The 133,953-nt window shown below is 40.8% G+C and overlaps 2 protein-coding genes across 9 annotated transcripts; both read left to right on the top strand.

The window, feature by feature from the left end:
- Positions 1-10,478: 10,478 nt before the first annotated feature.
- Positions 10,479-13,879, top strand: Cer1 (cerberus 1, DAN family BMP antagonist). The gene is made up of 2 exons (NM_009887.2): positions 10,479-11,053; positions 12,713-13,879. Exons 1-2 carry the CDS (start codon positions 10,547-10,549, stop codon positions 13,022-13,024), a joined length of 819 nt encoding a protein of 272 aa, NP_034017.1. The 5' UTR covers positions 10,479-10,546; the 3' UTR covers positions 13,025-13,879.
- A 21,853-nt stretch (positions 13,880-35,732) lies between these two features.
- Zdhhc21 (zinc finger, DHHC domain containing 21) lies at positions 35,733-96,892 on the top strand. 8 transcript variants are annotated; one of them, XM_011250093.3, is made up of 10 exons: positions 36,052-36,140; positions 38,646-38,806; positions 41,515-41,661; positions 47,891-48,087; positions 51,428-51,526; positions 57,243-57,354; positions 60,046-60,184; positions 75,184-75,300; positions 88,574-88,617; positions 89,169-96,890. In XM_011250093.3, exons 4-10 carry the CDS (start codon positions 47,934-47,936, stop codon positions 89,299-89,301), a joined length of 798 nt encoding a protein of 265 aa, XP_011248395.1. In that variant the 5' UTR covers positions 36,052-36,140; positions 38,646-38,806; positions 41,515-41,661; positions 47,891-47,933; the 3' UTR covers positions 89,302-96,890. The 8 variants fall into 8 exon arrangements, 7 of the variants coding, with proteins under 7 accessions (XP_011248396.1, NP_080923.2, XP_011248395.1 ...); XM_011250094.3 differs by lacking the exons at positions 36,052-36,140; positions 38,646-38,806 and adding an exon at positions 35,733-35,879 and having other exon boundaries at positions 89,169-96,892; NM_026647.4 differs by lacking the exon at positions 38,646-38,806 and having other exon boundaries at positions 35,957-36,140; positions 89,169-96,892.
- The last annotated feature ends 37,061 nt before the right edge of the window (positions 96,893-133,953 follow it).

Genomic DNA, 133,953 nt, shown 5'->3' with positions numbered 1-133,953 from the left:
CAGAGTGCGTCTGGATGTCAGTAACGTCCAGAACACCGTGATTTTCATGAAATTAATGTTACAAGCCTTTAGAGTAGGATCGTTCAGGAAATGAATATACTATCCTCATAACTTACGCAGAACTGTTCATTTTGAACAGCTTTTATAGGCCCTATACTCCGAGAGGTAATAAAGTTCCGTTTATCTTAAGACAGAAAGGAATACAGATCAACCAACACTTCCATTAGTGGCCTCATGGTAACCGGCAATGCTTTCCAGGGACTGCTGCCTTGGTCCACCTTTCCCTTCCTTCTCTCCACCTGCATTATGGCCTTCAAAGGGCAGTCTGGCTCAACTCGATGTATAGAAAAATCACGTTAAGACTGAACTACATGCTGCTTATAAGAAACATACTTTTAATATAAATACGCAAATCCATGTCAAGTAGAGGAGTTGAAAGAGATCCGCCACCTTATGCCTAGTCGAAGCTGGAGTGGCTACATGAATGTCAGCCAGCATACATTTTAGAGCAAAGGATATTGCCAAGGATAATGAAGATTAGTTTAGACTGCTAAGGGATAGAACAGTAACACAACCTTGAGGTCCGATGCATCCATGCGTTTGGTAGCAACATTTAGAAGCATGCAAAGCAAAAGCTGATAGATCTGTTTTCACAGTCAGACATGTCAATACCCTTTCTTTTAAGTCAATAGAAGGAGCAGTGAGGAAATCAACCAAGGTGCGGAATCTCCCTGCTGCTCACTGTAACCGCGTAAGAGATTTCTGGAAGTATCCAGAAGTATTGCAGTTTATCTTTTAGTGCTTGTGAAACATTTACTAAGGCAAAGTCTTAGGGCTCAATCATAAAATGTCTGTATTTTTTCCAGCCCGGCAGAATATCTCCCCTAGATATAGTGGAATTAAATTAGCAATCAGCGACAAAGATGTTTCTCGAAGATTCTCTGAGTGTTTACCCACTGCACTGTACACTTCTTTAATGTGTATGTTATGGATGAAGTTTTCAAAATGAACTTCATAAGTATTTTGATCTGGATAAAATTGAAAATATATCAACATGTGTGGGATGCCATTAAGGCAGTAATTAGGAGGAAGTTTATAATAGTAAGGTCTTATATTAAAAAGTACATAGATCTTCACCCAACAACCCACTCCTGCCTTCATAAGAAATAGCCAGGTGTGGTGGCACACTCTTGCCTTTCACCTTGGGTCTCAGGAGGCAGTTGAATCTGTGAGTTCAAAGTCAGCCTAATCTACATAGCAAGGACTCCATAGTGAGGCCTTGTCTCAAAAGAAGAACAGTAGATGAGGAGGAGGTGGAAGTAAGGAGGTGACAAATGTCACACCAGAACACCAAGGAATGTCAGGAGCAGTGGTGCTCAGACGCAGAAGAATCCAAGTTCAAGACTAACCTGTGCTATGTGATAAAAACCATGGTTCACAAGTCCAAAGGCTCCAGGATAGAGGGCTTCTCTGGGGTGCGAAAGGTCTAGGGCTCCATCCCCAGCACTATAAGCAAAACAACGAAGAATGGTAGTGAACAGTAGTGATATCAGTGTAGCCAAAACAGTGCTTTGAAAGTAAAGTTCTGTAAAGTCTAGCCAGACTGATCAGAAAGAAAAGACACAGATTACTAATCCCAGGAATGAGGCAGTAGCAGCCCTAAGGTGTTCTTAGTGTATTACAGCTATTCATACACTAATGGGGACTATCGGGGATAGTGCAGTAGGATAAGCACAACCATCTAAACAGAATGGATACAGTGAAGCGCAGACTCCTAAAGCTCCGTAAAACACACAGACTACAGGAAGAAATCCTGTTACCGCTGGAACGTTTGAAGGCATATCTCGAAATTCTCTAATCTGTGTTACCTCAAAAGCTCATAAAGATGCCCACATGGCTCGTTGACTTGTTCACACAACAGTGGACACGTAGGGGACGTGGAGTTTATAGTTGGGGCTGTTACAAATAAAACTGCCGTGAGCATTCATGTGTTAGTCCCTGGACGGGCATAACGCTATCTCTTCCGTTGTACAAATACCTAGAAGTACAATGGCTGGACCATTGTTGTGTAGTGTCTGCTTCTAAGAAACCACAAAACTGTTTTCCAAAGTGGTCACAGCATCTTCTACTTGCACCAGAAGAGTCCAAGGACTTCAGCCCTGCCAGCTGCTTACTGTGGAGGTCTGCTCCCATGAAGCTGGTAGCTCCACCACACTGTCGGGTGAATTCATGTTTGCCTGGTGACTAATGGTCTTAGTATTACTATATCTTCATGTGTGTGTGTTTACCATCTATAGATCTTCTTTAGAGAAATACCGGTTCAAATCCCTGCACCATTAAAAAAGCTTTTTTTTCCCCTTGAGTTTTACTCTGCATAATAAAATGTTTTCTTCCAGTGCTTGGCTTGTCCTTTCATTCTCTTGGCGATTTCTTGGTTGAGATGTGTTGTTCGTTTGCATTTGCTGTTGGTTTGAATTGGTCAGAGGGTGTTTTGTTTTGTTTTCTTTTAGAACTTTTTGTCTATGCTTATGAGGGACTCTTTTCTCCTCCCTCCCTTTGTCTCCCCGCCCCCCTCTCTCTCTGTGTATGTGTGTGTGTGTGTGTGTGTGTGTTTTAAGAAAGGATCTTATGTGGCTCAAGATGACTCAGAATTCCTTGTGTACCCGAGGATGTCCTTGAACTCTATGATAAACTTATATTTAGCAGGTATTATTTGGCATAATATGCTTATGTCATTGCTTATAATTTAGATCATAAATACAGGACTGGAGAGATGACTAAGGGCACTGGCTGCTGTTCTTCCAGAGGTCCTGAGTTCATTTCCCAGGAACCACATGGTGGCTCACAACCATCTATAATGTGATCTGATGTCCTCTTCTGGCATGCAGACGTACATGCAGTTAGAGCACACACACACACACACACACACACACACACACACACACACACACACACATACACTACATCCACCTCTCTCAAAAGTTTCCTGATCTTTCCAGTTTGCTTCTCCTATCTTAAGGTAATGCCTGATCAACTTTCTGTCACTATAGATTGGCTTGTAACTTCTAGAATTTTCTATAAATGGACTACATATGCACTCTACTATTTTTGCAATTCTCTTTCATTTAGCATAATTATTCTCAGAATCACACCACTGACTAACTGCAGCGGGGAGGAGGAAGTGGGGGGGTGAGAACTGGCGTTTTAAGGTTCTATATCGCAAGTGGTAACTTTCTCATGTGTTAAGGCATTTGTGTTCAACGTGGAACTGTTTTTAGGAGACGTCCAGATGACTACAAAAGCCCTCTTTGAAGTCCCAGGATGCCTTGCTTTCAGACAAGAACTGTGCTGTGCAAATTCCCTTCTAATAAGAACTAAATGAAGGCATGCTACCTCGTCTGACAGAGTAGAGTGTTTGCTGTGCTAATGGGCTGAAGTTGGGTGAGAGCGAGCGACTTCCTAAGAATGGCTTCTGGAGCCACATTATTGAAGTTTCCTTTGACATTCAGCATCTAGGCACACATTTGCTGCACGAACCAAGAAGGATATGGTTATGGATCATGCATCAAATTAATAATGATCTCGATGGGGCTACCCGTGGAAAGAAGAGTGGTCAGGCCTACTCGGGAGTGAGGACACCACTCAGGGCAGAAGCTGAGAAGCTGATTAACAGTAAGTCCCAGCAGGGAAAGCCTCCCAGTTAAATGCCTCCCCCCATTGCTTTTTTCCTACCCAGCAGAATCCAGGGCAGCAGAATCCAGGTGCAGATACAATAAGCCTTCTTAGGACTTTGCATTAAGTGAAGCTGGAATTTATGTAAAGGTGTCTTAGCCTGCCTGCATTTATGATCAGCCTGGGCCCAGGCTCAGGCAACGAGCATAAACAGAGCCAGGTTTGCTCTGTTTTTCCATTTTATTGTCAATGTTTTTACACACACACACACACACACACACACACACACAGTGTTTGTCTCCTGCCATCTTGTTACTTAATTCCCACACCTAGAGGTAATATTATGTGTAATATTTTAATATTTACGTTAAAGATACTTAAGATTATGTTTCTGCATAGGTGTTGCCAAGATAGTAAAGCCAACTTTTATTTATAGAGGGTAGAAAATATAAATCTGTCCAAAAGCTTTCATGAAATGAAGGTTTTAATATTTTCAAAGAGTCGACTCGGTGCCTGTTCTTGGACAGCCTCAGAGAAGGACTGTCAATACAAGGCGCCATTGTTTTCCGTTTCTGATCCGTGATTTGCACCCTCCCTCCCCACATACACACACACAACTTTCCTTTCTTTTGGCAACTCCTCTTGCATTCTGTCCTACACTTGGCCCTGAGTCAGCTGAAAGCTTTGCAAGTTGATTTTCCGTCCCATCTGAATTACAGCTTCGCTGCGGAACTGGTTTCCATGTGTTTTTAATCATTTGTCCATGTGTTATGAGCTTATAGGGACAATATGGCTCCCCCAAGCTGCCTGCACTGTATAAGCAGAAGCTGGTAAGGCAGCCAGGAGGGGAACGGTTTTCAGACAGATGCCCCCTGCACTCTCTGTTGGTGATACACCACCTCCATCTTCCAACTGGATCACAGAAGTTGACAAGCTGCCTAGTGTTACCTGGCAGGCACGTCATCCTCCTGCCTGAGTCCCCTTTCTTTAGGAGTGTCAAGATCCCTCCCCAGAGAGTTGTCTATAAACTGTGGCAGTATGACAAAGTTCAGATACCTACTCTGAGATGCAGCCAGCTAGGAAAATAAGGAATGGTTTATTCTGAATCCTTCCAGATTTAATGGAAATTTGATTTTAAAATAGAGTCTGAGCATGAGTATTAAATATAAGTCCTCTAGGACAGAGGCCCCTCTCAGAAAGTAAAGCACGGGCAGTCTCGTGTCAGGAGTTTCCAGGCACACTGCTGTTAGATTTGGGAGGCTGAAGCAGACATTCACAAAGCTAACTGTAGAGCTTGGGCCAGGAAAAGAAATGAAACAGAAAAATGTGTTCAATCAAACGCCTGGACTTGGTGCGGTGAACCTTGCAGACTCTAGGGATGGTAGTCCTGACCCCGAATAGTTATGTCTCTGTGGCTAAGAAGATACACATGGCTCTTAGTTAAGCCCAGATCTAGCAGTCATGAAGTGACTGAATAAAGAAGGACCTAGCCCCAAGTCAGGGCACACGCCTGCAATCCCAACACTAAGAGTTGGAGCTCTACATGGGCTGTGTAGAGAACATCTTTCTTAAGACTGGCAGCAGGCTGCTCTTGTAACTTAAAGCTTTGAGATTCTCATAGCTTTTCACCCTGGTGCACATCGATCCCCCTAATCTACTTAGGACTCTTTTCAGGAAAATTGAGTAGATAAGAACTTAGAGGCTGGGTTTGTACAAACAATCCCATCACTCAGTTGTGAATGCAAGAGAGAGCACCAGAGGGCAGAACGTGAAAGCTTTTATGGATTCCAGAGACATTTTGAAAGAGTTTGAGGCAGTCTAACATTATGAAAATGCTAATGGAGGTGACCAGGAAAGCTATGGAGCTATTCAATGAAATGAGGAGAGAATGCAATTCTGAGGGGAGGGCAGGGAAGGAAAGATGAGCTGGTAGGGTTTGAGGTCACATGTGAGGAACTCTCATCCGATGACTTTTGTCTTTTTCTGTATAAGAAGGGGTAGGGTAGTTGCTCATAATGAGGGCAGGCCAGACCAATCAATGGGCTGAGATAATTGGAGTTTAAGTTTATATGGAAAATAAGAGATGACTAGAGTAATAAGATTGAGTGCTAAGCAGAGGGAAAGAACGATGTTTTGTACAGAACCAGTTTGAACTTGTAAAGGGCACGGAATAGAGAACAGTACAGAACTCTAACGTTATGAACCATGGAACCCAAGCTGGACAGGGAGGGGAGTGGGGACCAGAAGCTTCATAGATACAAGTTAGTTAGTGACCTCACCCACTCACTAAATCAGTGCTTCTGAGCATTCACAGTGTGAAAGGAACCAACTTACATCCTGAGATGGTAACAAAAACCATCCGTTCAATCTTTTTGTGACTCTAAAATCCAGAGTAGGGACCAATGCTAGACAAATGTGCACATAAACACGCTTTGGTTAGACCTGTGGTATATGATGATAACATGTCACATGTGATTGTGAAACACACATGTGACAGTTCAGAAGACTGCAGCTCTTGGGTGCAACAGGGGTCAGAAAACTGTGGGTGAGGAGGCCAAAGGAAGAGGAGGCCACTGCAGTCCGGCCTCGACTTCTTTATAACCTCCTTTCTTTGAGGACCATCTCTGCCTTCCTAAACTCTCAGCATTTAATCCATTTTTTTTTGAAGTGGGTCCCAAGTAGACGAGGGGAAGAGATGAGCATCAGGGAGAGGGTAAAAAGCTATGAGAATCTCAAAGCTTTAAGTTACAAGAGCAGCCTGCTGCCCGTTGGTGCCCACAGGGTTGAATAGACATTCGTGTGATACTGATGACATGATATCAGAATGGTCAGAATTCATTCCTGTGGACACAGAATGATAAGCCAAGGGGCATTATTGTCCTTGGTGAAGACTGGAGACTCCAGTGCCCAAGAGCATACTACGCGCAAGCCCAGGGTAGCTCAGATCAATCATGGTAAGAACAGGCGGTCTATGAGGGAGAAGGGACCAGGAGAAGGCTCACGTGTTACTGTAGAACTTCTTTGTATTATTTGAATCTGGTTACTTCCGACCTACTCAAAAAGAAAGGGGACTTGTGCAATGTCTACCGTATCTGCTTGTGCTCGGTGAATACTTACTGGGTAAAATGAAGGGAAACCGTGTGCAACTCAATGTGTTCTGGAGTTTGGGAACAGTTCTTAGAAGCTGATTAGCATAAGAATGGGGTCTGCTTAAAGTTTTCTTATATTTTGAATAAGTAATACTTTTTGCCACATTACAACATCTACTAGCCATGGACAAGGACATCCAGATCATTAGTCCCTACCATTCTAAGTGTTGGCACTCACATATACATTGTATGACTGACTGAATGAATGAGTGAGTGAGTTCAGGGGATGGAGCAGAATTGGGGAAGAGAGTGCTTTTGAATCTATGCTTTCCATAAAAAAGGCCAGCAGTGATGCTAGAAATAGTTCTATATTCCAAATAACTTACTAAACTAAACCACTGAGGAAATGGTTTGAAGGAAACCACTTGTTCTACCTTTCTCCTTGTTGTTTGAAAACTAAGAGAGAAAGAAAGAAAGAAAGAAAGAAAGAAAGAAAGAAAGAAAGAAAGAAAGAAAGAAAGGAAGGAAGGAAGGAAGAGAGAGAGAGAGAAAGGAAGGAAGGAAGGAAGGAAGGAAGGAAGGAAGGAAGGAAGGAAGGAAGGAAGAATGGATGGATGGATGGATGGATGGATGGATGGATGGATGGATGGATAAGCCGCATGACCTGAGTTTCATTCCAGAACCAACATGGTACAAGAGAATGGACTTCCATAGGCTGTCCTCAACCCCACATGTTGAGGACACACACACACACACACACACACACACACACACACACACAGACACACACACACACACACCATACTAAACTAAATATCAAACAGAAAGGAAATGAAAGACTAAAAGAGATTCTGCCTTACGTTGCATTTTAAAACTTAGTTACTCCTATAGTACTACTGCTATCCTATGCTTTGAGGAAAAATATTTTAAAACATGTGAGGGGGTGGCCTGTACCATAGGAGATTTCTCACACAAAACTATTATCTTGAACTTCCTTTTTCATTTCTCAGTTTTCCTGTTTAGGTCATATACCTATTCCTGTCTCAACATTGCCTCTCACCTTTTGTTGCTTTGAGAAAAGGACTTACCTCTGCTGTCGGACAGTACTCTCCAATCTCCCCTCACTTTTTTTGTTTTTTGTTTGTTTGTTTTTAACGTTCATGGCTGTGTTTCTGTAGAAATGCCATTGGCTTAAGGGAAATTTTCACGTAGGTATCTTCATAAAGGTCTCTAGGGCTACAGAGGACGTGCAAAGCAGAGCATGCCACGCATGTGTGGCAGATGACCTGCGTGATCTGAGCCCAGCTGCTGTGGCTCTCCCTTACTTGGGCCCAGGAAGTGGATTTAGCCTCATGGGTGCCCGCTCCTTGGCTTGGGCTTGTTTCCTTGTGATGACTGGTAGGGAGCACACCACTTACAGATTCCTGCCGTGTTTAGAAGTCTCCTTCAGATCTGCCTACGGTTGACCTATCCAAATGGACAGGAGAGATGCCTATGTCAACTGAAGACAGAGGCCACTCTTTTCCTTTACAAGCAACACAATATTCATTTATGTGCTTAAGACAGCATGTCACACCCAAAGCTTTAGAACTGATCAGACAGTTATACATCGCTGAGAAAGGGGAGCTGCCCTGTCCTGAGTTGTGAAGTGGAGATCTGGAAACCGCCTTTTATTTCATGCTTCTCCCAAGAGGTTTCTTGTCAGTCAGGATACTTGCACATTTGAGCAACAGGAATTGGCAGGATAGCAAAAAAGGAAATTCTCTAGGAGTGATTTGTAATGGGCATTTATAAGAACCAAAATTTGGGCCCAGAAGATGGGAAGTTAAGACCACAAGAAAATTTTAAAATGAGTGACTGACATCCCCATAGGTAATAAAATTAGAAAGCCCGTGCCCCTGGGTATCTAACCTACTTAAGGCAGGCGGCAGATTTTAATCATTTTAGTCATTTTCCAGTATTGATCCTGATATTTCATCTACAGTGTAAGTCTTCTATAAATGTCTGTTCAACAGAAATTGTTCCAACTATATCCAATAGCCAGTAATTCCAGAACCAGGTAAGCTGAGACCCCAGGTAGACTCCCTGGATTAATGCTTAGTTGGGACATGCTAGACCCTGTGTGACTGACAGCCACGGGATTTAAGCCACCAGGAAATGTATCCTAGTTGGCTTTCACACCGTATTTATTACCAGGAGACTTAATGGCTGCTCTGGAGAGCAGATTGCATTGGACTGCTGAGGGCAACTAAGACATTCAAGTATCGGGTAAGGTTTTAAAGAGACTATTTAAAATAAATGATGAACACCAATGTTCTGGCGGTATGGGTCGGCAGCCTGTCAGGGAATACTAGGAAAGTCACCATGGACCTCTGAAACAAGTAAAACATATATGTTTTAGAATTTTAGTAAAATGATAATCCACTTAAACACAATTTATAAAATAACTCAAGCAAGGCTTTGTCTCAAAGAACTCAGCAAGGCCAATCAAGAACACAAATGCCTGGAAAGACCTCACAGTGGGGAACTTGTGGGGAGAAATCTGCATACTAAACAAAAGAGGATTCGTTGCATGTTATCTCTGCCAGCAAAAGAAAGGAATGTGGTGACTAAATTAAAGGGGGAAGAAAGATAAGCAACTGTGTTGTGTTTCCCATTGGGAGGCCATTTTGGGTGGACACACCTGAACTCCAAGGTTTCTCTTTATTGATAGGTTTCTTGTACCCTTGGCTAATTTCAATTGCCATTTTCTCCCCTGATCCCTGAAGGGTTGTGTTTATTGAATCTGATCTTTATTGAATTTGATCACCAGTTCCTTGGAACTAAGGCAGAAGATGTGGATTCAGTCGGGTAAGGACCCCGACCACCCCCCCACACACACACACTGGTGCAGCTTCACCCCCAAATCTATCAGGCCTGGTTTGTATTCCCCTTTCTCAAGCCTCAAAGTTAAAGAAAATAATAATAGTGACAAAGCGGTTTGAGGGGCCCATTATCCTCCTTGATTGATGAGATGTCATTGTAGGTCACTTGGGATCCTGTGGAGAAATTTGTAAACAATTGGAAGAGTTTACTGATCTCTGGCCAGTTGTGAAATTTGGCACTCAGTGTTTGTTTCCTAATGTGAAAGGATTAACTCTAGAGTTGTGAGTCTCCCTGTATGGATAAGCAAAATGATTCCCTTAAGGCAGCTGTGACCAACAGCTTCAATCCACATGTGGATACAAGAGAAGGCATAGAAGGCTCCTGTCCAACAAAGCTAATGTGCTTTCCTAACCACTGTGCTGTGGCAGACATCTTTAGCTCTCTCTCTCTCTCTCTCTCCCTCTCCCTCTCTCTCTCTCTCTCTCTCTCTCTCTCTCTCCTATTCCGTGTCTATTCTACCCCAACTCAGTGCAGATGTGCAGCAAATGTGAGCTGAGTCTGTTTCTTCTTCTAATGTCAGTCATGAAGAGTTCAGACAAAAAGCACGTTGTTTTTGCCAGTACAGCCACTCCTAAATCTCAGACAACAGCTAAACCACCAGCTAATTACCCCCTGGGTCTCGGGCTTTCACTGGGGCCTTAAACACACAGAGCCAAAGTGAAGGCAGGACATCATTAGCACTACGTAATGTGGGCAAACACTTAATGTGTTTGCTTTGCCCACCTGCTGACCACCTGCCTCCCCATGCTACCAGGCAGGTAGCATATATGTGATGCCCCGACTGTAGCCGTGCAGAGGGAGCCTCTCTTTTAGGCCCGTCCATCTGTGAATCTAACCTCAGTCTCTGGGAATCAGGAAGCATGCATCTCCTCTTAGTTCAGCTGCTTGTTCTCTTGCCTCTGGGGAAGGCAGACCTATGTGTGGATGGCTGCCAGAGTCAGGGCTCTTTATCCTTTCCTCTCCTAGAAAGGGGTCGCAGAGATCTCCACGTGGCCAACCACGAGGAGGCAGAAGACAAGCCGGATCTGTTTGTGGCCGTGCCACACCTCATGGGCACCAGCCTGGCTGGGGAAGGCCAGAGGCAGAGAGGGAAGATGCTGTCCAGGCTTGGAAGATTCTGGAAGAAACCTGAGACCGAATTTTACCCCCCAAGGGATGTGGAAAGCGATCATGTCTCATCGGGGATGCAGGCCGTGACTCAGCCAGCAGATGGGAGGAAAGTGGAGAGATCACCTCTACAGGAGGAAGCCAAGAGGTTCTGGCATCGGTTCATGTTCAGAAAGGGCCCGGCGTTCCAGGGAGTCATCCTGCCCATCAAAAGCCACGAAGTACACTGGGAGACCTGCAGGACTGTGCCCTTCAACCAGGTATGCATTCTAGAGGGTAAACCACCAGTTTGCCAGACAGGGAGGACAGCTGGACAGCTAGGACAAACGGCAAAATAGAAAGAGTCTGGCGAGAGCTCGGGCCTTGTCTAGTTCCAGATTCAGTCCTTTGGGTATTCATTGTGGGACGTGGCCAAATGTAAGCACATTTCCCTCATTTATTTTTCATGTCTCCAGTGTTTCTTGGCATGATGGAAATGCTTCATGCTAGCATGGTAGCATGCTCAGTATCGGTAGTCCCCGTATTGAAGGCACAGAAGATTGTTGAATTTGTATATATTTGGTGGGTATCATCCATATAGAAAAGCAAGGCTAAGTCCCCAGTTTGGAAACTGGGAATTTAGAGCAATTGCCTGAACTACCCTGTAGCTTCTCTCCATACTCATGAGGATAGGTAGTAAAGCAAGCAAATCCAACTGGAGGTGAGGGGGGCTAGGTTGGACATCTCCCGGGATACCCCAGCATGCATCTCTGCTACTCAGCTTATTACTTTACAGGTTCAGGAGAGCTTTCTTTAATTGTTGCTAAAACTATTTGATGCTTAGAATGTTCCTGCAGGGACTCTATGTTGAGATTCTCACTATCATTTCTTGGCATTGTGATGGCAAACCATACTTTAGAGTGGAAGTTATGTTTCTCATTGGTTTTTAAAAAGTATCTTAATATGAAATCAGGAATTTCCTTGACGTGTCCTAACACGTGCTGGCTAATTTATAGCGATCGGCTCTGCATGATTAGACAGAGGAACATTCTACTTCTCTTTCCTTCCTGACAACACCTACTTTCCAAATGCTAAAATAAAATAAAGAAACTGCGTCAAGAAGAAACAGAACCAGAAACAGTGCGGGAGAGACTAAAATTTTACAGTCTAGTAACACTGCCCAATTAAGCCGGCAGTATTCTAAGGCAATTGCCTGTGTAGCAATGACGGGTCAGTCATCAAGTAATATCCACTTTGCTGGACCATGTGGAATTAGAAAATTGCTCCTAAGACTCAGGCAATCAAGTTTCCTTTGAAATTCTTACTTTTAAATTCTATTGCTAATTAGATTAAAATTAAGGAGTTTGAGTCATATTTTGAGTTTGAGTCACATAAGACTGGGTGTATGGGGTTCTGAGAAGGTGGTAAAGGTGGTGTATGCATCGCGATTCTGCCACTTAGAGTGCTGAACGCTGCACAGCTCAAGCGAAATAGGACAGAATTCAACTCCTGCTCTCTGGTCTTTGCTGATTAACGGACCAGTATTTATTGAGAAGCTGCTGTGTGCAATGCACTATGGGTAACAGAAAGATAAGATGTGGTGGTTAAATAAGAAAGCTGCCATTATGGCTTCTTGACTCCATTTGGTTATATTCAATTAGATGAGATACTTTAGATTAGAATTAGATTTTTTTTAAGTATGCTGTTTTTAGTGGGAGGTTTTTCATGTTAACTTAAGGCTTTTAAGAGGTTAACTGATAAGTAACTCAGTAAAAAGGAAGTTTTTTTGTGGTGGCCTTGTCCCTAACAAACATCATCTCTTAGATATCACAAAATTCGTCCCAAAGTGGAGAGTTTAGAGCACTTTATTCTAAATCATCCGTCTGTGCCTTGAGTGGTCTGAAATGTCTCGAGATGACCCTAATCCATTTGCCTTTCAGACCATTGCCCATGAAGACTGTCAAAAAGTCGTTGTCCAGAACAACCTTTGCTTTGGCAAATGCAGTTCCATTCGTTTTCCCGGAGAAGGGGCAGATGCCCACAGCTTCTGCTCCCACTGCTCGCCCACCAAATTCACCACCGTGCACTTGATGCTGAACTGCACCAGCCCAACCCCCGTGGTCAAGATGGTGATGCAAGTAGAAGAGTGTCAGTGCATGGTGAAGACGGAACGTGGAGAGGAGCGCCTCCTACTGGCTGGTTCCCAGGGTTCCTTCATCCCTGGACTTCCAGCTTCAAAAACAAACCCATGAATTACCTCAACAGAAAGCAAAACCTCAACAGAATAAGTGAGGGTTATTCAATCTGGAAATGTTATGTGAGTTATATAAAGATCAGTGGAAAATATCTTTCTCTCTCCCTCTCTCCCCCTCTCTCTTCTCTCTATTTTCTCTCTCTCTCTCTCTCTCTCTCTCTCTCTCTCTCTCTCTCACACACACACACACACACACACACACACACACATGTTTGTGTTTAGACAGGGTCTTATGTATTCTCAGCTGGCCTCAAACTCACAATGTGGCTGGGGATGATTTTAAACTCCTGATCCAATTCCTGAGTGCTGGGATTACAGACATGCTCCATAATACATAGCTCCCAGAAGGATTTTTAAAAGAGATTTTGCATGTTTCAAAGTTGCCTTTGAGACTCAGAAAATATTTTGATTCTATTGAATGGGCCTTGCCACAGATGTGGGACGCAGCTTGCTTGGTGGCCCATGTATTTTTTTTTTTTTCTTTCTGTATTCTCCACATGAAGTTTTTACTGTTGGTTATCTGGCGTTGAAGAAGGAATAGTGAAGGTACTCTTAACAGTTTACACGTGGAAGGGGCTCAGGCACTAGGAACCAAACCTTTTCCCGGAATATGAGGAAAATACATGAACAGTATTAGAGTCACTTGAGGAAGTTACTAGGAAACGCCATAAGTCTCCAAGTACATTGTGAGTCATTTTGAAGGACAATCGTGTATATAGACGAAATCTTCTACTCGTATGCTTTTGAATCTTCTAGCAAGTTAGGTTTCTATGTTTGGGCTTCTTCCTATTGTCTAAGAGTATGTGTGACAAATTCAACCTGACAAATACCTCAATGGCAAATTCTGACCCTGATCTGAGTGTTGTGATATATTACATTGTAGAGTGTGAGAAATTCTTGGACTTGCTGCGCCACATAAATGTCTTGTATTGGTCTTTCAGAAGCATTTCTGGAATAGATTCATGGGCTTATGACACTGACCACGGGTTTCACAAGCAGCCTCTGTTTAAGTCACTCAATCACCGTCTCTTAGCTACTGCCTCTTCCTGCTTGTATTTACTTATGTCCAAATACTGTGCAGCACTGGCTTTTCCCAGCCAGATTACTTTTTAATAGTAATTTTTCAAATATTTTATTTAGAAATTACTTGATTTGGATCCCTTTACTTTCAGTACACACACACACACATTCCTGAGTAATGACTAATTACTGTTTATAAAGAAATTAATTTCACATTATAATTCTATTCCTTTTAAATCACCATCTAACATGGTACCCTGAAGAAGCAAATGCATTTAGAGTTAGTGTGTATTATGCAACATATCAATGTAATAGAATATGAGCTTCTGAGGTACACGTGTGACATGCACAACAGGATATATTATACCCTTTGGTAGTCAAAGACAACCTAATTGGCCAAGATGTGGTCATAAGGATAAAATTGTTAAGCATTAATGATATCCCAGCTGGTCAATATATTTTGGTGCCAAAAGCTATTGAGCATCTGTCTAGTGTGCAACTGCCTAACCCTGATTATGTAAACCCATCTCTGCCAATTGGGGTCCCCTTCTCCTCCTTACATCTTCACAAATCCCTTTTATCTATACTTGCAAATAGGCCCTCAAGCCCAAGCTCCAGACAATCATTAGTTTTATTCAAACTTCTGGCTTGCTCTTCCTCGAACGTAAACTCCAGATGGGCTAGGTGATCGAAGGGTCGGAGCTTACATTCATAAAGTGATTTGTGTGAACCTCATAAAAATGCTCATTCATGAATGTTTTTACTTGCAAGAAAAAGCAGTGTCTAGTGGCTCAGTTATACGTATAAAACACAGGAGCATAGGAAATTGATGAGAGGCTATGTACAAACAGTGTATCCATCAGGCACCAGATGTGTCTTTTTAAAAGGCCATCTCCTCATCTCCAAAAACCATGTGAAGCAGGTAATCACCTATTTTACCAGCAAAGAGAGTCAGCCTTGTAAGTTTAAGCAATTTATCTACACTTGCATGGACTGTATTTTCCTTTCTTTTAATAGACTTGAGAACTTAATTTACTTATGGCTGTATTTAAATATTTTTATAGACTAGTTCATGGTCAAAGGCAGCAAGCCAGCACTCTTTCTGTGAGACCCCCCGATCCAGCTATATTTGCTGTACTTACATAGCTCTGGGACCACATTAAATATGGAAGTTTTTTTCTTATGGCACTGACTGATGTTCTACAGAGGATAACCTCAAAAAGCTATAATCAAGGCTCACCCTAGCTGTTCAGTGATACAAGCCAGATTTGGGTCTCTTACATTCCCAACAGAGTTTCTATCTGTGTTAAAATAGTCGCCTGCTCCTTCTCTACCACTTTAGCTTTACGCCTCACTGATCTTATAGATGTCTTACCTAGCCATTCTATCTGAGCATGTCCCTGGACCAGGTTCTCTCTAAACATTGCTATGACTTGATTGGTCCTCACTTCAAATGCCTTCCTAGATCTTGGTTTCATTTTCTTGTCATGAAAAATAAAATAAGATTAGGGGCTGGGAAGATAGTTTAGTAAGTAAAGCTCTTGTCAAAGGCTTGAGTTCATGTCCCCACTGTCCCTGGGACCCATGTGAAAGCACACATTTGCAACCCCAGCCCTGCTCTCTCTCTCTCTCACTCTGTCTCTGTCTCTCTGTGTGTATCTGTTTGTGTGTCTCTGTGTGTGTGTGTGTCTGTGTCTGTGTGTGTCTGTGTGTGTGTCTGTGTGTCTGTGTGTGTCTGTGTGTCTGTGTGTGTGTCTGTGTGTCTGTCTGTGTCTGTGTGTCTGTGTGTGTGTGTGTCTGTGTCTGTGTGTCTGTGTGTGTCTGTGTGTCTGTGTGTCTGTTTGTGTGTGTCTGTGTATCTGTGTGTCTGTGTGTCTGTGTCTGTGTGTCTGTGTGTGTTTCTATGTGTTCAGATTCCTGGAGCTGATGGGCCAGGCAGCCTATGAAATCCATGAGCTCCAGGTGCAGTGAGAGATCTATAGGAAAACTATTGAGGAAAGCCGCCAACACTGACCTCTGCCCTCCCTGTCCACAAGCACCCATTCTCATGAACATGTACTTTAACTTGGATCCCCCTGGTATTCTTCAGCCTCGTACACACACTGCTCAGTAGCACACATAGTACTGTTCTTGTGCGTATGCTTTATCAGCAGAGGCGCCCCAGTTACACATATGCTGTGTACTAGCTTGAGTGCAAGTTAAACAGAATCCCAGCTCCTTCTTATGGTAGGTTGGGCAAGGAACTCGAAAATCAAACAACTGAGAAGGGAGAAGGAGCTGGCTCTAAGCCTTAGGCAGAGCAGTATACTAGAGGCAGATGGCTTTCCACTGACTGCTCTCTGGAAGCTGGGACTTTAAAGTGGTGCCCTGTCAATGGCTGTACGATGGTCTCCTTCGGTGGTCTATGGTGGTGTCTTCTCTGCACAGTGCCCTGCCTTGTTTCTCCAGTGCATTTTAGAGATTAGTTTTTCCCTAAATGTTTCTGTATATTCTAGACAGCTGACATTCAGTATTCCCAACAGAGAGAAGCTGAGTGAGCTTTAATATTTTATCTTCCCAGTGTGCACTTATTTTGGGCATTTGTTGACATGGGTCTATTTTGTTTTTTACACAACACATTTGTCACTGGTTGGCTTTGCCTCTGCTTCACATTCTTCCAGGACTCACACATTTGACAGGAGCAAACACTTTCTGGAATAAGCATCTTGCCTGAGACAAAGAAAGGACAAGATAGTGGACTTACTTATTCTTGAGGACTGCTCTAGAAGTAACACAAATGTCCCTTATTCCGTGGTTAAGTTGAACAAGTCACATGGTAATCCTGATTCCAGTGATGTTTGAGAATAGTAACATTATTAATATCAGTATTTTTAATAAAGGATTTCATCTAGCCCCAGCTGGCCCAGAACTCACTGTATGACTGAGGGTGGCCTACTGGTCCTCCTCTCTCCACCTCCCAAGTGCCATGGCTACAGGTGTTTGCCATCACAGCAAGCTTCTGGTGTTTGGAGTTATAGGCCTCCACCAAAGTAAGGCCAATGGTTGTCTTTTATCTATTCATTGAATTCCTAATCAAGTAGTCATTTGATCCCTGCATTTTTAGAGACTTTATTCTATGCAAGACACTACATTAAAAAGACAGGCTATTTAAAGATAAACTGGACACAGTTTCTTCCACTTCAAACCTTTCGGTATGCAGCAAAGACAGTGTGTGCAGCAGTGAGGCAAAGACTGTTGCAGGCACAGGAATAGCTTCGAATGGTTGAGACTTTACTATGTGTTTGGAGGCCTTTTAGGAGAAGACATTTCCAGGTTATGTGAGCATGTGTTATGTGTGTGCTGTTGAATACAAAATCTATAGCCTCATGCATGGCAGGACTGCTTTCTACCCAACAACTGTTTTTTTAAACAAGGAGTTAAAGACCTCCTTTATCCATCTGGCTGGGGAGGATGCTCAGAGGTGAACAGTGATGGGTGCTCTTCTGAGGGGATCAGGGTTGGATTCCCAGCACGTGTGTGGTGGCTCACAATTGTCTGTAACTCCAGTCCCAAGAGCTCCAGTGTCTTCCTCTGACCTCCTAAGGTACTGAAGACAAATGGTATACAGATATGCACACAACAATAGGCTCACCCACATGAACCCAGCATAAAGATTATGAATTGACACAGGTTCATCTGGACATAGTCCCAGCCCTTTAAATTCTTCAGGACAGGAATAAGTAAATACACGCTGTTGCTTCCCATTCATTCTTTTATAAAGCGTACTGGGCTGATCCTTCCAAATTCTCAACCCCAAGCCTCAAGAACTGCCTTCCCAGGGAACCTTCCCTAACCCCAGTCAAGCTTGGGCTCACCGCTTCCACGACTTCACGCTGCTGCATTTCCTTACGTCATGCTTCATCTCCGATCATAATTATACTTTTGTTTGCAGTATTAGCTGAATTCTCAGCTTCATGAGAAGAGAGATTATAAATAGGTATCTTTCTCATTGTAGTCAGTGCCTGGGAGAGTCTAGCACAAACAGGGGGTTGTAGGTACAAAAGCTGCAATATTAATATATGTTACATGCTGCACATATATAATATATCCAAGTACCAAGTGCTCTCTCTCATATTCATATATGAGATATATGAAGCAAGATATACTCATATATCTTCATTGAACCTGCATGAAAATGTGTGGAGTAGAGAATTCAGTACTGTTTCGTAGTTGGTGAGGCTTGAGCTCCTATGATAGTAACCTTGGTGAAGTGTCACAGCTGGGGAGTGGCAGAAGGTGAGTGACTCCCAAGCTCAGGTTCCTTCCTATGCCACAATGCTCCCAGATTAAAAAATATGTGTATGTGGGTAAATATATAAATGTATACATACATGGGTCTATATATACATAAAGGTATGCACATACCTACAGCACACAAGCTTAATTCAGCCTGTAGCTCATTTAATGGTGTACCCCTTCTTTAGGTACCAAAGCCTTTTCTTTCTAAAGTAGTAGTCACAGTAAAGTGCTCTCAATTCCAGTACCAGAAAACCCAGCTCAGAAGGTAATAAACTATACAGGACTTCTTTCAGCGGAATGGAACCTGGCCCAGCCAGCATCTCCACACTCCCCTGAGAACATGGGCTCCTTCGTCTTTGCCTGTCACTGTCAATTCCCCCACAAGCCTTTGCACTGACAATGTGGTGGTTGCTGCACCATCCACATGCCAGGGTCTATACTAGAAAAGAAAAAGAGGATGTCCAGGGATGTTGTAATGTGCAAGAGGGTTGGGGGTTGAGCCCCAGTCCAGAAATAGTTCTCTTCTACTTTGTTTCTCTTGTAAAGAGCCAAGAAGAAGCAGGAATGACCAAGATAATTAAATAAGAAAATGAGGAATAAGGAAAACATGGCTCTTGGGCAGCCTAAAACTGTGCCACCTAAAGCCATTCCACTTGATATCTGGTTGTCATTAATTTCTATCTACTTTATAAACCATCTAAAATAAGTTGTGTGTATTATATATCTTTGTTGTACTTCTGTCTCTGGTATATTATCATATATTATATGCATACACAAATACACAATGTATAATTTTAATGTTTTAAAGGAATAAAATGAGTATGTTTCATGAACTACTCTCGGAAAGCTCGCTACATGTTTGAGGTTTCAGGCACATGGATTTGGTAAGCAGCATGGAGTTTTTGAACAGAACACAGTAAAAGGTATGCATCAACCATGGAAATGCACACAAATATTGGAAGGTTTCAGGGCAGAATATTTTTGCGTTTTCATGAGCTTCTTAAAGGTTTCAAAGGTTTCCGAGACTCAGAGATTGTACCATAAGATAATAGAGGAAGAACAGAGGCCCAAGATGCCGGGGAAAAAAAAAAACAACTGTACAACACTGCTGCCCCCATCTCTTCTTCCTGGAGGGTAAATGGGAGTTCTAGGTACAGCCATTGACTTGGTTTGCCTGTGTACACTGAGATCTGCTCTGTGGAGTGTGCAGTGGGGACACAGTGAGTAACCTCACTGAAAGAAGGGCACTTTCCTGTAATGCGAGTTTCCTAAAGACAGGCCTCCTGTCCCCACCCACCATCCCAGCCTAGATTTTCATTTTATTGCTTCCCTTCTTCCTCTTCTCATTTATCCTCCTTCTTCTCTGAAAAAAAAAGAAAGAAAAGAAAAGAAAAAAACCCAACTACAAAAAAAAAAAAATTGTGAGTGACCCACCTGAGTGGAGTTTGGATAAATACTTTCCAAAGAAATTATGACAGCTTCCTCTTGTCTACCAACTAAAAGAAACACACCTCTCTCATGACCAATTCCCGAGAACAAGAATTTCCAGTGGGCAATGACGTCAATGCAAGGAGCCTGGATTCCTGTTCAGCAAAGGAAGTGCGTGCTTACCTCAGGCAAAGGATGCCTCTCCAAGAAGCCTCCACCTAGCTTAGTGTCTGAGAACACAAATAAACAGTCAGAGAGCTTTGTTGGGACCTTGAGCTGTAGTGTAGAACATTACAGGGACTCTGAGACAAGCAAAAGTGGACTGCATACCGTGTTCCCCTGTTTGTCCTTACTGAAAGGCGATAGGGTCAGAGCAAAATTGTAATGAAAATTATAAAGCAGACAGACTTTTCTTTGGTGTCATAATAATCTGCTTTTCCCCACTGATCCCTTGCTCACTTCATTTTCCAAGTATTCAGTTATCTACAGTTCCCTAAAGCTCTAACTAAAGCCTGTTAATGTATCTAGCCCAATTCAAAATAGATACATTTTGAATCTAGGAAGCCTCAGGTATTGGGCTGGCTCCTTGAGGCACCTTTAGAAGTCCCTTGTCCAAGAAGACAGAATGTGCCTTCTTTTCAGCAACAACTGCTTTTTAACTCTGTCTCTAGACTAGAATTCTAGCATATGTGTGGTTTTGAAACATAGAAACTCTGCCTGAAGGTCTGGAGGTTGGACCTGGGGCTAAGCGCACTGGTCCACGTGTTTTAAGCTGCCCAGGTGTTTTTGCCAGATGACAGGAGATACAGAGGGACAGAAAATCTCTGATTGCACCTAGCAAAGGCCGGTTAAAACCCAGCACTGGAAAACAAGCAACAACCAAAACAACCTCTCCCCCTCCCCCCAGGAACTATGGACTTTGCAGCACAGGAACTCTGGACACCTGCTTACCCTCTGAGAAAGAGTGGTGCTCCGATTTTCCACTTGGACTGTCTACAGAGTTCTTCAGGTTTGTTGTGTGGAAGCTAAGGAGCCACACTTCTCCCTTCTGATTTACTCCATTGCTTTGGTTGCAGTTGCTGCAGCTGCAGCTGCTGAGGGGCTGGCTCCAGGATCTCACGTTCCTGTAGCAAGAGTTTTACTCCGAGGGTTTTGGTTTTGTTTTGTCTTGTCCAGAGAAACTTGGGTCTCTAACTAAGATAACTTACTTTCCTCAAATACTAAGAACTCTAAGAACACACTTTTAAAATTACAGTTACTTTTTCATTAGCGTTTAAGTTTATGATTAATAACCTTCAACTAACTACTAAGGGCTAAAACTTGCTTCAGATACTCAGTAGCAATGTCTATTTCTGGGAGACTGATTCAGTGGATTTGGGGGACTCCCGGGAATCTGAATTTTCCATACAAATATTTTAATATACAAAATAGTTGAAAAATGAAACGTGGCCGGAGTAGTTTCAAGCTCTTCACGTTAGTTCAAAAGCTTTGACAGTCCACCACATTTTCCTTGTCTCTCACTTTATATGGATGTGTGTATTTACATCTGATATATATTTGTATTTTGTTGGATAATGTGAAAAGTATATATCAGGATACAGCTCTTCTAGATAATCACCCATGCTATCCTGCAGATCCTAACCACATGGAACTCTAGCCCTATGTCCTCTTCTGGCCACGTGTACATACATGTGCACACACACACATACACAAGAATAAAAATAAATCTTTTTTAAAAGAGAAGGTAAATTTCAAGTATTCTGACATTTCCCTTTTAACACAGTGTATGCATATTCTAAGAATTATGGGTATTATCATATGCAAATATAATAATATCACCATTCCTAAGAATATTAATATTTTCAAGTTATCAGCCAGTTAGTTGCATTATGAGAGACACCCTATGCAGTCTAGTGCTTTCTTTCCAGCACAATACCATGGTAGAGCAGAATAAAGAAGAATTAGCAAGGTCTTGTCTATTCTGGGTAGACATCAGGAGCAGGTCAGACAAATGTCTCCACTTGCCAAAATATGCATTCCACTGCACACACACAACCCACGCCGCGCTTGGCTGCTCGGCCAGCTCTCAGATGCACCTCCACTCATCCACCTCAACAGGAAGAAAGGGGAAAGGCTTTTCCTTGTCCCAAGAAACATCAAAGAAGATCTACCTGCCCTCATTTTTACAAGTGAGTATACTATAGGCATCTGCATCATTAGCTAGGCATACTGGCTTAAGGGAAGAAGCTTGCCAAAGTGTTGCGACCGGTCATGTGGTTCCTGGTGTGATCGAAGAGTTAAATTGTAGTCTCTTGGGTGCTTTGGGTCAGCTGTAAGGAGGAGAGATTATGGGAGCCATAGTGTGCTGTTTTCATGGTGAAACTGTCTTGACAGAACAGCCCCAGCAGCTAATGCACATGCTATAATTGTAACACATTTTTAGTAGCTATAGAGCACCTACACAAGGCTTCGTAATGACAGCCTGGTAGCTCCAGTAGCAATTAATAAACAGCACATCCAGGAAAGAGTCTGAGAATGCAGACTTTCACGAATCAGACCCGAGAAGGTCCCTGAGTTCAGGACTTTTGAAACCTGAGGTCATGTTCTACTGTCAGCCTACGTGTCTCCGTGCAGCCACACCCCAAACTCTTCCTAAGCAGCCAAAGTCAGAGAGGTGAAGGAGTGAACTGGATACTACTTGTTAGGAAAATGCTAAGTAGAAATGACTTTTTGTAATTCTGTTATAGTTTAAAAGTTTCCATTTGCGTGAGAGTGCAAAAAAGGAAGACTGTTAGAAGTACAGTGTGTGCTGAATATTGTGTGCATCTGTGAGTTTTGTGGATGGCACCATACAGAGAAGCATAGGCCACTAATAAGCCCAAGAAACAACTTCAGGGTAGCCAGCTAGTCTTTCACTGTTGTTTCTACTGAATTCCTAGATCTCTCTTTGCTGCAGGCTTTTCTCCCTCGTGACTTCATCCTGCATTTCTTAGAGAATTTTCTCAAGCATATTTGCTATTCCACTCATGTCAACCACTCTGTGTGTGCATGTGTGTGTGAGTGCACGCATGTGTACATGTGTGTCCGTTTAGGTATGCATGTGTGCTTGTCTGCATACACACACACACACACACACACACACACACTTATGTGGGCTTATGTGTGTTTAGACAAGTATGAGCATTCCTTCTTGGCACTGTGGAGTGTTGAAGGGGGACATGCCATTGAACTAAATTTTCCAGCTGTTAGATGTGGGTGTCATATATATTTGGAAAATCTCTTAAATTTATTTCTTCAGTGTTTGCAGCGGTAAGACACAACAGAAAGTACTTTTTAAAAAATTTCTCTGGTACCTTAATTTTCCTTAAAGGACTCAATGGATTTATCCTGTCGTTGACAGACCTCCGCTGAGAGGTGTGAACTGTCTCCTTAGCAGCCTTGTCCCTTCCAGGGCTGAGTCCTTTTTTCCACCCCCTTTGAGAACACAGCACTTTTGTTCTGGTGCCCTAACAGAGAAGCTGGGAGGTATGAGAATGTAAAACTCAGCTGTCTTTTTCTCTGCTTAAACATCCCCACCCCCACCATCCCCCTGCCTCTTGTTTGTCTTTTGATTTTGCAAATCGAATAACTAAACATTCTCCTGGCCAAGCTAACCTTCCCGCTGGGTCTGTAGAATCTACTGGCGTCTCTGCCCTAGCTTTATGTAAATTCCCAATTCTAAATCCAGCCGTCTCTATTCCAAAACACTAATAAAAAAACAATTCCATTGTTTATTAGCTTCTTGCAGCAATAATCAATGCCTCCATTTCCAAATAATCTACCTACTCTTAAATCATCTAGTTATTAAAATGCATCCTTAGTTCTCCAGGAAAATTCTAGTTACCAAATCCAATGGTCTTTCCTCAGTTACCACGATCATCGTTTTGTATGTTTTCCTATTTTTGATTATGGCTTCTCCTAACCCCATTCCTTCTCTCATTCAAGAAAAACCTCTTGAATGTCTAAAACCCTCCAGTATCTGCAGTAAATCATGATTAGACTCAGACACATCTCCAAGTGTCTGATCACTGTTCGGACTTTTATTTTGAATGCCCCTCCCCTATTTTCCATCAACTCAGCTAACCCACTGAACTCCCAGGATGGATCTGACATGGAGAAGAATTAATGGAAAGACAAACACGTCTAACACAGGGTCTATGCCTTCATGGAGCTGTCTTGTCAGGAAAATTTACCAGCAAATGGTTCACTCGGTGTTCAAATGGGAACGTCAAATCGCTTAAAGTCTAGTGGGCACTGTAGCTGTGCAGGCTCAGGAAAGTCGTCCTAAGAATACTTTAAGTACTAAAATCATCTTGGATAAAACTGGTCTCTGGACCAGCCATAAAACTCCTATACAGGGTGACCCTGCATCTGGACATTTAAGTGCTATCTCTTTGCTTCTGTAAACAACACTTGCTTGTTGAGAAGTTCAGAGCTGTCTTTCTATGTACGTTATAATTGTGGGTTTTGCCCTTAAAACTTAAATGAACAGGGTCAGGGCTGCTTCCCACTAATCTGCTTGGGACAGTCCTGACAGAAGTAAATAAAGATTCCATTCAACTTATTTCAGGTCTCTTGGGAGTTCTCTCCGGGTACCCTGTAACAAAAGGAAGATGTCTAATGTAGACAGCGGTTCTAAAGGAATTCACTTGCAGACTTCTCCAGCATGAGTACGGAGTTAGCAGCTGAGGTGCCAGGGGAAGCTGTGGTTTGAGGTCACTTTAGTGCTGTTTAGTCATATATTGGAAGGGAAGGCAGAAGGAACAGCTGAGACGAGGTGAAAGAGTAGTAAACTCAGTGCTCCAAGGTATGCTAATCATAAAACAGATAGCGACATTCCTTCCTCCACCCACCCGCTTCCTGGGTTCAAAGAGTGTTCATTCAAAGAAAGTCATCCTGACTCACCCTGACCATTGCTGGAACCCACTATGCAAAGGTGCTATTGCTAGGGGCTCTTAGATTGTTAGGGGCTCTTAGAAACTGTCTTGATAGATAACCTGACACTTGTGACTTTGTACTTCCTTGTGACTCTTATCTGGTATTTTTGGTATTTTCCAACAATGCCCTTCCCACCTCCTTGGGTTGTGGTTCCTTCCTTTAAATACTCCCTAATCCAGCTACTCGGGGCGCCACGGTCCTCTACCCCTACGTGGTGTATGACCGTGGGCCTGAGAGCGCTCTTGAATAAAAATCCTCTTGCAATTTGGAGCAAGACCGTTTCTTGTGGGTGATTTTGGGGTGTCGCCTCTCCTGAGTCAGAACGTGGGGGAGTCCTCACGTTGTGGGTCTTTCAGAGGAACCGGAATGAAGCTGAAAAGGCCAGATTATAAAATCATTACATACTGTGGTAGAAAGTCTCATTTCATGGTAAAGACTTGAAGCAAGGAATAATGAGAGCAGATGTGCTTTTGTAGAAGAGGCTGTAAAGGACATTGTGGAGAATGGCTGGGTAGGGAGGTACGTCTAGAAGTCAGAAGGGTACCACTGTAGTTTAGAGCAAAAACTAATGACTTTGTGAACTTGGGTGCTACCGCAGGGATAAGAAGACTCAAATGGTTTCAAGATATATTACAGAAATATATAAATAAAGGTTTGGGAACTGGGTTTGGATGAGTCAGGGAGAGGCAGTCCTAGTTTCCCAGTCTTGGACAAACTTTCTGGAATTTCGGTACTGGGTGACATTGTCCTGGAGAAATGACAATATCCTGAAGAGACCGTTGTAGCTCTCTTTGCTTATCATTTGACTTTTGAGACAATGGGCCCTAAAAAAAGTGGAATTTTCTGATGGGCCTTATGACCAGGGGAAGGAGGCTGGAGTCGGGTGGCAGCCAGAGGAGAAAGAAACGATTTGACAGGGTTCTGATAACTTGCCAGACCACCTTGCAGGAGAGACTGAAGGATATAATGATGGGTTGGTCAGTGATGGGGAAGACCACACCTTGATGAGGACTCTTAGTTATGTACACCCCGTGCCCTCTCTTTAAAGTTAACCCTTGTATCAGGACCCTGAGATGGATTCTGATTCGCGGGGCCTCTTTGTTCTTTTTTGCAATGTGGTCCACATTGATCAAGTCTCCTTCCTCTGCTTTCTGTCACTACTTGTTTCTTTAATTTTGGCTTTAATTTTAATTTTGACCCATTGAGGTCACGGGGCTGAATCTAACTTAGCTAGGGGGCCAGGGCTGATGCTCCCACCTTAACCACTCTGATAACATGGGAAGAACAGGTTTAAGGCGGTGGTGAGATACTAATGTTTGACAATGCTGAGCTTGAGGAAGGTGAGCAACACTCTTTTATGACTTACAAATCTAGGACTTTCTTCTTGTTGGCTTGTAAGGCTCTTGATTTGAAAATTCCAATGAGGTAGAAGTTTGGGGACAACAAAAACAAGTGGGGCTTTCTATGCTCTTATTCTTTATGCAAACAATGTTAAAATGCCACATACTTGTTGCTATACTGTCCTTAGCCTTCTCCTGGAAATGAAATTATTAACAGTAATTATCTTCCTTCTTCACCAGATACATCGATTCATTCATAAGTCCCAAGTGATTCATGATGGCTACTAAGTTGTGTTCCTTTTACATGAGAGGAAACTGAGGTACTGGGTAATTGAGTAATATCTACTTAGTAGTGCCAGAGTTGGTCCAAAGCCAGACATCTTTCCTTCTTCATTAAACTCTCTTTGAAATTAAGAGTTTCCAATCATCTATGAGGCAAGGGTCCATAGATACTGATGTACTGGGCCCGATAGACCCTGAATCCATTATTCAAATTATAATTTTATTGCCATCCAGCCCTGCTTATATATGAATTATCTAAGGCTACTTTACAGTGAAATGCTAAAGATGAATAATTGCAACAAAACCTATTAGGCTTAGGATTAAAAACTATTTCTATTTCTTTACAGAATGCTTTGCTGAGCCCATCCTGAGGGTTCTAGTTACTCCAATTGACATTTTTCCTCTGTACGTGTGGTGGTAGGGAAGGATAGACATACTTTTGGCCTTACAGCTGAACATCTGTCCAAAGCACACTGGAAACTGATTTATTCCTCCTGCCTCGATCCTCTTCTTCTGAGTCATTTACTGTCTAAGTTTCCTGCTACGGAAATGGGCAAAGGTGAAAACGTTCACCAACACCTTTGTCTTACTTACCAGAAGCAAAATGTGAGAAATGTCTTTACCTAAGCTATCAACGGAGAGAAACATATTTAAAAGGAAAAGAAATTTAAAATGTACAGAGCATTCGTAAGTCAAGAGGTTACTGAGTTATTTTGTTTTTGTTTTGTACGGACATTTAATTTGTTATCAAATCAAATGATTTTGCATCTTGGTGAGTGCAAAGCCCAAACCAGCATCACCAAGAGATGAAAGCTAGTGAGTTCCTATATATTAATGTGGGGAAACACTCTTGAGTCCAGGCACTTTGCTGAGCACGCTCAGTTTAAAATCATAGTTTTGGAAGGGAAGTCATATTTCTGGGCATGTTCAGTTCAAAGCCATCAAGCACATGTTCAAAGGTTAAGATCGTGGGCAACAATACACCCACATGCCCCTGCAGGTCTGCCTTTCCCGTGGGGATATCCAGGTACCAATGTGCACTGGGCAGACCTGGAAGGAATGAAGCTTAGTTGGGTGGGCAGTTAGACAGTATCTCAGCATGAGATTGGGGGGAAATGGCCTTCTCCAGAGACAATTTTCAATGAACAGTTCTCCTTATGGGGGCTGGGGGAGGTGCTATATAAACCTTGGGAAGTGGGTAGGGTGTTTTTGGGTGAGTGTCCATTATTGGCTGGGGCAGAGGTGATGAGGAAAGTATGAAGAGGAATTCCAGGTGCTTCCTAGACATGTCCTTATAAGGAGAGAGGAAGTTTAAACTGTAACCTGACCACCAGGCTACGTGACTACCTCAAGATAACAGAGGTGGGGCATCAAAAGGTGACATGCAGGCCCAGAACAGAGAGGAAGCAGTCCTACTGCTGGTCTCAGGGAGAGATTGGGGGGGGGGGTTTGGGTACATCTTGACCTCACTCTCACTCCTGAACATCTCCTTCAGTCGCCTGGCTTTCCAGCCCCACATCTAGGCATGCTTAGTTGGCCTCATAAAGATGACATAAACTTAAAGCAGGAAGACATACAGGGATGCTTCTGAGCATGCTCCATTTTCTTCTAAAAAGTTTTCAACAAAACAGAAGAAATAGACACTTTAAAGTTACCTGTTCCAAGAACCATTAAATTTTAGTCTTTTCTATCAAACACTATAAATGTCTGTGTATGGCAAATTCAAATCTTTTCTTTTTTTAAATCTCTCTAGCCTTTTAAGATTTTCTTACAAGTCTTTTTATTCAACCCACCTTGTAAAAACCTTTATGTAGAAGTTTTAATCCCTCCTTTCCAGTGACACTTTTATTTAGACAAAGGCCTTGCTACATTCTGGGAACGTAAGTGTCTAAAGTGGCTTACTCCCTGTCTGCTTTATTTCAGTTCCTTTAAGCTAGCCAGTTGTGAAAGACTGAGATCCAACCCCAGTCAATGGGGAAAAGACACAATCGTCATTTGTGTTAAAGCCAAGACTACTTCCTGCCCTGGCGAGCTCACTCTTTTCCTTTTGTGAGAACTCCATTTTTGATCACAAGTAAAATGTAGTCTTGCAGAAATCCTTCCGTTGGAGTGGTGATCTCTCTCTTTGGGGCCCATAACTTGTCTTTCACACTGCTTCACTCAGCCACTAATAGGCTAACAGGAGGAGGAAATGAGGTAGGGCAGCTTGGCCTGCCTTGGTGAGAACACTGGTATCCTCCCTTGATTTTCATAACTGCTCCCTGAGACTGAATGCGTGATAATAAGCAAGTGTGTATGGGGTGGGGGAAGGCTTTGCTTTTAGTTTATGGATCTGAAGCTCAACAGAAAGCAGGGCTGGATAGTGAATTGTAAATAATCATCGCACAGGGGATAATTGAATCATTTCTTCCTCTCTCTGGTCTTTAATATACTTTAGCTGCTTTCCCAAGATTAAGCCTTCTTCCTTCCGCTTTTACTCCATTCTCTTTCCTGGAGACCCAGTCTACTCATCATCTTGGTCATCCTTGCTGATAGAGCTCTGCAGAATGCGCACAACAGCCTTCCCCCAACCAATCCTAGGGCATCACCTAGCTGGTGTTGTGACACTTCTCCATTTCCTTAATGTGAAACCTCATTCAACTTCCATCTTTCATGGTTCTCACCATCAAAATTATCCTTTAAAGATTTTAATTTTAATTTATTTACTTATTTGAGGCTGACCCCCATTACCTGGTGTATGCTAGACAAATGCTTCACTACTCTGCAGTGTCTTGTACATATTCTTTGCATTGTTTTTCTTCCTTCACTTTTCTTTTCTTTTTTAACTAAGTATTTTCTTCATTTACATTTCCAATGCTATCCCAAAAGTCCCCCAGACCCTCCCCCCATTTCCCTCCCCCCCACTCCCACTTCTTGGCCCTGGTGTTCCCCCATACTGGGGCATGTAAAGCTTGCAAGACCAAGGGGCCTCTCTTTCCACTGATGGCCGACTAGGCCATCTTCTGATACATATGCAGCTAGAGACACGAGCTCCGGGAGTACTGGTTAGTTTATATTGTTGTTCCACCTATAGGGTTGCAGACCCCTTTAGCTCCTTGGGTACTTTCTCTAGTTCTTCCATTGGGGGCCCTGTGTTCCATCCAATAGCTGACTGTGAGCATCCACTTCTGTGTTTGCCAGGCCCCGGCATAGCCTCACAAGAGACAGCTATATCAGGGTCCTTTCAGCAAAATCTTGCTGGTGTATGCAATGGTGTCAGCGTTTGGAGGCTGATTATGGGATGGATCCCTGGGTATAGCAGTCTCTAGATGGTCCATCCTTTCGTCTCAGCTCCAAACTTTGTCTCTGTAACTCCTTCCTTGGGTGTTTTGTTCCCAATTCTAAGAAGGGGCAAAGTGTCCACACTTTGGTCTTCGTTCTTCTTGAGTTTCATGTGTTTCGCAAATTGTTTCTTGGGTATGCTAAGTTTCTGGGCTAGTATCCACTTTAAGTGGGTACAATTTGCATTTTTTTACCACAGCAGATTATGTTTACCATCATCTTTCTAGGCTCATTTATCTTCTTACTCTTTTCATATTGGCTCAGATATGATTACTTAAACTATATTTAAGTAGGCTGTATTAATAAAGCATTTTCCAGGAAGATATGCTAGCACATAACAATAATCCCAACACTTGGATGGTAGAAAGAGGAGGATCAAGAGTTTAAGGCCAGCCTGGGCTACATGGCCAAAGCTTATTTACAACAAAGCAAGGGCTCTGATGTAACTCAGTGGCAATGCTCTTTCTTAGCATGTGCAAAGCCCTGAGTTCAGTCACCAGTACCCACCCAGACAAGTTGATTTTCTCTTTGCCTTCTACTTTGATCCACATTTCTTCAAATGACGAGAAGCAGGATGACCTGCTCAAAGTATCGGTTTTCCCAGCCTTGGAAGCAGCTCAGTATGTACTGCTGAGCCTCATTCCTGGGAGTGGCTGCTACTTTATTGTGCCTTTGACACAGAAAGGAAACTGTGAACATGAAGAACACTGACTTTGAGCTGTGAAAATGAAAAGATTTCATCATTCAACGGTCTGTTAGGACCTAATCAGCCGACGAGGAATAGAAAGTGTCCCCGTAGCCTGACACAATCAGATTTGCTGTCTCCCAGGGAGGGGAGGGCCACAGGCTTGTAAATTCTGCTCAGGAATTTGTAGTTGAGTCTGAGGGAACCTGGATCAGTTTGGGATTAATCGAATTTGGAGGTAGGACTAGGAGGAGGGAATTAACTAGGTATCAAGAGGTGACCGAGGGAAAGATGGTTGTGCAATTGAGTATCAGAAATACTGCATGAAGCCGGGCGTGGTGGCGCACACCATTAATCCCAGCACTCGGGAGGCAGAGGCAGGTGAATCTCTGAGTTCGAGGCCAGCCTGGTCTACAAAGTGAGTTCCAGGATAGCCAGGGCTATACAGAGAAACCCTGTCTTGAAAAACCAAAAAAAAAAAAAAAACCAAAAAAAAAAATACTGCATTAAAATCACCATGGTCCAAGGCTTCACTGGTAACAGTCAGTTACCATCAGAGGGGTTCATTTATGGTATTAACTTCGCTTTTTGTGCTGTTTGTCTGTCAGTCAGTCTGTCTGTTTTCCCAGCACTGTGCTCTTTACTTTTTATTTTAGTCTAACTTAATTTTTATTTTTAAATCTCAAACAGATTTTAACTTGTTCAGTGTCTTGGATTTAAAATTCGTACGAACACCTACCAGAATATATTTCCCTACTGACATTTATCAAAATGTTATCAATCTCAAGTTAATCTTTATTGAACTTGGTCAAAACATCCAGAGCAAGCAAGAAACAAAACCAGTTTCAATCTAGAATTTTAAAATCTTTCCAAACATGTTGCCCCTCTGCTTTTTGACAATGACACTCCCAATAATAGACTTTTCCAGCTTAGAGCAGGTAATCGCCACTGTCTAAAAGCTGATGGCTCTTCTCTAGACGTAGTTTTGGTTTTGTAGGTCATCATAGTTTGATTTTGGTTCATTCCACTCTCTTCTCTACTTTTCTACCTCATACATACTTGACCCACACAGACCCTTTATGTTTTCATTTCTTCATGTCTTGACCCAGTCACATCTCCCCATTTCCCTCCTCTGGAAACTTGAACCTGGAGTCCTGCTTTCTTTTGCTTCTCTATTAGGCAACTGTGATCCACCCTCCTGGGACTACTGGCTTCTCGGCAACAGCAGCTTAGCTTGTGCCTGGTCTGCTCGCATTCCTCTCTCTTTGTCTTCTAAGAATGCAGTGATTCTTTAGAGTTTCCCGTGCTATTTGAAATTTAAAAGCTTACTTTATCTATTTTTAACATCCTAGGGCAAAGTTTTAACCTGATGTTCATAATTTCCTTGTGATCCTCTTAAAATGTGGGGAGGCAGGACAGTGTGTAGAACTTTATACATATATATGAGATATATGTACATACTCATATGTATTATATGTATGTATGTATGTACTTTTCTGAGGAACAGATTTACAACCTACATCAGATGTTCAAAGAGATGTGCTACCCCCAAAAGGTGAAGAACAACTTTTAGATTATTAGTCTATTCTGGAATGGGCACTCTGCCACTCAAACAGATGGAGGTGATGCCTAGAGCAACCAAGAAATCCTGAATGTGCATCAAATGTGGGTGCTTAGGGCCTGGGACGCAGCTGGGCAGGTGGAGAACGCCACCCACCCAGAGCTGCCAAGGGCTATTAGCCAGTGCTGCTTAAGCTCTGGACTGCACTGACTTTTCGAAATTGCAGTAAAATCCAGTCCTGCCTAGTATTGGCACCGGAGCACCGCGGTTGGCTGGGTTTATCCACACAAGTGCTCTGCCTGTGCCTTTGTCAGACACTGTGTTGGCAGTGGCAGCATCGTTACTTGTCCCTGTCATTTTTTTTTTTTAAATTCCCACGTACAATCAGTTTGATTAGGAATCATGCTTCAGCATCACAGGTCCATGAAGTAGAGCGGGAAGCAGGAGGGAAATAGCATACGCGACTTATATCCATGCTTAAATTAAGTAGAAAGACTCTTGGGCTGGGGAGGTTGTTCATTGGTCAAGTTCTTGCCTAGTGTTTTCAAGGCCCCAGGTTTGCTCTCCAACATGACAGACAACAATGGAGGAGTTAGAGGAAGGACTGAAGGTGCTGAAGGGGTTTGCAACCCCATAGGAAGAACAACAATAGGAACTAACCAGTATCCCCAGAGCTCCCAGGGACTAAACCACCAACCAAAGAGTACACATGGAGGGACCCATGGCTCCAGATGCGTATGAAGCAGAGGATGGCCTTGTCTGGCATGAACGAAAGGGGAGGCCCTTGGTCCTGTGAAAGCTGGATGACCCAGCAGAGGGGAAGCTAGGGTGGTGAGACAGGAGTGGGTGGGTTCGTGGAGGAGAACCCTCATAGAGACGAGGAGGGGGTGGGATAGGGGGGTTTTGGAGGGGAAAGCGGGAAGGAGGATAACACTTGAAATGTAAATAAATAAAATAACCAATAACAATTTTTAAAAAATGAAGAAAAGAAAACCAACAGCAGTAACAACCAAAACCTCTTCCGGCAAGCATCTACCACTGATGCCACGTTTCTTCTGTGTACTCACTGTGACACGTGTCTGTCTATACAGTCAGTGCTTAGTGTAAGTCACAGACAGAGATGAGAAATATCATGGGGGAGGCAAGACTTTGTCTATGTCCTTTAACTTCCTATGCTCAAACAGTTCATGGTAGGGGGATTGCCATCCCGCCATGCTTTTCCTAGAAAGTCTTCTGTGGAATTGGTTTGACTGATTAAAAAAAAAAGCTTATTGTACAAAAACAGGCATAAACATGTATACTTCCAATGTTTGTATGCACTCATGTTGCTTAACTAATTTCTTTGCACTTGTTGTGACCATTTGACACAAATATTCCTCTTCGTAGAGATGTTTGATGAGACATTAAAACAGTATGTAATCCAGGTCACTGGGTTTGAAGGAAAATAAGTGTTTTTCTTCAAAGTTACTCTTTACCTGTATTATTTTGGCTTATTCAAAGAAACCAAGTCACGAAAATGTCACTATAGCAAATGTATAATTATAATGAAAACTACTTAGTCCAACAGTAATGTGACAAGTTTTTCAACCCCATAGCTATGTGTGAACTTGAAACAGTATAAAACTTCCATCCAGTCAGGTTAGTCTCTGCCATTGGGTTGCTCTAGGGCACCATGGTCTAGAGGAACAGTTCCAGGATTTGGGTATGTGTTCTGAATCACTTGGAAGGTTGTTAGAACATAGGTTTGTGAGCTTCTCCTCCAAAATTTCTATTACTGTGGATTGGGGTATGGCTAAAAATGCAACTTTTCACAGGTTTCCAGGTGACACAGAAGCTGCATGTCTGGGGACCACACCATGAAAACAAATTAATCTATGACTTAAAGGTCATCAAGTGTCAGCAATCAGGAAAGAACATATTTTCCAAATCCCTAGCAGTTCATGATAACATGGGGTTCCAAACAAGCTCCATAAGTTCTCTACAAGTGCAGCGAGGACACAGAACTCTGTTGGCAGGGGTCCCCAGGATCCCCCTCAAAGTCTGGCTACCACTGAGAGCATCATGTCCAAAAGGTAGACACAGAGCCACACTCTTGTAATCTCACCACTAGGGAGCCTGAGACAGGAGGATGGTCTTGAGTTTGAAATGTGACCCAACATTGTCATTCATATCTTCAGGAAGGTAAAGCTAGATCTTGAAATATATTCAGAAAAGAACCTAAGGATGAGTCAGAGCAAAGTGAATTTATTAAGTAGCGATAAGGGACAACACAAACTTCAGATTTAAGCCCAAGTACAGGTAAGACTGTGGGACAGAGGACACACACATACACACACACACAAGCACAAGAGAGGAAGCCAGTCTGTCTTGAGGAAAGGACAATAGTACACATCTGAGACGTGACTTTGTGTGTGTGTGTGTGTGTGTGTGTGTGTGTGTGTGAGAGAGAGAGAGAGAGAGAGAGAGAGAGAGAGAGAGAGAGAGAGAGAAAGAGCAAGAGCGAGCAGTTATGCTGGGAGTCTTTATGGTATATATATCACATATGCAATATATACATATATGTGCATATATGTGTATATGTATATATGTATACATACACATATAATTCTGCAGCTAAGTTAACTTGCTCAAAAGATGTAATTTACAAAGCTTAAGAACTAAGAACAGTTTAAAAATAAAGGAAAGTCATGATTTACTTATTTCTCTTATCTTAAAGAACGCCCCTTTTGTAAAGAAGATTGTCAGGTGGTTTTATGAGGCTTCTGTTTAGATTTAGAGTTGAGAGAGTACTGCTAACAGGGTTAAAGTCAAGGCTGCAATCACCCTGGCCCTGAGTAGCTGCCACAGTGACTGTGACACTGTTGTTTGAGATGTAGAGGGAAGAATGAGCACTATCTTGGAGACAGCCTTGGCTTTAGTGGTTGTGTTGATGTTTCTTGACACACAGCCAGGAGGAAAGCTAGGTCTCCGCGTGAGAGGCCTCCCCCTTTCCCACACTCCCTTGTTTTCTTTGTCTTCCTATCCTGCCCCTATCAGTGGGGAAGTAGAAGATTTTTTTTTTTTAAGGGGAATGAAATTAAGGGGATTTGTCAGGAAATGGAACAAGCTAGTTGAAGGTAACTTTAGAGTTAGTACAGCTGTCGTCCCAGGACCTGAGTAACAGGTACCACCGGGAACAGTTTGTTCTGGAAGGCTCTCAATACCATTCAACAAGAAGTACAGACTTCCTACAGCAGGGAATTCCTCTCCCATCCACACATGATCTTCTTCTGGGACATGTAGGCATAACCAGCTATCTCCATACAGTATAAACTTTTCCACGGCACTATTTAGGAGTGACGTGCAAAAAGCTATATTATTATATTATATATAATATAACATATTATATTATATTATTATATTTATATTATATTATTGTATCTCAGGCGTTTGTGAGGATAACAGCTTAGATTGGGAGATGGGTTATTTGAGCTGTTGCGTTCATTAATTTTTTTTCCTAGGTGTCACTGATTGGAGCGCTGACAATTTATAGAGATTATCTGAAATGCATTTAAAAATGATTTGAATGCGGATTTAGGTTGCCAACAAGAATTGGAAAAACCTCCAATGGCTGGGGTATCCCAAAAGAGGGTCTGAAGGCCCTAAAGATGAACACTGCTGCTTTGGGGTGCACTGATAGGTGTCACCTCCAGATCCTGAATTAAAATTCAGGTACGGAATGAGCAGGCCTGAGACTGCATTCTCTCCAGAATCCCAGAAGATGTCAATGTTGCAGACTAAATTTTGAAGCAAGGTAACATTGGAAAATCCATAGCTGTCACTGGGGAGAGAGGCCTGTTCCCCGACAGAAGGAGGAAGCGAGCACTGCTTAAGGCTGAGGCTGGTCCTAGGCAGGGAGGGTGTGGGGACACGCGTGTGCGGCCGCCTGGGCAGGGCCGGGATGCAGGGCGGGGAGGCACAGGTAGGTTAGACGAAGGTAGGCCGGGCGCAGCGCTGGGCTGCGAGCGCTTTCAGGTCTTTCGGCCCTCGGCGGCTCCCATCGCAGCTCCGGGGCGCGAAGCGGAGAGGGCGACGGCGGCCGTGCCTCCGCGCGGGCGCGCGGGCATGCCGACACCCACTCGGCCGGTCCCGGCGCCTCGGCTCCCGGAAGCGGAAGGGGACTGCGGCCCGGCCTGGGCGGCGGAGGCGCGGAGCCGAGTGGAAAGCGGCGGAGCGGGCGGCGGTGAGTGTGGGCCGGCGGGCGGTCCCGCACCTGCCATGCAGCATCCCTCCCGGAGACCGCGGCCCTGAATGGGCTGGGGTGGGGAGAGAAATCCGCCGAGTTCTCCCCGGGACTCTGGCGTCCCTGCACCCCCGGGGCCCGGGCTGTCGGCGTGACCGAGCGTTTCATTCATTTCGAGGTCGCTGGTGCGGAGCTGCAGAGGACCCTCTGGGAGAAAACCGTGCACCTCCATTGACCTTCTCCCTCCTCTCCCTCGGCCGGCCGCACCGGCTGTTTTGAGAAAATGGCTTTCCGCATGGCAGCACTTTGCACTTGTTACCATTCCCTGTAATCACTCGCTGAACGTAACCTGCGCTGGTCGTTTAAAATTTATGGTCTTTTCTCGAGATGTATTTGGGTCACATTTTAAGATACCGTATGAGTCAGTGGAAGATGTTTGTATCTCCAGGGCTAAGAGGACCTGGCCGGTCATTACTTGAAAATACTGCAATATAGCAGTTCATAAAAGTACAGGAGGGGCTGGGTAAAAATCAAGGTCATTGTGGGTGGGTCATAAATCAGTGTAAAGTTTCAGCCCAAAATAAGGGCAAATAAGGGTAATTAAGTGTAAGTTTAAAAGACTTGTCCAATGGGTCCTCCACCCACTGCTAATATGCATACCCCTCACCCTCCCCCCCCCGACCCCAAATTCACTCCCTACTTTGTGGTAAAAGATAATGATAGCCGTTACCATTTGATGACTGCTTAGTGTGTGCCATTCCTAGATGAAAGGGTTTGGTGCAGTATCTCATTAAGTTCTTCCAGAGCTTGAGATCCACGGATAAAGTTCAGAGGGTACCCTGTTGCCACCTTAGTTGTGCCCTCTCAGTAGTAAGGCTTTTGAAGAGGAGAAGTGGTATGAAATCATTTGGGGGAAAAAAAAAAAACCAGATACAGTTTGGAGTTGAAGACAGAAAAGCCAGATTCGCTTTTGGTTTCTGTACTATCCAGCTATGGGGTCATGGGTAGGCCAGGGATCCAGTGTTATTTTCTCATCTATACAACTAGGTAGCCAGGCTACGTTTTTCTAAGCGGTGATCTTTCAAGCTTTCTCATGTCTGTCTGGGAAATGTCTGCTTTTAACTTAACACCCTTTTGACATGGTGAGGAGGATCCACGGTGAACATTTACCTCATGACCAAAAAAAAAAAAAAAAAAAAAAAAAACAAAACAAAAAAAAAAAAACAAAAGAAAGACCTCCAGAATTCAATTTGACTGTAAAACAGCAGAATTATATTAGATGTCTTCAAACTATGGAGAGCTCTGTTAATACTTAAGGAGCTGTAGCTAGAATAAACACAGTGTACATGTTTAAGAGAAATTGATGTCTAAGCAAGCTTTGTTTACTTACGAAAATTTAAATACCTAAGTACCTACGTATCGGTACGTCCATTAGGATCCAGACAAAAAGAAATCAGTTGGTCATAACCTTTTCACTTATGTGCCCACTGCCTGACTTCTCTAATTCATAATGGGTAATTCAGAATTCTATTGGGAAAGCACATGTAGTAGTAGAGAGACTAAGAACTCTGGGAAATGTCCACTTGGAACCTATGGAAACGGCTCAGCATAGGATGTTGTGTGTTGCAGCAATATAAATTTATCAGGCATAACTGGGGAAGCAAAGGAATGTAGACTTTATTATATTATTTAGCAAAAGTATTAGGGTTTAGATTCAACTTTTCAAATGTAGAAATTAAAGATCATTCTAGTAGAACAGTCAGGGTATGCATTTATTATATACTATTACTGAAATTAAAGATGTTTGACATAATATAGAATGAGCAAAAAGTAGAGGTCTCCCATGATCTCCCCGATCTATCGCCATATATATGTTTGCATATATATGTCAGTCAGTGGTAGAGTTCTTGCCTGGGATGAGCAAGGCCCTGGGTTGGATCCACTGCACTGGAAGGAGGAGGGATGGTGAAAAATTAAAGAAAGAAAGAAGCCTGGGTATGATTTGTTGGTTAAGGATCCCCAGGAAGCTCTATCAGCTCGTTTGGTAGTCACATTTTTCATGTGTGAGGCTGCTAGCCAACCCTAAACTACCTTACTGTAATGTCAGTTTATTAGCATGTTTCTTGGTTTATAGCTGGCTATGTCTTTTGCATTATAGGCCTGCTTTTCTACTGTAGTCATCGCAGTGTAGATTAAGCTGCTTCTAGGCTTTAAGGGGCTCGATGTAGATACACACACACACACACACACACACACAGACACAGATACAGAGAGTGAGTGAGTTAGAGAGATCAGATTTGGTACAGATTAGCAGTGCTTGATTGTGAATTCACACATTCTTTTTTTTTAAGTCTTTTATCTGTGGTTAGAGAGTTACTTAGTTGTTCACAACCGGCAGAATTTCATTATTAGAAGCATTTAATGTTAGTATGCTTAATTCATACCTGTGTTGGTAAACTCTGCTATGTGTGGGCAGGCCAATCTAGCCTTTTTTTCTTTTCCCAGGATGTCTTGGCCCAGTGGCTACTTGAAGGGCAATAGCTTGCTCCTTTTCCCATTTGGAAGAACATGTCTGGTTAACACCCAGGAAAAACCTGACTTGGCCTCTACATTTCTGGCTTCTACTGTACCTGAGTGTTTTTTCCTAGTGTTATTTTTGGAGGAAGGTAATTACTGAACCTGTCTCCACCCTACATTAATATTGCCTTTTGTGTTTTTGTACTCCTGTGTTCCTCCATGAAAATCCCCACAGAGCTTTTCATACACGGAAACAGTATTTGATAGTCGGTCTTTAGTTGGTATCATTCTACATCTTCCAAGTCATTCTTGGGTCAGGAGAGTACAGAAGTACGTAACGCTGGCCTGGTGTTGTCAGCGGAAGTGCATACTTGGGAATTCTATGAAGCTGGTATACATGTGCATGTGAAGGGCCAACAGCTTATGTCCAGTTTTGTCCAGACTGCAGTAACAGAGAGCCTTCCGCAGGGTGCATTGAAACCATTGGAGGTGCCAGGACAATGTGCCTGGACACTACAGCCCCCGTGATTCTTTGATTTGTGTCTCAGAATGCCTTGGCTATACTTGTTCACTAGCTTCTGAAATCAAGTGCTGATTTCCATCCAGGCTCCACTCTTGGCTTACATCTGGCTTTCTACTTGGAGGAGGAGCTTTGTTTCAGATCAAACCTGTATTTTCTTTTTTCTGCTTGAAAACAGAGCAGGCCGTGTGTGACACGCATCTTCCCTGCATACTTACAAAGCAATATGTCAGTGGGAAGCCTGCAGTAACTGAAGGGGTCTCTGGCAGTTTATTTTGTGTGAGTGTGTGTGTATGCATGTGTGTGGGCACATACTTGCCATGGCACATTTTGTAAAAGTTAGAGGACCATGTACAGGAATTCCTTCTCTCCTCCCACCATATGGGCCCCAGGAATTGAACTCAGGTCTGCAGGCTCGACGGCAGGTGCCTTTACCCACAGAGACTTCTCACTGATCCTAAAGGGTTTAATTTAATAAATAATTCCCTGGCTTTGGTATTAAACAAAATAGAAAGTAGATGGATGGTTAAATGTTAGTAACACTTTTAATGATGGGGTTCAGTGATATCTTTATTTAGGATTGCTAAAGTCATACTTATTTTTAATTCACTTCGCTTTCAAGTCACCGTTGGCCAATGGTGCTTCCTTGCTAGGCAGCTTCCCACTGAAGTGTGACAGCAGTCCTCTAAGTTAGCATTATCATCCCTGTTTTGCCATGTTACAATGAAACTTGGAAAGGAAAAAGAGGCAGTACAAGTTTGACCATAGCTCCCTATTTTTAATGCCCATATAAGACAGGTCTACTTTGTTGATAATAAACTGAGTATTGATGATATTTTTAAAATAATGTTAGGCAGATTGCTAAAGTCAACTAGAGCCTGGTATCTCAGAGTTAACTGCCATGATTAATCAGTTTTTAGAGTAGAATAAAATCAAAAGCCAAGTAACTTTATGGATGTCTTTAAAGATATGTACTTGCAACTTTGGTTTTTATTGTGGTATGTTTAAAAAACTAATCCGTTTTTTATATTGTTTTAAATGTAGCGTGTTAATAAATGTACAGTGCTGATGTTCAGTGACATTTTATAGTTGTGAGGCATTGAGATATTGTTATCTCCTAACTTTTGGATTCAGGGGCTTCATGTTATTTGTATCCCACAGAGTGATTTTTTTTAGACTTTTAGTCAGTGAGTGGCTGGGATTTGAGTCATGGGTGATTGACCTGTGCTGCTTCCTAATAATGTGACTGACAGAAAGTGCTGTGAGGAAGCCATCAAGAGCTCCAAGCCTTAGCTGCATTACCAACTTTGGCCATGTTTCAAAATGTACTGCATATAATTCTCGGGCTTGCCTGTTTGTTTTCCTGGATAAAAAATTCATTTGTTTACCAATAGTGACGTAGCAGCTCCCCAAGTTTGTCATACATCCTTGGCCCCTAAGGGCAAGACAAAAGTGAAGGAGACCACTTTGAACTTGGTTAAAGTTAGTGGGTGCTGAGAGATGGCTCAGTGGCTAGGAGCACCTGCTGCTCTTCTAGAGGACCAGAATTTCTTCAGCATCTGTGATAATATGTATTTAATAACTTGGTTGAAGAAGTGAGTTGGTATGCCCTATGGAGAGTTCTTTATAATATGACCTTTTAAAATTTGAACTGTAGTAGTTCACTTTTCTGGTTGACTCTCAGTGGTTTTGTTCGAGGAAGATAAATTTTTTGTTAGCATTTTGAATGAGAACATGGACTTTACATTCCTCTGTTCGCCTGTCGAGCTTAGAGACTTGGAGCTGCACATTTGATCATCACTGTCCTGATTCTCACAAGTGGGCTAAGAATGCATTGTGACTCTTTGCTTTGTGGCTAAGGCAGTTCACTGAGCCCAAATGCACAACACATGGTTATTTGGTTTCATGGGAACTGGATGATTTCAAAAGAGAGAGCTTACAGGAATAAAGACCATGGTGCTCCTGGCAGTGTGTGTGTGTGTGTGTGTGTGTGTGTGTGTGTGTGTGAGAGAGAAAGAGTGAGTGTGTGTGTGAGTGTGTGTGTGTGTGAGAGAGTGTGTGTGTGTGTGTGTGTGTGTGTGTGTGTGTGTGTGAGTGTGTGTGAGAGAGTGTGTGTGTGTGAGAGAGATAGAGTGTGTGAGTGTGTGTGTGAGTGTGTGTGTGGCGGTGTGTGTGTGTGTGTGTGTGTGTGTGGTGGGGAGGGGATAGGAATGCACAAGCCACCTGGACTGGTCATCTTAGTTCTGATCTTAACACCTTTGGTTATTTACTTTCCCAGAATATCTTCCTGCTTACTGTTTTTATCTCTGTAAGACATTTTTGTTAAACTCTTCATAGGTACTCACAGAGAACTGGTATTGAAGGGAGGCCCATACGATGGAATATGAAATATAAAGAAATAAATAAAAGAATGACTCAAGAAGATAGCACTTCTAAATGCAAGTGCCAGAAAAATCACAGTTCATCTCAGTGAATTTGCAAGTGGTAAGTGGGCATTCAATTTTACATAAGAATGTGTTTGCTTTCCGTGAGATAGTGTGTCCTTGAAATCTAGTGCTTAGCAAATTCCTTTGCTAATGAAGAATTAAAGGCAATTTAGGCTTTTTCATATTAAAATTTAATAATGTATTTTCTTAAGACTTTAATGTCAGAAACATCTTTTTAAATTATAAATCTTAATGGCTTTATGCAGTTCTTTCTGCACTACATTTTAAAAACTAATCTTAAGTGAGAAAGTGAAGCTCAAATTAAACATTTTTGTTTTTAAGACCATTGGTGTCTGTGCTTTAGGCTATTTCTATTTTTCAGTTGGTTGAAAAGAATGTAGAGTTTCATGTCCTCACTAATAGACTTAGAAGAAAACATAACTTGTACATATAGCATAAAAGCTATCCCTCCTTCCTGCTCTGTCAGCCATGTGTTACATGTGGTCTTAGGGATGATCTGAGATGGCTGTCTGCTCAGTCTTGAAACAGCCTGACTGAGATAGCAACTATAGATGATGTCAAGGCATGGGCTTGGCACATCGCTTCGCGCACAAGTCAACTGGGGAGGTTGAGGCAGTCAGCTGTACTTCTCGCCAGTGATGGTCTTTGCATGGCTAACCGCCCCATTCTGAGTTAGGTAGTTTTAACCATGTGGTGAATAGTAGTAACCTCTATTGAAGATAGTTCGATTTCTAACTGTTTTCCAGGACACAGTGTTTTTGCTGTTCATTTTTTCCCCCTCATTTTCACTGACCTAGGCAACCCAGTCCATTCTCATACAAGAGGGTCTTGGAGGACATGTGACATAAACATGCTTGTGTCTGAAATGGGGTGGAGCCCAGTGTCAAGAGCCAGCTTCCCAGTGTGCTCAAGTGGCATCTGAGAGTTGATATGTATCCTGTACACTGTATCATGGATGGCCACTGTTAGCAGTTTAGTCACTGTTTTCTTCAGACTGACATGTTCTCTGTGTACAAACCACTTTTTGTAAACAAAAAATTATTATACTATAACTTGGACCCCCAGATTTTTGTCTTGAAAAAAAATCAAACCGAAGCATGGAAATAAATTTGAAGGTGTAACACCTGAATACTCTCATGTAGATAGTGTTGTAGTGACAATTCTAGAATTTTGGTTTCTCATAGAACTATTATAAGAATGTATTTTCGTTTTAATTCCAGGTGTTGGAATATGGGGCTACTTCAGACTGTGTGCAGCAGCTGACTATGAGTTGCCTCATGCTGTAGCAGAGGCATGGTTTTGGCAGCTGTAGATAGTTTCTGTAATTGTGTGATGTTTGGAATTCTGATGGTATATAAATGCTAGATGCTCTATAGGTGAGGTGAGGTGGGTGGTTGTTAGTTTGTTAGTAGTTGTGCTCATAGGAGAAACAAGAAGAAAGAATTTAGATTCAGGGATTCCTCCCTTCCCCTCCCCTCCCTTCCCCTCCCCTCCCTTCCCCTCCCCTCCCCTCCCCTCCCCTCCCCTCTCCTTCTTTCTCTGCTATCTAATGATATGGGGTGAAGGTGGTGAGTGGGGAATGAAGGGTAGAAAAAAGAAGAAGCCACAAAATAGCCAGCACTAGCTACAAGCAAAGAAGAAGCAAAGAGAAAGAAATTAGGCTCAAGTATCACTATCTCTCCCCCCACCCCCATTGTTCTTTCTCTCCTATCTAGTGATCAGGGGTGGAATAAAGGGTAGGAAAGAATAGAACCCACAAAGTAGCAAAGACCAGCCACACTGCGTAGTTGGGGATCTGAATTCCATCGCATCCCATCCATCCATCTGTCAGCTTTATTATTATCATTCTATTTCAGTGTGAATTGCAGACATCAGGATTATTCTCTTTGAGTAGAGTTCAGACCTGGCTTACAGTTTTGACTTTGTAGTGCTTCACATACAGAGTGCAGAATGCCTCGCTCTTACCTGTACTCTTCCTGAGCTTGATGAATGTTTGATAAAGGTACAGGAAGGTTTTAGATAATACTGTATTTTTATGATTACAAAAGGTGGTATTTCTCTGTATCTCCTTGTCTGTCCACTTTGTACACTTGAAAGTGTGCTTTCATAGGTGTTATAAATAAAACTGCTGGGCTCAAGGCTTTTACATTTTGATGGGTATGCCAAATAGCCCTCTCAAGGGGACTTTATCCGTTTACATGCAGGTCAGCAGTGTAGCAATGTATGGGAGTGCTGTTTTCCCCTGAACCCTCAACATGTGAAAATCTACCTAGTCCCTCCACATCTCTCATCCTCAGCGGTTACCCATTAGATGTTTTTTCTATTTGTGAGTTGTCTTCCCTCTATTTACTTTGTGTGCTACTTATCAGTCATGCATTATAATATTCTTTTTGGGAATGCTTTGTCTGTAATTTTATTTTTGATATGTCTTGAGTTCAGAAATTTAAATTTTTTGTTGTCACCCAGTGTTTGCAGGTCTTTATTGTGAAGGCCATTCTTACACCAAGCATTTAAAGTCACTTGCTCTTTGCTTCCAGAGTTGGCTTTTATAAACCTTTACAAGAAAACAGAGGTCATTGTGACTAAAGTGCTAGGGAAGTTGGTTTTAGTTTTAAACCCTGAGTTAAATTCAGATAGTAATCAGAGTGCTAGAGAGTCTTCAGACACGAGTATGAATGGTGAGTCTTTCCCATACATATGGGAGAGTAATAAAGCCAGTTTTAGCTAAGGTGGGGAGTCATAGGAAACTTAAGTTTACGAATATATGTTTGACTTTGCTTTTTTATTAATTATTTTGGTTAGTCCTTATTTTTCTCTAAAATTTTCATTCTGACATTACAATTTTCTGTCATATTGTCTTTTTATTTATTTATTTATTTATTTATTTTGTTATTTTCCTTTCCTCAGTGACTCAAATCTTTCTTCTGTGGTGGTAAATCAAGGTGCCGAAATGGCAAGAAAGGAAAGATTGTATACCTTCAGAATAAATTGAACATTGTAAATATTTCCTCAGGGTAGTTTATTACAGTTGAATTATAATTTCTTTAAAAGCAGTTTGTGCTGTAGTAATTTACATCAGTATGAAGCTAGTCACTCTGCTCGAGTGTAGTCACCAGATAGCAATCTCCAGTGCTGAGGAACCAGTTCTTCAACTAACTAGTCACTTCAAAGTTTGATTCGGAGCTCATCACTTAGCAGACAAATTAGCATGTGGGGATCTCCAGCTAATGAAAGTATCTGGGAAATGCCATCCTTAAACCTAGCAGGCAGCACTGTTCAGTCTGGTGGTTGCTCAGGATGTGTAATAGTTTCTGTCCAGCCATCAGCCACACCTCGCTGGAGTGATCCTGCCATTCTACCAGTGTGACAGGCTCTCGGCTGTAACCAGCTGTGGGCTCCCGGAAGACCACTGTTCTCCCCGGCCTCCTATAAGGACTATATGGTGCTAATTTTTACTAATCAGGTATTTGTTTTCAGTATTCAATGGTGTGTTCCTTGTTTAATTTCTCTGGGCTCAGTCTTCTTGGGAATGGTGGTGTTTTAGAGTTTGCTGCCTACATATGTTTTCATTCAGGGAACAGACCCATCTTAAATGATTTGGTCACTGTGTGGAACTTTCTGCTGTGAGGGATTGATCTTTTCATAATAAGAAAAAATTGTTATTTCAAAACTAATGGAATTAAAAACAGATTCAAAAGATGAATACTTGATGATTTTCCTACCTTACAGATTTATATATGTTTCTAATGTTAATGTTAGGAATAAGCCACAGAAGTATTGTTGCATGCGAACTTAGTTTTTAGTCTTGTATGGAATTGAAGCATTGAAAGCCAGAAGGGTAAATGAAGTTCATACTGTTGGGTGTGTTGTGTTGGGAAGCAGAGCCTCTGTCTTTTCTTGTATCTCTGGATAGTTTAGCAAGGCTGTAAAATATTAACAGTAAATCTCAGGCCAGCCTGGGCTACATAGCAAAGTCCTTTCCTAACTTCCCACCCTCCCAAATTACACTTTGCAGTGATTCTCTTTTTAGCCATGCAGGTATCTGTGCTCCTTTAGTTTTAGAATAATGATTCCTAGCAAGTGACACAATATGCTTTACTCTGTCTGGTTTTCTTTACTTTAATGCTCCCTTTTATATTCCTAAGAGATAATGAAGTCCAACTTTTTAAAAGATCTGGCTCTATTCCTATTTTAGAATTCTTATAAAAACACTGATTTGGACTTTATTTCATTTAAATTGGGGGTATATTGCATTTGAGTTCTTATCAGTTTTTCAAGGGGAAACTAGTACCTTTTAAATTAAAAATACACATTTAAAATAATTTATGTTTTTGGTCCTACTGGGGATTGATGTAGTCTCGCTGGAGTGATCCTGCCAAGTAGTCTACTGTTGCTTAGTGCTGTGATCTTCTTCTTTTTTCTTTCTGTTGCTTCAAGAGTTGGGAGTTTGTAAGGATGAGAGGAGAGGTATTCTTTTGAACTTAAGTGGCCTATAATCTTTGCTTTGGTAGCCTCTGGCCCTGCTGAGCACCAGCAAGGCCCTTCGGTGGGAGCCCAATTATTCCTAGAATGAAGTAGGCTGTCAGATCTGCTGCAGATCTGGGAGTCATCCTCACCTTTTTTTCACTCTCAGCAGGGAAGCAATGAGTAAGGCTCACTGACTGGGTTTTACTTTACTAGGTCCCTTCTCTAAAGTTAGTTCTGACTTTTGTTTTCTTTCAATCTAACTAGTTTGTCTCTAATTTTATTCTCCACAGGAGAGGGTTAATAATTTATTTAAAGTACAGATTTCATTTAAACCCCACCTTAGTAGCTTTCTTGTGCTACTAAATGAAGTTCAAGTACTCTAAATGACATGTTTTCCTCATGATAGAGCCCTGTCCTTATTTCTGAGTCAGTCCATGGGGGGTTTATGACTTCTGATGGCAGATTGTGGCACTTCCTGTGACACTTAGCTTAGTCACCCTGCTCTGGCCTCCTGTTGCTGTACTGTTGCTGTGTTTTGTCGTAGATAACCTTTACTCTTTCAAGACTGAGCTCAGTTTGTTTCTGTTCCTGGAAGCCCCGCTGGAATCACTAGGCCCCTCTTCTGTGCAATTACTGACAACTTGTCACAGATCTGGAACTTACCATTGTAAATTAAACCCTTTTTAAATGACATTTTCCAAATGCACTTGGTTTATTTAAGCAAAGGCCGTGCCTTATTAATAGTTGTTCTTACAGTGTCTAGGAAGTGACTCTTATTAGAGTTAACTGCACTCACTACTGTACCACTGACTACGTAGTGAAGGCAGTGGTTAGTTCTTCTGAGCCAGCATTCATCTGGGTGATGCACCTGTTTCTGAGTCTTGTGAGGAATTCAGGGGACGTGGAATGGGGTCTGGGAATCTGTCTTTTTTTTTTTTTTAAAGTTCCCTAGTTGATTCTAGTTTGTTGCAAGTTTGAAAATGACTGACCTAATTAAGTATTATACCATTATAGTTTGTGTCAGAGATGCCCCTAGACCATGTAGAGTAAGTAGTTGTTTAAGCCTAGTAAGGTATACCTACTACAGTATGGATATTTTTAGGTCACTTGATGGAATGACTTCTGAATGAAATCTCAGCTCACTTGGAGACTTTCTCATTCAGGGATGTGTTGCTGACTGTGAACTCTCAGCTGAATGATAGTCCCACGTAAGCAAGAGTCTGCTTGAGTTGACAGTAAGCAAATTAGTTGGGCTTCATCCCACAGATTTTAGTTACTTGTAATTTTCACTTAATTTTAGTCTTTCAAAATGATTTAAAAAGTATTTCATTGTGGTTTTAAGTACATATACAATCTTTATGTTTAAATTTGTGTATACCCACAAAGTACCACCCAGATCAAGGTTTAAAATTTTTGGTCCTTTAGAAGTTTTGATCAAATTTATTTCCAGCTAGAATATACCCCAAGATAACCAGAATTAGAGCCTGTGATGTTAGCCTCCTGGTTAAAGTGCTAAGACTTTTGCACATGTTTTTTGGTGGACATACTCATTCATTTCTTTTGTGTCTATACATGAAATTTATAGATAAGGATAAACAACTATTTTTGCGATTTATTTTGAACAATTAGAATTAAATTGTTTGAAGATTTAAGTAAATTTTGTATTTGTTTTGCTAAGTACGTATTGAGACAAAACTCAAATATGCACAGGAAACTCAGCAAATATCATGAAGTTTCCAGAGATATAGCTTTTCACTGAGTAATTTTTCCGTGTTAGTAACTCTTGCTTTTCTCCCCAGGATTGTCTTGCCTGTGGGCGGCAGGCGGGTACAGGACTGCAGAATGGGTCTTCGGATTCACTTTGTTGTTGACCCGCATGGTTGGTGCTGCATGGGCTTGATTGTCTTTGTCTGGTTATACAATATTGTTATAATTCCCAAAATTGTCCTCTTTCCTCACTATGAAGAAGGACATATTCCTGGCATTTTAATAATAAGTAAGTTCTAAGTATTATTACCTTCTGTGAAGTTTTTTTTTTTTCATTGTGAATGTTTTGAAGTACAGCGTCTTCCTGACTTCCTTTGGCTATGCTATTTCCGTAGCACTACTAAACCTTTAAGGTTAAAGTTGTACAAAACAATAGCTTTTTGTACTTGGAGAGATAGGATACTAACTCTATATTTATTTCATTCTGAAAAGTATATGAAGACCATTTTGTCAGGAGAAAAGCCTGACAATAGGATTTGTATTTAATTGTAAACATGGGAGGTTATTGATTGATTGATTGATTGATTACTATTTTGGGACAAGGCTTCTCTCTGTAGCCCAGGGTGGCCTCAGACTTGCCATCTTTCTGCATTTCTTCTGCATGCCTGGGACCCCAGCATCCCTGTGCTGGCTTGAAGGTGGAGGCATTATAATATAAGGAAGGGGATGGGCTATATTACTGGGAGATGAGAATTTCATGATCCTGAAGATGACCCGAGTGTGATGCCACTGGATTTCCTGGATCATTATTATCTGCTGCAGCCCAGAGATTATGGCTTGCTTATGTTCCTGACAGTCGGATCACAATGATACATCGGTGCCGTAATTTCCTAACCCAATAAGCCCATATTAAAAACACACAGCCCTGTTTATATTTATTATATTTATAAGCTATATGCCTAGATTGGGCAGATAGCTAGCACTTTATTAGTTTATTCCCCAGCTATCAAACCCCTTGCTACTTGCAGCTTCTCCAGGCCATGTGGTTCTGCTCCAGATCGGCTTCCACCTCCTCTTCCTTTATCCTCTCTCCTTCTGCCCCGACTCTCTAAGATCTCCAGTCCCACCTTTCCTTTTCATTTCCCAATCACAGGCTCTAGCCTTTATTTGACCAGTTCGAATGGGGAGAAGGTTCACATGAGATCACCTGAATACATGATCGTAGTTGTGGACAGCTTCTCTTGAGGATGCAGAATTAACATCAGAATACAAACAGTACTAGTGCAATCCACATTTCTCCCTTTTGGTCCAATAAAAAGGCTCCTTCTCCCCCCACCCCCGATATAAATTGAGTACAACCATAACAAATATAAATATAAAATATGATATACCAGGCTGGGTAGTGGTGGCGTACGCCTTTAATCCCAGCACTTGGGAGGCAGAGGCAGGCGGATTTCTGAGTTCGAGGCCAGCCTGGTCTACAGAGTGAGTTTCAGGACAGCCAGGGCTACACAGAGAAACCCTGTCTCAAAAAAAAAAAAAAAATTAAAAATGTCAATTTAGATAAACTCTACAGTTCTATACCTGAATTATGTTCTGATTTTAACTTACATTGCCATCTGAAAACCATTCTTTCAAATCTATATCATCTTCCTCAATGCTAAACAAATTGTTTATGAGACTATAACTAGTTTTCAACCCTGTCAGAAATTTGAGAATGAATTAAATATTACCTGAATATAGGACCCACAAAAACATAGCTTCCAAATTTAACTTAACCAAATTTGCAGAGACAAATGACTACCTGAACAATCCCTAATTCCTCAAAACATTGGAGCATCAGTCTTCAGCCTTCTGGCCCAGGATCATCTGACAGACCTTAAATGAACCAGGAACTATGAAGGACTAACTTACTCTGTTGTGGCAGAGCCACGCTGTTGACTATCCCACATTTTATATCCTTTCCTGGACAGTATTTTTTTTAAATCTGTGGATGGATAGGGCAAGTCTTACCCGGTGGCTACCTTGCCACAACTGGAGCAACTCCATATGGAGGTTTGTTGCTCAGTATCTTCTTTGAACCATGAAGGGAGTGCTGTTAGGAGCAGACCTGGCTTGTAGTCAAATAATCTTTAGTAATGAAATAACCTTAAATGTCCTATTTTGTGGATTTCTGATGTTTTTGAAGACTATCTAAGTATATCTGAACTATTAATCCTTAACTACTCTTAGCTATTTCTATTTGAATAATATTGAAATTACTTTATTATAATTAAATCAGAATCCAATATAACCAGAGTTTACTATCTGGCCCTTAACTTGTGTTACTTAATCATCCTAAACAGTTTGTAATAGCAGCTATAGAAGGACTGGGTCAAGGCCTTGTGTTCTTAAATGAGTTGCATGGGCACAATGCCTATCTAAGAGTAACAATATTAATTTCAAACTTTGTACCAATGTATAAACATTTATATCAATGAAAACCTTAAACCTATATAAATATACATAAATTCTGTTGCAGTGTAAGAAATTAAAACTTCAATTTTGCATCAATATAAGGGTTTCTACCAATGTAAGATTATGGCTATACAATGCTTTGTTTAAGAGTAAATTTAATATCTTATCTCTATTTGTCTATTTCTCTAGTTTTGCTTTTCTTTCCTCCCTCTGCTCCTTAACCTAAGAAGGGAGGGGAGAGGGGAGGAAAGGAAAGGTAGAAATCCCTGACTCTAAGCTCTCTAGTTTCCACCCTGTCCAATGCAGCTCACAACCCCATATCTGCAGTGTTTACAGCTCTCGTGTCCTTCCTTATTTTGATCTCATAGCAGCTATAAGAAATATAATCCCTGCCATACATATTGTGAGGTGTGGTCCTGTAGTTGCCCTGTAGTCCTAGCACTCAGAAGACTGAAGCAGGAAAATGGTGACTTCTAGGCCAGCCTGAGCTCCATAGTAAGATGTACATCAGACAAACAGACAGTCCTTGCAGTCAGGTACACATCAGTGAGCACTGTTTTCTTTTTATGTGTTCAATTTGTTGGTTTTTATTCTCCTATAAAATGTCTATTCTTTTGAGCAACAGAGAATTAGAGGATGTGTTTATTATTTTTCCTATGTTATTAATTTAAAGCATGGTGACTAAATCTCAATTGTTAATATTATTTTTATGGTTACTTTAACATTCAAAAGGTTTTAATTCTACACTTTTAAAGTACATCTCTTAAGATTCCTTGAAAGAGGCAATTGAGTATCACTAATTTAGAATAATTTTGAAGATAGAGTTGCTGAAAGGTTAAATGTAGAATTTTTAAAATGCTGTTTTGATCCTTTTAAATGAATCTACTTGTTTATTCATCACTACTCGAGTTACTGTATGAAAGAATCTCATTTATTATATTTGTCAGTTATTTTAGAAAATCATATTTTAAATTGATACATTTAGTGTAGACGTCATCTTGGCAGGACTATTTGAAATAGTAAAATAAATCTACATTTTGTTTTTACATATAGTCTATTGGTAAAGTTATCCTGATAGATGTTGACTAAAATGCATTTTTAAAATTTTTAGCTTGTTGATAAGAATTTTAAATGAAAAATGACTAACTTCAATGTTTAATTTCATATTACAGTATTCTATGGCATTTCCATATTTTGCCTGGTTGCCTTAGTGAGGGCCTCCTTAACTGATCCTGGAAGACTCCCTGAAAATCCCAAGATCCCACATGCAGGTATGGTGCCTTTTAGGTTCATCCACTTTTCTGATGTTGAAATGATATTTATTGACACATTACCTCCAAAATATGCTTTATGTAAGTCACTCTCAAGTCTCTGCTCACATGTCCGTTTTCAGTTGCAAGCACTCCCCTCCTCCATTCTGTGCCTGCTCTTTTCATTCCTTTTAGACCCACGCCCATTCTGAACATGTGGGTTACTTTACCTCTGTGTGTGTGTGTGTGGGGTTGCATCTCCAGTCTCCAGAAGAGTCTGCTGCCACTGACAACAAGTCAGTATTGTTGAATGACACAGAATCACCTGAGAGACTGTGCTCTACTCAGAACAGGATTGTCACCTTGTGACATTTATAACTTGCTTACAACAAATAGTTTCAGTGTTATAAACACAAGTTTTTACTTTTCTGAAGGTTCTAACAACTTAATGAAAAATTGAAAACCTGTGTTTTTGATATCAATTGAAGATAATTTTTTATTCTTTTGACAGAAACCATGAAAAGTGGATTGTTTATTTTGTTATATACCAGATACAATAGGAGCTCACCTTTTATCTCTCTTCAGCTCTTTGATTATTTCTTTTTTTTTTTAATTAGGTATTTATTTCATTTACATTTCCAGTGCTATCCCAAAAGTCCCCCACACGCTCCCCTACCCACCCACTCCCACTTCTTGGCCCTGGCATTCCCCTGTACTGGGGCATATAAATTTTGTGTGTCCAATGGGCCTCTCTTTCCAGTGATGGCCGACTAGGCCATCTTTTGATATATATGCAGCTAGAGTCAAGAGCTCCGGGGTACTGGTTAGTTCATAATGTTGTTCCACCTATAGGGTTGCAGATCCCTTTAGCTCCTTGGGTACTTTCTCTAGCTCCTCCATTGGGGGCCGTGTGACCCATCCAATAGCTGACTGTGAGCATCCACTTCTGTGTTTGCTAGGCCCCGGCATAGTCTCACAAGAGACAGCTATACCTGGGTCCTTTCAGCAAAATCTTGCTAGTGTATGCAATGGTGTCAGCATTTGGAAGCTGATTATGGGGTGGATCCCTGGATATGGCAGTCTCTAGATGGTCCAGCCTTTCGTCTCAGCTCCAAACTTTGTCTCTGTAACTCCTTCCATGGGTGCTTTGTTCCCAATTCTAAGAAGGGGCAAAGTGTCCACACTTTGGTCTTCATTCTTCTTCAGTTTCATTTGTTTATGAAATTGTATCTTATATCTTGGGTATTCTAAGTTTGTGGGCTAATATCTACTTACCAGTGAGTACATATTGTGTGAGTTCTTTTGTGATTGGGTTACCTCACTCAGGATGGTGCCCTCCAGGTCCATCCATTTACCTAGGAATTTCATAAATTCATTCTTTTTAATAGCTGAGTAGTACTCCATTGTGTAAATGTACCACATTTTCTGAATCCATTCCTCTGTTGAGGGGCATTTCTGTATTAGCTTTGAGAGTTCTGTATTTTTCTATATGTTTTTGTAGTACGTTTTAGAGCTAGAGTATTTTCTATAATAATTTAGTGGCTTCTAAATTTTACTTTCAATTTTTCTGGAAGCTTTAAAAAAATCTCAGTGTTCAGGTTACAACTTATGCCAGTTAAATCGTAACACCTGGGCACAGACACAGGTGTGAGTTTCCTGAAAGATCCCCTGTGGTTGCAGTGTGAAGCAGAGTTTTGGAACCAAAGTAGTAACTCCATTTGAAATGCAATTGACAAGTCACCAGACAGAGCCCTCCAGAAAGACTAAGTCTTGGCTTTTGAGACTTGTCATTCAGGGCCTGACTAGGCTCACAGACTTAAAGATGGAATGGGAGCGTCACAGTGCTGTTTGTGTAGCTGTGGCGCTGCGTTTACCACGTAGCTCAGTTCCCTCGCTGCAGCCATAACCCAGTCTCTTGGCACTTAATGTGTCCGTTCTGGAGCGAGAGCAGAGAGAGGGTACTCTGGTTTGGAAGACTCCCTCTTCCTCCCGGGCAGTACAGCTGAAAGCTGTGTCTGTCCCGTCCACGTGCTGCTGCTCCAGCACTCGGGTGCAGTAGCTGCACAGCAAAGAAATGGCCTTTTCTAATTCCAGACCTGTTTCTGAGGAACACTGCAGTGGTCAAACACTCAAATACCTATAGGTTCCTGATACTGCCTGTCAATAAAAGACGGTCTAAAGGGAGTAGCCATGATTCAGCTGTTGTGAAATTGTCACACAAGTTGCTAGATGTTAAAAATTTAGAAGAGAAAAACAAACATATTACTAAGTTTTGTCATTATAATGACAAATACCCGAGGAAGACAAATTTTATAAAGAAAAGATTCATTTAGTGCACATTGAAAGTACCTCATGGTCCAGATGACAGGATATGGGAAGGCTTCCTTACCTCCATCAGTCTTTACCTCCCGGATGTCATTTTCTACACAGCCCTCTCCAGAATTGTCCATAAGGCTCTGCTTACAGAGTTACAGGCTTCGCTACGTTGTTCTTTCAAACTCTTCCAGAAGCCTGGTTCATGCATTTGTTCATTCCTTCCTTCCTTCCTTCTTTCTTTCCTTCCTTCCCTCCTCCTCCTCTTCACTATTATTATTATTATTGTTATTATAATGTATGTATAGCTCTGGTTATCCTGAAACTTGTTCTATAGACCAGGCTGGCCTTGAACTCAGAGACCCTGCCTCTGTGTCCTAGTGCTGGAATTTAAGGATTGTGCTACCACCAAAACAAAGAAGAGAAAAGAAGAGAGTATCTCGTTCACTCTGTGGCCATCTCTCCAGTCTGCGTTAGGACACTCTCCCCACTACTGACAGAACAAGAGGATTCTTTTTAACACTTAGAAGGTTTTGCTTTGTAATACTGCGTCACAGTTCTTAGGTTACAGATCTGGGGTAGACTTGACTGCCCTGCATGCTGGAGTTTGCTAAACTACTCACTTGGGCCCCAGCATCTTAAACTGTGGGTCCTGCAACTGAATGTGGGGGTCATGAAAACTTAAGCTACAGTAAAAGATTTCTGAAATGCAAAATTTAATTCTAAATCAAATGAATGATGAATCTGCATCTCTGTAGCAACTGCCTCTACTGAGCTGTGGGTGACCTCACTGAGTTCTAAATGCAGTGCCTCCATGTATGTGTGTGTGCGTGTGTGTGTGTGTGCGCGTGCGTGCATGTGCGTGTGTGTGTGTTATAAATGCTACCTGAAACACCCAGGCTCATAACTCATAATCATGACATGTTATTATATGTATGAATTTTAGGTTTTTTTAAATTGTACATACAAAGTTTTCTTCTTTTTTTTTAAGATTTATTTATTATTATATCTAAGTGCACTGTAGCTGTCTTCAGATGCACAAGAAGAGGACATCAGATTTCTTTACAGATGGTTGTGAGCCACCATGTGGTTGCTGGGATTTGAACTCAGGACCTTCAGAAGAGCAGCCAGTGCTCTTAACCGCTGAGCCATCTCTCCAGCCCAAAGTTTTCTTCTTAAAGTCTTCTATGAGGAAACAATAAAGAAAACAAGGACTTAATATTCTTCTACCATATTTCTCTTACTGGAATGTTGGATTGTAAGCATTGCTGTTTGAAGAGCTGGGTGAGATGGTACCTGTCTGTAATCCTAGCATGCAGGAAGCAGAAGCAGAGGCACCAGCCATAAATTCAAGGCCAGCCTGGTCTGCAGAGTGAGTTTCAGACCAGCCTGGTCTGCATAGTGAGTTTTGGGCAAGCCAGAGTTATATATCAAGATGTGTCTCAAGAAAAAAAAAAAAACTTTTTTTTGGCTTGAACTTCTGACTGGGGTTTTATTTTAAAACTTGTTAGATGTTGTTTACCTCAGCATTATGGCAGAATTTTCAATAATTCCTGAAATGGCTGTAATGTCTTGCTGCTAGTTTGTCCTTTGTATTTATGCGCCTCTGTTTTCAGCCCTGAAAATTTAAGATCAAGACATTAATCAACTCTGCAAAACATTTAAAAGCTTTCTCTTTTGCATTATCAAATATTCATCAAAGATTTCTTTATGTAAAAACAAATAAGCACAAGTATTATGGTATGAAGTTCTTTAAATGTCAAAATCATGTGTAAATCATTGTTCTAAAACAATTTATGGTTCATCAATAATGTTTGATTTGTAGACTTACTTACCTGGATAGCTGGGATCATGTGAAACTTCTCTGGTGAAAGGTTACAAGTGTGACAAGGTAAAAGCCCTGTTCGCACCACAGAGTTAGAGGCTCCTTCTCTGTAACCCGGTGTTCTAGGCATTCTCTTTCCTTAAGATACAGGATGTTAGGCATGGAATAAAGCATTGATTATCTCTGGGCTGCTACATGCTAATTCACCAAAATGATGCTGTGTTGGTGCTATTATTCAGTTTCCATCTTGCTTGTAGTAGTAAGGCTGGTGAGGTGTTTAAACTGGATTCCAATATTGTTTCTCTCATGATATGTTTCCATTATAAAAGGAACTATAAGAGATGATGTTTTAAACGACAGTTAATTTGATACAGATTTTATTTTTACTTACCAGTTTCCTTCAAAATATCTCCAGCAGAACATTTTCCTCACATTTTCCTGTGTAAGATTGGAGTATGCTGATCTATAGCCATTAGACTCAAGTGACTAAAGTGGTAGGCTTTTAAAAGGGGATTTTTTTTTCCCCAGAAAACAACATTATTGACATCTTCTTTTTAAAAGATTTAGAATGTTTTTGAAAAACCTGACTTTCGTATTTGTACACTCCTTTAGTACCACCACTGTGTGCAAGGACCATACTGTAATACTCCTTGTGCAGCTGCTATGTCTGTCCACCTACTGTGAGACTATGACAGTAGTGGAAGCACAAGGGCTGACATTTTAGAATGGTAAAATTTCACTTTAGAAACTGCAAAGAGTATGTATCTCATATAAGGAAGCAGTTACTTTATCTTGGAAGATGAATTAATAGTTTTTATGAACAATTCATGATGAAAACAGGTACCTATTCTCTTCTGCAAACCCTTAATTGCATTCTGTTTTCCTATAGCCCAGAGGCAGTTGCTAACTGGGTAATAGGCTGGAGCTGATTCTAGCAAGGGGTTGGCTGTGGCAGGACTAGTGGCAGTTCAAAGCCATCCTGGGCAACATAGTATCCAGACCCTGTGTCATAAAACCAAAACTCACTCAGCTGTTTATTTTCATTAAATACTAATGATTTTTCTATCCTTTGCTTCTTTGTTAGATGGATGCTTTCTAAACCCAGTCTGACCTCTAGCCTTTGTCTAAAACATACGCCCAAATTAATTACTATTAAAAATAAAATGCTCTAGGAAAATATAAGATTGGTTTCAGCTTATTTATTTACTAAAACTAAGACTCAGTATTCTTTCTTCTTTAGTTCTTTTAGATAATATAACTTGTATAAATTAATTAATTGATTTATATAAAATTCTTGTAATATTTTGGCTAGGCATAGAGTTTTATAAGATACCACATTCTCATGATGTTTTTTAGAACTGTGCTTTCTGTCACTTACTTTGAAACAATGGTATCTTATTTTTGTAGTGTTAAGATAGAAATTTATAAAACACGTAGAACATGCAGCAGTATTTATGGCAAAGGTGCTTGCTTATGTTGGAGACTCAGCAAAAAGAGAAATGTCACCCTGTGGAATTTAGTAGCAGTTGGTAAGTCTGAGCATCCCTCGCTCACTTGTGTGCCTCCTCGTAAGCGGATGTGTGTGCTCTCTCTCTGCAGAGCGGGAGCTGTGGGAGCTCTGCAACAAGTGCAACCTGATGAGGCCGAAGCGCTCCCACCACTGCAGCCGCTGCGGCCACTGCGTCAGGAGGATGGACCATCACTGTCCTTGGTAAGGAGATACTTGTCACCACACTCAAGAGCTGCGGCAGGAGGATTAGCTAAGGAAAAGACAGTGAGAACCTGTCAGCTTTAAGAAAAACTTACATTAAAATCACTCCATTAAACATTTTTGTAATAAAAATGATTCTTGCAAATCCCAGAGTAAACTATCCCTCACTTATCCCTGCTACCAAGAAAACACTTGAGCAAAAACTTTGAGCAGAATTACTACATACCCAACCACAGAAGGACTAAGGTGCTTATATCAATGAGGCTTGGAGGCAGAGTATTTGGCCCAAGGTCAGATGTGTGGAAGCACTTACCTCACAGCTGTTTTTCCTGTCGGGGAGAAAAGCCGCAATGTCCACTGCTGAGATTCCTCTTTTCTTACTCAGGAGAAGAACAACACTTTTCACATTCACTGATAACTCTCTTCTACTCATTATACCTTTTAGAGTGTTTTCTGTTGGATAGCAACATTTTGTACATGTTGGATATATATATATATGTAAGTGCTAATTAACTTTCTGTAGAACTGCCAATATTTTTGGTCAATAGGGGGCTCTGTTGTAATATTTAAAGTCATACTGTTAAAAAGTAGATCTAAAAAATGCTCTGAGAATCGATTGTATTTCATTTCAAAGCTGTCACAAAAAACTTTGAGCAAGGTATTATATTTAATTTTGCTTATTTAACATTGAATCTTGTTTAAATATTTAAATTGGTATAATAGAACTTTATAAATATATGTCCATATATATCTATTTATACATGCATGCATACAGGAAGTTAACTGTATAATAGCCTCCTTTAACCTACATCCATTTACCTGCAGTTGGCCAAGGAAGGCAGTTTTCCTTTGTTTAATGATGCTAGTCAATTTCACTTGCCTTATGTTTAACTCATTTTGATAGCATTGTTAATTAACAAACTTTTAGTTGAAATGTTTTTTTAACTATAAACTGTTTATTTACATAGATTTCCAGAGACTAGAAAAACAGACTAGCATTTTTAAATAAAAGCACTTTAGGTTTTCTAATTGTCTAAATATACTGTAAGATACTATATACTATGCCATACAGTGTTTAAAAAGTGTACCGTATTTTTAAACCTCAGTGGTATTTCCAGTCACAATAATAGCATATCAAAAATACTATGTGAAATCTTCAGGTAGTTAATTCTCACACTAAAAGCTCATAGTACTTTTTTTTTGTATTATTTTTCCTAATCAACTAAAAATATAATAAGCATTTATGGAATAGCTGGGTACTGCTGCTTCCTTACAAAAGAGTGCTATAATTAAAAAAAAAAATCATCCGGGCAGTGTGTCTGTTGGTATTAGTGATATTTGTTTAAGGTAAAGACTAGGTCATTGGTGAGGAAATGAAGCTGTCTTTAACTTTCAGTGTACTGTTGAGATATTTCTGTTCCTAGGCTTCAGTGTCTGGTTGAGGGTATTGGTGGGAGGTTAGCAAGGAAGGTGGCCTGCTCTAGATTTGGGGATTTCTGTGATTGAATTTTCTAGCAGAGTGCCGCTCAGATCCGAGTGAGGACAGTGCATGGTATTAATTTGAAGCAGAGGATTCTTACACTTTAACAAACTGCTACATTTTAACCATCTCAGCTTCAGCTCTGATCTGATGATCACTACGTCTGGTCTTTGTTTTGTCTCTGACTGTTCTTTCTAAATAGTTTAAATTCAGGCACCGCATACTAAGCAAGGGCTCTTCGCCTTTCAGGGTTAGATGCTGTTTCCGAGCAAGGACCTGTGCTGTGTTGTTCTGCACTAGAGGAGGGGAGGAGGATGCATAGCAACAACCGAGCAGAGTTTGAGGCTTAGGGGAGCCACTTCTCTTAAGAGTCTCTCTTTCAGGTTACAGGGCTTAGAGTTGACCTGTTTACCTAGTGTGTGCTCTGTAATCTCAGATAAACCTCTACAAGCATTCCAGCTCAGTTCTAGTTTTGATTTTTTTTAAAATAATGTAAAACAATATATCTTTAACAATTTAAGCTACGGATTGAACTTGCTATGTATATATATATGCATTCTCTCCTTTGGTGATAGTGTAGTCCTAGTTTAAAGGAAAACATATAATTCTGAGAAAAATAATTTTATATTAAAATTTAAATTAGATGGTACCTTAAAAATATACCCATTTTGTAAAATAGGATACTCATTTTAAATGGACCTTGATAATTTATGATTATATATTATCATTATTATAGTTAGACTTTACTGTTGTTTTCACAGATAGTACATGTAAGTGGTTTTGAATACATTTTTAGTTTCAGCAGACAAGGATAGATATTTCATAAAGTAAACATATAAAAATAAAATGGTGAGCCTCTCAGTTCTGTCCATGTAGCAAGTCTGAGTTGCTTTTCTCTGAAGTGTTTAAATTGCTCTCCTCTGCTAAAGTGCTGCAAGGAAGGGCAGGGTCCAGCCTTTGTCTCTTCTGAGTATCCTCAGGCCAGTGACCTAATCCACTATGCATCTTCTTGTGTCAGTTGGCACAGGGCACCGGGCTAATGTGAGCTGGAGTAATGTAGTCTCTAGCTGGCCTCCTTGGTAAAGGAGAAGGCATGTTAAAATGTGTATCTTTAAATAGCTGGAGTTGAGGTTTAGGTGAGACTTACCTTCATGATCCTGATGTGAGCATCTTACTAAACCTTCACTGTTTCTTTTTCATTTTCCCTTTAGGATAAACAATTGTGTGGGTGAAGACAACCATTGGCTCTTTCTGCAGTTGTGTTTCTACACTGAGCTGCTTACTTGCTACGCACTGATGTTTTCTTTCTGCCATTATTATTATTTTCTTCCACTAAAAAAGCGTAACTTGGTAAGACATGTTTATATCCACTAATGTTAGAGCAGCTGTGCCGTATGTGTGAACATGGTGGTTCCTGTGTGCGGCCGAGATAGCAGAGAGCCTCACACCAGTGAGCTTTACGGGACACTGGGCTCGAGAGAGCGCTCTGTTGCTCTTTTTAGACAAGTCTCTTTATGACTATTTGTGTTGAGTAGATTTCTTCAGAAGACAAAATATGAGCTCTTTCAGTATATGAGTCTTGGTTTAAAAATAATATAAAATAATGAAAACAAAGGAAAAGTATAAAAATCATGGGCTTTCTTTTTAAAATAAAATCAGACAGGTTTATTTATTTATTTTACTATTTAAAAAAAATTTATACAATTTATTTTGCATATTCTTTCTTCTCCTTCCACTTCTCCCAGATTCTTCCCACCAAAATTCATCTTCCTCTCCTCTCCTGTCTCTCTGTCTCTCTCTCGAAAAACAAAAGCAAAACACTAGGCCAACGAAAACCAAAGTCAAAAATCACCAAACGATAACCACAAAAGAGGGCATAAAGCATGGAGCCTGTGGCGTGTTGCTCATGCTAGGTCTGCCCGGGAGTGCGGGAATTAGTGATATTTTTAAGGTTCTCAGAGAATAGTTAGCATTTGAGAAGAAGACTCTTTGTTTCTGTATTTTAAGCCTAGATCTTGGCCTAAGGTAGTCGTGAACTCTCTGCCTTCCTGCTCATTTCTCCTGAGTGCTGAGATTATAGGCCTGTGCCACCATATCTGGCCTTCTGCTTCCAGCTCTCCCTAGCGGAAAGATGAGTTTGTAGAATGTTCTAGAGCAGCGGTTCTCAACTTCCTAATGACAATCCTTAATACATTTTCTCTTGTGGTGACCCCCAAGTATAAATTGATTTTTGTTGCAACTTCATGACTGTAATTTTGCTACTCTTATGAATCATAATGTAAATATCTGTGTTTTATGATGGTCTTTGGTGGCCCTCATGGAAAGAGTGTTTGCCCACCCCACCCCCCGGGGCGGGGGTCATGACTCACAGGTTGGGAACCTGTAATTTTTAGATATAGATCATTTAAGCAATGCTCAGATTTGTCTAAATGTTGTTGATGATGCTAGCAGCTCCAGAGCCTTTGGTTCCTGACTGTCAGTACTGTACTATGGCCTTCTCACTGTAGAGTCTCTAATATTCACAGGAGAAAGTGGAGGATAGTGGAATGATTGAGCGAGGTACTGCAGGTAGAAAGGGAGGGCGGTTACCCAACCACCTTTAGTTACAGAGCTGATTAAACACAATTTATGCTACTTTTCCAATTAATTTGGGCCTTGGTTATATTTTTAAAGAATATCGTGTGTGTGTGTGTGTGTGTGTGTGTGTGTGTGTGTGAGAGAGAGAGAGAGAGAGAGAGAGAGAGAGAGAGAGAGAGAGAGAGAGAGAGAACTGATGGAGGTGGGTAGTTTCTTTTATAATTACACTGCTTATGCCTTTGCATATAAAGCGCCCTGGTGATAGGTGTGTGGTTAAGCTGTGAAGTGCAAGTGCTGGGAATCTTAGTTCTTTGTGTAGTTGTTTTGGTGTGCATGATTGTCGTGAGACCTGGCTGTTCTGTGTGGTTATAAACCTCAGTGGAGCTGTGTCTTGAAAGTGATTGGATTGTGATTATTAAATATGGTATATGTCATTAAAATTGTATCCAATAACTGAATGAAACTAGAGCCTCATGTGAGCTAGCCTTGCTCTGAACTGTCTCCCTCACCCACTCTTTAGTTTTCAGACAGGGTCTCACATGGCCAGGTTGATCTTAAACCTCCTCTTTCTTACTCTATTGCCAAAACAAGCCTTGAATTTGTAGCCTTCCTGTCTCAGCTGTCAGAAAAGGTTTCAAATGTATTTGTCATTTTCATACTGAAAATACAGTGCTTGTTTCTATTAGAGCTTTAGAAAGGTTTCATCTTGCTTCAGGTTAATTGTGGCATAATTGGTGTTAATTAGAACATGTGAATCATCCAAGAAAACTGTGAGAAAATTGAACCTCAGAAGAAGTGTTTTAAAATTGTTCTGTGGGGTTGAGGTCATAGTTTTTCAAAGTGTGAGAGAGAAGATTTGAGAGGTGTCAGTGGAGAGAAAAAGATCATGAAAAGAGACCCCCTTTCTGAGCAGGGCGGGGTCAGCAGCTTCTGCCCCAGGGGACTAATAGACCTCCATATTTAGATTTTGTTAATCAGTTTTACTGGGGGACAAAAAACTATTCTCATTTTTCCAAACACACATAGTCTGTGACTACTTTTGTGCTCCAACAAAGTTGAGTGGTGGTGACATGGTGTATGGCTAGCAAAACTCAAAAATACTAAGTACCTGCCTGTCAATAGGAAGTTTACCATGGTAGTCAAGAGATCATTTTGAAAGCACACACTCTAGATTCAAATTCTTACTTTCTTTTATTACATGTAGGTTGTTTAAGCCCTCGCTTTGTTATTTCATTTTCTGAAAGGTATGAATAATGAAACTAAATAAGTTAATATATTCAGCCAGGCATGGAGGTTTTGTCTGGAGTCCTAGATTGCAGGAGCATCAGCAGGTCAGGGTCAGCCTCAGCTACATAGCAAGTTTGAAGCTAGCCTGGGTTCCATAAGTCCTCATCTCAAAAAGCTAAAACAACTGAGAAATAAAGAGATATTAATCAGAAATAACTGGCAAATAGCTTACGTTACATTTGGTTTCATGAAAACTCTCAGAAACAGAGAATATTTTTCTTTAGTCTATTTTTATGAAAAAGTATAAGCCATTGAACAGTATCACAGAAGGTTTGGTGACAGTCAAAAGAAGTTCCCATAACAAATAAGAATGACACAATAATACTTACATGAAAGATTTAGACATTTGAAATGATGAGAATATTTTGCTTTAACGTTAGAGAGATGGGGAGATGGCTTAGTGAGCAAATTCCTCACAGGTGGTGGCACTTGCTTGTAATCCGGTGCCTGGGAGTCGGACAGGAGGAGCCCTGGATTTATGACTAGTGCTCTAGCCTAACTGGTAGGCTTCAGCCAGTGAGGGACCCTGCCTCAAAGTAGGTGTATGGCTTTCCCAATGATACCTGAGGTTGTCCTCTGTACCACCCAACGTGCACGGGGACCTGCATACACATTAACATGCATACACACATAATATGAAAGATAGGAACTCTAGGTAAATTAATGCCAGTTAGAGGAAGAATTACATTTTAAAGTAGAAAAACTGATTATAAGTGGTATTAGAATGTATTTTCATGTATGTACTGTGTTTTTTTACATATATACTGAATGTTTTATATAATAATCCTGAGGAAAAATATGCAAAGCTATGTTTTGGAAACTCAGACAAGAGTAATGCAGGCTTTTAAAAATAGTAATAATACCTTAGTATTAATAAATGTCAATCAAGTGATGAGATAATCTTGACTATATTAAAGATATCTTGGCATAAGTGATTCTTTAGTATAGGTATATCACTGCTGTTTGTGCCTAGCAGTGTGGAGCAGGCATTGCTGTTTTAGCCCATGCTTGCCCTGTTCTTTTCCTGTACTCACCTTCATCTTAGAAGTGATGAAATGGAAACTTAAACATGTATTTTCCAAGATCATGTCATTTGCCAGCGAGGACGATTGTCATGAGTCTGATGTAGTGAATGGTAGTATGCACTACTTCATTTCAACTTTCCTGGAAGAAATTATCCGAGTTATAAACCTGAAAGTATCTTCATGTCTTCAATTTTGAAGAATTTATTGATTAGCGCAGATTATAGATGAACATTTCTTTCAGTTAAAAAATATTTTCCATTGTCTTTTGGTTTCTATAGTTTCACTGTAAAGTCAGTGGTTGGTCTATTTCATGAACTTAATGTGTTTTTTAATGATCACTTTTATGATTTTTAAAATTCTCACGCTTAGTTGTTTTTCTATAATTCTGTAATATGCTCCAGTATTGTTCTCTTTGCATTTTTCTGTTGAAAATTTAGTGTAACTTCTTCAACCTGTGTGATGAAATTCTTCAGTTATAAAATTTCTGTTCCACTTTAAATATGCTGTGACTCTTTTTGCATATTTTAGCATATAATTATGTATTGTGAGATTTCTGCACTTCCTGTCTTTGGGGTTTTTTTCTTTTTGCATACCCCACAGTTTAATCTACTTTCTACTGATCTCTCTTCTGATTTAATGATAGCTTCTCTCTTCTACTCCCTTGAGTTTTTAATTCTGTTATGTGGTACCTTGTACTTTTTGAATTCACGATTGATACTATTTCTCATAGATTACTTTTCTAGGGAAATTCTGCATTTTGCCATTTTTTGAACATTTTAAAATACTATTTCTTAATATTTTAAAGATTTATGTATTTTACTTTATGTGCATGAATGTTTGGACTGACCATGCATGTCTGGGTGCCCATGGAGGAAAGAAGGTGAAGGATCCCTGGAAATGGAGTAGGGATGGTTGTATGCCATCTGGAGGTATTGGGAATCAAACCCAGGTTCTCTGCAAGAGCAGCCAACGTTCCTAACGACTGAGCCATCTCTCTAGTACCTTCTTGAACATTTTAATGAAAGCTATTTTGATGCCCATACCAGATATTAATCTGCACCCTGATATGCCTGATTTTTTATTGAATACTGGGTAAATTGTATGGCCAGTTGTGGAAGATGAAGTTGATATGTTTGATTTACTCTTTTATTTGTTTCTATATAGGATAAAAAAATCCTCTTCTTGACCCAGCTGGGTTAGATGACATGTTTTTCTCATACTGAATGGGCTTAGTATAATGATTCTTTTTAGAAGATCATACTTACTGCACTTGTGTTTTACAGGATGTTTGGTTGCTAAGTTTTATGAAAGACTAGTTTCAGTTTGTTCTTACTCCTCAGTTGTATCCTTCCAGGGTTTCAGCTGAAGAGCTGAGGTGTCTCTTGTGGATGGTGTCCTCTGGTGTCCTCCCTGTCATGATGACAAGCAGTGCGGAATGTACAGCTAGGTCCTCCTGAGGCATCTCTGCTCTGGGATCTCAGCCTTCAAGTTCTCACTGGGTTGCTAGGTTGGCTGCTGTTGACTGCCTTGCAGTAGCTGGTCATGGACTGGCTTCATCTGGCTTTTCACAGTGTCCTCAGGAAGCTTAGTCTCAGACATCTCTTACAGGTGTTGGTGGCAATAATGCTTTTTGTAACAGTTTCTTCTCAGGTGGTTCTAATCGCTGTTGATGCTCTCATTTATGTAAGTAAAGTTCTGTGGAGTGTTCAGTTTCAAAACTTATGTGTCCCTAAGGTTTCAGTGCTGTTGGGCTCTGGACAGACTTGATGGTGAGGTAGAGATTATCAAAGCAGAAAGAAGTCAAAAGTCAGTGTAAGTCAAGAAAACTACTGTTCTTTTTATAGAAGTTCTTTTGAAGATGACATTGTAAAGAGTTACCACTAATTTCAGTAGGGAAGTCCCCCTTATCACATTGACCTTAGTGGTGGTTCTAGTCCATATATTTATTTTTTAGGTCCTTCTTTGTACTCTTCCATTTTTCCTATAAACAATAAAAACTTGTATGCCACTCTTGAGTTGTGTGTGCAGCTGGCCAGAGAGTGTCATCCCTGCCTTGTCTACCATGTTACTACTTGAGATATGCAGTAGGGACCTCAGAGTCTCTGGATTCATTGGGAGTTAGTGGTTACTGTGCATGGCTCGCTGGAGCAGCAGGCCTGTGACTGACTTTGATCCTGCACTTTTGTCCTGAGAGAAGGGAGAGGCTTCGCCTGCTTTTCCCTTACACCCTGTCAGGTAGAGAGGGCAGCAGAGCGTCGTTCTCCTGTCCTAGATGCCAGAGCTGAGTGCTTTTCTTCTAGGTTGGGAAAGAAGGAAGTGTTATCAACTCCTAAGTGTGTGTTAGCTTCTAGGATGAAAGTGTTTACTCTCTGGGAGAATAGAATTGCCTGTGAATGGCACTTGCCAGTGTGTGTGAGAAGCTGCTCGCTTATAAATACCTCTTGGAAACAAGAATGGAAAGAAAGCAGGCTATTCTCAAATTCTGGGAGATAAACTATTTGTGAATCTGGTTTTCTGTTTTTAGAAGCCTTCCTTCTTTCTGAGATAGATAGCTTTAGCTTCTTTGCAGTTACCTGGCCCCAGGTTTTTCTTTTTCTTACAGTAATTTCATACTTAAATTTTTTCCCCTGTAGTGCTGGGGGAAGCATGGCTGGCAAACACTCCACCACTGGATTACACTCCCTGCATCTCTTGTCTCTTAATCTTTACCTTCAAAATAGGACCTTTCCTGCCTACTTGTCAAGTTTTTGGAAAATACTCAGAAGTGTCCTTTGTTGAGGGAAGGAAAGTATAGAAAGTGTAATGGGTAAGGCAATCTGTCTGTCTATCTATCTATCTATCTTTTACTGTGAATTCCAAATAGGATTTATTTCTTAAACTTATTTATATTGCAGATCTTCTGTTAAGGAAAGCCTGTGAGCTTAAAACAGTTTATATGATCGATTCTCATTGAAAATAGTAATTTAAAAATTCCAGGGACTAGATATATATATGGCTCAGTATTTAAGAGTACTTGCTGCTCCTTCAGAGGATCCAGGTTCAATTCCCAGCACCTACCTAAGGGCTTCCAATTCTCTGCAGCCGCTGTTGAGAGGGATCTGACACCCTCCTTTGACCTTCATGGGTACCAGGTACATATGTGGCATAGATACAAGGATGCAGGCAAAAGCTTCATACACGTGATAATGAATAAACAAATCTTAAATTAAAAAAATCTGAAGGTCTCAACTAATGTAAGAAAATAATAAATAGGTGTCTAGAAATTTTCAGAAACTTAGTAGCAGGCTCATTTTTTAAAAATAATCAGTTTTGGAAAATTAGTAAAATGTGTAAGCTTTAAGTTTGGAAACCTTTAAAGTATTAAGCATAAATTTGTTTGTTTTTTTATGATAGTAAAGTGTTGGGTTTTCCTTAAAACTCTTGAAACTGATGTCTTTAATTATTGAGATAAAAACTATTGGAAGATTTAAAAACTTATTGCTTATGGGATAATTTACTATTCTAATTTAAAAAATTAAGTGGATATTGAAGGAAATGAACTTTAATCATTGACCAACTTCTATGTTTAACTGTTTTATATACTTATTTTAAGGGCTTCATCAGCAAATTTTAGTCATTTATTGTTTAACTGAAGTGTAAGAGACAAAACTGCAGATTTTTAATTAAATATGGAGGAAGATACCGTATTTAGAATAAACTGTTTTAAGTTATGTATGAGGCGTGAATCCTTATCAGTCCTGCATTTTACAATTTCTACCATAGGATAGATCATTTTGAACTTGTGTATTACTAGGAATGTGGGGAAGCATCACGTTTGGAGTGTCCCTGAGATTGATATGATGGCTAAGTCTCAGAGACAGTCTGTAGCTCATTCATTCACAGAGCAGCCATTGACAGAGATGATTCGGGCTGGTGTTTTTTGGTATAGCAAGCATCAGCCTGCAAACATTGCTTCTATTTTTTCCTGAGGAATTTTTTTTTCCAAAGGGGAAGGGAGGGAACTGTGTCTGTCTCATGTCACCTGAGCTGGCCTCAAACTTGCTATATATATATATATAGCCCAAGCTGACCTTAAGTTTCCAATCTTCCTGTCTCCATCTTCCAGTGCAAGGATTATAGGATGTGCCACCATGCTTGGTGTACCCGAAGAATTTTTAGGCTATTTATACTAACATTTAAAAATTTTTAAGTACAGATTTAAAATACACTAACATGTTACACAAAATTTGCCCCTCAAAGAATGACAAGTTGATAGATTCATGCATTGATGTTTTTATCTTTTTTTATTGAGGCAGCCTGCATTTAATATTTTAATTGAACATAAAGGCTGTTCATTCTGTTTTATAAAGACATCATAGTAGTCTAATTGTTTTAATGTATAGCCACTGGCAACTAGATATTACAGACAGTAATTACTATCTATGAGAGAAAAATATTTTTAAGTAAATAATTTGTAGTGTTAAAGTAGAGGTTATCATTTGTTAGCAGCTAATCATTTGTGGAATACTACTTCAGTTCTAAATTTATGCTTTTAAAATTATTTTTAGATGAAGTAGATTCAAATTAACTTCTGATTGATTCTTTTATAGTTATTTTTATTTGAAGGGCAAAATCCTACAAACTATACTTAATGATCTGAGAGCAGAGGTGACAGAAGGAGAAGAGAAGAGAGAGAGTTTAAACAAAGGGCTTGCTGCCAATATTCATAAGAAGGGAATAAATAACGTGCAGTGGCCAGCCAAACTTTTCTGCTAGCAAGATACATTAATGCTATTCCGGCTGGCTGATAGCTAATTGTGTTGCTAGGGATTTGATGTCATATAGAATTGTGCCACACAATTATGTGCCTAGACATTTAGCTAATAAAGACCAGAAGAGTTGGTTGCAGACACCTTTGAATATTTCTAAACCTCATTATAATTAAAAATATTTCTATATAATCAGCCTTAAAGATAATTAGTATATCACTGTTTATTGCTGTTAAAATACTTTAGGCCTTAATGGTCATTATTTAATCATGTACAAGGTCACTTATTTATATGCTCACTGAAGAATGGAGAATATTTATGAAATACATGTTTAACTTTTTTTATTTTTTAATTGGATATTTTCTTTATTTACATTTCAGATGTTATCCCCTTTCCTGATTTCCCCTCCAAAAAACACCCTCCCTCTATCCCCTCCCCCCCAGGAGCCATGAGTCCCTCCATGTGTACTCTTTGGTTGGTGGTTTAGTCCCTGGGAGCTCTGGGGGTACTGGCTACCCCCTCAGCTCCATGGATTCTTTCTCTAGCTCCTTCATTGGGGATCCTGTGCTCAGTCCAATGGATGTCTGTGAGCATCCACCTCTGTATTTGTGAAGCACTGTCAGAGCCTCTCAGGAGACAGCTATATCAGGCTTCTGTCAGCAAGCACTTGTTGGCATCCACAACAGTGTCTGGGTTTGGTGGTTGTAAATGGGGTGGGTCCCCAGAGTGAGTCAGTCTCTAGATGGTCATTTCTTCTGTCCACACTTTGTCTCTGTAACTCCTTCCATGGGTGTTTTGTTCTCCCCTTCCAAGATGGAGAGAAGTATCCACAGTATGGTCTTCCTTTCTTGAGTTTCATGTGGTTTATGAATTGTATCTTGGGTATTCTGAGCTTCTGGGCTAAAATCCACTCATCAGCGAGTGAGCTTTTGTTAAGTATAGCCAAGAAGAGTGTGGGATTAAGATCAATATGAAAAAATCATCTATCAATGCTAGTATCAAGGTAATCCAGCTTCTTTGTTCATGTGTACTGACTTCACTGCTAGGAATAGTCTCTCTCTGTAACATTTACAGAGATTGGTAGGCAAAAACCACCTAATCTAATAATTGCCAGTTCTTTCTGTCAGTGCATTCCTTTTCTGTCTTGACAGCTGGAACATAGAAACTTTGTAACAAGCCCTGAGCAGGTACTGTGATAATAGGTTGGCTGAATGTATCTCTTTATGAGACATAAAGTATGTATGTATGTATGTATGTATGTATGTATGTATGTATGTTTCTGTGGTGGTCTAGTTCTAAATAGAGGAGTGTTTAACATGGGAGACACCGCAGCCTTTGCTCCTGAGGCAGTCAGTCTCTCTGAGTTTCAATGGTTAAGGCCTGGGAGAGTGTTGCCACACCCTTAATTCTGTTAGACACTGTTGTGCTTCAGGTAGTGGTGACTTTAGCAAGGGAATGTTGCCTAGTTTTCCTACGAATTGGTCCAGCTTTTCTAGAGATTCCATTGCCAAAATATAGTAAGGCAAACGTGATAATTTTTATGAAGTATTCACTGTCTGCCTGGAAATCAGGTACTGGTCACATTTGCTCTATAATAACAGGTTGTATGCACATATATACAAAATGTAAGGTTTGATTCTGGGCCCTCAGTGATAGTCACTAGAGAGGTGTAATAGTGAGTTTTCCTTTAGATAATAATTTGCATTAAGATGTAGTGATAAAATAGTTTATGTTCCTTCAGAGGATGTAGGAAGAAAATAAATTTATAAATTACCCACCTATATTTTGAAATTAATAAACAAAGGCTTAAATATGTAAATAAATCTTACAGCTATAAGGATTTTCAGACTAAAACAAAATGTATTGTACTATAAAATGAATTTTCATATCAGCATTAATCTCTGCATTATGAAGTTATTAGTTTTTTTGAAAACTCAAATCTTTATGTTAGGTATGTCAGATGGATATGATCCAATTTATTTCATTTCTTGGAAAACCAGACAAGCCAAATCCCTCAGTGATAGGCTGGCTCTCCATGGGGATGGGGATGTCAGTTTTAAATAATTCTGTTTCTATTTTAAACTCTACAATATAGAGTCTATATAAGAATATGTAATATATAGTCTAAATTTTATGATTACGATTTTCTTTTTTATGTTGTCATGTACAGTATATCTGTAGAAGAGTGCACAAATATTAAAGTATACATATACAGGCCAGTGAACTATCCAGGGCTATATGGGCAGAATTTGAAAGACAATTTTTTTAAGTATGGTTAATATATACTGTGTGACTTTTGCTATAAATATTCATAACATCTCACTTAAAATAATGTATTTTTTCTTTTGATGGACAAATACATTATTCCCAGTAATACTCCCATTAGGCAGCCTTTCTTGATTCCCTTTCCTTTCGGTGCCTATGGCTTACTTGGTTGTGTTGCTAGAAATACTGCTGTCCATGTTTGTGAACTTCCTAATGGAATTCTCCAATGCAGTTGAATCTGTTTAAACACGTACCAGTAGATGATGCAGGTTGAAGCTGCTAATAGTTTCTCAAGCTGCATTAAGTGTCTGGCTTTGGCTCTGTGGTCCAGGTGAGCAGAGATATACTTGGGATTGCTTCTCTAGTCTGCTGCCTCATCCTTACAATTAGACTATCTATCCTCTGTGGAGTGCAAACTTCCTGATAGTTGTAGAATTTATCTTGTTACATGGTAAAGTGATACTTTTGGTTTTTCCCCTCTATCATTGCCCTCAGGGATGATTTTGGGTATTTTCTCTTCTTCCCTCTACCAAGTGAGTTTAAATTTTGAGAAATAAAGTTTTGTCAGGTAGGATTGGTTTGTATGGTGTCTGAAGCAGTTGTTACAGCCATGATTTCTTCCTCTGTATCCCTCCTTAGTGGCATTGCTCTGCTGAACATGGGTGCAGTAGAGCAGACAGTCCTGCCATGCTCTTTCATATAAGAGTATTTGCTGTTCTATAGGTTTGACCTTTTTTTTTCTGTGAAAATTAACAGTATGTATACACACATGAGAATGGTGCAGTCTGCCAGCTGAGCAATTCTCTTCCACTCTGGTGACTCTTGTTTTTAGGATTATATTAGTTATGCAGAACAGTGTGAATGTATACTTTAATGTGTTTTGAATTTTCTGATCTACAAAGCTTTTAAAAAACTGGGAAACCTTGATAGTCCTCTTATAGACAGTGAATAACAACATCTTTCCGGAAGCAAATGTTCTCCAGGCCACCCAGTGAGTGGCTGTCAGGTGTGAACAGGATGATCACTTCAGCCTTCCTGGTTCATTTCTATACAGTCTCTTGGATATATGACCTATGAAGGAACATTGAGGAGAAACTTACAGTCAAATGAGCCTGGACAAAGATGGCTGACTTACTGACTGCTAAGCATGGTGTTAGCTAGTTGATCCAAGGCAAAATCAAGCTTAGTTTATCCTAGGAGAACAAGGTAGATTTCCCATTAGAAAGTTAGCCTGCTAAGTTTATCACATTAATAGGTCAGATAAATGTATATCTCAGTATATGGACAAAGATAAAATTTAGAATTGCCATATTATCAGAGAAGAAGTAGATAACTTCCTTGGTCAGAAGAAAGTTTTCCAAAACCTGGGAAAACAAGTTGCACAGTACTGCCTCGTATGCTGATGAAATGCTGACTTTCTGCCCTGTGATGGAGGGGCAGAGCTGGGGCCTCTAAGATGGAGAGAAGGAGGTAGAGACTCAGTGATGGAGGGTTAGACCTGGAGGTTCAGTTTGGAGGAGATGAGTTGGAGGATCAGTAATTGAGGGTTAGACCTGGAAGCTAGCCTAGTTTGCTAGGGCTAGTGTAACAAAATACCACAGACTGTAACTTAGAAGAAATTTGTCCCTCTAAATTATGATGGCTGCAAGTTCAAGGTTATGGTGCCAGCAGATCTGACTTTACCTTGTTTATTTGGGTTATAAGCACCCACCATCCCAATGTGCCCTTAGTGGTATTTCCTCCATGTAGAAGAGTCCTGGACTTTTTTCTATGCCCACACATCCTTCCATTTAAGGGCACCAGTGATTTGAAGGAGTGTCCACTTTGGTGCCTTAACTTTAATTTAGTCACAGCATTGAAACTTCCACTTTCAAATACAGTCAAATTCTGAGGAATTGGGGGTTGGGGATATCTTCACATGGATAGTAAAGATTCTGAGTCTAAATGGGTTCTTGATGTAGCTGCATTTCATAAGATAGCTTAGGACTTCAAAAGTGCTTTATTTAAAAGAAAAAAGACAGAACTAAAGTACAGATTTAAATTCAATTTGAGTAATGCATGTGTGAACTTGGAATCCAGTTGTTTTCTGAAAATATAAAAATGATAAGTAATTTTATGTTAATTTCTGTACTATTTCAAGTAATTCAAATATATAACCAAATGCACAATGTAACTTTAAACATAAATATTTTAGTCTTGTCACCATCCATTTTTTAAAAATATCTTTTCCTAAGAAGGAGGCAAGATAGATTTTGTTTGGTTAGAAGTAGTCATTGTAGCATAGTAACCTCTGCTGTAACAGCATGCACATGCCTTAAGTCACCTACCACATAAAACCATGTGCTAAAACCCCAGAGGCTTGTGGGGAAGGAAGGCACAGCATCCCAGACCTTCTTGTCAGTTACATTCAGAAAGGGGGAGCCTGACAGAAACAGCAGCATCATTTCTTCTTACCAGATGGTCGGGAAGTGCACACACCCCACTGACTCGGAGCAACGTGGCTGCAAGTGTGCACTAAGGTTGGCTTGTGAAAGTGAGTGCAGAGCCTTGGTGGTGGGTGAGGCTCATGTGATGCCCTCTAGGAGATGTTTGGGGAGTGACCTGTCTTGTGTGTTCCCCATGGCTTGATTCAGTAAGATGTACTTTAAAACTTGGCTCATCTGGGCTTCCTTACAGATGCGATGGACAAGGAACAGTGTTCTTGTAATGCTCAAGTTGCTGCTTCATGTGTGATGTGCATTGCATGTCAGTTTTATTTTTATGAGTATTTAGAATTAGACCTTTTAAAAGTGAAATGTTGGTTGACAGCATAGTATTTGTTAGAGAACAATTCAAGTGGCTTGAGGAGTTTTATGTTTTCCAGGCTAATGAGTATCAAAGGTATAGAGCCAGCTGTTAATTTCTTGAGTCTAAAACTTTGTCAGCATGCGCCACAGAAAGGCATCAGTCCTTTGTTTCAAACGTGTCCTCTTTGGGGCTTACCTAATTTTTTTTTTTCATTCTACCTACCTACCTGTCTGTCTGTCTATGTATCTATCTGTCTGTCTGTTCATCTATTATTCAGAAAATTAACTCCAAGCTGTTTAGCTTGGCCTTGGCTTTCTGGTCCTCCTGCCTTCCCCTTCCAAGCTCTGGGATGCTTGCTTGCACTCTTCACTCCTGGCCCTACTTTTGGGATTGCCACAACACTCATAATCCTTAACCTCTGTCAGGAAGCATACAGTGGTTGCATTTGGGGCATTCAGCCATTGCATCTAACACTGGCTGGTTTACTTCCAAGTTGAACAGCAATTCACTCCTGAGGTAATACTAGTTGTCTGACTCTCTCCCTTGGTATTTTCAATAACCATGATGCCAAATGGATTGTTCTTTGTTTTCTTGTCCTTAGGGTATAGTTCATGTTCAGATTACTCACTTCTATCCCCTGGAAATGACCAGAAAATGACCTTTGCCTTATCATAGTTCCCATTTCCTATCATGTTCCTTTCCATCTCAGCAGCACTGTATGCCTGCATCTCCATAGGACTGCATGGGACGTGAGGGAGTGTAGAGAGCACATCATTTTTGTTTGTCATGTGTGTGTATAGCACAGGGATAACTGAATGGGAGAACACATGGGGTGGGCTGGAGAAGGCTGTTACCTCCTATTACGGAGGTTCCCCTCGATGGGGCTAAATTAGATAATTAGTAGGTGATTTAGTATTGTAAAGCATGCCTCTACATTCCAAATTTTTAGCAATGTAATAACAAACTTTCCTTTTGTGGACCAAACACCCTATAATGTTTCTATTTTTTTTTCTTCCACAAATTGTGTGTGTGTGTGTGTGTGTGTGTGTGTGTGTGTGTGTGTGTGTGTGTGTGTGTTAGAAAGGTAACTTGTGCCGGGCAGCGGTGGCACACACCTTTAATCCCAGCACTTGGGAGGCAGAAGCAGGCAGATTTCTGAGTTCAAGGCCAGCCTAGTCTACAGAGTGAGTTCCAGGACAGCCAAGGCTACACAGAGAAACCAATATATATATTGGTTTTCTGAGATAGGGGTTCTTTGTGTAGCCTTGTGTGTGTGTATATATATATATATATATATATATATATATATATATATATATGTGTGTGTGTGTGTGTGTGTGTGTGTGTGTGTGTGTGTGTGTGTATGTATGTATGTATGTATGTGTGTGTGTGTATATATATATAAAATGGAAGGTAACTCGTAACTCTCAGACTGAGAGAGATTATCATTTCAAGATACAACAGTAGTAAAATCCTATAGTTTTCAACTTTCTGTTATAAGTTCTAAAGTTATTTTTAAATTTTTCAAATATTTATGTGTTGATGACATGGAACAAAAGGAGGAAACAGTAAGGGGAATACTTATGTGCCATGTATTGGCTCTGATTTCAGTAGTCAGCAATACTGCAAGTCATTTAAAAGCCTGTCTTCTTCTTTGCAGGATCTCTTTGTTGTTCGCCATGAGCTGGCTATCATGAGACTAGCTGCCTTCATGGGCATCACTATGTTAGTTGGAATAACTGGACTCTTCTATACACAACTGATTGGCATCATCACAGTAAGGAGATTTTTAATGTAAAAACTGACAAGTATGAACAGATGGTGTAATTGTGGACTTAATTCTAAAATGTTACAGGAAATTTACAAATTAATGGAAAAAAATTACCCACAATTATTATGTGTTAAATGTACATAAAAATTTGCATCCCTCATTTTAAAATGTGCAGAGTATTTTTATATAGTAGACCTTGTGCTTATGGGCTTCATGATTACATATGTTTTTTCTGTTAATTAGTATCTAGTGTGGAATCATTTTTTTTCTAATCTTATTTCCTTTTATACCATAACAATCACTTTGATTTCTTTATTACAAATAATACTTTGAACATCGTTTTTTTCTTTAAATTATTTAAGATCTATTTCTGAAGATAGACTTGCTAAGACAAGACTACTTTTAGTAGTAATTAAATCATTTCTTGAATGTCCTAATGGATTTATCAATGTGCAAACTAACTTAGTAAGTGATTATCACTGTTTAGTATGCCTGAAAGACTGTCAGTTCCTCCTTCTATATTTGATATGGGAGGAAAGTCTTGACATAACACCAATCAATTTTGACATTTCTCTACATCAGATACAGTCATTTTTCTTACCGTTTAATTGGAACAGTTACATCAAACACTTGAGAGTATCAGGTACTACTGTCTTCGTGCATGCATTTATTGCATATGTTTTTTAGGTCAGTTGAGGGTATAGGTGCAATGAGAGATAAGACTGACATACTGGGTGCTGGAGAGATGGCTCAGTGGTTAAGAGCACTGACTGCTCTTCCAGAGATCCTGAGTTCAATTCCCAGCAGCCACATGGTGGCTCACAACCATCTGTAATTGCCCTCTTTTGCTGTGTCAGAAGACAGTGACAGTGTACTCACATACATAAAATAAATAAATTTTTTTAAAGACTGACATACTAGAGTATCAATAATTTTTACAATTACCGTAGTTGAATCCTTTTATCACAACAAAAGAGATTTGAAAAACTGAGAAAAATTGTAAAGATTGAAAAAAGAGTCTTGGTAGAGAGAATGTAGGTCAGTCAAGTGGCCTTTCTTATATATTATTGGAAGGAGTAGAACTTGACTTAACCTTATTGGAAGGTGAATTACCAATGCCTATCAAAATTTAAAATGTACAATCCTTTTGACCAACCTTGTCAAAATAACCTTGTAGGAGTTATGTATTTGAATGCATGTGAACATGCTCAAAGGGGCTGCAACATTGTAGTATGCTTAGCATCTATGTTGTGTATGAACATTTAAGTACTTATTAGCATATAATGAATCAAGTAAAGAAAGAAAACCTCAAAGCCTATCATTAAACAACAGTATTCAAGCATTATGGTACTGGCCTAAGGATGGACATGTATGTATAGGAACTAGAATTGAAAACTATATAGTCCTGTGCTACCTATAGAGAATTAGTTTCAGAATGCCTTGTGTGTACTAAAATCTGCAGTAGCTGCTAAAACCCCTATTGGGATGGAATAGTATTTGCATACACATTTATAGTATATGTCCCTATATAGTTTAAGTCATTTCTACATCATTTATAATGCCTAATACAATATCAATAATATGTAAATAGTCATTATACCATGTTGTTTATGGGATGATGTATAGAAAAGTCTGAGCATGTTCAGTGTGAGCGCAAGTTTCTTCCTAGTATTCATAGCCCGTGATCAGTTAAATCCTCAGATACAGAACCCAGGAAAACAGAGGGCCAGTAGATTTTCAATAAAAATGCCAAGACTATTCATTGTGGAAAAGAGCAGTCTTCTACAAATGGTTCTGGGGCAGATAGATATTCAAAGTAAGATTGTCTCTCTGCTTCATGACATATCCAAAAAGTTACCTGAGAAGGGAGTATAGTGCTGAAGTGGACGGCCTAGAGCAGCTCTCAGAAGAAAACATAATTGACAATGTTGGTATCTTAGACAGAGCACCCAAAGTAAAAACTACCAGAGAAAAATGAGTTGGACTTCATCAAAATGACTTTTATCTTTAAGGGGTTCTATTTAAGGCAATGTGAGGAGACCTTAGAACTCAGTTGGTCTTCACACACTGTTGTGTGTGTGACATAGTGCAGTGTTGCAGAGTTCTTTAATAACAGTGAACACAGAGTTCCTTCTAGACTTACCAGTTCCTTTCCTACATCCAGCCCCAAAGAAGGGCCTGGATGCACACAGCAGCTATGTCTTAGGGGCCCCAGACTGGATGCAGTCCAGCCCTTGTCTGTCCATTATGTGAATGCACGGATGTTTAAGTTGCCTGTGAGAATATGAAAAGGAGGAAGTGCTGATACGTGGTGCTGTGCATAGAACCTTGAAGACAAGCTAACTTGAAGACCACACACTTCAGCAAGGCAGTTTGTATGGGATATGCAGAGTAGGTACTTAGAAGAAGAAAATGGTGTTCTGGTTACGTAGGGCTGCTGGACGGCTAAGGATGACAGTTCAGGGGTACAGAGTGTCTTTCTGTGATAACAAACATGTTCTCGAAGTGAAATTACTGGGTCACAATGGAGCCATTTCTCCCACGGTTGGACCTTTTATCCAGTGAGGCACTGTCCTCCAACAATGTATGAGAATTTCAGTAGCTCCCCATCTTTGTCATCATCTCTTGACAACTCTTGTTAATTGTCATTCTATCAGAAATGTACTTTTTTCTATTTGCATTTCTCTGTTGTTGAACACTTCTTTATATGCATATTGGGGCTTCATGGGGCTTTGTGAAGTGTCCATTTTAATATTTTTTATTTTTATTTTTTTTAACCATTGGGTGTAAAGTATTTCTAATACCTCCTGGTAGTACTGATAGTAAGTGACATGGTAATGAGTGTGACTGTTTCCTGAGGTCATGCTCTTAACTGTTGCACTCGTTCATGAATAGTTAATAAGAACGAACTATTAACGCCCAAGTCTTGTCAGAATCTACAAGTTATGCACATTGTTTAATTTCCAGCTTTGAATTTGTCAGAATTCCTACTGGGTATTTAAATCCCTCAAGCAGAATTTCTCAGATTCCCCTGTTGTTACTGTAAATGGTTAGGAGTGGACATTGGGAGCATTCGGCTAAACATTCACATCACTACTGAGGGCTGGCAGAGGCTTGTGGCTGAGCAACAAACACTTTCCTTCCACAGCAAGCCCATTAGCTTCTGAGATTGTGCTGTGAATGGCAACTATTTGACGCTTTTTAAAAGGTCTCTACTGTAAAGTTTGAGCATTCTGAGTTGGACATAATAAGTAAGTTATTTGTTATTTGCTTGGTCCTAACCCAGCACTCTCACAATACAACATGCTAATAATTATTTTCAGATTATATGTTTCTTTTTTTAATATTGAATAGCAGTTTGTTGTACTAAACAGGGAAATTGGGCTCTGATATGTTATTTCTAAACTGAGTAGAAATCACACAGAATAGTACATCCGTATGAGACACTCAGCAAAGATGCAAGCATTGAGAGGGAGGAATATACTTTGTCAGTCTGATCTTTAGCCACTGTTCTTGCCCTCAAATACAGATGCTCTTAAGGGAAATGGCTCTGTATTGAGTTGAGGAGATAGCTCATTTGGTAGTACGAATGTAAGGACCTGCGTTTGGATTCTCAGAACCCACAAATGAAAGCCAGGTGTGGCAGGACACATCTGTAACCCCGTGCTGGAGGAGGGAAGCTTTCGCTCTTCAGTGGCCAGCGGGTGGCTGAGTCCGTGACCCTCACGTCATAAAATGAAAGTGACTAAAGAAGGCACCTGCTATCCATCTCTGGCCTCCCCCATGAACGTGCACACATGTGCACACACCCACACAGGCACCACACAGATAAAGCAATTAGAGTAAATTTTAATAACATTTCATTGGATTGCTGTAGTGACTGTCAAGCACTGACCTTTTTGGATTTAGTGAATAATGGTTTCAGAATTTACTCCTGTCCTTGCTGATGCAGAATTCATTTTGAGGCTTAATAGTTGTCTTAAGTCTAAGGAACTATTAGCATCTCTACAAAATAACATCTAAAATATTGACAATATAGACTATGCATACCTTCTTCATAAATACATGTTCTGTTCCATCTTTTATCAAACTAAGCTTGCCTATAGGCTTCATCATATATGAATGCATGGGTCTCTATCCCGTGAGCTAGAAGGTGAGTTTTTAAGATAGCATCAGAGCCATGGAGGGGTCATAGTGGACCAATCCACTCCATGGAAATGCTCTTCCTCTCCCTACCCTTGTCCCCTCATCTCCTTGGGAAGAAAGGATATCATCTCCTTATGGAGAACTAGAGTTTCCTAGCTTGAATGTAGGTCCACTAACAAGTGAGCAGACTAAATGCCAGTTCATGTGCTTAGCCCTAGGATCAGAGAAGCAGGGCTCTCATTTTTAGTAATTATTTCCCCATTGTTTCCTTTAACCTGGAATGAATAAACTCTATTAAAGGGCCACAAACAATATGCATCAGGTATTTCTAATAAATTGACTAAAGCAAAATTTTAAGGGTTTACTTTCTTTTCAGATTTGGTTTAAATTAGGATTTAAATGTATGGGTCGTGTTGCTCTAACTGAATGAATACTGGAAGCCATGTTTGCAAAGCAGTTGGCTTTGATGCAGTCTTTATTCAGGAAACAAGTTATCTTAGCAGCCCTTGCTGAGGAGCCCTTTTTCGCTCTTGGATGTGAATGAAGTAGACAGTGATGTTGTTATTAATGTAATTGACATCAGAATTAGGGAGCAGTAGTCCCAGGCAGCAAGAGGAAAGTTCCTGCTGGTGTTAACAGTGCAGGGGAGCCAGACTGGTCCGGTTTCCAGTGACAGGAGATGTAATCAAGAAGCCTAACAGCTGCTCCGCTCCCTGGGGAGGTCCTGACAGGGAGCTGTTATCTGCTATGACACTCTTCTGACAGTTTGTCTACATTTTGTATACAAGCATTTCTGTTTGCTGGGCGCAGCAGTTTGTGTGCTGGTGTGAGCTTCTGATGTCTTCTTTGGAGCTTAGTGCATTGCTCATTGTGAAGTTAGGGAATAAGTGTGTTGCCTTTGGTCTCACAGATGCCATTGGATTCTACTTGAATATGAATGATAATTCTTGAGAGATCTCGGGGGTCCAGATTATTTGAGACTGCTGGTCCTCCTACAGGGTCGCCCTCCTCCTCAGCTTCTTTCAACTTTCTCTAATTCAACAACAGGGGTCAGCTGCTTCTGTCCATTGGTTGGGTGCAAATAACTGCATCTGACTCTTTCAGCTGCTTGTTGGGTTTTTCTGAGGGTGGTCACGATAGGTCCCTTTTTATGAGCACTCCATAGCCTCAGTAATAGTGTCAGGCCTTGGGTCCTCCCCTTTACCTGGATCTCACTTTGGGCCTGTCTCTGGACCGTATTTTTCTCAGGCTCCTCTCCATTTCCATCCCTATAATTCTTTCAGACAAACAATTATGGGTCAGAGGTGTGACTGTGGGATAGCAACCCATCCCTCATTTGATGTCCTGTTTTCCTGCTGGATGTGGGCTCTATAAGTTCCCTCTCCCTACTGTCAGGCATTTCATCAAAGGTCCCTCCCTAGGAGTCCTGGGAGTCTCTCACCTCTCAGGTCTCTGGTGAGTTGGGGGGGGGTCTCCTCAACCTCCTATTTCCTGAGGTTGCCTGTTTCCATTCTTTCTGATGATCCTTAGGGCTTCAGTCCTCTTCCCTCAGCTAATACTAGATCAGGTTCCTCTCCAACCCCCACTGCCCCCCCCCCACTCCATCCACATTCTCTCCCAAGTCTGTCCCTCCCTCCCTCCCTCCCTCCCTCCCTCCCTCCCTCCCTCCCTCCCCAGTTGTGATTGCTTTCTTCTCTCTCCCAAGAGGGACTGAGGCATCCTCACTTGGGCACTTCAGCTTGTTGAGCCTTTTGAATTCTGTATGGGTTCGTCCATCCTTCCTTCCTTCCTTCCTTCCTCTCTCTCTCTCTCTCTCTCTCTCTCTCTCTCTTTCTTTCTTTCGGATAATATCCACTTATTAGTGAGTGCATACAATGCATATCCTTTTGGGTCTGAGTTACCTCACTCAGGATGATATTTTCTAGTTCCATCCATTTGCCTGCAAAAGTCAGGATGTCCTCGTTCTTAATAGCTGAGTAATTGTGTAAATGAACCACATTTTCTGTATCCATTCTTCTGTCGTGGGACATCTAGGTTGTTTCCAGCTTCTGGCTATCACAAATAAGGCTGCTATGAACATAGTGGAACAGGTGCCCCTGTGACATGATGGGGTATATTTTGGGTATATCCAAACAGGTAGCATACACCAGCTGATATGAGGCCCCTAACACACATATACAGTAGAGGAGTTCCAGGTCTGTGTTCATTCAGAGATGATGCACCAAACCCTCAAGAGACTGGAGGCCCCATGGAGTTTAGAGGTCAGGTGGGGTGGGGTGGGGAGGAGGTGTGGGATGTGGAGCAGTCAGAGGGTGGATGGGGAAGGGTGGTGAATGGAATATGGAATGTAAAAAATGAATTACAAATAAAATTAAATTAAAAAAGAAAGATAATTTTTAAAACCATTGCATAGAAAATATTTCTCCTTATACCTACTGGCCCATATTTGATTTATGGTCAAGACTTGTGTACGTATAGAAAGAATCATTCGTGCATGAGTGACTGTGGTGGTTTAACTAAGATTGGCCCCTCTCGGCACAAATACTTGAATACTTACTCTCCAGGAAGTGGAACTCTGTGACAGGATTAGAAGGGTTAGGAAGTGTGCCTTGGAGGAGGTGTGCCACTAGGGGTGCGCTTTGAGCTTCTGGATCAGGATGTAGGGTCTCAGTTCCTTCTCCAGTGCCACGAGTGCTTGTGTGCTTTTAGGCTCCCTGCCATGCTCCTCTGCAGTGGAAGCAAGCCCCAACTCAATGCTGTTTTTCACGATCCTTGCTCACAGGATCTCTCCACAGCAATAGAATAGTTACTAAGATAGTGATATAATTTTAACTGGGGTTAATCTTATGCAGTGAAAAATATCTTATATTCAAAATCAGATTAAAGGAGATTAGCTATTAAATAAGATTTTATTAATCAATTAATGGATTTTTTGCTTTATAAATATATATACAGAAGTGTAGGCCTAAATTTGTCAATCTTTATAATTGAGCTTAGCAAGATATCAGTGAATCAGTGAGGTGAGTTAGTACAGTCTCTATTTAGCTCGTGTTTACACACTTGGCTTGCAGTCAGCATTACACACATGCAGGTCATTGTAGCTCACTGCCTTTAAAAGGAGATCTCTGGCAGTTTGGCTTTCCTTCCTAAGTTATATATATTTAAATAAAATAAATGTATTTCTAGTACAGTATTTCCAATTGTAAAATTATATGACATATCTCCTCACTGCCTTCTTTAAAATGCTAAAATAAATAAATAAATAAACCCAGGTACCTAAATTTATTATGTTTCTTAGATGCTTTTCATGCTCATGAATATATTTGTTTGTCTGTAGATATAATAAAGAATCTTATAGAGACTATATTTTTCCTTTTTGTAGTAACAAAAATTATGTGTGGAATTGAATGACTTATATACATATATTTCTGAGCAGAAGTGTTTCTCTACTTTGTTTCTCTTTGCTCAGTATAATAGAACACCCAAAATACTCAAATGAATAAGAAAGCTGTAAATAATGTAAATGTGTTTTGACAATGCTGGTAAGATAGTTAAGGCATAGACGTCTCAAAGGGTCACCAGTGAACATAGAGACTCCTTATGTTGCTGTGTGGCTAAGCATGTTGGGTGTTACTGTTACTTGGCGTTTCCCCAGAAATTGCTCTTCCTATCTCGTGATCTGAACACATGTGGATGTTTAACCTGACTTTAAAGCACCGTAAGGTTAGAAGAAGCATGGATCATATATTTATTCACTTGAGGTCTTTGCTAAGTGTCTGTCTCTCACGTTCTATTTGTTCATGATCTCCCAAAACCTAGTCCAAAGGCACATTGAGTTCCCTAACTCCATGTCTTCTGTTGATAACCAGAAACCTCATCAAAAGTCTAATTTGATGTTAAAATGCAAAATAGTTGGGTTTGGGTCCTGACTCTAAGCATAGATTTTTTTTTAATTTTCAGCTGTTTTGGTGAGGTTACTTAATAAAATATTTTTTGCATAGTCACTCTCCGTGGCCTGCATGTGTACCTGTGTAATTTCTTTGCTGACCATCATCTTTCTTTTTATAAAGACCTTGCCATGTAGCTTGTAGTTACTCTACATAAATAGATTAGTGAATGAACACTAGTTTATATAATTTGGAGTTTTACTTTATGACTAGATTTTAAGGTTCTTGTGATTGTAGGATTGCATATATCTTCTTTGTCATTTTGGTTTTTATTATAAACTTTTGTTTAAACATAATTTTAGTAACTGATATAGTTGAGATATTTTTTTCTTCTAAGCATCAGGAAGTGCTTAATAAAAACAATAAAAATAAGAAATTTTAGTCATTAAAGATTTAATACACACTGATTAGTTTAATCTCACAAAGACTTAGAAGGTAAGCATTTCTACTTGGAAATTGAGGTGTGAAGTTTTAATTTCTTACCTATTTTGAATAGCCAGATGGTGGTTTGATGAAGAGAAGCAGAGAAGTTATTTTGGAAGGAGATTTTCAGTGACTACAAATGTAAAATTCTCTGCATCTCTAGCACTGCCCCGTGCTTGATGAAGTGTTTATGTGAACTTCAAATTTCAAATCAAAGATCCAGCTGGTCCTCTGTTTGTGATGGCCACTAAGGAACTGCCAGTTTCCAACGAGGAAACTGAAGGGAGAGGCAATAGAGGGTAACAGGACTCCCTGCCTTCCCATTGAAAAAACTTAAAAATAAAGAATTACGGGGGGGCTGGAGAGATGGCTCAGCTGTTAAGAGCACTGACTGCTCTTCCAGAGATCCTGAGTTCAATTCCCAGCAACCACATGGTGGCTCACAACCATCTGTAATGAGATCTGATGCTATCTTCTGGTATGTCTGAAGACAGCTACAGTGTATTTATATAATAAATACATAAATAAATCTTTTTTTTTTTTTTCTCGAGACAGGGTTTCTCTGTATAGCCCTGGCTGTCCTGGAACTCACTCTGTAGACCATGCTGGCCTCGAACTCAGAAACCCGCCTGCCTCTGCCTCCCGAGTGCTGGGATTAAAGGCGTGTGCCACCACGCCCAGCTTATAAATAAATCTTTTAAAAATTAAAAAAAAAAAAGAAAGAATTACACTATTTCAGGTTGTGCCTGGTTAGTCCTGTCCTGCAGATATGTACCAAAGGTACCCAGTTTGTACAACCTTGTTCTGCTAGGTGTTTTAGAGTTTAAAGTTAACTGGGCATTAGAAAGATGACTCAGAAGATGTGCTTGCTGCTCTTGCAGAGACTCCAAGTACCTCTGCTGGGTGCTAACTCTAGCTCTGGGGATCTGACACCTCTTCTGGCCTCCATGAGCACCTTCATTCATTCACCACCACACACACATACATACATATCATTTTTTTAAAAAAATTAAATGTACTACATTTATATACTAGTAAGCAGTCAAATGAAGCTCTTACAACTAGGAAAACTCAAAGACAGAACCAGGTATCTGACCATGAAGTACAAAACCCTTTCCTGAACAGTGTTTCCCAGGGTACATGCAGTAAGTGAGCATAGATCATCTAGATAACCACCTATGTGCAACCTAGCAGTATCCTGGCCTATGAGACCCTCCTTCCAGGACAGATTTCAGCTGACTATGAAGGCTCTGTGCAGGTGTGTCGAAGGGCTTCTCTCTCATGGCCACCTTTACTTTGATCAGGTCTTTAGTATGCTAACAAACTCCTTTGGAAACTGTTTCCAGAGTTAAACGGGCCCAAAGGCAAGTCCTCTTCCACACTCTGAAGACTGTTGTTGGAAGCAGATGGACTCTATCCTGTATGTGTTGCTCGGGATGTCTGAGGCCTCTCTTCAGCACACCCTTTACCCATAGGGCAACAGATGTGGCCAAGGGCTGCTGCTTGGGCAGAGTGAAAGGAAAGCAAGAGCAGCTATCAGCCTGGCTTGGGCTGTGTTTTCAGTCCTGTTAACCTGCTAATCAAGAAACCTATGGTGTGATAAATTCTTACCTTTCATACTACACCCCATTCCAATTTCCCAATAAATCCATCTCTTCCTTCTGCTAAAAATCGTTTTTTCTCCATTCCAGACATAATCCAGCATTAAGTTAGGCTATAGTTTTTTCTTATAGTCAAACATACTTTTATTCCGAATCTGAAGCATCTCTTTTTATACCAGGATTAGCCGTTAGGAGAAGACAACATATTAAAAGACAGAACAGATCTGTTCTGAAAGTCTTTTTTGCTTTTTTAAAAAAATGTAAATCTCCATCTTTTAAAATAATGAAGCATTCTCTTATATTGTTTAGGTATACAGGCAGATTGAAGTGTTAGATATTTTGATCATTAGATCATTCCAGCCATAAACATTTCTCAGAACTCATTATCGCAGCATTCAGTATATGTGGGACTTTCACATTTCTAAAATAATGGTTTATTTGCTAGCTAGCTAAGGCTGTGTGTTGTATCTATATTCCATTTGTAGCATTTGCCTTGTTGGTCCTTCCCTGGTGCCACTAGAAGATTTGAGTATTTTCAGTATGCTTAAAAAAAAAAAAAATCCCATGTTTGTCCACATTACCAAACACAGTAAATTAAGCCTTACTTAGTACTTGTGCAGACTGTGGGTTCTACTTTCCTTCAGTGACAGACTCTGTCCGGTGTACTGCAGCCTGCTTATACACGGTTGTGTTTAGGTCTCCTGTGCTCGCTGCCTCCCAGACTGACCACTTACTGTGTGCTAGTGCTCAGCTATAGACCTTATGCTGGTTTTGTAGTAATAGTATTCCATACGGCAGAGGTAGAAAGAGGTAAGCATTTGCCATTCTAGAGAAAATAGTAGATTAATTTAGGCAGCTTCCCAACTACTATTTACAGAGAGTAAAGATCTCATCAGCCAGGCAGTGGTGGATCCCAGCACTTGGGAGACAGAGGCAGGCAGATTTCTGAGTTCGGTGCCAGCCTGGTCTACAGAGTGAGTTCCAGGAGGGCCAGGGCTACACAGAGAAACCCTGTCTCGAAAAACAAAAACAAAAACAAAAACCAAAAAAAAAAAAAAAAAAAAAAAAAAATCTCATCCTCTCATCCTTTGAAAGAGTAGCTATCTACTCATGAGGATTTAAATGTGTTTGATTTTGATGTCCAAAAACTTCAAAGGGTTTCTATATATGAAAGCTAAACCTGGAGAGGTTTTAAAGAAAGTTGATTCTTTTTCAGAACCACAACTAAATTCTACAGTGTAGATTCTGTGTAGTAAACCTGTCCCAGGATAAAGGTGACAGTAGACCAACCCTCCTACCCTGTCTTGCCAGTCCTCGCATAGCTTTTACGTGCAAAGATGTTGTCAATGCTGTTTCCGGTTGAAACTCCTTTGGAGTTGAAAGACTCTTTCACTGGAGTCACATATCAGATATTCTGCTTATCAGATATTTACATTATGGTTCATAACAGTAGCAAAATTATAGTTATGAAGTTGTAATAAAAGTGATTCTGTGGTTGAAAATCACCACACCATGAGGAACTGTATTAAAGGGCTGCAGCATTAGGAAGACTGAGAATCTCTGCTCTGTGGTGACTTTGCCTGCTCTCTCCCCCTGCACTTTGGTGTTGGGTCCTTTGCAGTGGTCTTTGCCATCTCTCGAGCACCCTAAGATACTGTCCAAATGGCCTTTTCCACTTCCTTTATAGATGTTAACCCGAAGCCAGCTTTCCTCTAAATTACTGACCCTCAGCCTCCCTGACGCTGGGCCCTTTAATACAGTTCCTCTTGTTGTGGTGACTCCCAGCCAGAAAATTATTTTCATTGCTACTTCATAACTTACTTTCTACTGTTTCAATTGTAGTGTTAATATGTGTGTCTTCTGTTGGTCTTGGGAGACCCCACAGGTTGAGAACCACCTCACTAAATGCCTAAGATATTTTCTCGTGTATTTATAGACTGTGCTTTCATTTAGAATGAATAAAATACTGTTTGAGAGGAAGTTATACAACACACAAAAATAATCTTATTTTCAACATATTGTCAAATTTCAAAGCATAATACAAAAAAGTAATGTATGTGGAATACTTAGTAAAGCTGCCATCTTTTTGCAAATCTTGAGGAAGCGCTGTGAGTGAAGCTGTTGTTTGCTCCCAGTCTCCTACAAACAGCTGACTTCTCCCTTCTAGACGCTGCTGCTGCCTCAGCGCGCCTGACAGTTTGTCATCGCGAGTGCTCACCTAGCGTCACTAAATGTAAAAGCTTGGCGCCACAAAGGAACGTTCTGGAGCCAAGTAATGTTTGCAGAGACAAGGATTTCCATGAATAGTTCTGATTGCTATTGCTTTACGCCATGTCTGTCATAAGTGAACAAGTTAGTAAGATCAAATCACAGGAGATGGTGAAGATTAGCTAATGTTTTTGCATATTTCAAAAATGTTTCCTTTGTATTGCTTTAAAACGTGCTTACACTTTAAAGTTTCACCTATATATAGGTTGAACAATGTATACATTGGGTATTTAGATATCGTAACAGTTTGTCACTATGATGGAGAGATTCTTTGTTACTAGAGTTTGTGTCAGGACTTTCAGAAACTGTCTTCTGCTGAGAGCTTTGCTTCCCTGCCTGCATTTCAGCCTGGTAAAAGCACACAGAAGAAACTGTAGTTTTGTAAAGGTTTGGTTTGTTCATTGGGGGAATTAAGAAATATTTTGTTTTCTTTGTGTTAAGGAATATTAATTATCTAACTTTAATTTTCTTATTTAAATATATTGTAACATTATCAGTTTATAGATTTGCCTTATTGACTTTGTTTTTTATAGAAGTCTATAAAACCCAGAACCAGTAGTATTCTTTGTCTCTTGGTAGTTCTGTAGTCATTGATGGCTTTTATGCATTATTTTGATATTTATTTTTAATGTATATTTGCAGAAAGTTGAGTTAAACAGAAATAACTAGGCTTTTAAAATAATTACCAAGGAATCGGGTATCCTCAAAGGTTGTAATCAAATGAAATAGTTCTTGGAGAGATGTTTGATATTTTAGTAGTTCACTGATTTTTTTATATGATAGAATGTTAATTTTATTTTTCTAAGAGGATTTCAGAATGTGTATTGATATATAAACTTGTTAAAAGTATTTATAAATTTGTTACATCTGAATATAATTTTTTGTTTTTAATAGGATACAACATCTATTGAAAAAATGTCAAATTGTTGTGAAGAAATGTAAGTATTAAGTTATAGTGATCTTATTTAAAAATAGAAACCATACTGTTTGACTACCTTTGAGAATCATGTGCCTATGTTAATAGTAGGAAACTAATATGTTGATTTTTTTTTCTTGGTGTCCTGTCTGAGGCCCAAGCTAGACAGGCGTATCCCAGTCTTACTGTAGGGGTCTTTCAGCCATGGGAGCTTTTAAACAAAATAAGTACCGATCACTCTTGTTCCCTGTCTCACAGAAGTAAGCTAAATTATTTGTCCTGAAAGTACATCAAAAGAGATTTGCTACTGTGTTGTTGACACACATTCTGTTATGCTGAGCTTCTCCTCTGCTTCCAGAGTTACCCTAGGTTGATTGACGATGCAGATACAATATCTGCTCTCCAGAGCTGACGCTCAGCTGCATGCCACATTGAAAGGAAAGCTGCATTTGTGATGCTGAGACACAGTGCATCAGAGTCCAGTAATGGATCCCCAGCCAACCTGTATTGTTTTAGCTGACTGAAGGGCACCATGGGAGTGCTGTCTTTCACTAATAATGCTGTCTTCTGTAGATCGCGGCCCCGAAAGCCATGGCAGCAGACCTTCTCAGAAGTTTTTGGCACTCGTTGGAAGATCCTGTGGTTCATTCCTTTCAGGCAGCGGCAACCACTGCGAGTTCCCTACCACTTTGCCAATCACGTCTAAACAGATGGATGGTGGGCACAGATGGGTCCTCCATGCTGGAAATGCGTTACAGGTTTTATGAGAATAGAACTATGACAGTCTTCAAGTCAATTAAAATCCACCTACCAATCTTAGGCATCATAATGTGCCCCAGGCTTCATTTTAATAGTGATCTTGATCCTGTTGTGGGACTAATACAAGATCTATATTTAAGTTTTAAAAGCATGTTTACTTTTAAATTAGCCTTCCACCAGGGTTTCTTTAAATGCGTTTGTTACTAAACTCAGAAGGCAGTGATTGGGATGAAACAATTGTACATACATTTTCTTCAGTACTCAAAGTTTTTTAAATTTTAATTTATAGGAAATTTGACATGTTTTATGTTTACCTTTAAGCAGTCCTAACCAAATCTGAATTTAATTCTTCAAGTTTACAAAACTGGATACACTTTGTTATGTATAAGTTAAAATGTTACTACTTGCTTTTATATGTGCTGTAGGCTTTTACAGTGCAGTGAGCAACAAGGGGCAGTGCCTGGCTAGGAGCAGCTCTCTGATGCCCTTCTTTCTCCTTCTCAAAACCACAGACGACTCCCCGAGTGTAGTGCACCAACTACTACCTTACTGTGAGGGAAAAACTATGTTTCCCTTCTGCTGCAATCACTGATTGCTTTTAGAATATTTGCTCCCAGGAGAAATGTGTGACCAGTCAGGTTTATATTCCTGTTTTACCCTAAGATTCTAATGACTGAAGAGGGTAGGAAGTTTGCAATAATTCCAGTTACTTCTTCAAGTGCAGTTATATTAGAAAGCAGATGTTTTAAAGTGCTAAGCTGAATGGTGTGTAACAGTGTAAGGAGGAGAACTGTGCTTTTAAAGTATGGATACTTTTATTTATCTGCCATTAGATCTCACTGTACACATTGAAGATTTATATATTATAGAATCGATACTGGTCAACTCATATCAAAGTGTAAAAGTGGGTCACTAAATTTATATACCAGTAATCACCCAAGTTGAAATTGAATTTCCACTTGTAATTCGCATCACTCTAGAGACCTTTTATTAATGTCAGGAAATTACTGTAAAATAGAATGATCTATGGTAGTGATGGTCTCTTAACAAACATGAGCCTTTTGTATACAAAGACATTTTGTATGATTTAATTTTTTTCATTTAGAATACTGCAATTCCATATGTTTGTGTGCTTAGTAATCTTTTCCCTGAAAAGAGTATTGAACAAATCTACCATTTGTGAACCATCTACATACTTTTCTTATAAGTAGTTGTAAAGTAAGGAATCATAGCTGGGAAATACTGTGGCTAGTTCTTTCAGATACTGTAAATGTCTTATAAAATATTCTGAATAGAATAATCTCTTTGCAGAAATATTAATACCATATTTTCATGTTCTAATTATGTTTATTTAAAAACTTAGAAGTGGCAGATGAAAATATTTATTGGTGCTAAGACATATAGTAAGTTTAATATAAGAAACATTTATAAAGGTTAGGAAACATAAAATTAGTATGTTTTAGTAAGGGCGAAGGGGTTGGGTTTTGTGTAAGCTGATTGACTAACTTGGCCAATGACAGTTACTGAAGGAAGTGGTGTACATAGACTGTTGGGAGGTAGAAGTTGAATGCCTTCAGCTGTATATATTCAGTTCACTCAAGACCTGGAGCATCCAAAGCAGAGCCAAACGAAAGCCCAGCGTGGAGCTTTGTAAACTGCTTTATACTTCTGGAGCAGTAGTAGCTCTGACACAAGGTAACGGGCGTGATCCCTTCCCCATGCTGGAGTTCGTGGGTTTGGTCTGCTTACATGTACCACTTCTGGGCACATTATCTACCCTTTCTCTTTACTCTCCCTGGTCCTGACCCCTCTCTGCAGTTTCCTAACTAGTCATTGTACTTGATGCACTAGTTTGATCTACAGAAATGCTGTTATTGATGTATTTACATAAGAATCTATATTGCAGTATATCTATATATACTTACATAGTATTGTTAAATGTATATGTCTAACCCCCGGAGGGGTTTGTAATCACTCTAAAGATTCCTAGAGAAAAACCTGTTGGCCATTTCCTAGGGATTAAGCTCCTATGTTCTTTCTGCGCCCTCTTTTGGCTAATTGATGTAATTATCCTGGCTCTTGAGGTTTTTACTATCCTGTTAGTGGGTTGTATAGCCAATCTGTGAACATGCCAGAGGTATACATGCCAGTGTATACTTATAGGAACATATGTATAAAAGTGTAAAGTTTTATAAAAATTGAAAATGAATGTGTTATTGTTGGTGATGTTCCTTCTTGGTAAACTGCCTGGCTTCATGTATGTATATTCTTGTACACTTTTTACTGTCAGTCACAAATTTCGATTAGTTTAAGCTGTTTCATGTATTTTACTTTAAACCTTATTTTGGCAACTTATCTTGTTAGCATTATAAAAACTTACTTAAAATACTATTTTACTACAAAACAAAACATTTATTACAGTTGCTGTGGTAACTGTTATTCGGTATGTTTTACTATTTTAAAAAGTACATTTAATTTTTTCAATTCAATTTTGGGATTGTCCCCTTCCACACACACACAAAGGTTCAATTACCTTAAAATAATTAGTAATTGGTTAATAATATTATTTTTCTTTGCTTTTTAAAACGCTTGTCAATGAGAGTTAACCCTGTAGATTATTCAATAGCCTCTTTATTTGTCCCTCTCAGTAACCATGGGAATAACTACCCATGTGGGGTCTCAGGAAGCGATGGAGCAAGGGCAACCCCTTCATATCTACAGTGCATTGAAGTATTTATAAGCTTCCTGTTTAATTTTAGCAAAATGTGTGTTAAGTGACATTTTTACATTAGCAAAGTCACCTCATGGGATCCTGCAGTTAAAGTGTTAAGACGAGGCTGCAGATACTTGGTAAACAATTAGAATTGGGCACGCAAGGTGGCTCCATACAGAAAGGCATTTGCTGTACACGGACCCACTTAGGTGAAGAAGGGGAAAAAAGCTCCTGGCTTCATAGAGTTGTCCGCTGACCTCCACAAACATGCCTTGTCAGTCACGCCCCTCCCCATCATCATTGTTCATTCATCGCCTCACACACAGCACACACAAACGTTTCTGATATCCAATTGGATAAGCTTGATGTAGGTAACAAAGGGCTGGGTTCAGAATCTCCTAAGCATTAAACAGTCTACTAAGGAGTCTTTGTTACCAGGCTTCCATTTCAGATTACTAAGCTAGCTGATGTTACATGAAAATAAAAACCTATTTTGTTTTATAATTTATATTTAAAATGTTTTAGTTAACATAAAAGCCATTTAAATTTGTAGCTAACATAAGATCCTGTTTTTCAGAAGACAATTTACTTTTAATAGTAATAAAGTAGGGGCTGATGTGTACCTCAAAAATTATAGTGCACAAGATGCCCAGGATTTAATGCCAAGAACCAGGAAAAGACAAGAAGAGGATGTAGACAGTAGCTACACACTAGATGCAGAAGAGCTGAGTTGAACATCTCAGAACGTTTCATTAATGTGCAGAAGTGGTTCCATGAAGGACGGTGGCTCATTCCAGCTATTCTTAATGAGACTTTGGGTTATTTTCCTACAAGCAACTGTTTTGCTCGAGAGATGTATTAGTTCTAAACAGTAATCACAAAGACTAAAATTAAGAACACACTTCCTAACGGGAGATACAAATGAATTTAGATGAAAGCCACATAGTTTTTGTGTTAGTTCATGTGTAGTTTGAATGTTCTTACATGTATTGCTAAAAAAGAAAAAAAAATCACAATTTGTCTTGCAGTGGCTTAATATGGCACTAATATTCATTAGCTCTATACTAATTTCTGTCTAGACTGTCTGTTCTCTGGGTAGTTCTATTGTATGACTTGTATCAGTAAGTAGATAGCCTAGCTACAGTTCACTAAACTATAGTACTTCATTATGTACATTTTTGACATAACCTCTACTATACATACATATATTGGGAATTTATTACAAACATTATATCATTTAGTAATAGTTAAAACATTAGACTTTCATCCACCTCTACTAGTGCTTTGAAAATCACAAATATTGGCAAATGTAGTTAGTAAGTCCTGTAAACTTAGTGTGTTCTATTGTTAGCATTATCGACCATGTAATTAATGAGTGAGAATACGATTCAGTACTCACATTGCTACTGTCTTCTGTTGTAGGTACCATGCTCGGAGCTTGCTTACAAATAAAAATTTTAGTATAATTTATATTTAGCTGTTCTTAGAGTCTACAATATTTTACAGTAGAACATGGGAAAGTATTAGAAGCTGTTTACATGAAGTCCTTTATACCAGTATTGTCACCGACTAAATGAACCAATAGTTAGCATTTCTGCTACCTTTCTGATGGTGATGACTTAACTTCAAGAAGTGGCTTTTCTCACTTCTTCCATTATCTTTATGCATTTTTTAAACAAAATTTATTTTTAAAAGCCATTTTGTTAAAACCAACAATATTTTGTGAGTTCTTTAGATGTGGCAATATTATCTGCTAGTGATAATTTGTAGCAAGTTATCATTATTATTATTATTTGGAGACAGGGTTTTACTGGCTTTGCACTCAGAGTCCTCCTACGTTTGCCTCCCACATTCTGGGGTTATAGGCATATGCTGCTGTGCCTGGCTCAGTGCTTAAAACTCTTAAGTCATTGGTAATACTGATTTTTCATTATCATATCTTTTACTATATTACAGCTTTCCCCTGTATCTACCCTAGAGTTCAGGTACCAATGAGTAATGAGTATCTAAAAACTAGATTAAGAACATTGGGGACGTTAGTAAGATGGAGTGAAGGCTAAGTGGACAGAAATAGCCAGCATCTGAAAAGAGCTGACTAGAGACAGCTGTGATAGCCAGCACTGTCGCTGACGCCACGTCACTGTAGAGGTACCTGCACAGCCATTGTGGGAAGCATTTGGTTTGAGCTGTTTGATCTCCACTTAATGTTCTTTCTCCTTAGCTGGCCAGATGCTCTTGAGAGATTATTTTTGATTTCAGATAATTGTGTAGGATAAGTTAAATTCAAGCATTTTTAGCATGCACATGTTAAAAATAACATAGAAGTGTAGCTGTAATACAAAGGAGAAGTGATTGCTTGCCCAAAGTTTGAAAAGATCTGGAACCTGTCTGAGGAGTCTTTTGGCAAAGAAATACTGAGTCACCAGAGAAAATCAACGACTCAGTTATGAAGGAAGGGATCTGTTGGGCTTCGTGAGACCCTAGAGGTCTTCATTTCTGAAGCCCTTCATTTCCTCATGTGTAAAAGTAGTGTTTCCCATAGTTGCTCAACTGTGTAATTAACTAATTGCACGTATAAAACCTAGTTTTCATCTCACTAGCTTTATAGGGAAAGATGTAGCCCGAGCTTCCGGGGCCACAGGCATGCCTCCTCTGGGCTTTGCTTGCCTGTTTCACTCAGCACAGGGTCTGGTTGTTTGTAGGCTGTCGGTTAGAGGGAAGATGCATCTGCATACTGATAGCTCTGTGTCCACACCAGTGTGGATGGGTGATATTTTAACCTACTCGTGCCTGAAATTAGTGTTTTACAACCTGAACAATTAAAACATCCTGGTGCTATTCACTTTATCATTGAGTTACATTTTTAATTCTTGAACCAAAGAATTAGTTTTCTTTTTGGTTGACTGAGAGCTTCTCACATCTGTGTCTGAAGAAGTGAACAGTCTATTGACAGCTTAATTTCAGCAGAGTCAATTGTGAATGAATCTTAGTTAGACTTATTTTTTTCTGTTATGCATATTAGTGTGGGCTTTAATTTTGTACTTTAATGTAACATGGCTACTATATAAGGTATTTTAATAGGCTGAAGCTACTAAAGATTATTGAATCACTTTTCAAAAGTCTCACCAACCCCCCTTGGTCTTACTTCAGCAGTGAAGAAAAATTATCTCTATAAGCAAAGTATTCTATTGGATACTTTTAATGACTGCTCAACCAAATGCTAAAATAAAGGGCAAATAATAGGTCCATTTTACATTACAAGTCAAGAATTTAGTACCTCTGTGTGGGGGCAGGGTATAAACCTTAATGGCTTTAAATAATGATACAGGTATTTACCTAATGAGAATGAAATTAAAGGACACTTTTAAAAACATAAAAGTCACAAACACATGCACACACACACACACACACACGCACACGCACACGCACACGCACACACTTTCCCAGTAGGAAGTCCAAAGGTACGTTGACTTGAGCAAACACCCTGGCAGTTGAACTTCACATCAGAAGCAGTTTGGGTGCTGCTGCTCAGCATCCGTGAAAATTAGTCAGATTATGTAACTGGCAGACTGCAGTCCTCTGGATGGACTTGTCCAGGTGTCTGCTGCTGCTTACGATTGGCTTCTCTGTTCTTCCTTTGAAGCTCTGCAAACACCATCAGGGTTTCCTTAAAACAGACGCTGCCCGGCTGATCACTCAGCCACTCACGGAACCGTGCGGGGGGCTAGGAAGGTAGACAGTCACACTGAAAATGCTTGTGTCCTTTCCATTCGCTTCAGTCCGTGTCTCCTTGAGGGTTGATGCAATATATGGTTTTGCAGTGAATTCTGAATGGAAAAAAGAATCGATTCTTGAAAGGTGACACGCTCGTGTGCATAGATGAGCAAATATGATAGAAAGCAGAGGGAGGGCTGCCCCGGCTCTTGTACCTGTGTTGCCACGGGATTGTTTCTTAATAATTCCACTGCTTGTCCAAGTCTTAAAAGGCAAAGTGAGTCATTTTTCTCAAGTAGGAAAAGAGAGGAGAGAATAGGAGAGAGTTTGCCACTGCTTGCTGTCTCCTGGTGTGATTATTAAAAAGCAAAGAAAAAAATCAACATAGAATAAAAGCAACTAATGACACAGAAGGAAGAAATTCATCCCAGTCAGAGGTATAGGATGAATGGGTTGTAAGCCCAAGGACAGACAGGAAAACAGAGGGAGCATGGAGTTAGCCTGGCAAGTTTAATCACTTGACACACACCTGTGCCATTCTGATGCTCCAAGTATTTGCTGTCTGCTCCAATTCTCCCATATCCCTAATTGAAAAGCACTGCTTGAGTTTCAATAATGGTGTGTACTGTGGGTGCCTAGGAAGACCCTGTCTTAAAACTTGCTGGGTGTGCTTTCATTCAGCTGGACTGTGTGTAAGTCTGAGGGCCTTGGCCTGCATCGTCTGCTGTTGTGTTTTGTCTCTTACCCTAGGAAACCCTTCACTAACATTTCCAGTGCTAGTGGTAATAAGGAAGAGAGTAGGTCAGAGAACTGTGAGTCCTTTGAGGAGAGGGAGGGACATACAGGCGGGTGGGAACTGTGAGGTATACTTAATTGTTTAGATGAGACAACGTCTACACTGGTTCTTCTAATGAAAATGGACTATGTATCTACCTTAAGAACAACATTGCTTTTAATTTATTTTAGTGATTTTTGTTTTATTCATGTAATATTCAATTTTCTTTGCAAATTGCTTTTAATTTAAACTGTGGAATTTTTACTTCTCTTGAAATGTACTATGTACTGTATTTTTAGAAATCTTATTTTTAAATAAATATTTTTGAAAAACATAGGAATGTTTTTATCCTCTTACCTCCTTAATTATTAAAATCGACTAATATTCTAAGTTTTAGAACTACCATGTTTTAAGACTCCCCCCATCCCAAACTTTGTGCCCTTTGAATAAATATTTAAAAATTAGTGGCCTTGGGCTCTTCTACCGCAATCACAGAAAACAAGGTATAAATATTGGACTTAAAATTGACAGCATTCCTAGGTAAGCATATTATTTTAGAGATCATCTGATTGCTGCATTCAGCTGTCTAATGCATTTGTATTATGCTTGATGCTGTTTTGTGGAAATATTTTTCGTGAGGAATAGCTCCCACATAGTGAAGTGTGAAGAGGAGTCAGTCTAGGCACTGCTTTAAATCTTGAGTTTGGAATTACTGGAAGCCTTCACTCTTAGGGCATTCCCTTATACAGACTTTAGGGCCATCTGGGGATAAGATTCCAAGCCTCCAGGAGCTGCTTGCTGTGAACACAGTATGTTAGAGAGAATGAGCTGAGCATACATGTCAGGTCCACACAGGTAACTCCATCTCCTGAGGATCTGAGACCATCTTCTGCCCTCTGCAGGTACCTGCACACGGGTATACAAACACATACACAAGACAGATAGGCATACAGACAATGAAATCTTTTAAAAAGCAAATAAAAGTGTAAGAGGGAAATTAGATGTATATATATTAAACATAAACTCACTTTGTATTAACAATTTAAATTATTTCATGAAATGGCTGCCTCCAGAGACGAACATTGGTTTTACATTGTTTTATGATTTAATCAGATACATTGGGATTTTATTGAAGTCTCTGAAGAAATTTAACCTTATGGAGAGAGTATAGTTGGAAAAGGAAGGTATATTTTATTAGCTTCTTCAAGTAACTGAATATTCTTTTATATGACACAAAACCACAAGTGTGTTCCAGTTGTGGCTGTCATCAAGAATACAGATGACAACTAATGTTGACATGAATCTGAGGGGAAAGAATACTGTCAGTGGGAAGGTAAGCTTAGTGTAGCCACTTTGGAAATCAGTCTGAAAGTTGAGGGGGTGGGGGAAGAAAGGAAGAAAGAAAAAGAGAGAGGGAGGGAGGGAGGGAGGGAAGGGGAAAAAATGAAAGAAAGCTGGCTGCCATGTGACCCAGATATAACATGTATGTACCCGAAGAACTACCACACTCCAGAGTTGCCTCCATCCCGTTGATACTTACTGTTCCTTCATATCCACTGATGCTACTTACTCCACATACATAGGCAAAGCAAACAGCCTACTTGCCTACCAACTTATGACTAATGAAAATGTACATACGAAAAAGGAAATTTGTAGATAGATGAATGAAACTAGGGAAAACACACTGGTTGTGGTTGCGTCCGAGAAGGACAAACAGAAATTCTCATGTGAATTAATTCTAACTCAAGTATATGTAGAAGCCAAGAAACTAGGAAATGGAACATGGTGGGTGGGGGTCTGAATACAAGGGGGAGTGTTGAAACTCAGTAAAGTGAATTGGAGCAGGGAGGGTAGAATGGTTTAAGCAAGGAGGTGGGAGGGTTAGAGAGATGAGGCAGTGAGGAAGGCTAACCAGAACAAACAGTGTATAGAAAAGCCATGTGGAAACCTAATGTTTTAGAACTCAAGTCAAATCTAGTTGCCTCACATGACTAGATAAAACTGCTTGGAGAAGCAGTGGGTTACTAAACAGATAACCAGACACCTCCATAGAAGTTGGTCGGTCAGAGAGGCCCCAGAGGCTCCCAAAACAATGACGCTCTTGTCAGTCCTCTTGATTGCCCACTAGAACCAGAGGCTAAGATCCTAGTGTTGAAGGCATCGTGCACCTCAGTTAAAGGAAGCAGAGAAAGCCAGCTGGAACCAAGCTGGAACCAAACCGGAAGCTTCCTTACTGCTGGCTAGTTTTCATAGTGCCAGGTGCTATGTAGGCTGCTGGAGAGAGATGTGCGTGGAGGAGGAGGGCATAGAAGGTCTTACCCAGCTGTGAACCATTAAAGCAGTATGCAAGTAGGCAAGATGAGCTTATCTGTATAGTACTGGCACAACTATTGTGAATGTAACCAACTGCCCTCAGTTTTTAAGGCTCATTCCACAAAAGGGAACCTATGTCTGGTACTGTAGACGAGTTAATAATCATAGCTGTGGAAGTCATTAAGTCTGAGAAAGAAACTTACCATTATCTAGATAACTAAGTTGGCATAGCATCAACTATGCTTATACCCATACACAAAGCCACTCTTGGCCATAATCAGAGGAACCTCTCTTTGCAGCAAACAGCAGTGAGTATAGGGACTCAAGGCTGCCCAAGATCCTGAGCATGACAGTTTAGAACTAAGATCACCCTTCTAAGGTCTCTCCAGAGGAGAGGGAAGGAAGAATGTAAGCCAAAGTTAGTGTGGAATGCCATCCTCTAGATTCATAAAGTCACTGTAACCATGAATTCAAAACTGTGGTTACCTGCCCTGCACCACAGAAGACTGCTTTGTTGACAATCCATCATGGAAGGGAGAGGAGCCCATAGGGCCCTACTTTTCAATGCTGAACTATTGGCTATTGATAGATTCTGAGAGAGGGGGAGTCATTATCTTCAAGTGTGTGCCCCATGCTGAGTGGACCTATCTGTGATGTTTGTATATGCTTGGGCCAAGGAGTGGCACTATTAGGAAGTGTGGCCTTTTTGGACTGCATGTGTCACTGTGAGTGTGGGCTTTAATATCCTAGTCCTAGCAGCCTTCAGATGAACTCTGAGCTCTACCTACACCATGTCTGCCTAGATGCTGCCATACTTCCACCTTGATAACAGACTGAACCTCTGAGCCTGTAAGCCAGCTGCAATTAAATGCTGTCCTTTATAAGACTTGCCTTGGTCATGGTGTCTGTTCTCAGCAGTAAATCCCTAACTAAGACACCATCTCAAATAGATGGCTCCAACCCCTCATCACACAGATTGTTCCTAGTTAAGTTGAACATAAGAAAGTTTTGTAAGAATGGTGATGATAGAGGAGGTAGAGAGTTGGGACTGAGAGTGATTACCATGCGTTGTGTGTGGGTGACATTGCCACTAAAATCCATTGGTTTTACTCTCATTGCAATGTTCTTCATGTAAAATAAAATTCACTTCCAGAGTGGTTGTACAAGCTTGCAATCCCACCAACAATGGAGGAGTGTTCCTCTTTCTCCACATCCTCGCCAGCATCTGCTGTCACCTGAATTTTTGATCTTAGCCATTCTGACTGGTGTGAGGTGGAATCACAAGGTTGTTTTGATTTGCATTTCCCTGATGACCAAGAATGTTGAACATTTTTTCAGGTGCTTCTCAGCCATTCGGTATTCCTCAGTTGAGAATTCTTTTTTTAGCTCTGAACCCCACTTTTTAATGGGGTTATTTGAATTTCTGGAGTCCAGCTTCTTGAGCTCTTTGTATATATTGGATTTTAGTCCCCTATCAGATTTAGGATTGGTAAAAATCTGTTCCCAATCTGTTGGTGGCCTTTTTGTCTTATTGACAGTGTCTTTTGCCTTACAGAAGCTTTGCAATTTTATGAGGTCCCATTTGTCAATTCTTGATCTTACAGCACAAGCCATTGCTGTTCTGTTTAGGAATTTTTCCCCTGTGCCCATATCTTTGAGGCTTTTCCCCACTTTCTCCTCTATTAATTTCAGTGTCTCTGGTTTTGGAAGTCAGTCTGGAGGCTCCTCAGAAAATTGGACATAATACTACCGGAAGATCCAGCAATACCTCTCTTGGGCATATACCCAGAAGAAGTTCCAACTGGTAATAAGAACACATGCTCCACTATGTTTATAGCAGCCTTATCTATAATAGCCAGAAGCTGGAAAGAACTCAGATGTCCCTCAACAGAAGAATGGATACAGAAAATGTGGTACATTTATACAATGGAGTACTACTCAGCTATTAAAAACAAGGAATTTATGAAATTCTTGGACAAATGGATGTATCTGGAGAATATCATCCTTAGTGAGGTATCCCAATTAGATATGCACTCACTTATAAGTGGATATTAGCCCAGAAACATAGAACACCCAAGGTAGAATTTGCAAAACACAAGAAAATCAAGAAGAGGGAAGACCATTGGGTGGATACTTCATTCCTCCTTAGAATAGGGAACAAAATACCCATGAAAGGAGTTACAGAGACAAAGTTTGGAGCTAAGACAAAAGGATGGACTATCCAGAGACTACCCCACCCGGGGATCCATCCCATAATCAGCCACCAAACCCAGACACTATTGCATATGCCAGCAAGATTTTGATGAAGGGACTCTGGTATAGCTGTCTCGTATGAGGCTATGCCAGTGCCTGGCAAACACAGAAGTGGATGCTCACAGTCATCTATAAGATGGAGCACAGGGCCCCCAATGGAGAAGCTAGATAAAGCACCCAAGGAGCTGAAGGGGTGTGCAACCCTATAGGTGGAACAACAATATGAACTAACCATTACCCCCAGAGCTCCTGTCTCTAGCTGCATATGTCAGCCATCACTGGGAAGAGAGGCCCCTTGGTATTGCAAACTTTATATGCCCCAGTCCAGGGGAATGCCAGGGTCAAGAAGTGGGAGTGGGTGGGTAGGGGAACAGGGCGGGGAGGGTATAGGGAACTTTTGGGATAGCATTTGAAATTTGAAATGTATATAAAGAAAATATCTAATAAAAAACATTAAAAAATAAAATAAAATTCACTGCTATCACCACTGTTCTTGTCAAAAAACTGAGGAGTGCTGGAAGCTGCTGAGCTCATTTGGTGGATACAGGAAGCTCGCTGGTAAGCCTTGGCAGCCTTTAGGAACTTCCACTGTGTTTGAGAAAACGCCTAATACCCAAGTACAAAAAAAGCAGAATTCTCCAATTACTCAAGTGGTGTGGGTGTTGGGTGGCCAGCTCAGCCCGCAACTCTGGTGCACTCCTCAAGAGTAAGCTGTCACGCTCCCAGGTTCAACTGAAGAGAACATTTTCCATGCGTATCTCAGGTGTGGAGAATGTACTCCAGGTCAAGACCTGATACGGTGAATGGGTTGTGTTCCATCATCAAAGGCATTATTAAATGAAACTGGCTTGCTGCTCTTTTTTTTTTTAAGCCAGACTGTTCAAATCTAATTCTTTTGTCCATTTGGGGAGGAAGATATTGGAAGACAACAGAAGCAAGAGAAATTATGTATTTGAGTCTTGATTTTATTTGCTCTGTACTCCATTGTGAGAAGAAACATTGCTGCTGAAAAAAAGTATTCTAGCATTTGAGCACTTAAAATACAGTGCCTTTTACAAACTCATGCTAGTTAGCCTTATTATAAAGATAAGAGCTGAAAGATTCATGGTAGTCCTCTAAGACTGCAGAGTCATCCAGGAAGCTGCCAGGCAATGCAGATGAACAAATGCATGCGAATGATGCTCTAGGCTGACCAATTACCCATAGAGCAGCAATTATATTATCGTGCAAGGGCAATTGGAGGGAAAATTGGACCCTGTGGACATCCAGCTGAGCAAACAACACTGAGGAAGGAGAGAGGATATGTGCTTGAGAAAACCGACATCCAAGAATACTTAGAAAAATATTTGTCTCAGTCACAGCACATTCTTTGTGTGGCCTCTCATGTCTAGTGCTTTTCACATCAGCCCTTGTCCACAAGTGAGCAGTGCCTGCGTTCTCTTCAAGATCAAACACCCAGATAGTAACAGCTTTCTGTTAGGTAAAAATGCCAAAGCATCCAGGACAGGGAAGTTAGAATATACACATCCAGACACATTCAGACAGCATTGTGTCTAGGCACGTGACTCCCTAGTCAGTCCAACTCTGGTGTAGCCTGCATATCTGTCCACAGCGCTGAAATTCATAATGCTCTCAAGCTAGATGTGTTCTCTCGATCTAATGTGATGATTATTGGGGGAAAAAGTATTGGAGGTATTGCAATGTGGATGTTCTCTAAGTCCACATGGGAAGTCTGAGTCTGTAATTCTTTGGTACTCAGTGGTCTCCAGGTTAATGGCATGTTTTCTAAACAGGAAAGCTGTGGAGAGCAAATGTTTCACTCCGTCTAACAGCTTCATATTTGATTGCAATTTGGAAGCTACTACAGCTTTTTTTTTCTTTTTGAGAGGTTGACCACTTGCTATAACTTGATATCTGACTTTGTTTCTGAGTGTTCAGTTATTTCTGATGTTCTCAACATGGAATATGCCCCTTGGTGTCGAAAAATGCCAATACATTTCACGTATTATGAAATGTGCTAGAGTCTTGCCCAACACCCGCAAGGGCCCACACGGGACTCCCCACGGGACCCTAAGACCTCTGGTGAGTGGAACACAGCGCCTGCCCCAATCCAACCGGGCGGAACCTGAGACTGCGGTACATAGGGAAGCAGGCTACCCGGGCCTGATCTGGGGCACAAGTCCCTTCCGCTCGACTCGAGCCCCGGGCTACCTTGCCAGCTGAGTCGCCTGACACCCGCAAGGGCCCACACGGGACTCCCCACGGGATCCTAAGACCTCTGGTGAGTGGAACACAGCACCTGCCCCAATCCAATCGCGTGGAACCTGAGACTGTGGTACATAGGGAAGCAGGCTACCCGGGCCTGATCTGGGGCACAAGTCCCTTCCGCTCGACTCGAGCCCCGGGCTACCTTGCCAGCTGAGTCGCCTGACACCCGCAAGGGCCCACACAGGATTCCACACGTGATCCTAAGACCTCTAGTGAGTGGAACACAACTTCTGCCAGGAGTCTGGTTCGAACACCAGATATCTGGGCACCTGCCTTGCAAGAAGAGAGCTTGCCTGCAGAGAATACTCTGCCCACTGAAACTAAGGAGAGTGCTACCCTCCAGGTCTGCTTATAGAGGCTAACAGAGTCACCTGAAGAACAAGCTCTTAACAGTGACAACTAAAACAGCTAGCTTCAGAGATTACCAGATGGCGAAAGGCAAACGTAAGAATCCTACTAACAGAAATCAAGACCACTCACCATCATCAGAACGCAGCACTCCCACCCCACCTAGTCCTGGGCACCCCAACACAACCGAAAATCTAGACACAGATTTAAAAACATTTCTCATGATGATGATAGAGGACATCAAGAAGGACTTTCATAAGTCACTTAAAGAATTACAGGAGAGCACTGCTAAAGAGTTACAGGCCCTTAAAGAAAAGCAGGAAAACACAGCCAAACAGGTAGAAATCATTAACGAAAAACAGGAAAACACTTCCAAACAGGTGATGGAAATGAACAAAACCATACTAGAACTAAAAGGGGAAGTAGACACAATAAAGAAAACCCAAAGCGAGGCAACGCTGGAGATAGAAACCCTAGGTAAGAGATCTGGAACCATAGATGCGAGCATCAGCAACAGAATACAAGAAATGGAAGAGAGAATCTCAGGTGCAGAAGATTCCATAGAGAACATCGACACAACAGTCAAAGAAAATACAAAATGCAAAAGGATCCTAACTCAAAACATCCAGGTAATCCAGGACACAATGAGAAGACCAAACCTACGGATAATAGGAATTGATGAGAATGAAGATTTTCAACTTAAAGGGCCAGCTAATATCTTCAACAAAATAATAGAAGAAAACTTCCCAAACATAAAAAAAGAGATGCCCATGATCATACAAGAAGCCTACAGAACTCCAAATAGACTGGACCAGAAAAGAAATTCCTCCCGACACATAATAATCAGAACAACAAATGCACTAAATAAAGATAGAATATTAAAAGCAGTAAGGGAGAAAGGTCAAGTAACATATAAAGGAAGGCCTATCAGAATTACACCAGACTTTTCACCAGAGACTATGAAAGCCAGAAGAGCCTGGACAGATGTTATACAGACACTAAGAGAACACAAATTCCAGCCCAGGCTACTATACCCGGCCAAACTCTCAATTACCATAGATGGAGAAACCAAAGTATTCCACGACAAAACCAAATTCACACAATATCTTTCCACGAATCCAGCCCTTCAAAGGATAATAACAGAAAAGAAGCAATACAAGGACGGAAATCACGCCCTAGAACAACCAAGAAAGTAATCATTCAACAAACCAAAAAGAAGACAGCCACAAGACCAGAATGCCAACTCTAACAACAAAAATAAAAGGGAGCAACAATTACTTTTCCTTAATATCTCTTAATATCAATGGACTCAATTCCCCAATAAAAAGACATAGACTAACAGACTGGCTACACAAAGAGGACCCAACATTCTGCTGCTTACAGGAAACCCATATCAGGGAAAAAGACAGACACTACCTCAGAATGAAAGGCAGAAAAACAATTTTCCAAGCAAATGGACTGAAGAAACAAGCTGGAGTAGCCATTTTAATATCGGATAAAATCGACTTCCAACCCAAAGTTATCAAAAAAGACAAGGAGGGACACTTCATACTCATCAAAGGTAAAATCCTCCAAGAGGAACTCTCAATTCTGAATATCTACGCACCAAATGCAAGGGCAGCCACATTCATTAGAGACACTTTAGTAAAGCTCAAAGCATACATTGCACCTCACACAATAATAGTGGGAGACTTCAACACACCACTTTCTTCAAAGGACAGATCGTGGAAACAGAAACTAAACAGGGACACAGTGAAACTAACAGAAGTTATGAAACAAATGGACTTAACAGATATCTACAGAACATTTTATCCTAAAACAAAAGGATATACCTTCTTCTCAGCACCTCACGGGACCTTCTCCAAAATTGACCATATAATTGGTAACAAAACAGGCCTCAATAGATACAAAAATATTGAAATTGTCCCATGTATCCTATCAGACCACCATGGCCTAAGACTGATCTTCAATAACAACATAAATAATGGAAAGCCAACATTCACGTGGAAACTGAATAACACTCTTCTCAATGATACCTTTGTCAAGGAAGGAATAAAGAAAGAAATTAAAGACTTTTTAGAGTTTAATGAAAATGAAGCCACAACGTACCCAAACCTATGGGACACAATGAAAGCATTTCTAAGAGGGAAACTCATAGCTCTGAGTGCCTCCAAGAAGAAACGGGAGACAGCACATACTAGCAGCTTGACAACACATCTAAAAGCTCTAGAAAAAAAGGAAGCAAATTCACCCAAGAGGAGTAGACAGCAGGAAATAATCAAACTCAGGGGTGAAATCAACCAAGTGGAAACAAGAAGAACTATTCAAAGAATTAACCAAACGAGGAGTTGGTTCTTTGAGAAAATCAACAAGATAGATAAACCCTTAGCTAGACTCACTAAAGGGCACAGGGACAAAATCCTAATTAACAAAATCAGAAATGAAAAGGGAGACATAACAACAGATCCTGAAGAAATCCAAAACACCATCAGATCCTTCTACAAAAGGCTATACTCAACAAAACTGGAAAACCTGGACGAAATGGACAAATTTCTGGACAGATACCAGGTACCAAAGTTGAATCAGGATCAAGTTGACCATCTAAACAGTCCCATATCACCTAAAGAAATAGAAGCAGTTATTAATAGTCTCCCAACCAAAAAAAGCCCAGGACCAGATGGGTTTAGTGCAGAGTTCTATCAGACCTTCAAAGAAGATCTAATTCCAATTCTTCACAAACTATTTCACAAAATAGAAGTAGAAGGTACTCTACCCAACTCATTTTATGAAGCCACTATTACTCTGATACCTAAACCACAGAAAGATCCAACAAAGATAGAGAACTTCAGACCAATTTCTCTTATGAATATCGATGCAAAAATCCTCAATAAAATTCTCGCTAACCGAATCCAAGAACACATTAAAGCAATCATCCATCCTGACCAAGTAGGTTTTATTCCAGGGATGCAGAGATGGTTTAATATACGAAAATCCATCAATGTAATCCATTATATAAACAAACTCAAAGACAAAAACCACATGATCATCTCGTTAGATGCAGAAAAAGCATTTGACAAGATCCAACACCCATTCATGATAAAAGTTTTGGAAAGATCAGGAATTCAAGGCCCATACCTAAACATGATAAAAGCAATATACAGCAAACCAGTAGCCAACATCAAAGTAAATGGAGAGAAGCTGGAAGCAATCCCACTAAAATCAGGGACTAGACAAGGCTGCCCACTTTCTCCCTACCTTTTCAACATAGTACTTGAAGTATTAGCCAGAGCAATTCGACAACAAAAGGAGATCAAGGGGATACAAATTGGAAAAGAGGAAGTCAAAATATCACTTTTTGCAGATGATATGATAGTATATATAAGTGACCCTAAAAATTCTACCAGAGAACTCCTAAACCTGATAAACAGCTTCGGTGAAGTAGCTGGATATAAAATTAACTCAAACAAGTCAATGGCCTTTCTCTATACAAAGAATAAACAGGCTGAGAAAGAAATTAGGGAAACAACACCCTTCTCAATAGTCACAAATAATATAAAATATCTTGGCGTGACTCTAACTAAGGAAGTGAAAGATCTGTATGATAAAAACTTCAAATCTCTGAAGAAAGAAATTAAGGAAGATCTCAGAATATGGAAAGATCTCCCATGCTCATGGATTGGCAGGATCAACATTGTAAAAATGGCTATCTTGCCAAAAGCAATCTACAGATTCAATGCAATCCCCATCAAAATTCCAACTCAATTCTTCAACGAATTGGAAGGAGCAATTTGCAAATTTGTCTGGAATAACAAAAAACCCTGGATAGCAAAAAGTCTTCTCAAGGATAAAAGAACTTCTGGTGGAATCACCATGCCAGACCTAAAGCTTTACTACAGAGCAATTGTGATAAAAACTGCATGGTACTGGTATAGAGACAGACAAGTAGACCAATGGAATAGAATTGAAGACCCAGAAATGAACCCACACACCTATGGTCACTTGATCTTCGACAAGGGAGCTAAAACCATCCAGTGGAAGAAAGACAGCATTTTCAACAATTGGTGCTGGCACAACTGGTTGTTATCGTGTAGAAGAATGCAAATCGATCCATACTTATCTCCTTGTACTAAGGTCCAATCTAAGTGGATCAAGGAACTTCACATAAAACCAGAGACACTGAAACTTATAGAGGAGAAAGTGGGGAAAAGCCTTGAAGATATGGGCACAGGGGAAAAATTCCTGAACAGAACAGCAATGGCTTGTGCTGTAAGATCCAGAATTGACAAATGGGACCTAATGAAACTCCAAAGTTTCTGCAAGGCAAAAGACACTGTCAATAAGACAAAAAGACCACCAACGGATTGGGAAAGGATCTTTACCTATCCTAAATCAGATAGGGGACTAATATCCAACATATATAAAGAACTCAAGAAGGTGGACTTCAGAAAATCTAATAACCCCATTAAAAAATGGGGCTCAGAACTGAACAAAGAATTCTCACCTGAGGAATACCGAATGGCAGAGAAGCACTTGAAAAAATGTTCAACATCCTTAATCATCAGGGAAATGCAAATCAAAACAACCCTGAGATTCCACCTCACACCAGTCAGAATGGCTAAGATCAAAAATTCGGGTGACAGCAGATGCTGGCGTGGATGTGGAGAAAGAGGAACACTCCTCCATTGTTGGTGGGAGTGTACAACCACTCTGGAAATCAGTCTGGCGGTTCCTCAGAAAACTGGACATAGTACTACGGGAGGATCCAGCAATACCTCTCCTGGGCATATATCCAGAAGATGCCCCAACTGGTAAGAAGGACACATGCTCCACTATGTTCATAGCAGCCTTATTTATAATAGCCAGAAGCTGGAAAGAACCTAGATGCCCCTCAACAGAGGAATGGATACAGAAAATGTGGTACATCTACACAATGGAGTACTACTCAGCTATTAAAAAGAATGAATTTGTGAAATTCCTAGCCAAATGGATGGACCTGGAGGGCATCATCCTGAGTGAGGTAACACATTCACAAAGAAACTCATACAATATGTATTCACTGATAAGTGGATATTAGCCCCAAACCTAGGATAACCAAGATATAAGATATAATTTGCTAAACACATGAAACTCAAGAAGGATGAAGACTGAAGTGTGGACACTATGCCCCTCCTTAGATTTGGGAACAAAACACCCATGGAAGGAGTTACAGAGACAAAGTTTGGAGCTGAGATAAAAGGATGGACCATGTAGAGACTGCCATATCCAGGGATCCACCCCATAATCAGCATCCAAACGCTGACACCATTGCATACACTAGCAAGATTTTATTGAAAGGACCCAGATGTAGCTGTCTCTTGTGAGACTATGCCGGGGCCTAGCAAACACAGAAGTGGATGCTCACAGTCAGCTAATGGATGGATCATAGTGCTCCCAATGGAGGAGCTAGAGAAAGTAGCCAAGGAGCTAAAGGGATCTGCAACCCTATAGGTGGAACAACATTATGAACTAACCAGTACCCCGGAGCTCTTGACTCTAGCTGCATATATATCAAAAGATGGCCTAGTCGGCCATCACTGGAAAGAGAGGCTCATTGGACTTGCAAACTTTATATGCCCCAGTACAGGGGAACACCAGGGCCAAAAAGGGGGAGTGGGTGGGCAGGGGAGTGGGGGTGGGTGGATATGGGGGACTTTTGGTATAGCATTGGAAAAGTAAATGAGTTAAATACCTAATAAAAAATGGAAAAAAAAAAAAAAGAAATGTGCTATTTTTTTGTCTTTTAATTTCATTGTGTATTTTCTTTATGTGGACATTTCTGGCAATGTGACATCACTCTAAGACCCACGACTCAACTTTATGCCTTCAGACTCTCACAAGACGCCTTTTCCCTTAAAAGTAAATACTGTCTTAAATGTGGAGTGTAATATTTCCACACATGTATATATACTTCTGTGTAAAGATGGAAATTATTCTGTTTGATTACTTTATCAAATTTGCAACAACTGTTAAAAGCAGTCTCAGTCTCCCATTTAATTATTTTCTCCACAACACTACCCTATAGAACAAAACAGGAAAACATGGCCAGGATTTCCATCCTACCCTTGGGGCTTTGGACGGACTGCTTTTCTGGAGCAGTTTTCTCATAGGAAATTGGTCTTGAAGTGGTCAGACTAGGTCTCTAATCAGCTAACATGGCAATGCTGCTTCCCACCCCTCACCAACTCCTGACCTGTCAGAATGTCACCTCTTCCCAAATTATTTGTCAATGTAGTCATTTGCTAAGAATCTGATATCATTTTCTGTAAAAAGCTTCTGTAAATATTGAGAGAGACAGAGACAGAGACAGAGACAGAGGGAGAGAGGGAGGAAAGGAGGGAGAGGAGGGAGGGAGGGAGGGAGGGAGGGAGGGAGGGAGGGAGGGAAGGAAAGGAGAACTAATACAACTATGCTTGAAAGAATTGAATGATCTGTGGTGGAGATTTTCTTTTTTCCATTTTTTTCATAATTGGGTATTTTATTTATTTGTGTTTCAAATGTAATCCCCTTTCCCATTTTCCCCTCCAGAACCCCCTATCCCATCCTCCCGCCCCCTGCTTCTATGAGGGTATTCCCCCACCCACTCACACACTCCTGCCTCCCTTGAATTTCACTACACTGGGGCATCAAGCCTTCCCAGGACCAAGTGCCTTTCCTTCCATTGATGCCTGACAAGGCCATCCTCCAACACATATGTGGCTGGAACCATGGGGACAATTAGTTGGTGGTTTAGTCCCTGGGAGTTCTGGGGCCTCTGGTTGGTTGATATTGTTGTTCTTCCGGAAGGGGTTGCAAGCCCCTTCAGCTTATTCAGCCCTTTCTCTAACTCCTCCATTGGAGACCTCATGCCTAGTCCAGTTGTTGGCTATAAGCATCCACCTCTGTATTTGCCAGGCTCTGAAAGAGCCTCTCAGGAGATAGCTATATCAGGCTCCTGTCAGCAAGCACTTCTTGGCATCTGCAATAGTGTATGGATTTGGTGATTGTATATACGATGGAGCTGCAGGTGGAGCAGTCTCTGGATGGCCTTTCCATCAGTCTCTGCTCCACACTTTGTCTCCATTTTCCCTCCCATGGGTATTTTGTTCCCCCTTCTAAGAAGGACTGAAGCATCCACACTGTGGTCTTCCTTCTTCTTGAACTTCATGTGGTCTGTGAATTGTATCTCGGGTATTCTGAGCTTTTGGGCTAACATCCACTTATCATTGAGTACATACCATGTGTGTTCTTTTGTGATTGGGTTACCTCACTCAGGATGATAATTTCTAGTTCCATCCATTTGCCTAAGAATTTCATGAATTCATTGTTTTTAATAGCTGAGTAGTACTCCATTGTATAAATGTACCACATTTTCTGTATCCATTCCTCTGTTGAGAGACATCTGGATTATTTCCAGCTTCTGGCTATTATAAATAAGGCTGCTATGAACTTAGTGGAGCATGTGTCTTTATTACATATTGGAACATCTTTTGAGTATAGGCCCAAGAGTAGTAAAGCTGGATCTTCGGGTAGTACTTTGTCCAACTTTCTGAGGAACCACCAGACTGATTTCCAGAGTGGTTGTACCAGCTTGCAATTCCACTAGTAATGGAGGAGTGTTCCTCTTTCTCCACATCCTCACCAGCATCTGCTGTCACCTGAATTTTTGATCTTAGTCATTCTGACTGGTATGAGGTAGATCTCAGGGTTGTTTTGATTTGCATTTCCCTGATGACTAAGGATGTTGAACATTTCTTTAGATGCTTCTAAGCCATTCTGTAATCCTCAGTTGAGAATTCTTCATTTAGCTTTGTACCCCGTTTTAAGTGGGGTTATTTGATTCTCTGGAGTCTAACTTCTTGAGTTCTTTGTAGATATTAGCCCTCTATTATATGGGTAGGATGGGTAAAGATCTTTTCCCAAACCGTTGGTTGCCGTTTTGTTCTTTGATAGTGTCCTTTGCCTTACAGAAGCTTTGCAATTTTATGAGGTCCCATTTTTCGCTTCTTGATTTTAGAGTATAAGCCACTGGTGTTCTGTTCAGGAACTTCTCCCCTGTGCCCATGTGCTCTTTCCCCACCTTCTTTTCTATTAGTTTCAGTGTCACTGGTTTTATGTGGAGGTCCCTGAACTACTTGGACTTGAGCTTTGTACAAGGAGATGAGAATGGTTCTGCTTGCATTCTTCTACTTGCTGACCACCACTTGAACCAGCACCATTTGATGAAAATGCTGTCTTTTTTTCCACTGGATGGCTTTAGTTCCTTTGTCAAAGATCAAGTGACCATAGGTGTGCTCATTCATTTCTGGGTCTTCAATTCTATTCCATTGATCTACCTGCCTGTCTCTGCACCAATACCATGCAGTTTTTATCATTTGCTCTCTAATACAGCTTGGGGTCAGGGATGGTAATTCCCCCAGAAGTTCTTTTGTTGTTGAGAATAGTTTTCCCTATCCTGGTTTTTTGTTATTCCACATGAATTTAAGAATTGCTCTTTTGGGGCTGGAGAGATGGCTCAGTGGTTAGGAGAACTGACTGTTCTTCCAAAGGTCCTAAGTTCAAATCCCAGCAACCACATGGTGGCTCACAACCATCCGTAATGAGATCTGACGCCCTCTTCTGGTACAGCTGAAGACAGCTACAGTGTACTTAACGATAATAAATAAATTTTAAAAAAAAGAATTGCTCTTTCTAACTCTATGAAGAATGGAGTTGGAATTTTCATTGAATCTGTAGATTGCTTAAGGCAAGATGGCCATTTTTTTACTATATTAATCCTGCCAATCCATGAACATGGGAAATCTTTCCATCTTCTGAGATCTTTGGTTTCTTTCTTCAGAGACTTGAAGTTCTTGTCCTACTTGCTTGGTTTGACTCACACTCAGGTATTTTATATTATTTGTGACTATCGTGAAGGATGTCATTTCCCTAATTTCTTTCTCAACCTGTTTGTCCTTTGTGTAGACAAAGGCCACTGATTTGTTTGAGTTAATTTTGTATCCGACCATAGTTTCTTTGTTTCTTTGTATAGTTCTTTTTGTTTCCACTTGGTTGATTTCAGCCCTGAGTTTGATTATTTCCTGCGTTCTACTCCTCTTGGGTGAATTTGCTTCTTTTTTGTTCTAGAGATTTCAGGACTGCTGTCAAGCTGCTAGTGTAAGCTCTCTCCAGTTTCTTTTTGGAGGCACTCAGAGCTATGAGTTTTCCTCTTAGGAATGCTTTCATTGTGTCCTATAAGTTTGGGTATGTTGTGGCTTCATTTTCATTGAATTCTAAAATGTCTTTAATTTCTTTCTTTCTTTCTTCCTTGACCAAGTTATCATTGAGTAGAGTATTGTTCAGCTTCCACGTGTATGTGAGCTTTCTATTATTTATTTTGTTATTGAAGATCAGCCTTAGTCTGTGGTGATCTGATAGGATGCATGGGAGTATTTCAATATTTTTGTATCTGTTGAGGCCTGTTTTATGACCAATTATATTTTTGTTTTAGGATAAAATGTTCTATAGATATCTGTTAAATCCATTTGTTTCATAACTTCTGTTAGTTTCACTGTGTCTGTTTAGTTTGTGTTTCCCTGATCTGTCCATTGATGAGAATGGAGTGTTGAAGCCTTCCACTATTATTGTGTGCTGTGCAATGTGTGCTTTGAGCTTTAGTAAAGTTTCTTTTACGAATGTGGATGCCCTTGCATTTGGAGCGTAGATGTTCAGAATTGAGAGTTCATCTTGGTAGATTTTATCTTTGATGAGTATGAAGTTTCCCTCCTTGTCTTTTTTGATAACTTTAGCTTGAAAGTCTATTTTATTTGATATGAGAATGGCTACTCCAGCTTGTTTCTTGGGACCATTTGCTTGGAAAATAGTTTTCCAGCCTTTTACTCTGAGGTACTGTCTGTCTTTGTCACTGAGGTAGGTTTCCTGTATGCAGCAAAATGTTGGGTCCTGTTTAAGTAACCAGTCTGTTATTCTGTCTTTTTAATTGGGGAATTGAGTCCATTGATATTAAGAGATATTAAGAAAAAATAATTGTTACTTCCTGTTATTTTTGTTATTAGAGTTGGGATTCTGTTAATGTGGCTATCTTCTTTTAGGTTTGTTGAAAGATTACTTTATTGCTTTTTCTAGGGCATAGTTTCCCTCCCTGTATTGGAGTTTTCCCTTTATTATCATTTGTGCAGCTGGATTTGTGGAAAGATATTGTTTAAATTGGTTTTGTCATGGAATACTTTGGTTTCTTCATCTATGGTAATTGAGAGTTTGGCTGGATACAGTAGCCTGGACTAGCATTTGTGTTCTCTTAGGGCATGACATCTATCCAGGATCTTCTGGTTTTCATAGTCTCTGGTGAGAAGTCTAGTGTAATTCTAATAGGTCTGCCTTTATATGTTACTTGACCTTTTTCCCTTACTGCTTTTAATATTTTTTTTTGTTTTGTGCATTTGAAGTTTTGATTATTATGTGATGGGAGGAATTTCTTTTCTGGTCCAAAGTATTTGGAGTTTAGTAGGCTTCTTGTATGTTTATAGGCATCTCTTTAGGTTAGGGAAGTTTTCTTCTATAATTTTGTTGAAGATATTTACTGGCCTTTTAATGTGGAAATCTTCCTTCTCATCTATACCTATTATCCTTAGGTTTGGTCTTCTCATTGTGTCCTGGATTTCCTGGATGTTTTGGGTTAGGATCTTTTTGCCTTTTGCATTTTCTTTGATTGTTGCATCAATGTTTTCTATGGCATCTTCTGCACCTGAGATTCTGTCTTCTATCTCTTGTATTTTGTTGGTAATGTTTGCATCCATGACTCCTGATTTTTTTTCCTAGGTTTTCTATCTCCAGAGTTGTCTCCGTTTGTGATTCCTTTATTGTGTCTATTTCCATTTTTAGACCCTGGATGGTTTTGTTCAATTCCTTCCTCTGTTTGGTTGTGTTTTCCTGTAATTCTTTAAGGGATTTTTGTGTTTCCTCTTTAAGAACTTCTACCTGTTTAGCTGTGTTCTCCTGTATTTCTCTAAGGGAGTTATTTATGTCCTTCTTAAAATATTCTACCTGCATAATGAGATATGATTTTAAATCTGATTCTTGCTTTTCTGGTGTGTTGGGGTATCCAGGACTCGCTGTGGTGGGAGTACTGTGTTCTGATGATGCCAAGTAGTCTTGGTTTCTGTTGGTAAGATTCTTGCATTTGCCTTTTGCCATTTGGTAATCTCTAGTGTTCAATATTCTTGCTGTCTCTGGCTGGAGCTTGTTCTTCCTGTGAGTCTGTAAGCCTGTGTCAGCACTCCTGGGAGACCAGCTCTCTCCGGGTAATACCAGTGTACAGAGGGCTGCAGAACAGCCCCGCCTCCTGGGTGCAGATGGAGGCCAGTAGGACCCTGTCCCAGCTGCTCTGCTGCTTCTGAGGCCTGTGCTCTTCTGAGTGGTCCCACCTTAGAGAGTCACCAGAGAGAAAATGGTGGTATCCCCTGAGTCCTGGGTTCAGAGTACTCCCTGGAGGCAAGCTCTCCACTGGCAGGGAAGGTGCACAAAGGGCTTTGGAACAGCCCTACCTCCTCGGTGCAGATGTAGGCCCATAGGACCCTATCCCAGCTGCTCTGCCACTTCTGCGGCCTGTGTACTTCTGACTGTTCCTGCCTTAGAGAGTCACTGGTGAGAAAAATCTCCTGTATTTCTTTAAGGGAGTTATTTATGTCCTTCTAAAAGTCCTCTATCATCATCATGAGATATGATTTTAAATCCTAATCTTGGTTTTCCAGTGCATTGGAGTATCCAGGACTTACTGTGGTGGGAGAACTGGGTTCTGATGATGCCAAGTAGCCTCAGTTTCTGTTGCTTATGTTCCTGTGCTTAACTCTTGACATCTGGTTATTTCTGGTGTTAGTTGGTCTTGCTGTCTCTGACTGGAGCTTTTCCCTTCTATCAGGTTCTGTGCCTATGATCTTGGGTATGTCAGCACTCCTTGGGTTACCAGCTCTCTGCTGGCAGGATTTGTGGGCAAAGGCCTGTGGGACAGCTTTAGGTCCGTAGTACAGATGGAGACAGGAAGGATCCTGTTCCCAGCTACTCTGCTGCTCCTGTGCCCTGTGTGCTCCTAGTGGGTTCTGCTTTGGCCAGTTATTGGGGTGAAAGTGTTAATCTCACCTCTGAGCTCAGGAGTGAGAGCACTCCTGGGAGACCAACTCTCTCTTGGCAGGATTTGTGTGTGGAGGGCTGTGGGACTGAAGATTTTCTTTAAAGGACAAAAGTCAACCCTGGATCAAAGGGGCTGAAATTGGACGATAAATGGGGTGAAACATCCTGTTCTCTCAGAGCTTTCTGGAACAGAGCAGCCTATGGACATGTTGAAGCTTGGGGTCTCCTGGCTCTGCTTATTTCTTAATAACTGCAATTCTTTCTTTGGTCTCCCTGTGGGGTTGAGGTTTGTGAAATCCTCAGGAATTGATTAATGTTGCTTGTAGATTGTGGCTTGCCTGTTCTATTTCTCTGGGAAATCAAGATAAGCTTGGTAAGATATATACTTCATCTGAGGGTGAATTAATGAGTTCTGGCCTTTCCTATATGAAAGGAATTGGATCCAAATGTTTTGTGCCCAGATTTGCTTGCTACCAAGGTTTCATAGAAATAATTAATAAAAAAGACCAGTGGAGAGAATATGCTATGGTATTGTTGGGGGCTGGAACAACGACTCTGTGAATAACAGCACTTCACATGACAGCAAGAGAGCCTGAGTTTAAATCCTGGACGTGGCTTTGGTGGGACAGAGGCAGGCAGACTCTGGGAGCTTTCTAGCCAGCCAGCCTAACTGAGTGAGAGACCCTTTCTCAAAACTTGGCCAGTTAAAGAAGATGTTTAATGTTATGCTTTGACCTTCACATGTGTGCACTTGCACATGTGCACATACACATTAGTGTGCACAGAATTTTGCTTAATATATTTTTCTATGTTTGACCTGTATCTTTGACATTAAAGTAACATTAAAATAGCTTGTATTCAACTTTTCTCATCATTACTTCTGTGGCTTTTCTGGAGCATTTAATCTCCATTCTTATAATTGTAATCCTTATATTAAAATTATATCATTAGTTTTCTCCTATGGGTTTGTAAAAGGCACTGTATTTTATGTTATACCCCACTTGCAAACTTTTATAAATATAAATGGGGGTTAGAGTACGGCTTTATATATTCTATCTTGAAACCTATTGAGACATAGTTTAAAAGCAACAAAATGTCCACTTCAAGGCCACCTTTCAGTGAACTTTATGATAATAAGCATCCATAGAGTTACAGTCAGTTGCTTTAGACTCCATGATAACACCAGGGAAACTGACATGCTTGGTGTCACTTTGGGTAAAACATTTTTTTTCCTAGAATTTTACAAAAATAAAAGTATATGACTTTCCCCTTATATATTTTTAGTAGCTTTTGGTCAGAATTGTGTTCTTGAAATTCACCCCTTCTGTGAGTATGAGCTTGCTACATTGTTTTTCATCATAGACTAACTCAGTTTCTTTTTTTTTCCATTTTTTATTAGGTATTTAGCTCATTTACATTTCCAATATATACCAAAAGTCCCCCATACCCACCCACCCCCACTCCCCTACCCACCCACTCCCCCTTTTTGGCCCTGGCGTTCCCCTGTACTGGGGCATATAAAGTTTGCGTGTCCAATGGACCTCTCTTTCCAGTGATGGCCGACTAGGCCATCTTTTGATACATATGCAGCTAGACTCAAGAGCTCCGGGGTACTGGTTAGTTCATAATGTTGTTCCACCTATAGGGTTGCAGATCCCTTTAGCTCCTTGGCTACTTTCTCTAGCTCCTCCATTGGGAGCCCTGTGATCCATCCATTAGCTGACTGTGAGCATCCACTTCTGTGTTTGCTAGGCCCCGGCATAGTCTCACAAGAGACAGCTACATCTGGGTCCTTTCGATAAAATCTTGCTAGTATATGCAATGGTGTCAGCGTTTGGATGCTGATTATGGGGTGGATCCCTGGATATGGCAGTCTCTACATGGTCCATCCTTTCATCTCAGCTCCAAACTTTGTCTCAGTAACTCCTTCCATGGGTGTTTTGTTCCCAATTCTAAGGAGGGGCATAGTGTCCACACTTCAGTCTTCATTCTTCTTGAGCTTCATGTGTTTAGCAAATTGTATCTTATATCTTGGATATCCTAGGTTTGGGGCTAATATCCACTTATCAGTGAGTACATATTGTGTGAGTTCCTTTGTGAATGTGTTACCTCACTCAGGATGATGCCCTCCAGGTCCATCCATTTGGCTAGGAATTTCATAAATTCATTCTTTTTAATAGCTGAGTAGTACTCCATTGTGTAGATGTACCACATTTTCTGTATCCATTCCTCTGTTGAGGGGCATCTGGGTTCTTTCCAGCTTCTGGCTATTATAAATAAGGCTGCTATGAACATAGTGGAGCATGTGTCCTTCTTACCAGTTGGGGCATCTTCTGGATATATGCCCAGGAGAGGTATTGCTGGATCCTCCGGTAGTACTATGTACAATTTTCTGAGGAACCGCCAGACTGATTTCCAGAGTGGTTGTACAAGCCTGCAATCCCACCAACAATGGAGGAGTGTTCCTCTTTCATCACATCCACACCAGCATCTGCTGTCACCTGAATTTTTGATCTTAGCCATTCTGACTGGTGTGAGGTGGAATCTCAGGGTTGTTTTGATTTGCATTTCCCTGATGATTAAGGATGTTGAACATTTTTTCAAGTGCTTCTCTGCCATTCGGTATTCCTCAGGTGAGAATTCTTTGTTCAGTTCTGAGCCCCATTTTTTAATGGGGTTATTTGATTTTCTGAAGTCCACCTTCTTGAGTTCTTTATATATGTTGGATATTAGTCCCCTATCTGATTTAGGATAGGTAAAGATCCTTTCCCAATCTGTTGGTGGTCTTTTTGTCTTATTGACGGTGTCTTTTGCCTTGCAGAAACTTTGGAGTTTCATTAGGTCCCATTTGTCAATTCTCGATCTTACAGCACAAGCCATTGCTGTTCTGTTCAGGAATTTTTCCCCTGTGCCCATATCTTCAAGGCTTTTCCCCACTTTCTCCTCTATAAGTTTCAGTGTCTCTGGTTTTATGTGAAGTTCCTTGATCCACTTAGATTGGACCTTAGTACAAGGAGATAAGTATGTATCGATTCGCATTCTTCTACATGATAACAACCAGTTGTGCCAGCACCAATTGTTGAAAATGCTGTCTTTCTTCCACTGGATGGTTTTAGCTCCCTTGTCGAAGATCAAGTGACCATAGGTGTGTGGGTTCATTTCTGGGTCTTCAATTCTATTCCATTGGTCTACTTGTCTGTCTCTATACCAGTACCATGCAGTTTTTAATCACAATTGCTCTGTAGTAAAGCTTTAGGTCTGGCATGGTGATTCCACCAGAAGTTCTTTTATCCTTGAGAAGACTTTTTGCTATCCTAGGTTTTTTGTTATTCCAGACGAATTTGCAAATTTCTCCTTCCAATTCGTTGAAGAATTGAGTTGGAATTTTTATGGGGATTGCATTGAATCTGTAGATTGCTTTTGGCAAGATAGCCATTTTTACAATGTTGATCCTGCCAATCCATGAGCATGGGAGATCTTTCCATCTTCTGAGATCTTCTTTAATTTCTTTCTTCAGAGATTTGAAGTTTTTATCATATAGATCTTTCACTTCCTTAGTTAGAGTCACGCCGAGATATTTTATATTATATGTGACTATTGAGAAGGGTGTTGTTTCCCTAATTTCTTTCTCAGCCTGTTTATTCTTTGTATAGAGAAAGGCCATTGACTTGTTTGAGTTAATTTTATATCCAGCTACTTCACCGAAGCTGTTTATCAGGTTTAGGAGTTCTCTGGTAGAATTTTTAGGGTCACTTATATATACTATCATATCATCTGCAAAAAGTGATATTTTGACTTCCTCTTTTCCAATTTGTATCCCCTTGATCTCCTTTTGTTGTCGAATTGCTCTGGCTAATACTTCAAGTACTATGTTGAAAAGGTAGGGAGAAAGTGGGCAGCCTTGTCTAGTCCCTGATTTTAGTAGGATTGCTTCCAGCTTCTCTCCATTTACTTTGATGTTGGCTACTGGTTTGCTGTATATTGCTTTTATCATGTTTAGGTATGGGCCTTGAATTCCTGATCTTTCCAAAACTTTTATCATGAATGGGTGTTGGATCTTGTCAAATGCTTTTTCTGCATCTAACGAGATGATCATGTGGTTTTTGTCTTTGAGTTTGTTTATATAATGGATTACATTGATGGATTTTCGTATATTAAACCATCCCTGCATCCCTGGAATAAAACCTACTTGGTCAGGATGGATGATTGCTTTAATGTGTTCTTGGATTCGGTTAGCGAGAATTTTATTGAGGATTTTTGCATCGATATTCATAAGAGAAATTGGTCTGAAGTTCTCTATCTTTTTGGGTCTTTCTGTGGTTTAGGTATCAGAGTAATAGTGGCTTCATAAAATGAGTTGGGTAGAGTACCTTCTACTTCTATTTTGTGAAATAGTTTGTGCAGAACTGGAATTAGATCTTCTTTGAAGGTCTGATAGAACTCTGCACTAAACCCGTCTGGTCCTGGGCTTTTCTTGGCTGGGAGACTACTAATAACTGCCTCTATTTCTTTAGGTGATATGGGACTGTTTAGATTGTCAACTTGATCCTGATTCAACTTTGGTACCTGGTATCTGTCCAGAAATTTTTCCATTTCGTCCAGGTTTTCCAGTTTTGTTGAGTATAGCCTTTTGTAGAAGGATCTGATGGTGTTTTGGATTTCCTCAGGATCTGTTGTTATGTCTCCCTTTTCATTTCTGACTTGTTAATCAGGATTTTGTCCCTGTGCCCTTTAGTGAGTCTAGCTAAGAGTTTACCTATCTTGTTGATTTTCTCAAAGAACCAACTCCTCGTTTGGTTACTTCTTTGAATAGTTCTTGTTTCCACTTGGTTGATTTCACCCCTGAGTTTGATTATTTCCTGCCGTCTACTCCTCTTGGGTGAATTTGCTTCCTTTTTTTCTAGGGCTTTTAGATGTGTTGTCAAGCTGCTAGTATGTGCTCTCTCCCGTTTCTTCTTGGAGGCACTCAGAGCTATGAGTTTCCCTCTTAGAAATGCTTTCATTGTGTCCCATAGGTTTGGGTATGTTGTGGCTTCATTTTCATTAAACTCTAAAAAGTTTAATTTCTTTCTTTATTCCTTCCTTGACCAAGGTATCATTGAGAAGAGTGTTATTCAGTTTCCACGTGAATGTTGGCTTTCCAGTATTTATGTTGTTATTGAAGATCAGTCTTAGGCCATGGTGGTCTGATAGGATACATGGGACAATTTCAATATTTTTGTATCTGTTGAGGCCTGTTTTGTGACCAATTATATGGTCAATTTTGGAGAAGGTCCCGTGAGGTGCTGAGAAGAAGGTATATCCTTTTGTTTTAGGATAAAATGTTCTGTAGATATCTGTCAGGTCCATTTGTTTCATAACTTCTGTTAGTTTCACTGTGTCCCTGTTTAGTTTCTGTTTCCACGATCTGTCCATTGAAGAAAGTGGTGTGTTGAAGTCTCCCACTATTATTGTGTGAGGTGCAATGTGTGCTTTGAGCTTTACTAAAGTGTCTTTAATGAATGTGGCTGCCCTTGCATTTGGTGCATAGATATTCAGAATTGAGAGTTCCTCTTGGAGGATTTTACCTTTGATGAGTATGAAGTGTCCCTCCTTGTCTTTTTTGATAACGTTGGGTTGAAAGTCGATTTTATCCGATATTAAAATGGCTACTCCAGCTTGTTTCTTCAGTCCATTTGCTTGGAAAATTGTTTTCCAGCCTTTCACTCTGAGGTAGTGTCTGTCTTTTTCCCTGAGATGGGTTTCCTGTAAGCAGCAGAATGTTGGGTCCTGTTTGTGTAGCCAGTCTGTTAGTCTATGTCTTTTTATTGGGGATTGAGTCCATTGATATTAAGAGATATTAAGGAAAAGTAATTGTTGCTTCCTTTTATTTTTGTTGTTAGAGTTGGCATTCTGTTCTTGTGGCTGTCTTCTTTTTGGTTTGTTGAGTGATTACTTTCTTGCTTGTTCTAGGGCGTGATTTCCGTCCTTGTATTGCTTCTTTTCTGTTATTATCCTTTGAAGGGCTGGATTCGTGGAAAGATATTGTGTGAATTTGGTTTTGTCGTGGAATACTTTGGTTTCTCCATCTATGGTAATTGAGAGTTTGGCCGGGTATAGTAGCCTGGGCTGGCATTTTGTGTTCTCTTAGTGTCTGTATAACATCTGTCCAGGCTCTTCTGGCTTTCATAGTCTCTGGTGAAAAGTCTGGTGTAATTCTGATAGGCCTTCCTTTATATGTTACTTGACCTTTCTCCCTTACTGCTTTTAATATTCTATCTTTATTTAGTGCATTTGTTGTTCTGATTATTATGTGTCGGGAGGAATTTCTTTTCTGGTCCAGTCTATTTGGAGTTCTATAGGCTTCTTGTATGAACATGGGCATCTCTTTCTTTATGTTTGGGAAGTTTTCTTCTATTATTTTGTTGAAGATATTAGCTGGCCCTTTAAGTTGAAAATCTTCATTCTCATCAATTCCTATTATCCGTAGGTTTGGTCTTCTCATTGTGTCCTTGATTACCTGGATGTTTTGAGTTAGGATCCTTTTGCATTTTGTATTTTCTTTGACTGTTGTTTCGATGTTCTCTATGGAATCTTCTGCACCTGAGATTCTCTCTTCCATTTCTTGTATTCTGTTGCTGATGCTCGCATCTATGGTTCCAGATCTCTTTCCTAGGGTTTCTATCTCCAGCGTTGCCTCGCTTTGGGTTTTCTTTATTGTGTCTACTTCCCTTTTTAGTTCTAGTATGGTTTTGTTCATTTCCATTACCTGTTTGGATGTGTTTTCCTGTTTTTCTTTAATGATTTCTACCTGTTTGGCTGTGTTTTCCTGCTTTTCTTTAAGGGCCTGTAACTCTTTAGCAGTGCTCTCCTGTAATTCTTTAAGTGACTTATGAAGGTCCTTCTTGATGTCCTCTATCATCATCATGAGAAATGTTTTTAAATCTGTGTCTAGATTTTCGGTTGTGTTGGGGTGCCCAGGACTAGGTGGGGTGGGAGTGCTGCGTTCTGATGATGGTGTGTGGTCTTGATTTCTGTTAGTAGGATTCTTACGTTTGCCTTTCGCCATCTGGTAATCTCTGAAGCTAGCTGTTTTAGTTGTCACTGTTAAGAGCTTGTTCTTCAGGTGACTCTGTTAGCCTCTATAAGCAGGCCTGGAGGGTAGCACTCTCCTTGGTTTCAGTGGGCTGAGTATTCTCTGCAGGCAAACTCTCTTCTTGCAGGGAAGGTACCCAGATATCTGGTGTTCGAACCAGACTCCTGGCAGAAGTTGTGTTCCACTCACCAGAGGTCTTAGGATCCCGTGGGGAGTCCTGTGTGGGCCCTTGCGGGTGTTGGGCAAGACTCTGCTGGCAAGGTAGCCCGGGGCTCGAGCTAACTCAGTTTCTTATCCATTTGTTCTAAGCATTTGCTTACAGTTTTTCTGTTTCAGTAAAATTGCCAGGAGGATAGATATCTGTGTGAGAGCATCCTTTTATTCACATGGATAAATGCTTTAGAGTAGGAATGCCACATTAACAGTTTGTGTTTAACTGGGAACTGCCACAATTTCCAGAGTGATTGTATCATTTCACAGTCCTACCAGCTGTTTGTGGGAGCTAGTTGTCTAACGTCCTCCCAAAACTTGATGTCTCTGTCTTTTAAAATCTTTGGCAATTTAATGAGTTGTGGATTTAATTTTTTTTAATTTTATTAAATTCGCGTCTGTGTGCTTGTACATGTCTACGTGCATGCATTTGTGTTGCCTTGTATGGGGAGCCTGTGTGTGTGTGTGTGTTTCAGAAGACAACTTTCAAAGACAAGTTTTCTCTTTCTACCATGTATGTGCTGCGGATTGAACTCGGGTCATCAGGCTTAGCAGCAAGCACCTTTGTCCACTGAGCCATCTCAGTAGACCTGATTTCAATGTGAATTTTTTTCCATTCTCTAATATTTCCATTTTTTATTATGTATTTTCCTCAATTACATTTCCAATGCTATCCCAAAAGTCCCCCATACCCTCCCCCCACTTCCCTACCCACCCATAGCAAGTGACACCAAAAGTCTTTTACATGCATATTGACATTATTATTATTATTATTATTATTATTATTATTACTATTACTGGAGATGTCTTTTCACTTTTTTAGCTCATTTTATGGGGTTGTTTACTTACTGAGTTGAAGGTATAGGTATCCTAGATAATATTGCTTTAGAAGTTTATACTTTCTCTTAGTTGTGTTAAATTTTTTGTGGTAAGGTGTACTGACTGTTTTTGTGTGTCAACTTGACACAAGCTGGAGTTATCACAGAGAAAGGAGCCTCCCTTGAGGAAATGCCTCCATGAGATCCAGCTGTAAGACATTTTCTCAATTAGTGATCAAGGGGGAAAGGCCTCTTGTGGATGGGACCGTCCCTGGGCTGGTAGTCTTGAATTCTATAAGAAAGCAGGCTGAGCAAGCCAGGGGAAGAAAGAAAGTAAGTAACATTCCTCCATGGCCTCTGCATCAGCTCTTGCTTCTTAACCTGCTTCATCAAGTTCCAGTCCTGATTCCCTTTGGTGGTGAACAGCAATGTGGAAGTGGAAGTTGAATAAACCCTTTTCTCCCCACCTTGCTTCTTGGTCATAATGTTTTGTGCAGGAATACAAACCCTGACTACGACATAGGGGCTGGAAAGATAGCTCAGCAGTTAAGGGACTTGCTGCTGCTACAGAGGATCTGGGTTTGGTCCCCAACCCTGGCATGGTGTTCACAACTGACTGTAATCCCGACACCTTCTCCTGGCCTACCTGGGCTCTGTGTGGACTCCCTGTGGTGCCCTTGCATGCAGTCAAAACACTCGTATACGTTAAAAAATAAAACTAATGTTGTAAATGTGTAGCTGTTCAGGCATCACCAAGGTACAGCTTTAGAACATTGTACGCCTGGAAAGCTGCCTCTCCTAGGCTAGAACTCTGGTCTATTGACTTTCTGGTCTATTGTTTTCTAGACAGACACTATAGATGGAGTTAAACGCTCTCTAGACTGTCTATCTTTCTTTTTTTTTAATGTGCCATGAAGGATTTTCTCAGAATGTACTTCCTGCTCCTTCCATTTCCCTGATAATAGGTAGGACGGTGATTCACAGTACATACTGATGTCCTCTGTGATTTGAGTCTGGGGCCATGGACAGGGGTTGTGGAATAGCTGACATGCAGCCTTCACATTTAATATAATTGTCAGGATGGCCGTGCTTGACTCTATTATTTTCTAATTGTTTACAATTCTTCACTTATACCAGTTTTGGTTGAGAGAACAGACAGTCCAGGCCACCTGGAAAGAATAAGTCCTGGGATGAGCGGTGATGGTGGTTCTGGTGTCTGGTGAGGGCTTTCTGGCTGGACCCTCACTTCCAGATGGCAAGCACTACGTCCTCACATGACAGAAGACAGGAGAGTGGGGAGCCTGGATTCCCCCTCCCAAACCCTTGTATAGGTAGATCTTCCTGGCCTGATCACGTTAAAGGCCCTGCATCTTTACACCATTGTGTTAAACATTAAGTGTGAGTATGGATTTGGGCAGTCACAGACATTCCAACTACAGAATCCCGTCTATTGTTCGTTCCCTTCCCCACCCTTGGTGGGGTTGGAGCATTTGTTTGCCCCCATTTCATCCCTGCTCTTGGTACTGCTTAGGACCGCAGCCTGCCCTCCAGTGTGCCGTGTTGTCAGTGTGCCTTGTTGTGTACCCTGCTGCCCTCGGACATGTTGCCCTCTGTGGAGTCTGACTCCCTCCCTGTCTGTGCACTGGTGCCACGTGTTTCCCTGATGCTTGCCTTGTAACCCCAGCTGTATTTGCTTGTTGGCGTTCTCTAGCCAACTCTCTCTGAAGTGGGAAAAGCATCTTTTAGGTTTGCCCACACTTACCATTTCTGGTAGCCTTCTTTTGTTTTTCCCCTCCTGCATCTGTTTCCATGTGGGGGTGTTCTTTCCTTCTGACAGAACTTCCTTTTACACTTTTGTGTGTCCCGTGGCTGCTGCTGTTAATTCCCGAGGCTTCTGTGTGGGTGAACAGGTTTTCACTCACCTTTGTTTCCGATGAGTTTTCTGCCGAACACAGAATTCTGGGCTGGGGGGTTGTTTGCTCCCTGTGCTTAGTGCCTTTCATTCTGTTGTTCCAAAGTGGACTTACTTTCTGGTACAAAGTCTGTCCTATCTTTTCTTTCTTTTCTTTTACTCGCTCTGTTCCTTTTCACTGTTTTAAAAATGACAATTTTCCCTCGGAGTTTTAGCAGTTGCAGTATAGGGGCGGGGTTCCGTGGGTTTCTCTGGGTTTGCCCTGCTTAGGGCTAAGTCTGTGTGTGGGGAATTCTCTCTAGATTTGGAGACCTTAGGTCATTATGTTTTCAAATATTTTACCTACATACAACTTCAGTTTTCAAAAAGTTTGTCATTTTGTGCTTGTGAGTGTGCTGTGTCAGAAACATAGAAAGACATGTTTGGGTTTGTCCCTCCATGATGTCAAAACTTACTGAATAACAAGTTCACAAAGTAAGGTGGTTTGAATGGTAGCAGTTTGGTTCTACTGTCCATGGAAACACTAGTCAGGGCCAGCACAAGTTCTTTGATTCCAGTCTTAATCACTAGTGCTCTTATTAAACATCATATGTCATACACAAGTGTGACTATGTCTAGGCATAGGCCTGTACCTGTGTCTGTGCCTGTGCCTGCGTCTGTGCCTGTGTAGGCTGTACAGTGACTGCAAAGGGTTAAAAGGACAAGGAGTTTTGAGAAGTCTTAGAAGCAGGCAGGTAGAAATGTGAATAGGGTCTGTGTTGATTCAGATGACAAATTAAAGCCAAAGCTGAGGTCAGGGAGCCTTGGGAGCAGACAAGATGGGTCCAGAGGAAGGACAGATGGACAGTAGTTCCAGGTCCACATGATGAGCAGGCTGACAGGTAGGCAGCAGTTGACTAGGCTTCATCAACAGCACAGAGCAAGCCCGCTGAAGGCCCTGCTTGTCAGTCTCTGGGTGTCAGATGACAGATCTGTGGGCTGTCACAGGGCTAGGTGTCCTCTTTGTTATATCCAGGTGAGGGAGTTAAGCCCCTTTCTCTGACTGGCCTTTCTCTGTCTCTCTTCTCTGTCTTGTGTGTCCAGTAAGTTCTTCGGCCTGTTTTTGTGATATGAATGTAATGTGACCATGTGCCCCAGTAGTCCCAATTCACCCCCAATCCATTTATAATAGGCCACCCTGTCTGCTACCATCATTGCCATTTATCTGTCTATGCTGTGTGAGTGGTTCTGGACAGAGAAAGTCATTCAAGTGTCCACTCAGGGGCACCCTTCAACCTTCAGAATGAGTCAGACCTTGGTTGTAAATTGGATCTCTCCGGTGTAGGCAGTTGGCCTGGTGTTGCTTCTTTTTACATGGTAAATACTGGCTCCCAAGATCTGGTTGGCCCCATGAGCAGATCCTGATGTACACCAAGCGTTGCTAAGCAAACCTTGCTCTCCAGTTTAAGACGATTGGCTAAATGAGACTGATCACAGCCAGTTACTGGGAGGAATAGAGAGCTGTGGAGTTTGGAATACCAGGCTGGGGGTTGCAGGTAGGTACCATGAAGGAAGAGAGGAAGGAGTGTGGGAACATGGACTAGGGGAAGATGGCTGAGTAGGAGGTCTCCATGTGTCCTAAAGGCTCAGCAGCATGAGAAATAGCCTCCACTGGCCTCCAGGCTGCTGGAGCTGAAGCAACCCAAAGAGTGTCAGATAGCAGGAATTTGAGAAACACAGTTGAGCCAGTAGTCTGACTGGCATTTAGAGATTTACATTAGGGGTAATCCCCCAGTAATTGTGCAGAGTCTAATAAATAAATATCATCGTTTGAGCCTCATTCATTTAAAGTTAGATGGGGATAAGTTTAATAGATATTCTTTTACATTCAGGCCAAGAAAAGAAATCTGAAAAATAAACAAACACCAAAAACTAAACCAAACAAACAAACCCCACCATTTTACATCATACGGAGTTGGAGCAAGATGCAGCCTGACCCAGCTTATGGAGGCTCTCTGTTCATCTCCCTCCAGTTTCTCTTTGCTTTCCTTTCAAATGGGTTCTGGGTTTCCAGTGTGGGTCAATTCTGCAGGCAATTCACACGGTGAACTTTCAAGTTCAGGTACTAAAGACCGTGTCTCTAGAACTTGTCTTCAGCTCTCTTTTCTCAGTTTACCATGTTTGCGTGCTTTCCTCTAATACTGAGAGCAGTGGTCCTCAGCCTTCCTAATGCTGCAGACCTTTAATACAGTTCCTATGCTGTGGTGAACCTAACCATAAAATTATTATTTGTTGCTACTTCAAAACTATAATTTTGCTACTGTTATGAATTATAATGTAAATATCTGGTATGCATGGGCGACCTACAGGTTGAGAACCGCTACCCTAAAGGCCTAGAAGTTAAAGGTTTGGTCTTCAAGAAGGTGCCCTTAGGAAGTGAGCTTTAGTGGAACTCTTCAGGTTGCAGGAGCACAAATTTTGAAGGTGTCAGGGCCCTCCAGGCTCTTTTTTCTCTTCTGCTTCCTGACTGTACAGTTGGTAGTTTCGTCCTATCCCCAACTTCCGCCCTGAAGTGCTGCCTCCCACAAAGCAACATGGCCAGCCCCTCATTAATCAGAACCTGGAAATCAGCTGAAATGAGCCTTCTCTTTCTAAATTGGCCACTTAATGTCTTAAATACTAAATCTATGTGGCCATTTTTAAGAAAACCTGAACATTTGCAACAGTGATAGGAAGCTGCCACAGCCTTTGTTACCCACCAAACCATGGAAAATTCTTGTGCCCTCTCAAAAAAACAACAAAAATGCACGTGGCTTGTTGACTCCCTTGCCCTCAGACTCAACAACACCTCTTGCCCAATGACTTTCCAAGCCAGAGGAACACATCTGACCTTGTGCTCAGCAGCCCTGGAAGGAAGTGGCCATTAATTTCTTGCTTAATTAGGGGAGTGATGCTGGAAAGTCCAAAGGTAGCTGGAATTCCCCTTAGGACCCCCTTTCTTCGTTTGAGAAAAAGAAACCAGGAATTCTCCCCGGGGGCAAGGAAGGTATTTAGTGAGTCTCATTTGTGGAATTTTCACCTGGAGGAGGAAAAGACACTTCCTCGACAGATCTTTGGTTGGATGGCAAGTGCTGGAGACCAAAACAGTGAACCAGCGCCTTCCAGTCAGCCTGCATCCCGTGCTATCGTTGTATGTATTTGCCACAATAACGGGGCCATAAAGAAAGTCTAGCTTTCACAATAGGAGTCATAAAGCCATACCGCTAGGAGTTATGGGAAACCAGTCCTTATGTGCCCAGCATTATTATTAAAGACATTAGCTCTTCCACTCCTCAGAACAACCTTAATCATCCCTGTTATCACAGTTTCTGGGGGATGACATTCACTCAGGTTAGAGCAGTCTGCACTTTAACCACCGATAGATCACTTGTTGGGGAAATCGAGGCAACCGAGAATTTCTTGACTTCGGGGAGAGACTGTGGGGTGTCCCTGGAGCTTCCAGACAGAAGCCTTTGCAGTCAGAGGTCTCACTGTCGCCTTGGAATCTCTCTTGGGGATTCTGCCATTCGGCCATGAGTCGTGATGGATGTGGTTTAGTAGAGGTAAATGGAACCCTTAGGAATTACTGTTACTGCCAGCTTTACTCCGGGTCCTCATTGGTCTGTTCTCAGGAACTAGCTGCCTCTTTGGGAATTAAATTCCCCATGTGGATTTGAATTAATGCCCTCAGGCCACAGAACAGTAATGGAGAGAGTTCATTCAGCTGAGGCACCCAACCCTTCTCACGATGCTCTGCCAAAGACACTGTGAGGCTTTGTTTGAACACAGGCAACAGCGCTGGGTGGCAGATGTTTGCAAATACCGTTTGTTTAATTACTCGGGCACTTTATAATGTCTACTTGTCCTATGCGGTGGAAAACACATCCTTCATTGGCTTTAAAATGGAGTGTAGCTTTGGAGAGCCATTCAGGTCTCTTTTTTTCCTTGTACACTGGGCAAGCAGATGGAGTGAACAAAGAGAAGAGAAAGGAGAAGCTAAAAGCAGTTAGCTTTAACTTGACCTCTTAGTAGCCACTGTAGCATAGACACTATAGAAATGGGTACCCTTTCCAGTGTTTCTTCCAACCCAATAACAGAAAGAAAAATCCAAGCAACAGACGCAGAGCCAGCAAGCTGGGTGGACCGTCTGAGGCAGTGGTGAGCTGGCAGCTCTTCTTAGAGTCTTCCCTCGGCATCTGTAGTCAAGTGCAGGGTTGCAACAAGAATCTGCACAAGTATTACTGTGAGGTGTAATCACCATAAGAGTGCTTGCCCAGTGTGGCCTTTTACCAAGCACAGACCAGTTTCTTATGTGGGCCATGGGAGGGGCTGTGGGTATGAGCTGGATTGACCCAGGTTTCAGAGTCATGGTGGTTGTTGGTAAGGCCACTTGTAGACGTGAGACTTTCTAGATGTCTCACATTCTACCTGCCACCCTCTGTAGTAAATAGGCTATGGTGGCTCTTGAGTATTGGGTATTGGCACCTATCAATCAACTCATTGGTGATTCAGATGTGGATACTTAAACTGCATTCCCACATATGACATGGAATGTATCCTTTGTATGGCGGTTATAAGAATGATCTCTAAAACCAAGACTCTAATCTGACAGGCTACTACTTGCTAACTATCTGACCTTGGACAACCCAGGTCTTATTTTCATAATGACAGGGAATGAATGGCAACATTCCCTACTTTATAGGGTAGTTTGATGATTAGATGAATTCTCACATGGAGGATTCTTAAAATTCAGCCAAGTGGATTGCTCTATGATGCCTGGCTTTCAGAAGTTAGCTTTCCTGAAGAGCCTGGATTTTCAAAGGGTTTTGTTGTTGTTGTTGTTGTTGTTGTTGTTGTTGTTGTTGTTTTGAGTGTTTTCTATTTCTGAAGGGATTACTCTGGATTCTGCAAAAGTCAGTCTGACAGTTCCGTAAGCCATTGGCTCACCTGCAACAAATGAAGAGCTTTTAGACATAATCTTTTAGCATTGCTGAAGTTCAGAGAGTTTGACCCAAAACTTACTAGGTGGATATTATTCATGAAGCACTTTGGAGGGCTGTGAGGAACTAAGAGAAAAATGGAGCACTGACTGAGCTGCCCTCTATGACAAACAAGTGCTAAAGACTTTACAATCGAGCCGGGCGTGGTGGCGTATGCCTTTAATCCCAGCCCTTGGGAGGCAGAGGCAGGCGGATTTCTGAGTTCGAGGCCAGCCTGGTCTACAAAGTGAGTTCCAGGACAGCCAGGGCTATACAGAGAAACCCTGTCTCGAAAAACAAAAACAAAAACAAAAAACAAAAAACAACAAAAAAAAAAAAAGACTTTACAATCATCTTATATGATGCCCGCCATGGTTAGCCAGCTGCACATTACAGCAGAGAATCTGACCCTCCTGGAGTTCAAGTCCAGCTCTCTCTAAAATCCAGGGCTTTTCTTTTTCTGATATGCCTTGGCTCCTTGGAAGATTTAGAGATCCACAATCACATGTGTGTCTTCATTCTGCATCAGAACTGGGGCTAGGTCCAGGCTCTGGCTCTCGGCTGTATTCAGAATTACGTTTTCAGGGCTGATCACAATGTGCTTATGGCACTTTGATGCTGGGGAATTATTTTGTCTAGTACACATTAGTCACAACAGTCTTGTGAAGGAACAAATAATAAGCTAGAGATGAACATCACTTATTATGAATTTATTGTATCCTGGGCACTGTGCTGGGGTGCTTCCACTGTGCTTTGTTAAAGTAGCTGCTAAGTCCTCTTGGCATCCATATTTTAAGATAAAGCCACTGATGTCATTCTCAGTGGTAGTGCTGAAGCTCACACTCGGGTCTGCTTCTAGATTCCAAAATCATCACATTCATCTGCCCCCTTGTAAGTGAGGATACCAGGCTGAAAAGAGTTGTAGACATTCCTGAGATTCCACAGCTAGACCAAGACTCACCCCACTTTCTAATGACACATTTCTGGTGACCTGGAGAAAGGTTAGAAGCAACACTAGAAGGCAGGAGAGGAGAGACAGTGGGGATGAACAGTAGGTGTGTGGTCTGTCGAGATCAGGAGACGTATGTGAGGCATAAGATGAACTAAGGAGATGGACGAGAGCCCTAGAGGCTGAAGTAACGAGGAAGGATATTTAGGTGAAAGGGAAAGGAGGAGGAAAAAAAGATTCTGTGAGTTTAACAAAGGAACACAGGCAGAGTGCGGCACAGCATGAGATGCAGAGTGTGTGGAGGACCAGGCTGAAAGGCCAAGTGTGCTTGCCTGGAAATCTGAGTTGTACGCGCCTACATTGCTGCACAATGGGGGCAGCTGAAGTCTCTTCAACAAGGACTGTGTCTCCATCAAGGCTAAACCTTAAGGAAGATCTTTGTGGCAGGCAATGGCAGAGCTAGGAGGAGGCTGGGAGCCATGATCCTGAACAACTGATGGTGTCAAAGTGTAGAAGAGGAGAATTCAGAACAAGCCATGATGCAGAGGTAGAAGAACCTTACAATTTCCTAGGGTTGGAGGAAAGCAAGCAGGTGATGAAGAGCTCAGATTGGAGGCAGTACACACGGGGACAGGAAGGGAGCCAACCAGGAAAAGATACTGTCAAGAAAAATCTTAAAAGGAAGTTTCCAGAAAAAAAAAAAAGATTAACAGTAGAAAAATGTGGAGTAAGCAGGAGAGATAAAATCAGATGAGAGAAGTAAAGTAGTCAGTGTAGTGAGCCCAGAAAGCAAGGGGTTAAAGAAACGAGTACGCAGGACGGACAGAGCAAAGGGCAGCTGACTCAAAAAATCTGTTAGCGAAAAATCTCTGAGACACATGATCAATTCAATCCTATTTTGCAGTGTCAAATAGCGTACTGCATTCCAGTCCAAGGGAGTAAATTCTTTTAATACACCAATTTGTATTTTCAGGAGATTTAGAGAAAGCAGAGGTTAAAAAAAAAAAAAAAAAAAAAAAAGCATCAGGAATCAACATAAGGCAGCTCTCTAAAGGGGATGGGTGAAGAATTCAGTGCCACAGATGGAAATGAAGCCGCAGCCTAAGAAAAGACTGCACCCCTGGCTCGAGAGCGCATTCCATTAGTAATTAGAGGAGAAAAACGACACCCTCTGGGGAGAAGCACTCAAGTCACTGCCAAGCCAGACACAGAGTTTCTGGAAGTAACTAGCTGTGCACCTGGCTTCACATGGTCCTCACCCTGTAGACAAATAGCAGCCAGAGTTCCCTTACTGTGGAAGCTCCATTTCAAAGTGGCTACTACCCCTTCAAATCGTCACAAAAGCAGGGATTGCTTCCTCTGGTGCTTCAGCCGGCCCTTTACCCTTCCCTTTTCTCTTTTGCACTCTGCTCTTGGGGAACACATTGCAGTGGTATTGGAATATAATGGTGAGATTAAATTAAACAATCATACTGGGAGGACACTGACTAAGGGGAGAAAATTTGCCTTCTGGATTGGCTGTAACTCTACTATTGGGAGTAATTTCTACTCCCTCCGGTTTGTGTGATGGATGTGGGCACCAGCACCAAGTTAAGATTTCAGGGCGGATCACAGAGACTTGATGTGCTAGGGTTGGGGGATACCCAAGTGGCCCCACCTGCTCAAAGGAGAAGAGAATGGGAGATGGGGGGAGGACTGTGGGAGGGGAGAGTGAGCAGGATGTAAAGTGAATAAATAAAAACAACAACAACAACAACAACAACAACAACAATAAATAAAGTAGATTTTAAAAAAGTTTTAGGGCTGAACTGCGCTTAACAGGAAAGACGGAAATGAAAGCAAATGGCAGACAAGCTGTGGCTGAAGGCTATGGGGCGAATGTCTCCCTGCCAGTGTGTGAGCTGAAGAGCATTTCAGCCAATTTCTGTGAACACAGACCAGTGCAAACACCACCCAGAAGAGCTGCGGGTTTGCCCAGGAGACAGAAACTTTGAGGAAGAGCGGATGTTTAAGCAGGCTTCACTAACTAGAAAATCGGTCTCACAGTGACGTATGAACATAGGCTAGCATGCACAAGAGTTTTTATAAGTTAAAATAAAACCAACCTGTTCCT

Source organism: Mus musculus, chromosome 4 (genome assembly GCF_000001635.26).
Source record: "Mus musculus strain C57BL/6J chromosome 4, GRCm38.p6 C57BL/6J".
Taxonomy (NCBI): Eukaryota; Metazoa; Chordata; class Mammalia; order Rodentia; family Muridae; genus Mus; species Mus musculus.
This window is presented reverse-complemented; position numbering and strand designations above follow the sequence as displayed.

What these genes read in the sequence shown, in the direction of transcription:
- Cer1 (NM_009887.2), top strand. Translation starts at nt 10,547, where the DNA reads ATGCATCTCCTCTTAGTTCAGCTGCTTGTTCTCTTGCCTCTGGGGAAG. An exon ending in GGACTGTGCCCTTCAACCAG is followed by an intron (nt 11,054 to 12,712) that starts GTATGCATTCTA and finishes TTTGCCTTTCAG; the next exon opens with ACCATTGCCCATGAAGACTG.
- Zdhhc21 (XM_011250094.3), top strand. Translation starts at nt 47,934, where the DNA reads ATGGGTCTTCGGATTCACTTTGTTGTTGACCCGCATGGTTGGTGCTGC. An exon ending in ATGGACCATCACTGTCCTTG is followed by an intron (nt 57,355 to 60,045) that starts GTAAGGAGATAC and finishes TTTTCCCTTTAG; the next exon opens with GATAAACAATTGTGTGGGTG. An exon ending in TCAAATTGTTGTGAAGAAAT is followed by an intron (nt 88,618 to 89,168) that starts GTAAGTATTAAG and finishes TGTCTTCTGTAG; the next exon opens with ATCGCGGCCCCGAAAGCCAT.